At 52.9% G+C, this 139,991-nt stretch overlaps 3 protein-coding genes across 5 annotated transcripts; 2 read left to right on the top strand and 1 right to left on the bottom strand.

Moving 5' to 3' along the window:
* Nucleotides 1-49,003: 49,003 nt before the first annotated feature.
* On the top strand, nt 49,004-74,540 carry MTCL2 (microtubule crosslinking factor 2). 2 transcript variants are annotated; one of them, XM_086760521.1, is made up of 16 exons: nt 49,004-49,729; nt 57,879-58,103; nt 59,470-59,628; nt 62,237-62,299; nt 64,979-66,205; nt 67,201-67,320; nt 67,495-67,620; nt 67,970-68,200; nt 68,359-68,466; nt 68,625-68,792; nt 69,839-70,090; nt 70,188-70,259; nt 70,640-70,710; nt 70,897-72,346; nt 72,442-72,583; nt 73,543-74,540. In XM_086760521.1, exons 1-16 carry the CDS (start codon nt 49,004-49,006, stop codon nt 73,569-73,571), a joined length of 5,169 nt encoding a protein of 1,722 aa, XP_086616647.1. In that variant the 3' UTR covers nt 73,572-74,540. The 2 variants fall into 2 exon arrangements, with proteins under 2 accessions (XP_086616647.1, XP_086616648.1); XM_086760522.1 differs by having other exon boundaries at nt 49,451-49,729; nt 67,204-67,320.
* A 12,886-nt stretch (nt 74,541-87,426) lies between these two features.
* ACSS2 (acyl-CoA synthetase short chain family member 2) lies at nt 87,427-120,123 on the top strand. Of its 2 annotated transcripts, XM_086760689.1 has the most exons (19): nt 87,427-87,573; nt 87,838-88,033; nt 105,243-105,334; nt 105,871-105,974; nt 106,272-106,344; nt 107,156-107,231; nt 108,636-108,750; nt 110,266-110,304; nt 112,164-112,301; nt 112,547-112,717; nt 113,594-113,727; nt 114,242-114,374; nt 114,831-114,887; nt 115,191-115,271; nt 115,673-115,781; nt 115,925-115,993; nt 117,202-117,378; nt 118,089-118,163; nt 118,355-120,123. In XM_086760689.1, exons 1-19 carry the CDS (start codon nt 87,450-87,452, stop codon nt 118,480-118,482), a joined length of 2,091 nt encoding a protein of 696 aa, XP_086616815.1. In that variant the 5' UTR covers nt 87,427-87,449; the 3' UTR covers nt 118,483-120,123. The 2 variants fall into 2 exon arrangements, with proteins under 2 accessions (XP_086616815.1, XP_086616816.1); XM_086760690.1 differs by lacking the exon at nt 110,266-110,304.
* A 1,092-nt stretch (nt 120,124-121,215) lies between these two features.
* Nucleotides 121,216-131,808, bottom strand: GSS (glutathione synthetase). Its single transcript, XM_086760781.1, has 13 exons — nt 131,783-131,808; nt 131,349-131,485; nt 129,934-130,079; nt 128,450-128,525; nt 127,753-127,892; nt 127,471-127,587; nt 126,935-127,015; nt 125,739-125,816; nt 124,346-124,412; nt 123,619-123,813; nt 123,355-123,436; nt 122,840-123,029; nt 121,216-122,101 (listed from the first exon to the last, which is right to left on the bottom strand). The coding sequence occupies exons 2-13, from the start codon at nt 131,475-131,477 to the stop codon at nt 121,978-121,980; spliced, it is 1,425 nt and encodes a 474-aa protein (XP_086616907.1). The 5' UTR covers nt 131,478-131,485; nt 131,783-131,808; the 3' UTR covers nt 121,216-121,977.
* Between the last annotated feature and the right edge of the window lie 8,183 nt (nt 131,809-139,991).

Genomic DNA, 139,991 nt, shown 5'->3' with positions numbered 1-139,991 from the left:
GCGATACTAAAAAAAAAGTAAATTCAAATATTGTAATGACAGCATCACTCTTGTAAATGACAGCTTAGCCAACATTGAAGTGAGGACCAGAAGGCTATGCAGAAATGTGGGGAAAATACTGATAATATTCGCATTGAGAACAAGCTCAGCAATCACTGCAGCAGTCTGAAACTGAAAAACAGCTTTGGAAGGTAGGGAGGGCAATCAACAAACTTCTTGGTGTGTGTTGGCAGCAACACTCTCCTGTGCCATGCAGATTTCAGAAATTAAATAATACTGTGGATTCAAAGAAGGCCGTTGCCTGTACCACTATAAAAATATTTGGTTATTGAAACTGTGTAGTTTAGTAGCAAAAAAAGCATTTTTGCTTTTTTCATTTCCATCTTAACATATAGATGTGAAAACTGAAAATCCATAGCAGATACAGGCAGATGTGAAACGCCTTGGAAAGTAAATGCCATAGGACACTCTTGATAGCAAATAAAATTAATTTCTAAAAAATCAGGAAATTATCGGATCCCAGCAATCTTTGAAGTTATCCAAAAGAGACAGTCTGATGTGTCTGCTAAGGAGAAAGTCAGTACACCTGCCCACATCTGGACAGCAGAAAGAACATGTGAGGGATCTGTCTAAAAGGTCACCTCCTAACTCTACTCACCCTCAATGCAGAGGAGAAAACTTAATACATTTAATAATATAAGCATCAGAGTTCAGCCCTGCTCAGGACCAAGCTATGCAGTCTCTCACTCACTCCCCCCACCCTCCAGTGGGACGGGAAGAACTGGGAAAGAAAAGAAGGTAAAACATATGGGTTGAAATTAAAAAAAAAAAAAAGTTTAAGAGGACAACAGAAGATAAGAAAACAGAGATGGAAAAGAAGCAGAAAACCTAATAACAGAAAAAACATAAGCACATAATTTCCAGTACCATAGCTCACTGTGGATCCTGATGCCCAGCTCCCTCCTGAGCAGCAAAACCTGCCCCCCCAGCACCGTCCCCTCTTTATACACTGCTGTCCCGGGGGATGGAACAGCCCTTGGGGCAATCTGGGTAACCTGTCCCAGCTGCTGGCTGATCAGTAACCTGTCCCAGCTGTGGCCACCAGTGCCACCAGCTCCAGCTCCTCTCCCAGCCCAGGTGAAAATTAACTCCATGCTAGCCAGAATCAGGACAATAAGCTACGTGCAAAGGCAGGCTGGATGTAGGATGTCTTTTAAAAATTGCTGGGGAGGCCTGGAATCAATGCAGCGGTGTAAGAAAAAAGAACAGTTGTGGTGAGCTTCCTGACGTGGCTCAGTTTGTGCAGCAGGGTCATCTCACACACTTTTCCCCAAGGTCAGGAAGAAGCGGAGTGTTAGATCGTATTCCCATTAGTAACGCCCATAAAGCCTTTTGGCTGGCTTCCTGGATCCAAGATGGATGATCCACGAGGAGATTTGAGCAACAGGTTGTTCTGGCTTGCCCATGGATGTTACATGTCTTTCCTGTGAAACCCTCCTGGGTGTCAAGCAATGCAGAAGGGACGCCAGGCTCTCACAGCCCGTCCTCGCAGGGATATGCGTTCCCCTCCGGCCATGCTGCTCCGCAGCTGCACTGCCTTGGAGCAGCTCCAGCTGCGAGTTAATATAAATTTTCTATTAACTCAGCCTATTTCTAACAACAAAAAAAAAAATAACAGCAGCATTACGGGGTCAGACCAATTGTCCATCTGGCCTAGTTTCCTATAAAAAAGAGGTTTAAAAAAGCTGGTTGGTGGTACAAGGTGGGTGAACACATTGAGTTAAATTTCATAGGCTTCCAGCAATTTACTTGAGGGTGAAATATATTTCTGCTGTCTGTTACGTTCTGCAGCAGGTTGAGGACTATTCTGCAGCTAAACTGTCAGATCAATACTGGTGAAGGTTATTAAAAATGAGGTTTTAAAAATAATTTTTTTTTTTTGTTTGCTAGTCAACCAGCCACTGGGCAAACACTTGCAACCACATGGAACTGTAACAAATGCACCTCAGAAAGGATGAGAAAAATGGCTAATTTCAGAGGAATGAGGTAGCCCCGTAAGACTGGGGTTGTTTTAGGCAGGGCAATGGTAAAGTCCAACAGAGAGCTGAGGCCACCTACCCACCCCCCCGCCCCGCTTCTCTACGTGCTGTTAATTACCCGTCGTAGTGTTGTGGAACTCATGAGAGGTTTTTGGTGACCCTGGGCTGCACTTATAATGAGGAACGGACGTTAGCAAGACTAACATGAGCCCAGCAACTAGTGTTGTCTACTTGCCACCCCTGCTCGAATCAAAGCTCCCACAATGAATTTGGCACCCCCAGCCTGGTCCGGTGCTGCGGCACTGGGTGAGCAAACCCCAGCAAAATCTGTCCATCAGCTGCCCGCAGCCAGGATGGTCCACGCTGAGGAACAGCACAGCCATCCCCTGCGCCGGCAACCGAGGGGTTGGTGACAGGCTAATGGGAAAATATCACAGGACACTAATATAAGGGCATCCTTCCCACTGCTAGCAGCTCGTTACAGCCCTGACCTACGGGGATCTGGGCTTATTTCTGTAGCTGGTGGAACCAGTGGTTTACATATAAATTATCTGATGAATGTCGCCTTGTTTTCTGTTCATGAATCATTCATGACCTGAGCCCAGTTTTGGCAAAAGCGCGAGTTTTCTGTAAATATCCTCCGAAAGCTTGAGGAGTGCTGAGCTGACGGTGGCACAGGCTGCCCTCAGAGCTGTTTGCTGCAGGCAGCCTGCCATGGGGCAGGTACACCGCATTCCCCCCCCCACCCCCCCACCCCGTGATTTTTGCCTTCTTCACCGCATGGCTTAACTGTTTAGAACCAGGTGTAAAATGATAACGTCGAATAGCAGTTTTCTTCAGACATTAATTCCCTTGCTTGCCTTACAAGATGTATATTTTACAAGCTGCACCTGTTCTTCAAACTCCCCTATAGATACAAATCTTCTTTACACACACCTGGACTGCCATTACACAGCATGTTCCAGCCCACCACACTCAGGGTGCCTGGTCCTTCCCAAAACCATCACATAGTGATGCTCCCTGGTCCTGACACCCAGGTCCATGAAATAAGGTTTGCAATCCACCACTCCCCCTTCACCTTACATGGCTGTTAAAGGGGTTTATCCCACTTCTTGCTATATAGACTTCCCTCTAATTTTAAGCCTAAATGAACTCCTAGCTTATTTAAAACCGTTTGTCCTCACGCCCATCACTGTTATTTCTTTTCAGAGTAATTTTCTCCTTTGGGTGTTTGCCTCCCCATACGTTCCACTCTCAGTCTTTACCTAACTAAATGCTTTTTCCCTCTCGGATGAAGTCCTTGCATTCCTCTGGTTGTCCTAAATCCCCTTATTGGACCATTTACTGATGGAATTCTTCACTCTCACACTTGGGGGAAGAGAACTGTGCACACTATTCTGATGAGGTCAGACCAACCTTTGTAAAATTGAATTAGTGCTTTGCTAGACTTCCAGCCTTAACTGGAAATCCTACATGGGCATATCTGATAATTTTTTTTTTCTTCTTGAGAGCATATAATTGACCCTTAATAGTTAACCTGTGATGTCCAAGTACACTTACGTCTTTCTCATCCTCAGTCATTTCTAACAAGTGTCTGAAATTCTCACTACTGCTCCATGAGTACTTATCTGTACATTATATATTATTGTATTTTATCCCTTTTCTATTACTTCAGTTTTCAAGGTCAGCCCTCGGTTAATAGCCCCATCCTGGTTTGCATTGACGACACTCCAACCATCACATGAGCTGTAAGTGTCATTGATCATACGTTCCCTTCCAAGGTCAAGACAGAAATGAAATATGTTCAGTCCCACACCTGATCCTCGAGGATGTTTACTGGTAACCTCACTTCAGAGTGATAATTCCCCTTCCAGCTTTCCCTGTCATTGGCTTCCCTTTAGCCAGCGTTGTACCCACTTTACAGTTCCTGTGTAAATTCTCAGTGCTTTCAGTTGAGCTGATAATTTCCCCTGTGGCACTATATCAAATGATGTCTTTGGTCCAGATAGATGAGATACCTTGCATTTCCTTTGTCTAGAAAAATCATTTATCTTATCAGTTTTATCACAAACAGACACAGTTTGCCCAGAAGAGTTTAATCATCAACAGGACAATCGTGATCGCAACAGAAAATTGGAGAGGGGGCTGTGCTCCCCAGCAGCTCTGCTGGATGCGCTCCCTTGTCGAGGGGACCCTAATTTCGGAGACAATATTTCCTGTGCTTCTACCCCTTGAAATGACCCACTCGTGAATAGATGGCGACTCTCCTTTCCGGTACGGAGGCTGAAGTCAGCGTGAGTGATGTATTTTCACACAGCAGACACTCAGCCCGGCACTCCGAGGACAGGAGGAGAAGCATTTACCTGTTTTATTTTGATTGCTGTTATATATCTATTTGTTTATTACAAAGGTACACTTTTTTTTTTTTGCACAAAACTGATATGTTTAGTGCTTTCATTTTATGTTTGGAGCAGTTAAGCTATTCAGTGTTTTAAGGGTAGTATTGGTTCTTTATAACTCCATGCCGACAATAAGAGTGTAAGATAATGGAGCCTAAAGAGAGAGATTTTCCCATTCCCACATTGTTTCTGAAATATGGAGCGATCAAATGCACTCAGTGGAAGGTTTCTATCAGTAAATCTTCTGTAAAAGTGCCTTTAAAAGTTAGGTAGAAAGATTGTGGAAGGGAAAAAGCTCACAAAAGTTTTGTGAAAATTCCTTAAAGGCACTTGAACAGATTTTCTGTAATGTGATATCAAAACGCCTTGTCATCATGGGGCTTTGGATACATTTTAGCAAAAATCTTAAGTAATGAGCATTTGAATTAACTGGAACAGAAAACAAACGTGCTTAAAGTTAAGCATGGGCTTGATTCTCCGCAGGCTGTAGTCTCTTCCGTGAACAGAGAAGCAGACTTCTGTGAGAGCTGAGGAATGGGATGCACTTGTCCAAACGTCATCCTCCCTGCAAAGCGATTAAGAGGTGTTGATTAATACAGGGCTCTGCACAGGGTAGTCTGAAATTCAGATCCATCCCACAAAAGGCAGGGTGCCACAGTGTCCTGCAGGCCTGAACACACTGAGTTCTCAGAAATCCATGCTGCATGAAGGAAACTGCGTCAGCCCCTCCCCGTCTCAGTATTCACACGAAGAATGAGAATCCAAGAAGGAGTTCTTGACTTTTCCTCATCTCCTGCACATCACTTGGCTTGCACTGGGCAGAAGAGGGAAGGGTTAATATGAGCCATGCTGTGCATTATCTGAGGCTGGTCTCCGCTATGGGATATCCTGAACGTGCATCACAAATATTTTCTCTGCTTCTCAGGTTCATATCTTCACAAAATCCTGCCTGCTGATTTCAGCCCGGATGTTCATTGTTTCCAGACAGCTAAGAAGTCCTCATCCCTCTTGGGTGTCTGGTTTTAAATTCCTCCTTGTGCACATTTCCTGAAGTGAATAGAAATGTGGGACTTATCTGCACATGCAGTTGATATGATCTTCTGCAAAACCTGCCCACGGGCAATTATGCATTGAAAGGGCAATTACACACACAGCGACCCAATTTGCATACAAAATCTAGATTATTGCCAAGAGTTGCATGTACGTTTTTCTGCAATATTCAGAAAATTGGGCCCCAAAGACATAAACCCTTTCTTCTGATATCAAACCACTTTCTACTTCTGCAACAAGAATTGGAATATGTATGAGTCATGTTAGAAAAATAATATTATTATCAGAATATGAGTACGGCCACATCAGATCGCAGGTCAGTTCCTGCTTTCACCACATCTCTCCCAGTCAGAGGGACGAAGACCAGCACGTCCCAGGGTTTGCCCAGTGCCGTCTCCCAGCTGCTTGTACTCCATGACTTTCAGAGTCAAAGAAGGGATTTTATTATTTAATAGCCTGGATTATTCACTAATAAATGGATTATTCTTGCAGATAAAAATTCAAATATAGAATAAACCAATTCCGTTTGCTCACATTTGTCCATATCAATATAGCATCTGATGAGTAAATATGCCACAGTGAGCAGATTCACTTTTCTGCCTTTGCAGCTCGGTATTGAGAGAGGAAGGAGGAGTGCAGACGTGGCTGTCACTGTTGTGTCCTATAGTTCGTGACCATAAAGCCCTCTGCCAGCACAGCCGGCCACCAGAGCCAGGTAACAGCCAGCTCTTCTGCAAGCCTTCTCGTGGGGCAGCTTTGGCCTTGGCTGCAGAAAGGACCAAGGTGGAAACATCTGGGTTCAAGGTACTTCTGTGCAGGAAGGGTGGGAGCAGCGATACCCACGCTCCAGCCCTACATGTGTTGTGGTGTCAAATCACTATTTCACCCACTTCAGGGTTCAAAACATGGGATTTAAGACAAGGTTATTTCACGACGTGTGGAGACATCCTCTTGATAAATACTGAAATTTTTAGCATCCCTTCCTAGGAGACAGGGAGAGGCAAGGAAGCCAGACAGCAAGAAAATGTTTGTTTGCTTCATAAACTCTCTGTTAGCGAGGCCGAGAACGCCTTCCTGCGTGACAGCCCACAAAACACCCGGCGTACTCTGCATTGTCACTGAAATGGGGCCAATAAACTTTACGCCAGTAAATGTTCTCATTTAGCCAGTATATTTCAATAACCCCACTTCCCCCTGTCGCAGGTATTCAGTTTCAAAAAATAAAGCCACCTTTTATAAAAGTGCATTTAATGAGAGTTTAATGTTCACGCAGTAAATTTGCGAGCAGCTGTATGTGTTTTTTAAGTTTCCTTGACGTCTTTTATTTGTTTAATACATGGGTCTATAAAAGCCGTTTTTCTGAGCCTGCTAATGAGCAATAGGGGACTCACAGCTATTTAAAACCTGGAACAAGGCATCAAAATGAAGAATGCAGTAAAGGCTGCTGGAGCAGGAAGCTCCAGATGTGACAAGAGGTGCTTTACGGTGCAGGGAGATGGAGCACCAGACACGTGGCTTTGGTACCACACCAGGTACGGGACTCGCTCGCAGGAACCCAGAGCCCTGCTTTCCATTGAGCTGAACGTGAGCTAACGAACTCATTTCACCTGGGTGCTAATGAGCTCAGCTTTTGTCCAAGGTGCAACAGGAGCCTGAACATGGAAGATGCTTAAGAGGATGGGGGTGAAGAGATAGGACCTCTGTGGTGGTCTCTATGAATTCGAAGTAGACTTCCACAGCTGGGCTCTGAAACATCTCCACTGTAGAGGGCTTCTCTGTGATTGAGTCTCCAAACTCTAAATGCACCATGCAGCTTGCCCGAAGTGAGGTATGACCCCCAAAAGCCACGAGGAGGGAGAGTCAGTGACAGTACCAGCCAGCTGCAGTAGTGCAGGATTCGCTCGAACCCTCACTTCTCAGGGAGATGCTGCCCTGGAGAGCACTAGGGGTCACCACCACCCACCTCTGCCGTCCTGCCCCCTCCTCAATGCTGGAGGTTCTACAGAAGAAATAGCTGTGAGGAAGCAGTGCCGATCCATGTACATCATGTTGTACAAAGTCAAGAAAGCACCTGGGAGCCTCCAGAACCAGCTGGAGTTGGAGAAGACCTTCCTCTGAACATTTCCTATCAGAAAGATGAAGATACTAGTCAAAGAACAGATTTTCCTAATATATTTCGGTTTGAGAAATTGTTTTGGAAAAAGAAATCCTTAGGAAAAAAATTCTAATCTAGGGCATTTATTCTTGATGTCTTTGAACAAAACATTTGTAAGTTATATAACATCAAGAGATCTATTTTATTTTAAAAGAATTTTAAAAAGATAATGAAAGTCTTTCATTTCATAAGAAAGATTTTCTACTTTAATTTCACTAAATTAATTTTATAAATCGCTTCAGGTTGACGTGAAATTATTTCCTCTTACATTTCCTTGTGCAACAGACAGAAAAATCAGTCCTTCGCACATCTTTACTCTTGAATTTACTGAATTTCTCTGTGAAGATGCAAAGAATGGGAATCCTTGCAAACTGAGTAATTCAGATAAATAGTGTCTTCAAAGTCAATTACCACTGTGCAGAGATGAAACCTACTTCTGTCTCGTCTGGACTCTCCAGTTCAATTTTTGCTCTCCTCAGAACTTTCTGAAGTTTCTTTTTTTTTTTCCTCTCCCAGGCAAACTAGCAAGGGACCCCTCTGTTGTGCGTATGGATTAATTAGAGCAAGGAGTTTTAGAACAAGTCCCAAATCCCAGAATCGCAGTACTGCATTGTGAAATGACTCACCAATACCTTTTCACACCTCGGTCCCTACGTCTTCTTTATGAAGCAGGTTACTGACAGCTCTGGTCCCATCTGGCTTGAACTCACCAGAGAGTGAGGATGGGGACAATAGTTTACCTTTCTGCAAAAAGCAGATGGCTGAAAGGCAGCCTAGCCCCAGGCTGGCCAGGGCACCAGTCCCTTGGGATCTCCTGACCAGTCACTGCACGTTCCTTCTTGCAGGCTTTATCAAATTAAGGGAAAATACCAGTAACTACGTTAATTCCATGACTATCACGTACAGTACATCTCGTGGAAGACAAATATTTCACTTTCCTGCATGCCTGTTGGTTTAAACTGGGAGAGCTGACCGCGATGCTGGTCCCTGTCTGCTCAAGGCACCTCATGAATTCAAAGCATCTTATCTGCTCTCTGTGACTGTCCACCACACCACAGGCAGACAAACACTATATTACTTCTTTCCCGATGTCCATGTCCATTATATGCCTTCCTGTTTAGTCTGGCAAAGTGCCGTTACACTTCCTGTTCTCTATTGCTAGGGCCATAATAAATAAGGCCAATTATTCTTGTCGGAGTTGCAATAAGAAAGACTACTTCCTCCAGTGCAACGTAAATGCCACTTTTCATTCTCACTTTTATGATTCTTTAGCCAGTTATGGATCCATGTAGCTGTGCTTATATCAAAGCCAGTTTTAATTTATTTCGAGATTAAAATTTTATGAGAGATTGCATCAGATGCTTTTCTAAAATTCAAATAGACTTCATCCACTATATTCCCTTCAGCTAGTAAATGTAATTCTATTTTAATAAGATATTGAATTTATCTGCAAGTTTATTATTTTTTCCATACAAACCCACCCTCAAAGAAATATTTATCTCCTAATATTTATTTCAGATTTAGGAATTCAGCATATGGTAACTGACTGTGTCATTCTTTCTCTGATTTTCTGATGAATATGACAATATTTGAATTTCTCCCTTCTTCTGGTGCTCCTCAGATACCTATAGTTTCCCAGAAGTAAGTCAAAGCAAGCAAGTGATTGCATTTGGTAGTTCCTTTATAATCCTGAGATGCCTATCACTTCTTTTAGTCAATCTCTGTGAGTTTGTTTTAAATTTTCCAAGGATTTCCTTAATTTGCTTTATCTCTTTCTTTTTTATTTTTTCCCCTGTTATTGCTCTCTTTTCATTTGTGTTTAAAAACAGCTCTGAACGGAATCTGGATCCACTACGCAGACATACACGCCATATATTCTACCGTATATCCCTGCGCAAACGCGTGCGCTTGCACAGAGGCGTTCACCAAAAGGCAAGCGCAGTTTTGTTCAGCAAAAGGGACGTCCCTTGAGCTGTGCCACCTGTGAGATTGAATTCCCTGAGCTAGCTGGGACATCTCCATCTCAAACCAGCGCTCTTAGAAAGACGCGTATCAGGAACGTCAGCCCATGACAGCCTCTTACTGCCTGCCAAGAGGCTGTTTTAGCCATAACATACAGTCTGATGCTAGGACGTACATATCCTGTACCACCTCTTTCCAGAGAGATTGAACATTCGCCACTGCGGAAGGATGTCCGTAACCCAGCCCGTGGCCACCTCGTGTCCAATTCCCTGTTGCCTTGATTACAGCAACATCTGCCTCATCTTAGCACATTCTCATCTCAGGCGGCCAAGTTGCTCCTGTCAATAATAAAAATAAGTAGCAGAGCATCCAATGTATTATTGATCGGATAATAAATATTTTACTGGTTTTCAATAATTCAGCATTATCTTAAAAAAACCTCCAACCCAAAGCCTCATGAACAATGGAGAAAATTCCCCAAGTCCTAAGAGGGCTTTGGGAAGAATGTAAAAAGGATAAAATCTGTGTTGAAAGCAGACATGCCTCTCTCATATTAAAAAATGTTTTCAGGTCTGATAAAATGGTACAGGGTTTGATGCACTTAATGATCTGCCTGAGCTGGCTGGAAGGGTAAAATATCATTCCGATCTCAATAATTTATCAGAAATAATGTTGCAGTGGGAAGTATACAAAGGGTTGCACCATGATGGAGCAAAGCAGCAAGCATCTGCTTCAACACCACATTTGTGTGGCTGTTTATTTTTTTTATGTGCTACCTCTTTCTTTCCTCAAAGAAACCACGAGCTCCTTCCCTTACACTGTAGCTTGTGTCAGATTTCCTTATTTTTACCCCTAGGTGAAAAAAAAATCCCCACTCTTCTGCTTTTGATCGCAATGGACTGTAAAAGCATACACCTGGCGATAGTTTGCCGAACATTAAATACTCGTATTGCTTTTCCCGGTGCGTTTACCGGCTGAGCTATCATGCAAGCAGCATAGCTGTTCAAAACCGTAAAGATCACAGGAAATACAGTTCTACTCTGAGACACGACTTTGTAAAAAACGGCACCAAGGAATTCCACGGTTGCTGTGTTTTATCATATTTGCCCCATTTACAGCTGCAGAGGGATGGTTTCCCTAGCTGCATCGTCATCCGTGCCTGGTAATGAAGCTCCTTGGCTCTGAACCAGTAATCAGCCAAAACTTCAGCGGTCACTTTATTTAAATGATGCCCGCACTAGGGCAGGGTTTTGTTTACTCCTTCAATTTCCACCAACAGTTGAGAAATTATGGAAATACTCTTTTTCTCCTTGTTTTTCTGCAAGAACTGTTTGCCTCAGCAGTACACACACTGCAATGGAAAAATAGGAAGAGGAAGATCAAGATATTTAGCCAGAGGTTTCTTTCCCAAGGTTCTTTCTCCACTCTGCCCTGCTGTTCATGCTGCAATAAATTTTGCTGTCGCAAACCCAATCGGTGCCCCTTTCCAGGGAGAGCAGGGCTGCGTGCGTGGATTTAGAGCCTGCCAAACTCAGGGGCGGGTGATCTCTCCAGCCGCGCCGCGGGTGGTGGGCCAGGCTCCGACATCCGTGGCGCACTTGAGAAGGCTGAAACCACCATCGGGGGATTGGGCTGAGGCTGCTCGGCTTCACCTAAAAAAGATCTTGCGCCTGTGCTAAAGGGGCACTTGTGGCTGCTGGTGGTAGTTTTCTGTATAGAGATGATGCGGTGCTAATCTCCCAAAGGAGGGAGGCTCCATCACAGGGCTGATGAATTCGGATCACTGCAAGAAGAGGGGAGACAATTCTCTGTCCTCTTCCAGAGCTCTAGCCATCAGCCCTCTTTCCATGTTCATAGTAAACACTTGCGCAGCTCCAAGACGACGCCTTGACCCTGGAGGATGCTACGAAACACAGATCCAGCCCAGTTCAACGCAGCGCAGCTCAGCTCCAACGAGGGTGCAAGTGGAGAAGCCGTGACAGTGCTGACACCTCCCGTGCCCCCGGCACCTCCTACTCTGCTCGTAGGAGCCCACGTTAAACACTCACACTGCTGGGGCTCGGCTGCTCTTATCCCTTAGCTAGAAAGAAGTCAGTTTTGCTCTGTCCAGCCATTCTTAGAAAAGAAGATGTGATTTGATTTTATTTTAGATTAAGATATTCAGGTTATTTATTAACAATTATGTGAGCTACAGCAGCATGGACCAGACCTAATTCCCATGAATGGCAAGTTCATTGAAAAAAATGGCCCAGTTGGGGGATGAATCACCATTTTTGTATCAGAGTGGGGAGATTCAGATGAAATGCATTACTGATGCTGATTCTCTCCTTGCTGAGCTCCAGTTCCTAATGGAGATCAAAGATCCCATTAGACAGATTTGATGAAGAGACAGTCCCTCATTATAGACTTTCAACAAGCTGAACAAAAACACTAAAAAAAGCCAGGGGCTGCTCTTTATCTCGGCACAGAACCTTCCTCTGACAGGTATGTGCTCGTCTGAAACAGCCCAAGTACTGATTTTGTAAGCTCATTTCCAGAATTCACCGGAGTTCTAACGAGTCTGTCCTGCTCTCTGACATAGGGGAAGGAATGCAGGAATAGCTCATTAGTTTAAATTAAAAATAAACAAGCGGGAAGAAAACACTCTGAAGAGAAGTCATCAAGGCATTAAGGCTGTGACTGTAGTTTAAATAACCAACTTCTATGGGACTGAAGTGAGAAATCAGGTATTGGAAGAACTCGGGCTTTGGGATTTGGGTTTTTTTTTCGGCTTGCACACAGGGACATCAGCTGTGCTGTTCCTGCTCATGCCCAGGAGAAAGGCACACTCAGAAAGGACCAGGAGCAAAGCATCGGACAGGGGTAGACGTTCATTAAAGGCTCCTGTTCAAGGCAATCCTGTTGTAACTGACTTCCAGAGGAGCTGCCCCATCACCACCGAAGCCCGCAGTTGCCAGCCAAGCAGCTAAGTCACCTTTCCAGCAGCCTACAGCAGCTGGGAAGGCTCTCTACTAGTCACAGACATAACCTTCAGGTACTTTTCCTGTCCTTTCCTGGCTGCTGTATAAATATGTACATATTCTGCCATGCCTTGAGGCCCCATAATACTGGGTTCCCCTAATATTAGATTAACATACAGCATATACCAGACCAGCTAAAAATCAAGATTTGCATTTCCATGGCAAACGTATTTCAAAAGTTAGTGTCATTCTGCATTGCAACTCCCTTCGCCTTCTCCCCATTTGATCAATATTCCTGGAAAAAAAAAAAAAAAAAACAAAACATTTTAAAAGTCCACTTCAACTTACTGGCCAAAATCTCTGGTCTTCATCAACAGAAGTTTAGCCTGATGCACGTTTGAGTTTTAACCTGTGGGGTGTTTTAGCTGTCTGCTACCTTCATGTCATCTTGATGACTGGAGATGTCTTTCCCCGGTGAGGAAAGTCCTTACCATTTCACAGCTCCTGCTGTTCTGCTCCTATCTGGAAAGAATGAAACGGAGAGAAATTCAGTGCAAGAAGCCTCCAATTTGTTCCCCTAGTGCAGCCCTGTGGCTGCAGCCTCAATCAGCTGCACACTTCAGTTAATTGGCAACAAATTGGGAGATATGAGCTGATTGCAATAAATATTTTATTAATTTAAAAAAAAAAAACAAAAGGTTGCATCCCTTCTAGCCCAGTCTGACTGTGCACAGTCACACGTACTAATATGTAATTGCCACATCAATTGGCAATCGTGGGCTCAGAAGGAGCTCATTATGAAAAATGCTTATGCGTGTATCCTCAGTAGGTGTCAATCCGCATCGTGCCATTGAGATCAATGGAGCCAGGCTTATTTATAGAGTTAAAGCTCCAACAATTCACCTGGAAAACAAGCTCTACAGTATGTTCTCATATTTAGCTGGGCAGAGGAAGAACAGATTTTTCTCTGCGTTTTTTATTTACGCAAAAATGCAATTTTATCTATATCTCGCCTATGCTTAGAAACAAATTATTATTTTTTCACAGTAAACCCCTCAAATAAAATAGAAATATTGAAACCCAACGATGTTCTAGTTCTCCACAATCCATGTTTGCCTTCTTCCTTTTGGGGGATATATTGCAGACATAAACCCTGAGTTGCTGTAGTGCTGTTGGTGGGTCCAGGCTCATTTCCATCCCCAGCAGAGCTGCACCCCACGCCGACACAGCGTGGGGAAGACTTCTGGCCAGGAGGATGGGAACCCATGTTACACTCTTTCCATCTCCAATTTCGAGATTTTGTTGCCAAAATCAAATGTGGTGTATGATAGAAACGTGTGGCAAAGCAATGACAAGAAATGGTAGAATTATTCATGGAGAATAAATTAGGGATGAGCACAGCCCCTTCCCGGCTCAGGGAGACTCTGTGAGGTATCTCTGAGCTGATGGAGCCTTGCGTAGACCCAAGGTAGCTCCAGTTAACTCAACAGACTTCTGCTGAGGGGAAACTGGTATCAGGATCAGGCCTGTAACTTGCAGGCAGTCACCAGAGCCAGCATCGGAGTGGTGTTGCATTAGCAACGTGGTTTTCATTTTCATCAAAATGTGGCACAGGAAACTGCTGATTTCCACAACATTTTTTGATAGGAAAAGTCAAAATAAAGTGCTTCTCTCTCATTTTGATAAGGAAAAAAACATCACCTCATCTCCTTAGCTGACTCAATTCAATTCTTTACTTTTCTGCGTGATTCTGATGTTCTTGTACTTCAGCAACAAAGAACCATAATAATATCAAATAATTTATTCTACTTTATGTAACATTCTCATTCTATGGAAAAGATAAACAATCTTGCCTGTCTTTGTTTTTTAATTCGAGGGTTTTCTGTAGAACAAAAATTCCTTTTTCTGACCATTTTGTTGTGTGGATGGGATGAATAATTTTTCAGGCTGTATTTTCATCATAAGTTGTTTACTTTGACTACTTACTAGTCATTCTGTGGGATATTTGAGCTGTCACTGAAGTCATTTTGGCTTTCCTTCTGCTCCTAGAACAGAGGACAAACTGTTTAAACAGGAAAAAAAAAAACAAGTGATGAACAGCAACTAAAGAAATGTAAATAATTCATAAATACTTGTTTTTGCTCGTCCTGGCGTTCGCACACGGCACAGCCGTTCTCAAACAGCTAGGCAAACAGAAAGCTGTTTGTGCAACGATGCTCGCGTCCCCTTTTCCGTCACTATTTGCAAACAGCAACCTGAAAGCAGAGCAAATAGTTGCAACCCGTTGTACTAAAAGGAGCAAGGCGAGGCACAGTCACAAATATTTTCCCATCACATACAAGTGTGATTGGTCCCAACTCGTTGGTATTTTGTGTGATACAGAGTTCAGCTTTGTGTGAGGGCTCAGCACTTGCAACGTGCCTGTTAAAGTCACACATCTTAAGGTCACGAGGCTAAATTCATCAGCTTTCTTAAAAGTTTGAGGTTTTTTTTCTTTTTTTCAGACCTGCAGATGGGATGTGTGTTTATTAGCACAATCTGGGATCCCAGAATACCTGAGCGAAAGGTGCGGTGAAGATGACGTTATTTATAAGGAGCTTGACTGGAGGCAAAAGATTAACTTGAGATGATGAAAGAAAAGAATGAAAAATCTTCAGTTAAGCCATAAAGGTAAAAAAAAAAATCCATTGAAGCATTTTGTTATTTAAGGAGAGAGTGCATAAAACAGGCCCTCAGGGCAGCAGGCTTTGCAGGAGCGGAGTGGGTTGGGGCCATGGACAGTTGCACCTCTGCAGTGCATGGGGCAGGGGAGGAGCAAGCTGGGCTCATGGCAAGGATCCCTGTGAGACTGGGAGAAGTGGCCTTGTGCTAAGGAAGAGCAAGTCAACCCATCCACCACAGTCTCCAACACAACATCTCTGGGATGCCAGCAATTACAGTAAACGTTTCCCAGGGATGCATGTCTCCATCTGAATTTCCAGAAGCATTGAATTTATCCAAGAAATAGAGCCAGACATTTCTCTTGTCAACTCCTCCACTTTTCCCACGGTGCTTCAGTGCCTCTGAAGCAGAGATAAGTCATTGCACAGCCAACTAGAACAACACTGGCTGCTCCATGTTCCCAGGACCTCACACTCGGCTGCTCAGATCCAGCCTCCAGGAACAAAGCAAGGTCTTCTAATGGTGGTGCCTGCAGTTCACCAAGAAGGTGCTCCACACCAGCCTGTGTCAGCAGACAGCTCCCAGGAGGTGTGTGCAGAGCACTCAGCCTTTCATTTAAAGACGTGCTTGAGCAAACAAAAAAACCCAATAAAGTTTGCAGTTTGACATGGGGGCTAAGGGTTTCTCCTACCATATTGCAATCTCCATGTTGTCAACTGAAAAAAATTGACAATAGTAGATAGATGCAAGTGAATAAATTTGGGCAGCCAAGCTGCCCTGGAGCCAGCTCCCCAAGTGACCGTAGATTCAGAATTTGCCTCCAAGAAAGTACAAGCTTACTGTTGGCTCCTTTCTGACTCTTCTCCCTTATTTTTTCTCTTTTTCACCAACACATTCAGTTGCTGTACTTTTCTTCTGCTAAGAAAAAATGCCATTATTTATATAAGGTGAAACAAGAAGGGGAAGAGAAATGGGTGGCAGAAGTGCCAGGACTTTCTCATACTATGAGTCTAGCTCTCTGCAGTGTTTTATGGGAGGACAGAAAAAAAACCAAAACAAAACAAACAAACCATGAGCAAACATCGTACTCCACCACTCTTCCAGTGGAGGAAATTTCCAGGGTCAGAGCCAGGTGGATGAGATTTTCCAGCGGCCCTGACGTCACCTTGCAGAGAGCCGCCAAGTCTCCTGGCTCTTAAATCCCTCTTTGTGTTTTACCCAGCCTAATTAAGTTGCTTAATTCCATTTCGTGGATACATTGTGGGAGCAAAGCTCTGTTCCAACAATGCTAACGAGCCTGGGTTAGGAGTTAAAGCACCCACTGATGTGTTTAAATGAGTTCTTACAAGGAGCTTTACAATCAGCTGGAAGATGCCGGGCTTGTACTTTCGGTGGTGGTGGGACGGGGCAGTGTCAGCGTCCAGTTAAGGTCCCTCTTCCCACACCTCAGGTCTTGCTCCAAGCTCCTCAGGTTAATCACGGTCTTCAGCACCTGAAGGAGCTGAAAAGTCCCCACGCACCACTTGAGCTTTGCCCTTCGGAATATTTTTGAGCATCAACGATTTAGGTTTTTCCTAAAACAGTTCTTCTGGGGATGCGTCTCCATCCCTGGGGGAGAAGGGAGTTTATTGCAGCTGACCTCTCTCCTCCTGCCAAGAAATCCTCCCCATGCCCAGCGGCTCCTTCATCCCCCCAGGACCAGTTCTGCAGAGATAATTGATGGCTCCTTCATCAAGTCTTTCTTCTCTCCGTAAATACACTTCCTCACGGCCGGCATTAGCACGGTCAAGTGAACTCTTTGCAATCAATGGCCGAGGGTGAGGAAGTTTCTCTGAGAAAAAGATTGTGTAGGCAAACTTGGAGGCTTGCTGCTGGGGCAGACTGGGAGGGCTGAAAGGAGCAGCATTCGGCTTCTCTCAGGCTGTTTTATTCCTATAGTTTTTGTGTACTTTGCATAATAATGCAATAGAGTTGACAAAAGATTTATTCCTGGCGCCTATAAAATGACACAATACAATGAGTTTTAAATGGAGAGGAGAAAAAAAAATCCAAGAGAAAAGGTAATTATGCGGGCTCTTCTTAAAGTCTGTAAACGTTATGGACAGAAATTCAATTAGTGCAGAGGAAGCTGCAGAACCATTCATTTTTTCTTTCTTTTTTTTTTTTCCCAAGTCTTTAAATGTCCAGGCAACAGGGCACATTCAAAAGATGCCAGTTGTGCCCGTGCACAAGCGCGCAGGCACATATACATCTGCCTGTGTATAACTGTTGCTGTTCTCCTTTATATCCACGCACAGCTGGTCTGTTTTATGATGCGGCACCGCTTGCTTAAGTAGAAATATTTTTATAGATTATGTATGGTCTTAAACTAGCGGTGCTCAAGCATGGGCTATAGCGTGTGCATATAGTTTATATAAATCAATAACTCTCACGGAGCACGTTTGGCTTTGAAGTGCATGTTTGGACTGGAAAGGAGTTGTTTATATGAGCGCTGGGCATCCAAGCCTTTTACCGCAAGCCTTGCTTTTTAAAGCCTTATCGAATTCCTGCCCTGAACTGTAACAGTCCCCAGAGAGGACTTCACACAGGCGTTTATCCTTTCTGAAAGTATTTTTGAGGTTCACCTTGTCTACCTGCTGATGTATCCTCTCAGGTACGAAGTGTCACCAGCTCCCACGCAGCTCCTTACGGTAGTGAAAGTCAGATGGGGAAACTGTAATTGCTCTGATTTAAAACGTATAGCTGGGCAAAGAAAAGTGGTGGAGCCACCCACAACAGCAGGGACATAGACACGAGCACCGGCACCATCCCCGCTCCAGCTGCCTGTGCCAGGGATGCGCTGCCACAGCAGCAGGTGCACATCCACCACCACATCCACCTTCCTCAGCCCCACCTCGACCAGTTTGCCGTTTCTTACAAAGAGAACTCTGCAAACCAGAAATATTGCTTCCCTCCTCCTGTGAAGGCTGTGAACTGGCTCGATCTGAGCAGGGATTTGCAGAACTGTAGACATTCCATTGGCTGACCAGAGGAGCTGGTGCTCCTGCAGAGCATCTTTTCGCCCACTATGGGCTGCAACGCCAGCCCCCAGCCACAGCTGAGCACTAGATGTGTTTTCTTGAGGCTCAGCTTTCTCTTGCAGAGGCATCCCTCCAGCGCTTTCTAGGGTTGCAAGGAGCTGTGGAAAAGCTGGCTTGTTGCCTACACGCATGCTTAGCCTCAGCACCTTCTTGTAGACATGCCAGTGGACTGTGTACATGGAGACTGGGGGGCTGTGGCCTTCCTGAGGCTTAGCGAGGGTAATAAAATGCTCGAGCATCTCCAGCTTTGCTTTCCAAAGGGCTAAGCGACAGGCTAAGAGCAGATGATCTCCTCATGCTCTATCTGCAGGCTATCGCAAACCAAGAGCACCATCTACTGCCGCGCGCTGCAGGATTGTCCCTTACCGACACGGCTGGGCTGTTATTGCAGTCAGGTTTCTTGACTTTTGCACTGAACGTTGTTCAATAGCTTATTAGAGTTTACTAATAAGGAAACCTCATGGAGGAACGGATTTTTCTATTCAGCGTTTACACCACGTGCGAAACTCAGCATTTACAGGAATACAGCAAGCCCCTCCTAATTGCACCTGGCGAAATACTGCAATAAAGTTAATTTCCAGGGTACAATAATACGCACTATGGGCTGTGCAGTCGATTAAAAGGATCATAAACCAAAACACTGGCTTGCATTTTTTTGGTGGAAGTAACATTTTTGAACAGCAGCAGCAGGAATGGGTTATCAACCCCACAAAAGAGCTTTTATAAAAATAGCACACGAATGGTGTGGCCCAAGGGCTGGGTCCGTCATCACCAGCCCATGTGCAGAAGCACTTGCTTGCCATAGCTGCTCCTCCCCAGGTGTTTTTCCACAGATATCCCAATTTCTCAGAAAACCTGACCCTTCTCCACAGCACAGGAACCAGACGAAGGCAAGAGCAGTGCTTTTAATTACATTTGGGGGCTCATAGGGGCTTTTGAGGCCTGTAAGGAGGTGAATGCTGGTGGGACCCCATCACACCGGGGAGGCTGGACAGGGGATAGATAGCCCATCCTGCCCCCTTTAATGTCTTTATTATTGACCTGAGAAACCCCTGCAACAGCCCTGGCTGGGAGCCCCTGCAACAGGAGCAACTCAAAGAACTTTTCCCTTACTTGGTCACTACCAGACCACATTTGCACCCCATTTTGGGCCACCCAGCAGAGGATAAACTGCTCAGCACAGGCATGAGCATCAGGGCACCGATAACAAGCACCCTGCAGCGAGCGTTGCCGTTTTGGTTCCGTAACATTTTATACCCTCTTCAATTTTGCGTAATACCCAGCCAAGGCACAGATCAACTGGCCTCATTTCACAGGGACACTTTTAGACCCTTCCCTGCCAGATCAATAAATGAATCACATGCAAACACAGTTATCTAAAATAAATTTGTTTTGATGTGTGCTGTTGCAATGAAGGTGGAGGTTGAATCCCACATCTGAAGAAACTCATTTGCTTCATTTTCTGTCCTTTCCTTTCCCACTTTTTAAGTGTCCCAAATTTCAGAAGTTCAGAAAGCAGCTGTAAGCGCCCAGGCCTGGCTGCGGCCACAGGCGTTTTCCTGCCAGCCCTATAAATCTCTCTTGAGGGGCTCTCATTTTTGCCATTGTTCCCACGCCCCCCATGGACACAGAGTGGTGGGGTCTGCCCTGGAGATGACCACTGACAGGGACCAGGCTGGGCTCACCATGTGATTTGTGCCTGGTGCCTGCAGCACCATGGGGCACTGCAGAAAGCAATCACTGCTTTTTTTTTAATGCATTCTTAGAAAACAATTACCAGCAGGAGTGATGAATGCACTTCTAATTATACACTTACTGTCTCACCCCCTCCTAGTCATGAACTACTTCAATAGCAAAGGGCATTCAGGAAAAAAAGGGGTTTCATTCAGTAATGATTAACCCAAGGGGAGGGTTTCCACAGCTGGGGGTCTACAGGAAAGATGAGGAGAAACTCTTCAGCAGGGCCTGGTGTGGTAGGATGAGGGACCATGGATTTAAAATAGAGGGAGGTAGATTCAGATTAGACATTAGGAAAAAAAATGTTTACCCTGAGGGTGGTGGAACATTGGCCCAGGTTGCCCAGAGAAGTGGTGGATGCCCCATCCCTGGAAACATTCCAGGCCAGGTTGGCCGGGGCTCTGAGCAACCTGATCTGGTTGGAGATGTCCCTGCTCCTTGCAGGGGGGTTGGACTGGGTGGGCTTTGAAGGTCCCTTCCCACCCAAACCCTTCTGTGATGTTTGCAGTGTCCAGGTCAGGTGTTGTGCAGGGTTAAGGATGGAGACACAGCAGCACCCAAATGTCTGGACTGAGCCCCCAAAACATCTTCATGGTTTTTGCACATCAGCTGCATCACCACTGTGCAGCGCTGTCATTCACAGGTGATATTTTGGATGGTGTACGCTTAGATGCACATTTTATTGTTTCCAGTTCCAAAAGTAGTTCCTAGCTCGAGGAGAGAGGATCATGTAGTATGACACAGATGAGAGACCTTTTAAAGCAAGTCACTCGCCCATGCTGCATTTTGACTGTAGTTTTTCAGAGAAGGGTGAAAAGCACCTTTCAGACGTTTCCTTCCTGGCTAAAAACAGTAACTGAGGGCTGACAGTGTTTGTAGAAGCCTGATGGAGCACCTGATGTGGAAGACACGTCTCTGCCTCATCCAGCCTTGTAGGTCTGTTGAACACTCCCAGAGAAACCACAAAAACACGCGTTTTTCAGGAGAGATCAACGCTCCAGCTTTCTGTCCCAGCTGTCAATCTCAAAGCAAACAACTCCGCACACAGCAGCAGGGATGGAACACGTCAGCCCCAGTTTCCTTCCCAACTCCTGCAAAAATTTGCATCCATCTCATTTTAATTGGCCTTTGCTGGGCCTGTCCTTAGATCCTCTTAGTTCTTCTCATTTCATCCACACCGTTTGCTCTTCACAGAAAGCTGCGATGCTTCTATTGCCAAGGCTGCACCACAAGCCTGCCTTTCCCACTTGCAGCTATTGAATCAGTTTGTCATTGTCTTTTTTTCCTCTTCCCTCCCGAAAGTCTTTGAGAGGCGTATAATACCCTCTTTAAACCGGCTCATCATGGACTTAGCACCTGAGGATCTATTTCTAACGGAGACTTGCACTGAATAAGCATTCTCCTTGATAGAATTTTTCATGCATTAGATTGGAAGCAAGCATTGATCAATGTGAGTTAAAAAGACAACACACTAAGCTACATAAATATAGAGCTGCTTTGTAATTATTTGCAATACTTGACTATAAGCTCAAAAAATAACATTTTTATCTCATTAAGTGTGACCTTCTTCACGTGCCAAACACCGAACAGCTTTTCTGTGGGGGTTTTAGACTTCACTGCAAAAATAAGTAGCCTGGTCTCCAGCGAGGGCATGTTTTTGGGTGGCAGAGGAAAATCACCATTTCTAACCTCGGAGTGCAGAAGAAAGGGCAGCTGCGGTAATTTGACATGATACTCCAACCTTTAAGAAATGTAGGTGCACAAAATAAATTTAAAAATGGGTTAACATCTAGATCACCAAATGCCAGCAGATAGATTGAGCTTTTTCCCAGCTTCGGTAAAGGGCACAGAGCGAGGCAAGGTGGGATGCAAAGAGACTACTGCAAACCGTGGCTCCTTGCAACAGTGCCCAGTGATCCCCAGCAGCAAACATAATGGGGATGCTGCAGTGCTCCCCCACATCGAAAACCACCTTCACATCCCATCCTTAAACCCCTCTGGTTACAGCTCTGTGGTGGCTGAGGCTACGGCCCCAGCTGTTCTGCTGTCACTGAGGCTGACTCAGTATAATTTTAAATCTACTGCCTAAAATACACAGCGCACTGTCTTTTATACTAAAATTGAGACTTCTCTTTTCCTCTGTGGATTTACTTTTCTCTTTAGTTGGCTCATGGCAATCTGTTAGATCACTTCATCTTCCCAGGAAAACTTCCAGTTCATTAAAACCCTCTTTTTTTTTTTTCTGTTCTTTTTCTTTTTGTAATTAATGTGAGTCACAGAATATTTCATATTTGGAACCACGTTATTTGTAGACAGTAGTCAGCCGTGTTTGGTTAGCAGCCAGATGCTAAGCATATGCAGCAGAGGAGGGAGATGAAGGGATGTAGGTAAACAGGGAAGACGCATGCCCATCACGAGACCGACCCCCCCCCACCCCTCGCTGTGCTGCTGCACTTGCTAAAATAGATGCTGAAAGGTAAATGGAAGCCAAATTCGGATGGAAAGCAGCAGTAATTTGGAGGATAAATTTTTAATTAAAAAATAAGTATAGGAGAGCAAGTTTAGAAGGATTGCTCCTAAAAGCTTAAGGCTCTGTTTTTCCACTCTCTATCTTTAGCTGTTTTTATAGACAGGGAATGAGGAAGGAGCTTTTTCTGGGTGCGTTGCAGAAAAGCACAATTCATGCTATAAGCATCTTTCTCATTTCCATCCAATATTACTGCTATGCCCCTTCAAAGGCTGAAAAAAAAATACAAATAGAGCAGAAAGGGGCTATCTGCTTGCCAAATTATGTATGTCAAGCAGGGAACACGTGAACCGGGAGCTGTAATAGTTCCTAATTATCTTGCAAGGGTAATTTAAATTAGTTCAACTCTTATTTATGACTGTGACATTTATTTCTTTGTATTGGTGCCGTTCTGAGATGCCTTAATGCAGGATCAATAGTGCTTTGTACCAAGCCAGACCCGCACAACGTGCTGCTCCCCAGAAAGCATTTGTTTTGCCAGCCAAGGCTTTTTGCACAACCCACCTGCCAGCGAAGAAGTGAAGGACAGGGCCCAGCAAGACTGTGTTTGCTTCCTGGCGACGGCTGCGTGCAGTTCCCAGCGTCCAGCTTGGTATTTGCGCAGTGATGCCACCAAATCGCCACGGCACGTGTGGCCTGGATGGAGATAAATAGGAGAGAGGGGACATGAGTGTTGCTGGGTGTATCAGTACCAAGTGTGTGGAGAAAATGCGGAGCTGGAAATCCTGCTGTATATAAACAAAAATAAACCCACTACTACCCACTCATTGCAAATTCACACTGTATGTCTGTAGGACAGTGAATATATTTTGAACCCTTTCTTCCCCTTTGTCTTGCTGTTCCCATAATCCAGCCTGGTAGATAAAATCAGCCAAAACCCATCTACGTGGTGCTCTCCAGCTTTTCTCCCTGAAGCGCCGACAGCAAGCGTACACGCTGCTCTGCAAACCGTGTCTGCCTGCAGCTCGAGAAGTTTATGCTTTTGATTTGCTTTGTGGAGCCACAAATGGATGAGTTTAGTAAAATAAATTGCTTCCATCCCATCACGTGATACAGAGAGTGCATCTCAGCAGAGGAAAGTATAAGTAACGGTTATGGTAGGAGAATCACCTGAAATCCAGTCTTCCCTAAGGTATGCGGTGTTGGGGACTGGGAGCTGTTACGTGTGAGAGAGATCAACACTGAAAAATCTTTTGAGAGGAATTTCTTAGATGACAGATCTCTCTGCAAAATGTCACAGTCAGAAATCTATGAGATCTGGTGCAGCACTAATGCTGTCAGCTGATATTTTTAATCATCAGCATCTGTACAGGCAGAGGTAAATAACTATGGTCTACCCGCTTTGAAATAAAGACAGGCTGGACCTCCATCCCCTCTCCACTCATTTCTACAGGATGCAAAACTAGGTGGATACAGACATCACTGTTCACCTTATTTTCCTGGGTCACTTGGCCATGATTCATTTTATGGTGAGATATCCATGTGCACATGAAATGCTTTGGTCCAGATTCAAGCTGAGGGAACTCCATGAGCTTCAGGATGGCCAGGTCAGGAGTGAACACAGAACGTTTGGTAGCAGAAACCCAACTCAAGGCCTTTGCTACTGGTGAGATATTGTAAGTGTACTCAATCCTTACCAGAACATGCTCAGTCAGGACATGTGTAACCTCAGGACAGGGGTTACACAGTCAAGCTCTGGGGAGGGAAGCGCTGGGGCACCTGGCAGCTCCAGCACAGGGGTCACTTAGTGCCACTGACACCGGCTTTGTTTTTACAAACCGGCAGAGAAGTTCCTGAATGCCAGGCTGGACCCAACTCCAAACAGTGCTAGACATGAAGGCAAGTGTACAGGTAGGAATAAGGTAGTTGTGACCTCATTAAAAAAGGATGAAATAAGAAAAAAAAAGTTATCACATTGCTCTTGTGTACCTACAGGTTACAAGTAACTTTAAAAATCCAGAATCTTTACAAACCCAGAAACTAGTATTATCCACCCTGGAGTCCTCTCCTTGTGCAAATTCCAGTTACAGTGATGGGAATTTCTCTGCAAATGCACATCTATGCCAGTCTGCAAGAATGGAGCTGGTTCTTCTGAAGCTCTGGGGTAGATAAATCAAACGAGGGAGGCAAAAGCGGTGCTCAAATTCAATCCGACTTTAACAGATAAAAATCACAGCAGCTCCAGCCAAGCTGGGAGCAATGTACTGAAATCAGATTAGCAAGTCCAGAAAGTGAGCCTAGAGGACATTTCACAACATGCATTTCTGCAACAGGCAGAGATATTGGAGAGATCCACATGAATCTGGTTAGCTAACCCTGACTGGTCTTGATATTCACCCTCACTCAGCAGCCTCAGCTGATACAGCACACAGTTAGGCATGACAGGCCCATGCAAGCCTCAGGAAGTTCAACCAGACCAACCACGTGAGTCAGGGCAATCCCAGGCAAAAATCCAGGATAGGCAGAGAATGGATCGAGAGCAGCCCTGAGAAGAAGGACTTGGGGGTGCTGGTGGATGAGAAGCTCAACATGAGCCAACAATGCATGCCTGCAGCCCAGAAGGCCAAGCACACCCAGCAGGTCAAGAGAGGGGATTCTACCCCTCTGCTCCGGTGAGACCTGCAGCACTGCATCCAGCTCTGGAGCCCCCAACATCAGAAGAACATGGACCTGTTGGAGAGGGTCCAGAGGAGGCCACAGATGATCAGAGGGCTGGAGCCCCTTTCCCGTGAGGCCAGGCTGAGAGAGCTGGGGCTGTTCAGCCTGGAGCAGAGGAGGCTCTGGGGAGACCTTAGAGCGGCCTCCCAGTGTCTAAAGGGGCCTACAGGAAAGATGGGGAGAGACTCTTCAGCAGGGCCTGTTGTGATAGGAGAAGAGGTAATGGTTTTAAAATAGAGGGAGGTAGATTGAGATTAGGTATTAGGAAAATTTTTTTTCGATGAGGGTGGTGGAGCACTGTCCAGGTTGCCCAGAGAGGTGGTGGATGCCCCATCCCTGGGAACATTCCAGGCCAGGTTGGACGGTGCTCTGAGCAACCTGATCTGGTTGGAGATGTCCCTGCTTCTCGCAGGAGCATTGGACTGGGTGGGCTTTAAAGGCCCCTTCCAACTCAAACCATTCTACCAAAGTCCTACATCAGAAAACTTGACTTCAATCCATAAGTAGGTGCAGTGGAAGAACAGTTAACAGGCAGTGTAGCAGTGCTTGACGTCTGAGGATGCAAACTTCACACAAGGTCTCTCCTTTCTCTTTTAATTGCAAGGTATCAACAGAGGCCACCCGCTGCCAAGGTGGAAAAAATCTATTAGCAATTCCTCCTCAGCACTACAGCTAGAACACCTCAGGCGTGTTTCACTGTGGCTATTGCAGGAGAGGAGCAATATCTGCTGTTTGAATCCTGTGGCATAAAGCAACGGTTGCTGGAAATGAACCAAACCTGCCAGCAAACATTTTTGTAACCATCATCTTCATTTTCAAATTGCATGTGGCATTAATTATTTGCCCATAAAAATGACACATGCAGAAGCAAAGGCGCTCTGATGAGGATTTGCTCTTTGTCTTACGAACCCAGAGGGCTTCGCAGCTCAAGGTAAGTTGTAAAGGACAGCCTGAAAGAGAAAAATTCTTGCTTTTGTGACTTCTGCCTTCAAGGGAGGGGATGAGTGGGTGGAGGAAAGTTATTGGTCCCATTAATCTGCAAAGCCTTCCTGTTGTATGTATCTTTTACGCTCTCACCTACTCAACACGCAAAACTACAAGATGTGACTGACACAAGCTCATGTCTCACCAGCTTATCTTGACAATAGGCAACCTTGACATCCTACAACTCATTTTAAAAACTGTTTAGAGTCAAGATTAGTGGGTTTTAAATTTATTTTAGGTTACCTGTTTAAAAGAAAACAACTGAATTCATTGTGTTCTCCAGGAAAGCAAGCTATCTGTTTCCAAGGTTGGGTTTCTGAGAACTTCTCTCTAGTTGTAGCCAAATGATTTTTTTTTTTTTCTTCTACTAAGAAAAGGACACTTCAGAGCTTGAGATAGAGTCATTGTTTGAGCTAAAGCTTGGCAGCTGTCACTACCGAGAAGGAATTAATTCCCTCCACTTTCAGAGGGAATAGGCATGCCCATCCCAATGGCATATTATCAAGTTTTCATTGTATGCCCAGTTGCTCCCTGCATAAAGGTAGCTTGTGATATTTTATTCCTGTTTATTTAGAGGAATGTCTGAAGACAGGCATTAAGAAAGGGAAACCACACACAAAGTCTGAATGTCTATTTGCGTTATGGTGACACAATGGCACCAATTGCTGTCTAAAGAAAGAGAGGCAAGTTTTACAGAGAGATGCAATACATCATCTTTCAGACAAACATTGATATAAGCAAACCAGAAAACCAGAGACAAAAATTACAAACAAAAACTGCTATGTGCAAACCATGTATGTCCCTTTCTAGCAAATTTACAAAGGCAAATGGATGCACAAACATTTTGTTGTTTTATTCCAACATGGCCCTTTTCTTACTTTTTGCAAAGAATCTGCCAAGCTCATTTACCCCTGGATGCTTTGACCTGCTGCTTGCTCCTAGCAGAGCTGGGGTGTCTGAGACTCGCGCTTTAAAGCAGTAATATTGCTCTCTGATATGCTGATGAGGTTAAAAAAAAAACCAAACAAAACATTCTGGTGAAGGCTAACTGCTGTCTGCTCAGAATTTAAACGTGGGAATCAAATGCACAGTGGGATGCACCACCCCTAAGAACTGTAGACAGATCTTCAAGGTTTTCCTTTAGACATGCTGGGAACATTTTTTCACTCAGCCTTGACAGAGTCAGGACTGTTCCAAGCCATCCAAGTAAAGCTAAATTGTTGATCAGCATCCAGAGCAGACCTACCTGCTCGAGGTTGCGAAAGAAAAATGGCTTTATTCGGGCCTGTCAAAGCAGAAACCTCATCGCATGCTGAAGACACTGCTTCACTGTCTGTGATGGAGAACCTCTGCGGAATGACAGGTTCAACCCCGCAGAAAGATAAATAGGTGGCAGAGCCTGTCTGGGTGCACACCACTGTCGGTGCTGGTTTGCACTGGATGTGTCCCCATCAGGGAGCCACCGCAGGGGATGCGGTAGTTTCAGCTCTCAAAGCAGCACTTCAGCTGGAGTTTTAAGCTTCTGTGGACCCCTACAGCATGAATTTTCCCTGGATACACCAACACCACTTCTCTCCTGACTTGCTTGGGTGAAGCATCTCCCACTGAGCTGCCCTCATGCGGGTGATGCAGGCATCACCTTCAGGGAGATCAGAGCGAGCATCTGCAGGACTCGACCACAGCATACTCAGGAGCACAGCCAGCACCAAGGCAGAATCCTGAGAATAAATGAGTCTGTGTAAGCCAGGAACCTCAACTTCAGAGAAGAAATGTACACAAAACCCCCTGGAAATACCACTGCCCTGCAGAGAGCAGGTTGTACTTCCCAGAATGCTGCTTCTTCTTTCCATAAATTCCTCTCCTGAGTAGCTTTCCTACAACCAAATGAAGCATTTCAAGGACATGGCCAAGCGCTGTCCTAGAAATGCATTAACTTCTGCTATTCTTCTGACTCATCAGGAAGGAAAAATTAAAAGAGCACAAACTTAGAGCTGAGAGAAATGCAAATACAACTATCAAAGCTTTGTCTTGCTTCTCCTGGCCACCAAGACTGGGTAAGGCAAACCTCGTGCTTGTTTCTGTCTTTTGGGGTGTTCAGATAGTGCCCAGACAGAGGACATCAGACTTGTAGCCTTCTTATCAGAGTAGAAGCAGAGTTCAGACCAATTCTGCAAGACTGAGAGGCAGGAATGTTCTGCTCAGTGTCAGGTGTCTCCAAACAAACTGCATGATGTGCATCTATCAAACCAAAAGTAGAGTTTCAAAGTCTGGTCATAACCGTGTGTTATATCCTGCACTATCTGTGCTTCAGCAGGGAGTACTCTAGTTTTGGCAGGGAGGACTCACTCAGCCTGGATACAAAGTGGTGTCAAGGATGCTGTTAGGCTCAGAGTTGATCAGCGTGGACACAGACAGCTGCCTATTATCACCATCTCTTCTGCAAAGCAGACAGATACGAGACAACTCTACACCAGATAATCCCAATAGTCATGTTAGCATGGCGTGGAGCCCAAGATAATGTGCCAAGCCTCTCAGTTTATTCCTGCATTGTTTGTCTGTGTTTATAATCTTTAAATCATAGCTCTCTCCCATACTAAAAGATCCCAAACAGATGTAACAATAAATTGAAATTCAAGACAAACAGATTGCGAGGCAGAGAAAGCAAAAAATAGAACCAGTGAATCACAAATACTAAAACAAAATAAATGAATCAGTCCTAAATAGTCTAATTATTAAAGGTTAATTTATTTATCATCCTGGCTAACCTGATATTTCTGAACTCATCTAAATTATTGCAAAACGAACAAAGAGCAAAAAAAGGGCAGCAGTAATTGGAAAGCCTCTGTAGATACATTTTCCAGAAGCTTTTTCTGCTACATGAAAAGCATCCCAGGTTCATTAGTACATCACTGTGGTCAAGGTGCACAGACGTGCTCACTCACATCTTGATTGTCAGCAGCATAAATTAAAAGGATTAATGGATTAACTCTTTCTGAGGTGGACACAGATCTTTCTTCTCTTCCCTTTATCATAAAAGGCATCAGAGATCATCACAAAGACCAGCCCTACCCACATGTGAAATGATGTCTCCATCTCACCCAGTGCAGTCTGCAGGGAAGAAGACTTCATCACATCCTGCAAATCAAGCCTGGGACATGTACAGGTTGGGAAATAATTGTTTACTGAGCTCAACTACAAAGCCATTCCACTGTAGCATGCTACCATTTTTCTACATCTGTATCTATCCCCAAATAGTAAAATTCAGCACCCAGATTAGTGAAAACATCATTGCCCTTGCTAGCTCACAGTAACTGTAAATGCAGCTCCCTACAGAAGCGCCATACACATCAGTCCTCCAAGGTATACAACCCCCCAAACCTGATGTCTTCTAAAACAGTCACAAAATTCTTCCTCAAGACTCAAAACTTCAATAGATGGAGTTTCATGGTTCATAAGGACCAAGAGTGCAGGTACCCCGTTCCTCCCACCCCTCCCAAGCTGTCTTACATGTGGTTCATGCAACAAAATTCATTGGCTAACACTTCAACAAGACAAAGAAAATACAAGTTTTGTGCTTGCTGTTGCATCGTTAAAACACTTCAACATGTGCTAGATGAATTCAAGGTGCCCACAAAGCCATTACAAGGCTTCACAAGGTTCTCCACTTCCATTTTGGTTCCTTAGTATACAAGTTAAGACTGATTCCTAGTATTCTTAAACAAGGAAAGAATTGCCTAGAAGGTCTACAAAGACTGTTTCTTGTTGCCACTTTCTGAATTTGTTGGGTTTATCCTGATATCAACCTTTTGACACCCCTTCAAACTCCGCACACTCAGGGGCTTCCCCAGGAGGTACTTTTGCCTTCCATCAGGAAGGGAAGACATGGCCCTCACTGAAAAGCTTCAATAACAGCATGGCTTGAAACATGGAGGTGAAGATACCTAATGGGGGTAAAAAAGTGGAATCTAAGATTATGCAGTAGAGCTATGGTCATAAAGTTACTGATTTTCCTTTTTTTTTTTTTAAGAGGCCTTCTGGATTACTGTACTGTGTACACCGTAGGTGGCTGTGTGTCACTTCTAAAGACATAAGTGGATGCCAGTTAAGCATAACTACCTGTGAGAAATGGTAGGAGAGCATGTCAAAATGTTCCATTTCAGATGGGCATGTGTATTTTTTCATTGCTTTTCCTTGACAATTCTGCAGATATTAAGAATTCTTTCCTCTTCCACAAGGGGAAAAAATAAAATACAGACACTTAGAACTGTATTTTTCTGATTTTAAAGGGAAGTGCAGTTTCTGGAAGTGACAATAGCTTCCCGCTCTGAGCAGACCTGGAAGCTCCAATGTGCCATTGGAGAAAATAGCAGAGCAATTCTGGGAGGTTTTAAAGGTCACAGCTTAACTGAACTGTAATTGACTTTCAGACATTGATCCATTATTACTAGTGTTTGCTTAAAAAAGGTTATTTGATTTGAAGTTATTTTGCTGCTTTCAGAGGCCAGAAATCCTCAGCTGGCTCTGCTAAATTTGGTCATTCCAGAAAACAAAAAAAAACTTTTGAGAAGATTTTCTTCCAGTAATGTTTTCTTCTTCTCCTCACTCCAGACTTCAACTTTTCCACACCAGACTTTGCTTCTGCTGGGCATTGGCTTCTTCATTGTTGCATCTACTAGCCATTAATGTCTTCCAGCCTCCAAATGTAGAAGACAACCCTGGTTGAGACTTCTGGATGTAGTCAGATTCTTCAGAGGCAGCTGCACAGTGAAAACATCAATCTTTTTCCATCATAGTTACTAGAGGTAAAGATGCTCCTTTGGTGCTTTCTGCGTTCAGTTATATTGGCCCACGAAAGGCAATAATGGGCTTTGGCAGTCACCACCAGAAGGTCCCAGGCTTCCATCAAAAGGCTAGAAACTCCTTCACATTTAATTTCCACTGGACCAGCCACTTTATTGCTGGCATCTTGAAAGAACAGACACACCACAGCCTGAGTGTCCGAGTGATGAGAAATCATTTCCAATTGCTTATTCATTGACTCTTGCAGGGAAGAAAGCTCCAGATATTTCACTGATGAACATCACTTAATACTTTTTTCAATTACCAAGAAAATAAGAAAACAGACAGTTTAAATATTGTATATAACTCCATTATGAATTGCCAGACCTTCTTGGAACAGAATTGTGATTATTAGTCCCAATTCTCATCTCAGCCCCAGGCTGACAAAATCAATGTCTTCTTAACCTTATAAAAAATTCATTCAGTTTGCTAGACACACTGAGGTTTGAGTTTTTAAGAGGTTAAGTTTTTATAATAAAAATTGTAGTGATATAAACCTCAATTTTCTTTTTTAAAAGCAGTGATTTTCATATAAGCACGTGACTCCACCTGGGACTTGAAAATTGTTGAATGTTGCAGAAAAGCTATGAGCCACAGTGATTGACCAGAGAAAGTGTACGAAGCTCCTGGGACATTACTTAAATACAGCCAGGGATGGAGCAGAATTGCTACTAACATGTATTAGTCCCCAGTGCAGGGACTGGTTTTGTTTGATTCTGCACAGTAGCTAGCACAAAAGTGACCTGGACCTGAGGCACAACAGTAGCATAAATAATATAAATAATTTGGGCACTGACCATATGGGACCAAACCCAAAGCTGGAGCAAGACAAGTTGATCTGCTGTGGAGGATGGAACCATGCCAGCTGATGCTGAGGAAGTGGCCCAAGATCTGATCATGTTTGTGAGAACCAGATGGTGGTTTATTATTTTTTCATTTAAAGTTCCTCAGAGTGGCAAGGGGAAAAGGGAAAGAGGAATGGTGCGTTGCAGCAGGTTGGTGGGTGGTGATGTGGAGAGGGGAGGAAACAGTAGCATTTTCCTAGTTTTGTGGAGTAGGACATAGGATGAAACAGCATTACAGACTAACCAAAGAGCTTCATACCCTTGGATATGAACATATATTCCTGTTCTTGGATAACAGCTTTTCCACCTTCTGTTCCTCTGAAGCCAACACTGGTTTACTCCATCTATGGGTCAAGTCTAGTCTGCTACACATCCATCCTGTGCCCCTCCTCTCTGGAGGCTACAAGGAGTCTGTTAAAGAACATGTGAGCCCATCAGTTCTCCTGCACACTGCTCCACTCAAACCTCTATCTGCCCTTCCCACATGGAGAGTGAGTAAACTACCACACTACTTACTCCTATCCTTTTTCTTTAAAAAGAGTTTTACTTAAGTTGAAATGTTGAAGAGTAACAACTCCACAAAGCACAGCGAGGCTGCCATGAAGCTCTTTAAGACCTTCCCAGTACCTTCACTTTTTGCAGAAAATTAATAAGCTACTAAGCAGGCAGCAGCACACAGAAGAGAAGAGCTCAGCAGCAGCCCTGCCTCACTCTGCCAAGCAGAAGCTCCCCTGGAGAGCTTGCCTGCTAGATGGACAGCAGGAGCCTTGGGTCACCAACAGTCCCAGTGTGAGGGCTCATTTGGGCTTGTGCCTTCCTCCTTCCATACGTGTGTGTGAAGCTTTGTGTGTGCATATACAGACACGCTCATAAAATCTCAGTCAATACTGTGGAACATGGGTCTTCGAACCTTGTATTCAACAATTTTGCAGTAAAATGAAGAGCCATTTGCAGCCGACCCAGCTAAGGTTTGCCGTGTGATTGTCACCTAAGTGAGTGCTGTGGGGGCACAGAGGTCCCTCGCAGGACAGCCTGCCCAGGTATTGTCATTTCTGGCCATCAGAGCAGTCAGAAGTTACACCGAGACATCCCACATAGTCAACCAACCAAAACACAATTATCATGATCACCCCCTTCCTGATGAGAACCAGCTGATCCTCCAAATAATTTGTTTTCATTGCTGGACTATGGGTAGCTCCTGCCACCTCCCCTCAGCTGAGGACTGTAGGGAGCAGATCTGATTTCCACATTAGCACACCCAGTGCCTATTCCCAACCGTAGAAAGATTTGCCAGCTGGTGGAAGCAGTGGGCACCACTTGTTCAAAGGCAAGGAATGGCATCAATAAACTCAGACAGAGCCTATCTGCTTGCAGGGGAACACTGCAGAGACAGTGATGAAACCTCTGATATGGCTTCCAACTGCAGCCTTCACCCCTGGGAGCCGCAGTCTTTATTAATGCAATTATGATGTAGCCAAAGGCAGCAAATGCTTCTGCTGACCTTGGTAGGGGAACAGAGGCCTTTAGTCACTACAGGAAATTGCTTCCTCCCCTGGCAAATGGCACATAACCCAGTATGTTCCTGTTCCTGCAGACGCACCATCTTGTCATCTGACCAGAGTATGTATATTGCTGTTTGATGCCACCTCCTTCACCCCCACAGATCAGAAATATAATCCAATTATTTAAGTTAGTCTTTCAGTAAAGGAAAATAAAAAAAACCCAACACTTAAAATTATACTAGAAGTAGAATCATAGAATTGTTTGGGTTGGAAGGGACCTTTAAAGGTCATCTAGTCCAACCTTCCTGCAAGGAGCAGGGACTTCGACTAGAGTACATTCTTGTATCTTGACTTACAAAAAGTAGCAATAATAAGCCTTAAAGAGTCTTATTTCAACCATTTTTTAACTGATTTAATTGTAATTTAATACTTCAATTAGCCTAAAGGCATTCAACATGGAGACCTGCTCTCAAAAAAATGTTCCCATAAATTGAAATTCTATATCATGGCAAGAAGCTGCCATTGACTATAACAATAAGGTGTTTTGGAGAATTTGTCTCAATCATTCAAGAATGATATTTCTGACCACACACTACAGACTTATAACCAAAGGAGGTTCTAAACTCATAGCATCATCTACTCTTAGTCAGAAGAGCATTTTCTAAGGTTACCATATATGCTTTGTAAACACAAATCTGAAAGAGGGTTACCAGTTGTGCTTGGATTTGAAAGGACCACAAAACCTCTTCTCCTGACATCAGTCCCAGCACTTTATCCCCAGTAGCTCTAGAATTGCACTGACTACCACCAAGGTTTGAGTTCCCCCATATAATAGATCAACCACAGAAAGACGTAAAGAACATCCCAGGACTGGACATCTCAATTTGGCTATTCAAGGCAGACAGTGAGGGGAAAAAAATGAGAACTGTTACTTTACACAAAAAGAATCATTCTGTAATTCTAAGATACTGAGACCTGGAGGAGCTGGATGGCTTTGCCAAGGTCATTCAAGAAATGGTCAACGCAATTATGGAATATCCTGGTGGCATTGGATCTACCTTGTCTGGTGCTGACTATGGTGTGCTGGTCTATGTGCCAGCCATGAGGTCTTTATCTGGGCTTCACTGCAGAAGAAAGTAAAGCGTCTACCTTCAGCACTTTTCATCCCTGAAGACCTTTGAGAGTTTTGGAGGACTTTGAAAAAATATATTGCAGGTTTCTGACTTAAAGTCCCTTCAAAAGCAACAAAAGTACCTACAAGGTCATTTAGCGAAGGAGAGGACTGAGAGTGAAGAAAAATAAATGAATGCATGCAGAGGCATGGAAAGCAAGTTGGGCAGGTTGCTTGCACCTACACTTTTCCTTGGTGCAACCGGTAGGTAGTGTGACAAGGCCCTGGGGAACCGTATGCTACCAGCTATGGCCCCAGAGAACTAGAGACCCTCCCATAGTGAGGGAATAAGGCAGGAACAGATGCTTTTAGTCAGATGACTCATCTTCAAGAAGCCTGAGGGACAGAGTTGTAAAAGACACTGTCATGCCTTAGTCAACCTTAACATAAAGGCTCCTGTGGGCCTTAATATCTTAAAATAATTATGCCTTAGAGACTTGCCTAAGTTGCACAGAAACTCTGACAGTGAGGGAAACAACTGTGTTCCCTACAGCCCCAGACCACCAAGCTGCTCTTCCTCGGTACAATCACAAACACCCAATTACGAGCAAAGGGGGATTTGCATGAATTTCACTGTGCTGCTCACAGCTTGTGATAGCTTTCCATTTTGCATGATGCTATAGTTTGGTCTCCTACTGTTAAGCATGAAAAACTGCCATAAAACAGCTGGTGCTAGCAAGATCTGCTCAGTCCCTAACACCGCCCAGCATGTACCAGTACTGAATATTGATGAAACTCAAATCTTATTACAACATCACCCAATATGTTCCTTGACTATAGATTCCCTTTACGCAGAGTTTTCTCCTTACAAAAAGCTTGAGATGCAAAATGAAGATCCAGGTCAGGTGAAGGTTCATAAAATCCACTTAAAAGCTTTTGGGAAAGCCCCATGACCTTGCTTGGCTCTAGGAAGGAGTGCTTCCTGCTGCAGGAGTCCAACCCAGCTGCTGAGTGAACTCTAAGTTGGAGGACACCAGGTCTTCATCCTTCTCTACTTAAGAACACACTTTGATGCAATCTGATGTCATGTGTCCTGAATATAAAGGTAAATTAACCACTTTAGACCAGCAAGAGTTCCCATCCACAGCAAATTTTGTTCTCTCTACAGAATCCAAAATGAAAATCCCTGTTTACTAAATTCTTTTTCATTTTGGTGCCTTTTTACAAGTTCAAAACTGGAAATGAAAAATGTTACAAGCTGTATCAGTTCAGAAACAGAAGTTATAAAACAATGCTATTCCAGACACATATACATTTTGGAGGAGTTTTACTGCTGGGAATTTAGCGAACTTAGAAGATCTATGCATCATTGATTCATTCTTTGGTAGTGGTCCAAGTTACACAAGATCCACATTATCAACTCATGTATCTGATAAGACACATTATGAATTCCCACATTCACCCCCTCAACTAAAGAAATTTTGGAGAAACAGCAAAAGCAGCACTTTGAATACCCTGGTGGTCTGCAGGTCAGTAGAAGACGCTCTATAAAACAAGAAAAAGATATGAAAGTCAGCGGCAGGGGAACACACACATTATTGCCTTCCAGCACCCAAACACAGGGCTGATTCCTGACAGCTTGTAGTGATCGCAGACAGCAACCAAACCGCCCTCTCCTGCCTTGCAGACCAGAAACAAGGAGAGACCGCAACAGGCCAGCCCTCTACACCAGCGAGGGACCACCTTTACACAAACCATATCTTAGTTTCCTTTTCTTACATCATGGTTGTGCTGATGCTTCCACACTACTCCAAGGCAAGCAATGCCAGTAGTTGATTGCCCTTCCTGTTGGAAAGTTGTACTCAACCGTCTAAATAGATGAAACCTAAAACCATGATTTTTCCCAGGGATAATGGCACAAAGAGCATTTTATTCCCCATCTCTTTGTTCAAAATAGTTTTAAATCCTAATCCTTCTCTGACATATTTGCAGCTGAGACCTTCTGTTTGACCTCACTTGCAAATTGAATAAGAACGATCTCTATCTCTTCCCTGAGATCATTAACGAAAATACTGATTGACAGTAAACTCAGGATGAACCTTTGCAGAGCTCCACTTAGCAAAGTCTTCTGTTTTGATAAGAAATATCTTTCTAACATGGCTTTCCAACCAGTTTTGCAACCACCAAATGAAAATTTTCTTCTAATGAGGTTTTTCTACCTTGATTATGAAAATGTAAATAGAGAAAAAAAGCTTTATTAATGTCAAGTTATACAATATCCACTGCTTTTCTTTTGACTATAAAACTGGATTACACTCTCACAAGAGAAAAATCAAAATGTTTTGAAAGCCATTTGTTCTAGCCGAAGCCCATGGGATGCTGCTAACCTCCTCATTATGTGCCAACAGTTTCATTATTTGCTCCAGTATTTTCCTGGCAGAAAGAATTGAACTGCTAGTCTGTACATGGAGCTTCCTTAACCCCATTTGAGAAATATTTTTTTTTTATCTTTGCCAGGAGGCATCACCTGTTCTTCATAAGGTTTCAAAAATAGTGGTGAACAGCTTTGAGTTTGCTCCAGGCTTTTCCCTCCATACCTTGCAGTGATTTTTCACTGCACCTAGCTGATTTGAGAATAACCCACATTATTTTTCTTGCTTTCTTCTGTGTTGGCTGCCCAGTGGCAGCCACACATTTTAGTTGAAGTTGAAGCAATTAACATAAAACACTCCAATGTGCTGGGCACTGCTCATCTGCAGCCTTCCCTCTCCACTGAGGACCAGACCAACTCTTCCTCTTGCATCTGAAACACTTGCGCAGTAGCTTATCTTTATTTCCTTCCTAGCTCCCTCACCATTTTGTGCCTTGGCCTTCTGGTTCTGCCCTCCCAGGCTCACACACTGCTCTTTTGTGTCCCTCCTTCGTAATTTGACCCAGTTTCCATAGTCCGAACTGTTCCTGCTTTGAATTTGTGGTGACTGAAGGCATCGTGACTTAGCGCTAACAAACAAAGCCTGTTAGATGTGCAGACAAAGCACACCAGAGAGATCTGGGCCACCATCATCCCTGGCCAGAACACTTCATTTCCCTCTGCGCACTGATCTGAGAGACTTTTGCCTGTGGAAAAAACAAACAGGAGACAGTCACATTTCTCTGGGATGCAATCAGCAATTATTTGCACTGATGTCTGTAAAAAAAAATCCACAGCCTATGACTCAGTTGGTCTAGACACTCAGTGTACAGAAGTCTCTTCCCTGGGTGATGAAGGTATCACCTGCAAACTGATGGCAGAGGGAAGTGGGAGCAGATCTCCAGGCCCTAGGCTGGAGCAGCAGGAGGCAAAGGGCAGGGAGACAGGTTGATCTCCTGCACATCACTCATTCCCCTGTGATCTACTGTGGCCTTCAGCAAGACAAGGGAGGCAACAAGGAATCAGGGAGTATAAATACTGAGCAGACCCATGAGTAAAATCCCATGTCAGTGGTGTACCTGGTGTCAGGATCTGAAGGTGCAAGACAGATCTCGAAGGAAGAAAGTCAAGGACCAACATGAGGAATCCAGCAAGTCTTTACAGCCAGTTTGTCCAGCCATGGGAGACTGCTTAGGGAGAAGCCACCACAGCATTTTCAGCTCTGTTCCTACAGAGGTTAGTTTTTCCTATGAAGGGGACTCTCCCAGCTGCAGCCAGTGGTGCTCACTCCCCACCTGTGCTCCCTGAAGAGACCTTTGCAAAGACACTGAGAAATTTTCAGTTCCTCTGGTGAAGCAACAAATTCATTTTCTGTTATACGATAAAGCCACAGCGAGGGCCCTGTAGTCATGGCTCAGTGGCAGCATCCCTTATCCCACAGCACCATCTCGTGGGAGGCCAGCAAAACCATCAACTTGGATTAAATCCACTTCCACGAGTCCCATTGCACTTCCCATGGATATTAAGCAAGAAGCTGCCATTGCACAGCAGGACCAGTGCTGCCTGATCAGCTCTCAGGACACAATCAAGAGGAGGAAGAACCCAAACAAGCCCCCATCTCGTGTGGTCATGTTCAACAGATGGCAAAGCCTCCAACTCCTCAGCTGCAGCTACCTTCCTCAAGCCCCAACCAAGTATCTCTGAAAAGTCTCTCCGAAGCCATTTCAAACCTCTTTGGGCAGCCTGGGAGATCTTACAGCAGACCCAAAAGCATACATCTCAAGGGGTAATGGGTTTAAAATAGAGGGAGGTAGGTTCAGATTAGATATTAGGAAAAAAATTTTTACACTGAGGGTGGTGGAGCACTGTCCCAGGTTGCCCAGAGCGGTGGTGGATGCCCCATCCCTGGAAACATTCCAGGCCAGGTTGGACGGGGCTCTGAGCAACCTGATCTGGTTGGAGATGTCCCTGCTCCTTGCAGGGAGGTTGGACTGGGTGGACTTTGAAGGCCCCTTCCAGCCCTAACCGTTCTATGATACAAAAGTCTGGACCAGAGAAATTTTTCATCATCTCCAAAAAGTGTCTCTATTTGTGGTTCTGTTGCTTGGAGGCCATGACTGGAGTGGACCAGCTGTTGCCTGAGGAACCCCCTCATATTTACAAGATTTCTCACAACAGGCCTGCTGTGTGCCAAGGAAGAGAGGAACCAGACTCAGGGGATGCAGGTGAGGTTCCTGCCCAGATGATGCACTGGGCTCAGACTCTGAATCCTTCCTTCCTCCCAAGGTTTCCTGGAGGGCAAGTTGGAGGGTGGAATTACCGTATCTCAGAAATAAAAAATTCAAAACCAGTTTTTAATTAAGTTTGACTTATTTTCTGCCTAGGTTTATGGAAAAAGCATGACTTCTTCTGTCTTAGGCACCTGCCAACAGCTGCAAACAGTTCACTGGGACACAGGAAAACCAGATGAAGCAGCACTCCTGGGCCTGGGTGCTGCAGGTCACCACCTGGGTCTCACCACAGGACATTGAGACACCCAGTGCTTTCTGCCTTCCAGAAAAGCATCACTTGAGGGCTTTTCAATGGCACTGCTTTTCTTGATGGGCATCCACACCAACTCTCCTCCCAGACAAACATCTTCTGTGCCTTTTTAATAAACATATCACTCTTAGCCAGCACTGCAGTGAGAAAATAGTAGGAGTAGCAAACAGCTGCTATCTGCTACAAACGTTTGACATAAAGCATATCAAATGAGCTCTACAACTCCGCAGCAAATGCCTCATACCTCCACAACTCAGCAGCACGTCGCCCTGGGCCGTGCGCTGGGAATCCCATTTGGTAAGCAGCAGTCTGCGCACACAGGCAGGAGAAGCAGCTGTTTGGCTGCATCTCCCACACACATACCTAAAACTAGAATTTAGCCTCTGGCTCACAACTGTGGGAGCTCAGTGCTTCCAATTCCTTTGGATACCAGCCTCAAAGGGTTATCGGTGTGCTCTATTTATACCAGCACATTGGAAATGTGGTGTGCCAGGCATCCATTGAGCTTTCAGGTGTCCTGCTGAGCCAACACCCATGCTGTTTCACTTTTCCAAACAGAGCGAGTGAGATCTCGGTGATGGTGAAAGCACCGTGCTCCCTGCTCCCACAGCCGGTGTGGGACACAGGTTGCAGAGCAAACACTTCTATGTGCCCATTTAAACCTCTCTGAGGAGGGAGCCAGCATACAGAGGACTTTGCAGTGATTTTATCCATCCTCACCTTCCTCAGATGCTCTTTGCACTGGAGTGACTCAGGACCACTGCAAGTCCAGCCCTGTGGAGCTCAGCAGGGCAGAAACCAAGTTGTACCCTCCTGCTTCATCCATCCCCTGAATAAGCCAGCCCTTGCAGTAAAGTTCCATTATTTCATGTCTTGGAACCTGTTTTGCACAGATTTTCTTTTCAGCCACGAGCATTTTGTGCTGTCTCCCACAGAGGAAAGGCTGACCTGCAAGCTTAAACCCCCCCCCCCAGGCATCCCAAGAGTCACTCTCAGGAGCTTTCTCCAACATTTATTAACCTGCTTATCATACTATTAGCCCATCAGCTCCCCCTCCTCAAACCCATAGTATAATCAGGCCTGGCTTGTGCTTTGTTTTTTGGGAAAAGTGACTAAGAAGCAAAGACAGAAAGGATTTGCTATCAGCATCCAGACCTTTGGGAATTCAAGCCCAACATGGAAAAGCTTCAATCACAGTTCAAAATCCACTGTGATCAACTGGGAGACTAAAATTTCTACCTAGGCTGCAGGAGCTTTATGGCAGAGGCAAGATGAGAGATCAGACCCTCTATTTCCAAAGCGCAAACTCTCAGCAATTAAACCAAAATAGGTTTTCCATTAATGAGCAGTAATTAGGGCTGCTGCTCAGAGCCAAGCAACTCCGACGCCATGTGAAGGTGGTAGCTGCACTCTTGTGCACTGGCCAGCTCATTACAGGAGCTTTATTTGCCATTTTCAGTGCAAAGAGCTTTGAAGGCGCCTTACCTCATACCCTCCTGTGCCACCAGCATCACCATAACATTTCCCACACTGCACAGAAAGGGTGCAGGCTGAACAGGATGGGTACCACAGCTGAGACATGCAATCCAGGGTTTAGGCTATAAGTGAACTGGGAATCTACCTTTTATTAAGTATCTGTTTCTTATTCAATGTTTGTTGTTTTTTTTTTCACAGCATCCACTACTTAAAAGTTGGCTTGATATTGCATGCTCTGAAGGCTTTACAGTGCCTAAATCTTTAAAAAATTCCAATTTTGTTCAAGTTCTCAAGAAAAAGTGATGCCTGAGTAAGTTTCATTTCTGAAGAGGCACTCCTAAAGAAACCCTAACTCCGCTCTTTAACACCAGTCTGACACAAAGCTGCTGAGCTTGGGAGAGAGAAGCCGAGAGCCTGGGCCAGAGGTGCAGCTGCAGGGACCACAGCACTTCCAGCACTGTTCCTCAAAGGCCGCAGTACCCACCAACCACAGAGGAGAGGGAGAAGAGGCACAACTCGAATTGCTAAAGATGGAGCCTTCCTCATGCTCTGAATGTCCACTTTCAGACACTGAGGCTGTTCAAAGCTTGGATTCAGGAGGATTTTGTAAGTGGGCCATTCTTTTTCAACTGAACTAAATCCCTTTGAACTTCAAGGGCTTGGTCTCTGCACTGGCTCTTCTCTGGATTTTGCAGCCTGAGCTCCACTCTGCTAATTAGAAGTAGTCTTTAAAGAGCACATGAAGCAGATTTGAAAGATGAGGAGGAAATGGTAAACCCAGGGCATAGGGGACGGAGTGGTAAAAGGCTCCCCCACTTGATCAAAGAGGCCTTCTTACCATATTCAAAATTTAAAACTCATTTAAAGCTGCTGGCTTGCTTTTCACATACAGCCAGGCTTTTTCCTCACATGTGGACACCTCCCTCCTCTTCTTCCTTGGAGGAACTTGCTGCCCCAGGCTTCATCCCCAGCCCTTTTCCCTTCCCACCAGAGGACAGAAAGTTTCTCCATGGAGGTCATCAGCAGCAGCTGCCTGAGCAAACAGCTTTACCCAGAAGGTGTGAGCAGCCAGCCAACACTAACACAACAAGCCCTAAGCACAGAAAAACAGGCAGAGACATTTGCTGCTTCTCCCAAACCCTTAGAACTTGTATCCAGATTTCTCCTAAAGAAAGTCAAAAGCTTCCAGCCACCCAAGCCAATGCTAAGACAAAGCAGCCAGGATGAGCTGCCCAAGGGTGTGCATCACAGCAGAGCAGCCACTGGAAGCTCCCCATTAAGTTTTCCTGCTAGGAAAAATTCAGCAGCTCTTCTCCAGGGCTTTCTACCCCTAACAGAAATAAGACAGGCATGCACCTCCTCAGGGCTGCAGCCACACATAGCAGCTGCAAACATCTCTATGTGCAAAGGTGGCTGCTCACAAACCCGCTACCAGAGCTGTTGCAATAAACCTCCCACTTACCAGCTTCTAAGAGAAGGTGAAAATTAAATCAGGAGCACAGCAGAAGCTCCTAACAGCATCATCTTTGAGAAACTAGAGGAGATATGTTACCCTAGCAAGTGCCACAGCCAAAAGCTGAGATGGGGCCTGGGTCTGAGCTTAAATGGAGCCCAGGGGCCACAGGTGGAGGGTGTGAGTGGGGTCCCAGCTGGAGCTTGTCTGGGGCTGGGACTCAGTGGGCACTCAGGGCACAGGGTGGGGGCTGGTTGAGCAGAGATGCTGCTTGGGGGAGCTGAGCCCATAGGGTGAGCTCCTTCTGACTCAGCTGATAGACAGTATTGGGTAAGGCATGCAAGGAGGTGTAAAAGAGAAGATTAAACATGGATGTTTTTTCTTCTTTGTCTTTGCTTGGTGTCTCTTTATCCTGCTACTAAACATTGGCCTGATACTACTTGTTTTCAAAGCTACAAAATTTCAGTCTTTCTTAGGAGACCTTCCCTAGGGAAAGTGCTGATGGTTTCTGTAACTCTCTTCATTCTTGCTGCTTGAGGCCTGTCCTGGGCTTCTGGATACAAAGCCTTCTCCAAAGGGTGAGCACAGGTAGAGCTGGGTTTACACTGGGCTTGCTATGGCTTCAGGCTTGGGAAGAGGGAAGAATTTCTTTAGGCTTTGCCTTAGGTATTCTTGAGCCTGTGGCTGAACCATGGAGCTGCTGTTCTTCCTCCCTCCCCAGCCTGGATTCATGGTTAAACACCCTCAGTTGTTTTGGTGGCTGTAGGGGGGATGGACCAGTGCCCACCCCTGTGCTCCCAGCTCAGGCTTTGCATTGTCCTGACTGAGTTTTATACTTGTAATGTTGCTAAAATGTCCTGATGGGTATCCATGAAAAAAAAATAATAACAATTAGCATCCTTTAAATATCAGATTAGTCCTTGCAGTGCCAGTTTCCCTACCAGTGAGATGGAAGCAAAAGGAAGATAATTTATATTTTTTTCCTTTTGCCTTGCTAACATATTGCTGGTAGAGCCCAAAATGGGATGCTGGTGCTCCGGACAGTGCTTTAACAAAGCTGCGGTCTCTGCCTCTCACTGTGCCCAGGGGAGAGGCACAAAAGTACCCAAGGTATCAGGCATGGGGATGTGAAATGCAAATTTAAAAAAAACGGATGAAGGATGAAGCAACTTTGTATCACACTTATATATAAATGCAAACATAGTAACAGCTATGTGTATGATGAAGCCCCATCCCTGGAGACGTTCAAGGCCAGGTTGGATGAGGCTCTGAGCAACCTGATCCAGCCGGGGATGTCCCTGCTCCTGGCAGGGGGGTTGGACTGGATGGGCTTTGAAGGTCCCTTCCCACCCAAACCATGCTATGATTCTATGTATGAGCACTCCTATCTCTGTAGGGTGCTGAAAAGGGTTCCTCCAGTGACCGGTTTTTCCGGAGCCCGTTCCGCAGCTGCTCCAAGGCAACCGGTCGCCAGATGGCAACGCAGCTCCGCGGCCGGCGGAACGGGGCGGAGAGCGCGCGTGGGAGTGATGCTGCCGAGCTCCCAGTCTGCTGAGCACCCTGGTTTGCTTGGGGTGCGGGGTCAGGAGGAGGCTCACGGGTGCGAGGACCCACCCGGCTCCTGGTGATGTCCTTGTTCCCGTCCAACCAGAGCAGCTCCTGCGATGCGGAGCTGGGAGAGCAGGCGGCCTGGGAGGTGCCCTCAGTATCTCAGAGGGCCACTGACACCCTCACTCCCCGTCCCTGGAGCCAGGTAGCCATCTCCCAGCCTGGGAGAGCCAGGCTGCTGGGCTCCTGGCTCAATGTGGTGGGACATCCCCTGGTGAACATGGGTGAGATGTGTCGAGTGCTGTGTTGGGTTTCTGGAGCGAAATTTCTCCCTCTTGCACCTCACGAACACCCCCACCCTGCCACACCGCAGTGTCACTGATGCTGGGCGCAGCCAGGCTGCGGGGTGCTCAGTGTGCTGCCTGTGTCCAGCCCAGGACCTGATATCACAACGTAGATCCCAATTCCTCAGCGTGTGGGAGATGGAAGCTGTGCAAGGGGAGTGCGGCCTGGACCTGAGTGCAGTGGCTTGGTACCCCAAAATCAAGACCTCCCCCAAAAAGCAGCTCCCAGAGCCCCTCTGGACCATGCTGTAAGGGGAGGGTGGGCTGGGGGGCTCTGCACAGCTCTGGGACCTGCCCTGAGGGCAGGGTGAGGAACCACAGGCATCACCGGTGAGGAGAGCATGAGCTGCGAAGTCCACAATGCAGGAAGGTGGGATTGGCTTGGGGAGAGGCTGTGGGGCTTGTAGCCAGGCTCAGCTGCGCTGGACCAGTGGATGCTGCAGCTGCAGCAACCCTGACTCCGGTTGGCACAAGAGTGGATGCAGCTTGGGGTCCAGAATGTGTCTTTTGTTCATCTTTGCACTTTTTTTTTAATACCTTACTGCAGGTCTGTGAGATGCTGGTGGTGTGCCGTGGAAAATAGGTGCTTCTCTGATTCTCAGCATCTGGGAAGGCTGCTCTGACACCCTAAATCCCTGTGACCATTCCTGGACCCAGGACTCCATCTCCAAACCCCAGGAGCCATCTCGGTGGGCAATGCTGTTGTGCTCTGTAGCGCAATGCTGCGCAGGTTGCTGCGGACCACAGAGATGTTCGGGTGCTTGGCTCTTACTCGCTCTTCCTCTTCCTCTCATCGTATCCAAGCTGTTGGTGCAGGCAGGCAGCGCTTCCCACCCTGGATGGGATGCAGCTCAGGGCTCTGCGGAGGCTCGGGCTGGCAGAGGCAGGAGAGCCTGGAGCCTGTGGAGCTGCTCTCTGGGCCTGACACCCCAGTCCTCACCTGACAGGGGACAGCAGAGCCCCAGTCAATCAGCCCCTCTCTCCTGCCTGGCCAGAGTATTTTGCTGGCATCTCTCAGACAGCAGCAATTTTGGGAGAAATCACTATTGTTTCTGCTGGGAAAGGTGGAAAACCAAGGCAGCCCCGTTGCTATGGTTGCCGCAGACTGTCCTTGATGCAACATCATGTCAAGCAGCTCTGCAAGCAGATGTGCCGCAGCTGGAAAGCAAAGCGATTCCCCCAGATGTGAGCATGGCGTAGCTGGCCACACTCACTGTCCCCTCTGCCCCCACGGCCTCCCCTGGGGTGCTGGCTGTGCCCTTAGCTGCGCGTCCCTATCCAGGACCCTCCCTGGCAGCAAAAACCCCATCAGTGAAAGCAGCGCTGGGGAGGGGGAGGCATGGCACTCACGCTAAGCAATGTATGAAGGTGTTTAAAAATAATGCAATCAGAATATTCATCATTCAAATAGTGTGTATATACCTCTAAAGTGCTTGATATCAAACAATGTTTGAACAAAGGGAATGCTGAATATTGGCTAAGCATTAAAACCATTTCTACACGTTTTTTTTCCCTAAGAAATTACAAGATCATCACTGCTCTTTGCTTTGTAGCTTTTTGTTACAAGTTTTTTTAGCATCTTAACCCAAAATCCACCAGACAGCCTCATCAGAGGTCTGGAGCAAAGCCACTGAGGGCCTGAGGAGAAGGAGCAGAGAGCATGCAGACCCCAGGACCTGATCCAGAGAGGTGTTCAGGTGTGAAGACCTGCTGCTGCTTCCCGGTGCTCACCTGGGCTCTGCCTTTCACGCTCAGGACACACATTTTTGGGATATGTCCCCCTCAACCCCCCTGGGGTGCTCCTGCCCTTGTCCACACCAAGCATGGTGGGATCAGCTCCAGTGCAGCCCCTTTGAGGCTGTGGCCCAGGAGGTGACAGCTGGGATCTGCAGGGCTGGTGCCCCTGTGCTCAAACCAGCACCCTCCAGGGACCCTGCGCACAGCAGTGGGGCAACGTTCCCTCCAGCCACCTCGCCTGTGTCCCCTCTCCCAGGCTCTGGTGGCCCCCAGGCTGGGCTGAGTGGCCGGGGGGCCTCCTGCCCTGCCTGAGGCCCGTCTCCCACTGCGCAGGCGCCCATGAGCAGACCTTCCCTCTGCGCTGCTCAGGGATGTGCCGAATCCCGGCTCCGGCTGGCTGCCGGCCAGACCTCTCGAGGGCCCAGGGGGCTGGTTAAGCTCATTGCTTTTCTTTCAGAGGCTTCGGAAAGCCGCCCGCCCGCATTTAATTCAAATTTATTGAATAATTCTCCTGAGAGCAGCTAGTTCAAGACCAGCCACCACAACAGACCATCAATGAGATCCGTTGGCGTGGCCCTGGCCATGGAGGGTTCCGTGTCCTCCAGCGCATCTCTGCGGCCGTGCCAAGGGGACGATGAGTGCGGGACTAGGCGCCTGGCCCAGGGCAATGTCAGCTTGGGTCTACAGCTGCCTGCCTGCATTGCTTCCAGCCCCAGGGGATGTTTTGAGGTCTGTTAATATCCCTCCCACTTCCACCCCAAACCTGTTTCTGCCTTTGAGCAGCGGTGCAACAAGCTGAGGCCACCCAGACAAGAGTGGGGACAAGGCAGAGCCAGGCTGGGAGTGCAGGGATGCGCCCCCAGGTCCAGCAAGTGGGCAGTAGGTGACGAAACCAACCAGATCCCAGGAGATGGGCTTCCCCAAAGAAGGCCTCTCCAGGAAAGCCATTTTACTCTGTGCTGAGCCCTGAGGAGTTTTGGGGCCACACCACATGCCCCGTCCTTATGGCATCCTGGCGGCTGTCCCCAAGGATAAGGCTGAGGACAGACTGCCTCCATCCCTCGCTCCCCTGCTGCTGCGTGGCTGCACGAGGGCAGCCTGTGGCAGCCTGTGGCATGACTCGCGTTACGCAATTAACCGCTGCTCAGAGGAAAATTAATGATCTTCATTAATGAGCGCAGCAGCCACCGGTCAGGGCCTGACATCCCACGCAGGGGCATGTGCAGTCATGCAGCAGGGCTGCATCATAACTCCGCTAACGATGCTGCGAGGGAGAGCGGCCTTCCCGTTAGCTCTGGGCACGTGTTGCTCCGCGGCACGTACAGCTCCACACTGCCCTGCGTCCATCCACACGCCCCGGGGTGTGGGACAGGACCTGTGACACCTCAACCTGGATTCCTGCAAGGTGTCGATCGGGTGACGTGCTGGAGCCTGGGAAACAGCGATTCAGCCTCGGGGTGGGGGGAGCGCCCGGGGGCCTTGCCGCAGCGTGGTGGTTGTACCGCAGTGCGGGGCCAGGGCACCGAGCCCCCCTCACCTTTCTGGGGTCCCTCATTCTGCCCACATCCCCCTCGTCACGGTCACCAGCTGCCAACTGGCTGGGGTTCTGTGGAGCTGCAGGAGGGGCTCAACAAGCCGTGGCCGGGGGCACCCATCCGATTTACAGCGCTTGCTCAGGCCACGAGCAGCAGGGAGCTCTTTCTGCAATAAAATCCTAGTTTTCCTATGCTGGATGCATGGCTGGTTTAGGGCAGAGCAGGGGTGCAATCCCACCCCATGGCCCAGAGGGTGCCCAGCGCTTGGGGAGGCTCCGGAGGGAGGGTGGGTGGCTGGGTGCTGAGCAGGGAGGGGTGTTGAGCAACACCCTAATAAACCCCACATCTGCTTATCTCGGGCGGAAGCCGACCGAGGCGTGTGGTGGGCTCCATGCCTTGGCTGGCCTCAGGTTTGACCCCCAAGAAAAGACACTGTTGCCTTGGGGTTGTGCTGCCCGGTGTTAAAAGCTGAACCGGAGCAGCGAGGGGGTAACGGGGGGCTCGGCACGAGGCGGCAGAGCATCGCTTCCCACCGTGAGGCCACGGCCGGCCGTGCTGCCGCAGGGGCAGGCACGGAGGAGCATTTTTCAAATCCAGTTTTCGGATGCTCGCAGTGGTTTGGAGCCGGGTTGTTAACGTATGAGAGACGCGGGCTGGTGGGTGGGAGCAGATTCGCACAGGCGCTCGCTGCTGCTGGCTTCTCCCCCCGGAGAGGCACTGTGCGGGGCCGTGCAGCCCCCGACAGCTGGAGCCGCGTGGCGGGGGGGCCCCAGGGGAACCCCCCACCCGTGGGGACGCCTTGGGGGATCCTCACCAAGAGGGGCCGCGGGGATCTCCCACCCATGGGGTTACGTGGGGGACCTCTGCCCTGCACTTACAGAGGCGTCCTGGGGACCCCCACCCACAGGACCCGGGGGACCCTCACCTCCGAGGCTACCCCGGGGGGACCCGCCCTGACAGGGACTCCCAGGGGACTTGCACTGCTGAGGACACCCTGGGGACACCCCGTCCCCTCGATCTGGGGCCCAGGGACCCGCACCCAGCATGGCGGGGGGGGGTGGACGACCTCCCCCCACAAGGGTGCCCTAGCGACCTGCGCTGCAGGGGACACAGGAGGGGACCCTCACCCCCAGGGACGCGCTGACAGGGCCGCCCCCAAGAACCTCCGCCGCTGGAGATGGTAGGGGGGTGGGGGTGCCCCGCACCCATCGGCGATGCCCGCGATCCCGCAGTGGCAGGAGGGAGGGGGCGCTGAGCGGGCGGAGGGGTCGCTGTTGCCGCCAGCACCGCCGCCCCCCGCGCCCCCCTCCCCTCCGCCGCCGCCTTTTGTTCGCCGCCCGTGCGCGTCCCCGCCCGGCGGAGAAGGAGGGGGGGACACGGGGACGGGGGCGGAGCCGGGGCCGCAGCCGCAGCCGCAGCCGGGGCCGAGCCCAGCGCAGCGCAGCGGGACATGGAGGCCGCGCCGGCGGAGCCGGGCCCCCCCGCGCCGCCACCGCCGCCGCTCCCGGAGAAGAAGAAGAAGCCGCAGCGGGCGCCGTCGCCCGCCCGCCCCAAGGAGGTGCCGGGCTGGTCGCTGGCCAAGAGCCGGCGCGGTGGCGGCGGGGGGGGGCACCCGGGCGCGGCCCCGCGGCTGGCGGTGGGCGGCGGGCACCCGCGGCGGGCGGGCGGCGGCAAGGAGGGCCGGCCCGAGAAACGAGCGGCGGCGGCGGCGGCGGCCCGGGCCGGCGGGAAGGGGCCGGCGGGGCGCGGAGCGGTGCGGGTGAAGGGGCGGTGCCGCGGGGCGGAGACGGCGGCGAGCGGGGCGCGGCGGCCGGGACCGGGACCGGGACCGGGACCGGGACCCGGAGCGGGACCGGTGCCGGGGGCCGGCCTGACCGACAGCAGCTCGGAGGTGTCGGACTGCAGCGCCTCCGAGGAGGCCAAGCTGCTCTCGCTGGAGCTGGGGCTCAGCGGCAGCGACGGGGAGTCCCCGGGCAGCGCCCCGCCGCCCCCGCCCTCGGCCGGCGAGGCCTCACCGCTGCCCGAGGAGCCCTCGGCCGCCTCCATGGCCAGCAGCCGCCTGCAGCTCAGCACCTCGCTGGCCTTCTCCGACCTCACCGAGGAGCTGCTGGATGCCGGCACCGACGGGCTGCTCCGCGAGCTGGAGGACCTGCGCTCCGAGAACGACTATCTCAAGGTGGGCACTGCGGTGTGGTCCCAGGGCATGGCACGGCATCCCCGGGCAAGGGTCAGCAAGGCTCAGCATCCCCTGGCCGTAGTGTGGTTTGGCATCCCAGGGCATGGCTCAGCGTGGCACGGCATCCCGGGCCATAGCATGGCGTGGTGTGCCATCTCAGGGCAAGGGTCAGCATGACCTAGCCTCCCTGGTCATAGCGTGGTTCAGCATCTCTCAGCGTGGCACGGCATTCCTGGCCATAGCATGGCATGATGTGGCATCCCAGGGCAAGAGTTGGCATGGTTTAGCATCCCTGGACACAAGACAGCATCCCAGGGCAAGGGTCAGCATGGTGCGGCATCTCTGGGGATGGCACAGCATGGCATGGCATCTCTGAGCAATGGCATGACACAGCGTGGTATCCCAGGGTGGCTCAGCATGCCTGGGCACAACACAGTGTCCCAGGGCATGGCGTGGCACGGAGCAGCATCCCTGGGCATAGCATAGCTCAGCATCTCTGGGCACAGGGGGCATCCCAGGACATAGCTTACCATGGCACAGCATCCCTGGGCAATAGCATGGCATGGCATGGCATGGCATCCCTGGGAACGGCATGGCATCCCAAAGCGTGACTTGGCGTGGCACAGCATCCTCAGGTACAGCACAGCACAGTACCCTGGGCATGGCTAGGCACAGGGTACAGCTCAGCTCAGCCTGGCATGACATCGCTGAGCATAGCTTGGCCTGGCTCAGTTGGGTTCAGTATGGCTGGGTGTAGGTCTCAGCATGGCTCAGCCCAGCATGGGATCACTGGACGTGCCTGGCACAGTATAGCTGGGCTCAGCTTAGGACGGCACAATACAGCTGGGGATGGCTTGGCATGCTATAGCTGGGCTTGGCTCAGCTCGGCACAATGTAGCATGGCTGGACGTAGGACATGGCTTCCCTAAGCCTGGCATGGCCCAGCTGGACATCGGGCAAAGCTCAGCTTGGCACAGCATGGCCCAGCTGCGCCCAAAACCTGGCCAGTCTCAGCACGGCAAAGCCCGGCTGGGCATGGCCAAGCATGGTGTGGCACGGCTAGGTGCTGCTTGGCTCAGTCTAACATGGCATGCTTTGGCACGGGGCACGCCTTGGCACAACATGGACCAGCTTAGCCTGGCATGACTCAGCTGGGCATGGCCTGCCTGGGCTGGCACAGCTCAGCCAGGCCCAGCTCAGCATGGCACGTCTGCGCTCAGCCCAGCTTGGCACGGCAGAGCACGGCACAGTTTGGCTCAGCCCGGTTTGGCATCCCAGAGCGCAGCGTGGCACAGCGTGACCCTGCGCGGTTGGGCACGGGGTGGGATGCTGCCCACTGCCCTCCCTGTCTGCTGACGCTGCCAGACCCTGGGGAGATTTTCCAGCTCGCTTCTTTCCGCTGGTTCCCGTGGTCCCCGGGGCCTTTTTCCGGGCGTGTGACATGGCCGCCTGTTTCGCGGGCGCGTGGTGAAGCCAGGGAGAGACGTGCCCCAGGGCAGGGGGGCACAGAGCTGTTCTCCCTCTGCTCACGCGTGGACCTGCTGCGCCGTGGCAGGTGCTGCCTGCTGCAGGCGGGCGCAAACCCCCGCTGGGTGCCACGTCCCCGTGGGCTGCAGGCTCTTCGCACCCGCTGCTCTTCTTCAGGGTGGAGCTGCGGGTGAGATGCTCGCGCGCCCGCCTGCCGGGGGGGTTCAGGGGCGGGCACCGCATCTCGCTGGCCGCTCTTCAGATTTCAGGGGGTGGAAATCAGGCCAGTTCTCTGCCACAGGTGGCAAAGTTTGTAAATGCGTCGGGGTTGTAGCTACGAGGTGGGAGCTGGGCGTTGGGTGACGGCTGGAAGATGCTCAGTCAGGCCCTTTGTCCATTAGCGAAGCCTCGGTTCACAGCTGGTGTCCCAACTCCTGCCAGAATTAGCAGCAAGAGCTTAAGGGCTTTGATTTACTGAGAGCTGGAAAAATACAGATGAGGCCCCTCCGGTTTCCAGGACCGTGCCACGGCTTCCTCAGTTTCCATGTGATCTTCTTCCCAGCAAGCTGCAGGCGTGCGGGGTGGTGGGTATTCTACCCGCCACGAGGGGTGACAACTCAAATCCCCCGGCCACCCGAGGCGTACGCCGAGAGGGGATGCTGCTGGCGTCCTCCCTTCTCCACCACAGCATCTCCTGTCCGCGTCCGTGCCAGCGCGTGGGCCGCTCTGCTCACCCCTCCCTGAGGTGTGCATGCTGCTTACAACCGTGTTTTGGTGGTGTAGCTCGCTTCTCCTGACGCCTGAGCAGGAGACCGTGGGGCTGGTACCCTGGCTCCAGCTGGGCAGGAGCCTCAGCCGGACACACTGCACCTTGAGCTCAAAAAAAAAAACCAGAAAAGATGGAAGTTTTGCCCGGTTTTTCAGCAAGCAGCGGAAAACTGGGCTGGGCTGCGGCAGGGTGCTGGCTTGTGCAGTCTCTGCTAAAAATTCTGGGATTTGGAGCCTTATGGCAAAAATAAACCCATCAGCACCACCCACGCTGCCGTGCAGGCCGGGTTGGAGGGCAGCGTGCAGGGACCCCGCGGAGGTGGCCCCTGACCTCGGCAGCTCCCCTGCCCTCGCGTCCGGATGGATCAGACTTGTCAGAGGTGACTTATTTCCTAGGACTCACCCAAATAGCTGCAAATGAATATTTCGGTATTTATTCATCGGATCTGGGTACAACCTGCTCTGGTTTTAAAGAGGAACGAGGCTTTTGGGGGATGGGAGGGTTTTGGTGACATTTTGGCACGGGCCAGACACGCGTTGTGCTACTATGCCTGTGTGCTGCACGCTGGGTTTGGGAGCTTCCCAGGGGAGCACGTCGCAGCTTTCTGTAGCGGTGCCAGCTCACGTTGCGTCTTTTCCTCAGCTGCCATCATAAAATCCACGTCTTTAAGCACACTTCACCCATTTCTCTTCGCCACCCAGATTTTTTGCAAGGCTCTGCCTTCCTCCTCCCTCTCTGGGTGTACGGGGTGGGCCGTGTCTCCTCTTACCCCCGCTCTCCGGTGCGTGCACCCGCTGTGACCCCCCATAAATGGGTTGTTTCAAGCTTTTCCCCCCAAAAGAGCCGTTTCTCACGTGCAGGCAAAGGGAGGAGGCGTCTCGGGTGTCCTCGCCCCATCTCGCTGTTGCTGAGCCGTGCGATGGAGAGCAGCTCCCGGCCCTGCTCGGCGGGCTGGAAAATGTGAGATGCGATACGGCAGCAGCTGCGGAGGGACGGGCAGACAAAGAGTGGGCACGGGAGAGGGTTTGGAGCGAGGGGAGGGGATGCCTGCAAACCCTTTCGTCTCCGCGGGAAGGGGCTTAGGCGAGAGCCACGTCACGCCGGGAGCGCGGTCCTGCCTGCCCCCCTGCCCCGCGTCACCCCGCGTCCCTCGGGGTTTGCCTGCGTTTCCCAGCGCTGCGGAGTGGGTTGGGTTCCCAGCGTTGGGTGGGTGGGTGGGTGCCTCGTTTCCCCGAGCCAGGGGGAACTGATGCGTGCCACCTCCCTGAGAGCGTCCCGTGGGTGCACCCGGGGCTGCATTTGGGTGGCCCCGTTGGTTCTGGGTCCCAGCTCTGCCACTGCTCAGATCCTGCCCAGCCCCAGGGGCAGGGGTGCCCAGGGGTCCCGGTGACCGCAGGCAGGGCGGGGGTGCAGGGCTCTGCCATGTAGCCCCCCACCACCAGCCGCCCTGGAAGGGGCTCTGCAGCCTCTTGCTTTTTTGGATGCTGCACGATGTGATTTGCGCCGCAGAGAGCCCCCAGCTGTTTGCCTGTTAATTTATGGGGGCAGGTGTAAAGCTGAGAAACGTTGATTTTTCCCCTCGCCGACGTGCCGTGCTCTCCGCTGAGCGGGAGCTGGCGTGCCGGCCAGGGGCAGGGCGCAGCGGGGTGCAGCGTGCAGGCTGCTGCGCTCAGCTCCAGCCTGACGTGCAGGGAAGGACGGCCGATGTTTACTGCCAGAGCTGCACCGAAGACATCCCAGTGTGTGATACATGGGTGTCCCTTACCCACCCTTTGCCCCATCGCACCCCAGTGCAGGCTTGGGGTGACCCTGCTGGGACCCTCTTGCTGGCAGGGGACGTGCCTGGGGACCCCACTCAATTCCCCTTAGCAATCCCCTCTGATTTTACTTTTTTTTTCCTAGCAATTTCTAGCACAATTCCCTCTTCTGTCTGGCGAGGGCTCAGAGTTAATTGAAAGCTGCTGCTTTTGTCCTGTAATCTCGGAGGAAGCGGTGCGTGTTGCTCCTGGACGGTAATCCCCATCTTCGCACGAGGGATCGCAGGGTCCCCTGCGGGCGCACCCCGCCGCCGATGCGGCCCAGAGCTCCGCACAAAGGCGTCGATGCCAAACACACAGGCAACTTCCAGCCTTTCTCCTCCTTTGCATCTCGGGCTGAGGTTTGGGGGTGCAGGCGGAGGGTACGAACGCAGGCGGGGCTGCGCTTCCCAAAAGGCTGCTTGTCCCCTGCGGGCGGGCGGCTGGTGCTTGGCTGCGCCCCAGAGCCTGGGGCTGCCAAAGCTGAGGGTGTATGTGCCACCAGCCGCCCGGCAGCCAGCCGTGTCGTTCTTTGCGTGATGCTGTTTTGTATCCATTGCTGCTTTCCGCTTCTGAAAGATAGTGGATCCCGCGGAGGAGCTGTGAGCGTTGCACAGCACGAGTCTCCTGGTCTGGTCCACACTTGCGCCTAAGCCAGCGCATAACTCCCCTTGGGCAGGAGATCCAAGGGTTTAACTCTTCTGTCACAGCTCACCATGGGTCTGATCTGTGTTTTGAGAGGGTTGTAGAGCACTGTCCCAGGTTGCCCAGAGAGGTGGTGGATGCCCCATCCCTGGAAACATTCCAGGCCAGGTTGGCTGGGGCTGTGAGCAACCTGATCTGGTTAGAGATGAGCTCCTTGCAGAGGGGTTGGACTGGGTGGGCTTTGAAGGTCCCTTCCAACCCAAACCATTCCATGATTCTATGATCTCCACTGGCCCCCCTCCTGCCGTGCCGCCATTCAGGACCATCACCCTAAAGCTCAGCCCCTTCCAGGTCCTGCCCATCCTGGAGGAGCTGATGTCCTGCCAGCGGACACGGCTGTAGCTGTTACCTTCTCCTGCTCTGAAAACGCGTGGGGTTTTTTTTTTTCTGAACTGGAACCAGGCAGTTTGCATCCAGTTTGCATCCCACCTTGCCGTTTCTTACTTTCCTTAATAATCTCCCCAGGGAGAGACAGCGTCTCCGAGGTTTGCTCAGGGAAGGCTGAAGGTGCGTGTTGTCTCTTGGGTTCCTCCATGGGTGTAATCTGGCTCCTGCAAACACGAGTGGGGTGTTTGCTTCTGCTGTCCTCCCTTGGGTGTTGAAACAAGCCTTCCTGGAGGGCAGATCCCCAGCATCTTTTCCAAGACGGGTGATTTCAAGTGTAAAACCACCAGGAAATCTTTGCTGCTGCAGGGATGGGGTGAGCATGGATGCAGTGGTGGATAATCCCAGAGGATGGGGGGAGCAAGCAGCCCACGGTGCTTGGAGGCTGTGACTCCACGTACAGGTGGTGCCTTTTTATTTTTGGGATGAGTGATCAAGCCTGGCAGCCCCCATGGGCAGTTGTGTTGGAAAGAAGTCATTTATTTCATCCTCAGAGTTGACCACCTTGTCTCTGTTTCACACTTTATTTAGCATCGCTGAGGGTGCTTGCAAGGCCACCCCTGAATTTGGGATGTTTCTATGGGGTTCCTCCCCACTCCTGGCTCTGCTCTCCCCTTTATCCAAATGGATTGTTTGTTTTCATTTTGCCAAGTTGGGCATCAACTCCAGAAAACGTGCGGATGCAGAGGGTGAGGCTGGGCGGCTGTTGCGGACCCCTAAAGCTGGCAGGGGATCTCTGCGCACCCCGCGCGCTGCCTCCAGAGGCTGCGGGGCTGTTCCGCCTGCGGACGGGGTCAGCTTTGCCATCCTAAGCTCTCTTCCAGTTTGCTGGCATGTTGCCGCTCTCCGGTCCTAATCCAGTTACTGCGGCTTAGCGGCACGGCTCGTCTCCGAGGGGCAAGCTCGGGGCGGGCTGTGCGACTGCAGGGCTGCGGCCACTGGAATGGTTTACTGGTGTTATGGGGTGTGGGTGAATTCCTGCAGCTGGAGCAAAGGGAGGCATCGCTTTCCCAGCCCTCCCAGTGCCAACCCTGCTTCAAACCCCCCCAGCCCCACTCCCCGGAGAAGCACGCTTGCGCCGGACACGGTCTCCCCCTAAAACAACGGTTGCTACAACCTGAGGTATAAACAAGCAGGAGCTCTTCGCACGGCAAGGCCAGGCTTCCTTCCAGCAGATGTAATGTTTGGTTGGGTTTTTTCCAAGGGCCCTGCTCCCTGCCCTGCTCGGCTGCTGCCGGGGGAAGCTGCGTGGCGAACGGGAGCTGGTACGGTCAGCGCCAGAGCAGGATACAGGCAGCCCCGTGTGCCTCTGCGATCGTATTCAAGCCACAATTCCATGAGTTCGGTGGTGAAAGGTTGTTTTCCACCACCCCGTTGCAGAGCACCTCCTCACTTGCGATGTATAATGCATTTTTTCCCATGAAAGGTTAAAAAACAGGTTGGTGGATGCCTCATCCCTGGAAACATTCCAGGCCAGGTTGGCCGGGGCTCTGAGCAACCTGATCTGGTTGGAGATGTCCCTGCTCCTTGCAGGGGGGTTGGACTGGGTGGCCTTTAATGGTCCCTTCCGACCCAAACCATCCTGTGATTCTAAAGCTCCCAAGGAACAGATCCCATAAACCAGAAGCAGAGCGGCAGAGGGTGGCAGGACACCGTGGCCATGGTGCTGCTGGGCTCCAGCCGCCCCGGCCGGGAGATAATCCATGATTGTCTACTTGACGTTCCCTATTTATCACGTAGTGTTTAAAGCCAACAGTGAGCGACTGTGACTTGTCCCCGCAGCTGCCACCCCCCCTCCCCAGCCTCTGCTTCGCCTTTTGGGTGAATTCTTGCAGCTGGGGCTTTGTCCGGGCCAGGCGAGCGCGGCGGTGAGCGTGCCAGCGCCTGGCAGAGCTGGCGCGGTGCTGCTGCCTCAGGCTGTGGGTCGCTGTCACAGGCGGTGCCGGGAGCATTGGGGTCCTGTCCCCCTCTGCCAGGGGTGGAACGGGGCTGTGTGGCCCCGCTGCCTCTGCTGAACCCTCATCTTGTCCGTTCCCGGGCCGTGCCGCAGTGTATTCGCAAGTGGCAATTGTGTTTGGCAGCGATGGGAGGTGTTTAGTGGCGGGTGCTTTTTTGGCAGGAAAGCAGATGCTCAGTGCCTTCCCAGGACCATACCGAGTCCACGGGGTCTTGTCGAAGAGGAGAACAGTCAGCGCAACGGCTGGAGCGTTTTCTTGGAAGATTTGGGCTGAGACCGTGCTCGTGGGGATGTGAAAAGAGCTTTGGGACCGCAGGGGACAGTCCTTGAGCATCCCCAGTGGCTCTGCGCTGGACAGGACGGTGGCACTGGGGCTGCGGCTGTTGCAGGGGGTCCCACAGCATCCACGTGCCGCAGACCCGGAGGAGGATTTGGGTTGGTGCTGGTGCCAGCGGGACATCACCCCTGGTCCTGCTGTGACAGCAACGTGGTGGCCCTGTGCCAGAGGCTCTGCAGGGCTGGGGGAGGTTTGTCACTGTGAGAGCTGAGGAGACCAGGAAGGGGTGGAAGGGGAACCCAGCCCGGCGATTGCTGCTTGATGGCAAAATGAGGGGCCACCTCTGGTCCCCAGGGCTGGTGGCATCTTGCTCGTGTCCCCGCATTGCCTCGCTGTCCTCGCCTGCTGCCTCCTCCTTCCCTCGCCTGCCTCCCTGACACATCTTTTCCAAAGGCGACCTACATTTTTCTCGCCGCGGCTGCCGCCTGGGCTGCTCTTGCAGCGAATCCTCTCCCTCCCCCACCTTCCTCTTTCTTTTACCACAAATATTTATAGGCGCCCGTGTTGGCTGTCCCCCCTTGGGTGGCTGGCTCAGTGGTGGGTGATGGTGCCCAGCTGGCCCTGAGCCCTTTTCCTGCAAGGATGGAGCTTGACCCGAGGGGTTGAAGGTTGTGAAAACAGCTTGTGGGATGGAGGAGGGCAGGGGAACCATGGTGGGGAGGTGCCCTGGGGGGAAAAGAGGGGAGAGCAGGATGTGGGGTCCATCCCCTCTAACAACACCCATCTCCCCACAGGATGAGATCGAGGAGCTGCGCGCCGAGATGCTGGAGATGCGGGATGTCTACATGGAGGAGGACGTCTACCAGCTGCAGGAGCTCCGGCAGCAGCTGGACCAGGCCAGCAAGACCTGCCGCATCCTGCAGTACCGGCTGCGCAAGGCCGAGCGCCGCAGCCTGCGCGTGGCGCAGACGGGCCAGGTGGACGGCGAGCTCATCCACAGCCTCGAGCAGGACGTCAAGGTGAGGCCAGGAGGGTGACGTCCCCATCCGGGCTGTCCCCAGGTCCCCCGGAGTGGTTTTTGGTGAGATGTGGAGGTGAGGGGATGGCGGGGGATGGTGAGATGCAGGGAGCTCTGTGGGGTTGTGCTGTTTATGGAGTGCAGCCCTTTAATGGGGGGCATCACGATTTTCTGCTCGCAGTGGCGAGACGAAAAGTGGGGAGCAGCACTTTTGGATCACGGGTGATCTGGCCGTGGGGATGTTTTGTGACGTCTGTGGGTGGAGAGGGGCCAGCGTTGCCCGAGGATGGCGGTCTTGCAGTGCCATATGCGAGGTTCATCCTGTGCAGCCCGGCCACGAGACCCAGGGCCCAGCTCCCTTATCCTGCACCCCTGAGGACGGGACGAGGCCAGCGCCGTGGGCTGGAGCAGCACGAGCGCACAGGGAGGGAGCGGGGGAACCGGGCCCCTGGGGACCTGGGAGCTGCTCCTCGGCTGTCGGGAGAACCTCGCAGAGCCCCGGGCAGCGCTGCATGCCAGGCTGGGGCAGGGACGCGGGGATTTCTGCGGGGTGACATTGCCTCGCCCGCGCCAGCCGCCGGCCCTCGAGGAGCCGCGGAGCCGGTGAGTGTTTGCTGAGGGCTCTTGGCAACGGGGCCGCTGCCAGGAGGGAGGTGCGGTGGCAGCCGGAGATGGCTCCGGGGGTAACTTGCATTTCTGAGCAGAAAACTGCCTCCGCAGCACTGGTACCCCGGGCTGGGCTGGGGACCAGGGGGATCTGGGGCAATTTTCCCCTTCTTGCAGGTGCAGGAGCAAACACTTCATGCTGTTAAGCTCCCTTTACGCTGAGGGCTGCTCCCTTGCAGTGATCTGGAGAGGGGGGCTCCAGGGGATGGACAGGGACCTTTCACCCTGGGGACAGCTGCTGTTTTTTTCCATAACGTGATGCAGCAGCTCGCCTTTCTCCCGGCCGGCACAGCTGCTGCCCGCGGCGAGAGGCTGCTTTGGTGCTGCCCGCCAGCTTTTCCAGCCTTGTGGGGGCTTTTCCAGCCTTGTGGGGGCTTTTCCAGCTCCACAGCATGGGACAAAAGTATGAAAAGGCAATGAGCATCCCACAGCACCACGTTAGGGCTGGGGAAGGCAGGGTTTGGCCAGGGGATGGGGATGCAGGGCAGCCTGGCAGCTGGTGACGAGGGAACAGCGGTCACAGCATGCAGTCAAGGGGACACATGCAGGGGCCAGGGTGCCACCCAGCACGGTGTCTGCTCCGAAGGGTCTCGGTAACAGCCTGCTGATCTCTGCATGAGGACTGGAGGTGCCCAGGCACTGGGGTCTCAGCCCCACGCACGCTGCGCCCAGCCTGATGACAGCCCTGTTGTGTCCCCAAGGTGGCCAAGGACGTCTCCATGCGGCTCCACAATGAGCTGGAGGCGGTGGAGAAGAAGAGGATCAAGCTGGAGGAGGAGAACGAGGACCTGCGCCAGCGGCTCATCGAGACGGAGCTGGCCAAGCAGGTGGTGCAGAACGAGATGGACAAACTCCGAGAGGTGAGGGGGACGTGGGTGCGGGGACCGGGAGGTGTCCCCAAGGCTCTGCCCGTAGCAGGTGTCCTGGCCCTGCGCTGTGGGATCCCCCATCACATGGCTGAAACCCAAACCGTATTGCAGATGGTCGAGAAACCTGAGCAGCGCCTGCTCTCGGCAAGGCTTGCTTTGTCCCACCCTGCGGGCACGGGGTGGCTCTGTCCCATCCCAGAGTGGGATATGGGATATCCCCCTTGCCACTTTGCACGTCCTTGGCCACTTGCTCAGCCTGGCCACCTCAGCCGTGCCCAGCTCCCACTGGCCAAAGCTCTGCACGATGCGTGGAGTCCGCTGCGTCCCTAGTGCGGTGCCCAGTGCTGGCCGTATCCTGACCGCATGCTGCTGGTTCAAACTGGGCCGAGCTGCGGGGCTACATGGCAGTGATGTCCCGGCAGTGTCCCAGCAGTGTCCCGGCAGTGTCCCAGCAGTGCTGAGGAGCCAGGCGGGGTGCGTGGTCCCGTCTGTGTCCTGGGAAGCCGTGTGCTGCACCTGTACCTGTACACAAGGGTCCAGGGCACTCCGTGCCATGCCAGGTTTGGGACCAGCTCCAGGCCAGGAGCAGTGCCATCCTTGGTGACAGAAAAGGCATCCCAGTGGCAGCATGGGCTTGTGATCCATTGCAGCACTCCTAACCCACTTCCCTACTGCCCGGGATGCCTCTGGTCCCCGGGGAGCCTCGGGAAGCGTCGCTGGCTGAGCCGTCGGGGCAGCGCGTGGGAGAAGACGTGCCGTGGCACTGCTCTGCTCCCACCCAGGACGGGGACACAATGCCGTGCATCCCTATGCAGAAGGGCACGGAGCCAGCACACGGCTTGGGATCTCTGGGGCCAGCTCCTGGCAAGCCACAGGGCCCAGCCACGGTCGCCCCTGTCCCCTCTGCAGCCACCTCTCAGGGTGGCACGGCGCAGCGTCACCCCAGACGGGATGTCTTGTCCCTCCGCTGCGCAGCCTGCGCTGACAGGCATGAAATGGGTTTCCCTGCTGATTAACAGCAAATGGCAGCAGCGGGAGCCGGACTGGAGGACGCTCTCGCTTGAAAAACAGGCGGAGAAAATGGTTGTGTGGTCAGCGCGCAGGGAGAGCTGGGTGCCAGCTGCTGCCCTGCCCTGGCAAAAGAGCGTGGGACGAGACACGGCCCCTCTGCAGCTGCGTGGGTTCGAAGGGGACACTGCCGGCTGGCACGAGACCCAGCATAGCTCGGAACACAGCTCCCTGAGCTCCGGATGGCGTGTCCCCAGGCTAGCAAGGGCATTGGGGTTATTCAGTGATTGCAGAGCACTAATTAGACAAACGAGTGAGTTACCAGCCCTCCTCCACCTCCTCCCTGCTGCTGCAGGGCACAGAGCGTGGCAGAGCTTGTTAGCAGCCAAGCAAACGCGGAGCAGAGGCTTGCGCAGGGCTGGGCTCAGCCCTCAGGGCTGATTATTTCTCCCTTCCAAGAGGTTTCTCCCATAACTGGATAATTGTCGGGCTGGGCAGATCGTCCCCAACGGCAACTGCGTTTGCCCCTCCAGCTCTGCCCCTCCGCAGCATCTCCTGGGGGGCAGGAGAAAAGTGGGACCGGTCCAGGTACCCTGTGCCAAGTCCGCCACGTTGAGCTGGGCCGTGATGAGACCACTGCCACCCCGAGGATGCACCCAAACCGCCGTCCGACCCGGGGCGCTGAGCCTGGGGCTGCTCGGGGCCTGGCGGTGCCCTTTGCCAGCCTGGTCCCCAGCACGGTGGGGACGAGGGATGCCGACGTGGCACCGCCAGTCCCCGGGAGAGGCTCTGCAGCAGCAGCAGCTCCAGCGATGGTCGTAGCCTTAATAGGAAAGCCTGGAGCCCAGCACCTTGGCACGGGCAGCAGCTTACATTTCACAGCTGCTTTCTTTGGCTGCTGGGCCTCAGCACCAGCTTGGAAATAGGTCCAGGCCGGCTGCATGGATCGGCCAGTGCTCATGGGGGGCTGCGTGGATGTTCTTCAGGGTTTTCCCCCAGGTTCCTTCCCCAGATAAGAGGCCTTGCTCTGGACACTCACTTTTCCCCCACCTTCCAGTCTCCCTTATTCCTCTGTCTGGCCTCCCCATCTCTGTCCCCGCTAACCTGGACATCGTCCCTTGTGTCCCCAGAAACCCCGGGGGCAGAGTCAGCATCGTCCTGCTGAGAAGCCATCCCTATAGCTGAGAGACCAGGACATGTCCCTTGCTTGGGGAGGAGGCGATGGGGAACATCACCATCTGCTGCTCCCACACTGGGATGCCTCTAGAGCCGTCCCTTGGCCTGAGGGTTGGATTCCCCACTCCATCCAGCGCTGATGGGATCATGACTCAGCCTCTCCACGGCTCATTTCCTGCTCTCTCGCTGCTCCCTTGCCTGCAGGGGGAATTTCTGGCCAGATCTCATGATATGATGCTTGCCAGCCCAGCTCCCCCACAGCAAAGGGCCTCAGCCCACTGGGGCTCTGGTGCTTTCCTGGCGTTCACAAGCACCTGGAGATGTCGGTGTTGATGTCCATCCGTGCTGCGTCTGCTTGTCCGTGCCGGGATGCTGTACTGTCGCTGCGGGTAACAACTCTCTCTTCTCTCTGCAGAATTCCCTGAAGAAGCGGGGGTCTCGCTCCATCGGGAAGACCGAGAAGAAACCGTCAGTGCAGGTATTGACACCGGGGCACGCGATGGTGGCCCACCAGCACCTCAGGTCGTGGTACCAGCCAGAGACTAGGCCTGACCTAGAAGGAAACCTGGGCATGGCAGCGCCATCACCTCGCAGAGACCCTGCATAAGGGAGGGATTAATGTGCTGGGCCATCCTCATTGTCCTCCACCTCCCTTGTCTCATTTGTCAGCAGCACCAGTGGCCGGCTGGTAGCTTTAACCCTTTCCGTGCGTCAGGGCTGCAGTGAGGAGCTGAAGGACTTTGGCTTTCACGTCGCAAAGCTGCTCCTGCTCTGGGGCTGCGGTTCTTGCAGGAGCCTTGCCTGGGAGGGGTCTAGGAGAGCTAGGGTCCCCGTGGGGAACGACTGGAGGCAGCGCTGTCCCTGCCCTGCGCCAGGCTGCTGGGGCAGAGTGGCGGAGCGGGGATTTGGCGGCGGCAGCGGGATTTCAGCTGTCACTTGCTGTTGGACTGAGCTGCTGTGACTCGCTAATGCTGTTACGGGGGCTCGGAGGGGCAGAGCTGCTGTGGCAGGAATAGAAATGCAAGTGTTTTAATACTGGAAAAATCCTCTTTCGGAGGCAAAAGACCTGAGAGGTTTATTTTGGGGAGTAGATCTGCTCCCCGAAAGCCGGGGCAGGGAAGGAGGCTCTGTAAAGCCGCTCCTGCCACGCGCTGCTGAGAGCATCTCATGGCGGGGACCCCGAGGGTTTCAGGGTGACCTGTGCCATTGCTGGCCCTCAAAGACCTTCCCCTTCCATCATCTCCATCCTTGAGAGCCCTTTCAGGCCAGCTGATGGTCCCGGAGTCCTGCCCCCCATTTCCCCAAAGGGCAGACCGTGGCTTTGCGCCTGCACCCGTCTGTACCCCAAACCGAGCGGGCTGTCCCCTCCAATGCCCCCCTTCCGAGGCTGAATTACAGCCCCTCCTCTGCCTCCTCCCGGGGCAGGAAGCAAACCCCAGCCCTGGGCTGCAATAAACCCGCCCCTCTGCTTCCCACACCCCCGCAGAGCTGAGACCCCTCAGTCTGGGGCCGTGGGGCTGGGTGCGGCCCCGGCTCTGTGGTGGGACCGATGTTCCAGTGCTGGGAAGCAAACCCTGGGCTTCCTCGGGTGCAGACACCCCTGGACGTGGCTCCCCCAGGCTCTCCCTCTCCCGCGCAGCCGTGGCCCCGTGGGCGCAGATGCTCATGACTCACGGGTGGCTTCCTGGGCCCCTTTCCTGCCCGGCTGGGCGATGATGGGCACTCACCCGAAACGGAGCTGGGTGGGACAGACTCAACCCTGAGGTCTGCTCCAGACCCCAGGAGCACTCGAGGTGGTTTTGGGGAGCGTGTGTGTTCCTCCAGTCATGCTAAGGGGCAGAGGGACACACCAGGCTGCTGGGTTGTTTTTTTGGTTTTTTTTCCCCTGGAAAAACAGGAACTGAGGTCATGTCTGAGAGCTGCCCGCGCTGGCCCTCCCCTGATCTCCGCAGCTAATTGGGGGGGCACAGCTTTAATGCGCCTTAGCAAGGCTGCGTCTCCGCACGCAAGCGTGCTGGGCTGGTCCCTGTGGTCACAGCAAGGCGTTTGGGGAATGAAACAGCACCCCAAATTCACAGGACCTCCCCCCATCCCCCCTGCTCCTGATATAGGCAGCCTGGGAAGTCTGCAGAGTAAATGGGTGCTGTGGGGTTTGGAGGGGTGTGAGCCAGAGGGGTTTGGGGGGTCAGGAGCACCCAAAGAGGGGGGCTGCTTGTTTCTGCCAGCCAAGGAAGGAGGATGGGTTCAGCCAGGCAGAGGGCTACCGGGGCCAGCAGCCACCCGGCCAAAGGGCTCGGCCACCTGCAGCACCCATCCAGGGCTCCAGCGGGTGCCGCGGGGCGAGGGTCCCAGCCCGGCAGGTCCCCTCCTGGCAGTCACCGCGCCGGAGCTCGGAGCACTCGAGTGACCCCGCGGCATGGGAAGTGGCGAGCTGGATGTCAGGAAATCCTGGTCCTCCTTCCAAAAAGCTTTCCAAAGCAGAGAAACGGTCCGTCTGGGCAAACAGCCGAGAGCCTAACTAAATTTAAAAAAAAAAACACGTGGGGAAACAGTCCCGAGAAGCAAAGGGGCTTGGGAAGGGACGAGTGAGCTCATGCGAGGGGTTTGCTGGGTTTTCTGTTTCCTGGCAAGGTGGTGGCAGCGAGGACGAGTGCTGGGGCGAGGGCTGGGACGTGAGGAGGTTTCCAGGCGAAACCACTGCTTCTCCACCCTGCGACAGAGCGTTTGGGGCTGAGCGGGGGGAGCAGAGCCCCGGCGAGGGGCTTGCAGCGGCAGCAGCGCCAGCTGTTTCAGCACTTGCCAGCTTTTGGGAGGAAACCTCACTGGGGGCTTTCATTTCGCCCTGCAGAGCCTGACAGCTTTCCCTCCCCCTCCTCCCCATGGCGGACTGGGCTGCAGTGGGGCTGGCCCCACAACCCCCCGTGACTCCATGTCCTTCCTCAGAGCCGAGCTGTGGGTTCCTTGCCCAGGCACCCTGCCCTGGTTCCAGGCTCTCCCTGAAGCCTCCAGGATGGATCTGGAAATTTTTTTTCCCCCTCCATGAACAGGGGCTGTGGCTCCCCCAGGATCACCAGGATGGGAGGGTGGCATGTCCCCAGGGCTCGCTCAGAGCCACATGGGACCATATTTCTAATGCCTGTGCCCTCTCGGTCCCCAGGAGGACAGCGCGGACCTGAAGTGCCAGCTGCATTTCGCCAAGGAGGAGTCGGCCCTGATGTGCAAGAAGCTGACCAAGCTGGCCAAGGAGAATGACGGCATGAAGGAGGAGCTGCTGAAGTACCGGTCCCTCTACGGGGACCTCGACAGCTCCCTCTCTGTGGAGGAGCTGGCTGACTCTCCCCATTCCCGGGAAGCCGAGCTGAAAGTCCACCTCAAGCTGGTGGAGGAGGAAGCCAACATCCTCAGCCGGAGGATAGTGGAGCTGGAGGTGGAAAACCGTGGGCTGCGGGCCGAGATGGATGACATGAAGGGCCAGGGGGACAGAGAGCTGCCAGGGCAGGACGTACGGTTCCTGGCGGGCATCTCGGGCTGCGGAGACGCAGGGGACACGGTGGCGGAGCTGCGCCGGCACCTGCAGTTCGTGGAGGAGGAGGCCGAGCTGCTGAGGCGCTCGCTGCTGGAGCTGGAGGACCAGAACAAGCTCCTCCTGAACGAGCTGAGCAAATACAAGTCGGACCACGAGCTGGACGTGACGCTGTCGGAGGACAGCTGCTCGGTGGTCAGCGAGCCCTCGCAGGAGGAGCTGGCCACAGCCAAGGTGCAGATCAGCGAGCTGAGCGGCAAGGTGAAGAAGCTGCAGTACGAGAACCGCGTGCTGCTCTCCAACCTCCAGCGCTGCGACCTGGCCTCCTGCCAGACCACCCGGCCCATGCTGGAGACCGACGCCGAGGCCGGCGACTCGGCGCAGTGCATCCCCACCACCGGCTGGAGGGACGGGATGGGCAGCAGCGAAGCCGACGGGCAGGACAGGGTGCCGGCCGGTGGGAAGGTACCCGATGGTCTCGCCAAGCTGCTCAAGCCCAAGGACTTGGAGACCTTGCTGGGCATCCGGGACCAGGCAGCGCTTGTCAGCAAAGCGATCGACGTCTTGATTTCGGATGCCAACGGCTTCACCTCCGGCCTGAAGGCGTGCTTGGACAACGAGTGCGCGGGTGGGCTGCTGGGCGAGGCGGTGGGTAGCGGTGGAGAGAGCCCCAGCGACGCCAAGCTGATGAACGTGCTGCTCATGCGGCTGGGCGTGCTCCAGCAGGACCTGGGCTGCTTTGCGAGGAAGGTGGACCACCTCACCGGGGGCCTCAGGGAGCACACGGACTCTTTCCTCTTCTCCAGCAGCCACGATGCCACCAAAGAGGGGCTGCAGAAGGAGCATGCCTCTGACTTCCAGGTACGGGCTTCTTCCCACGTCCCCCGCAGCAGCTGCCGCTTTATTTGCCGCCCCGTTTCCTCCCGCTTTAACGGAGCAAACCCTGACTGACCCCCAGCGTAACCTCCCTCCTGCCTCTCCAGAGCAAAACCCAAACTAACACCTCGCTGCATGCCAGTGGCACCGGGGACAAGGTAGGACTCTGCTTCAACAGAGTGTGCCCAGGGCAGGAGGCGATGGGCATCCCGGCACATCCCAGTGCATCCCAGCATGGGCTGGTCGTACTGGGGCTGCAGCTGGGGGCTCTCTGGTGCCATCCCACCTTAGCAGGGGCCAGCGTTTTGGCTGCCTGCCCCCAGCTCAGCCCCGCGTCCCCAGCTGGGAAGTTCCGTGTTTACTGGGGATGAGCTGGGGGGGGAGGAGGGCAGCCTGCAGCCTCCCAAAAGCACCCCAAACTATGGGGACCCCGGCTGCAAGAAGCCTCAGCCCCCAGTGGTACCCCAGCAGGGTAACTGGGAGAACAAAGGCTCCAGGGCAAATCTGCATCCAATGGGGAGCACCTTCGGAGCAGCCCTGCCATCCCCCTCCTCTCCGGGGGACCCAGCTCATGCCGGGGGCCAGGCGTGTTCAGCAGCGGTTGGGGCCGCAGCACCAGCCCCTTCCTGGAGCACACTCGCTTGTTCAGAGTCCTATTTTTCTGCATGTGGTCCCACCAGCCCCAGGTCCCAGTCTCCCCCAGTCACTGCATGGCACCGTAACTGGTGTTTGCACATTTTTTCCCTCTTTCTCTCTTTTTTCCCCTTCCCCCAAACAATCCAGGCCACGTGTCTCCTCATCCTGTGTTTCCTTTTGGTTTCCGCATTGTCTCCCGCCATGGTGATGAAGCTCCTTCTCCTCCTCATCCTTTTTGTTGTCTTGTAGTTCTTTACTGTTTCGGAGACCCATTGTTTTGTTTTCTGGCTTTTTTTTCTTCCCGCTCTTTTGGTTTGTTCTCATTAACTTGCCCACGCATGCAGCAGCCTGATTTTAGGGACGCCGACCCTTACCGCATCCCCCACGTCAAGGACACGGACCCCGCGCATCCCCGGAGCTACAAAACCTGTCGGCCTGAGGAGAACGACTCCTACGCCACCGAGGTACGATGTGGGTGGGGAGCTGCGTCCCCTCGGCCAGGGGGGTTGGGGAGGGGGTTGCGGGAGTGGGGGTGAGCCCAAGGAGAAGGGAAGCCGCAGAGCCCCGTCGGGGAGGGACGCGGGGGGCCACGGCCAGGCGCGGCGCACCATCCCCATCGCCTGCCTGGGCTGTTGCAGATGAAGGAGCTGCAGCTGGTGCTGTCGGAGGCCAACGAGAGCCTGCGGGGACTGCAGGAGCAGCTCTCGCAGGAGAGGCAGCTGAGGAAGGACGAGGTGGAGAACTTCTCACAGAAGATCTGCCAAGTGAGTCAGCAGCAGCCCTGATCCCTGGGAGACAGGTGTCCCCACACCCACGGCCGTGCCACCTGCAGCCCCAGGCTGATGACCCGCTTGGGGACCTGGGTGTCACCTGGGATCGCACTCAGCGTGTCCCGTCTTCAAGGGGCGCAGGGGTTGAGCACACTCCTTGCATGTGGGCATGCAGCCCTGCAGGGCTTCCACCCATGGCGATGCCTTGATGGCCCCGCTGTCCCCAGCCCGCTGCCAGGGTGTTGCAGCAGCGTTAAACCTGGGTGTGGCACCAGGCGCAGCCCAGACCCCACTGCAGCGCTGCTGCCAGCCCCTGTCTCCGAGCCCACCCATCTCTCCGCAGCTGAAGGAGGACCACCAGAAAGCATTGCTGAGGCGGGAGTTCGAACTGCAGAGCCTGAACCTGCAGAGGCGGCTGGAGCAGAAGTTCTGGAGCCAGGAGAAGAACCTGCTGGTGCAGGAGTCGCAGCAGTTCAGGCAGAGCTTCCTCCTGCTCTTCATGAAGCTCAAGTGGTTCCTCAAGCGCTGGCGCCAGGGCAAGATGGTGCACAGCGAGGGCGAGGACTTTTTGGAGGTACTGTGGGCTGAGAAGCTCGCACCTTGGCTGCTGTAGAGTGGGGAGCACACTGTTGGCTGTCCCTTGTGCCTACGTGTCCCACCCGGCGCTGCTCGGGTGTCCCCCATCCCTGGCCATGGGTCCTCTCATCACCCTGGCCGTGGTGTCTCCCACAGGTGAACAGCATGAAGGAGCTGTACCTGCTGCTGGAGGAGGAGGAGCTGAGCCCGCAGCAGCAGGCAGACAACAAGACATGCACTGGGGATGCCTGGACCCCCAACACGGTGAGTGGGGTCCTGCCTTGGTGGCACCTCCTGTCCCTCACCCCAGGGGTGGGCAACCTGCGGGGCTGGGATGCAGCCCCCATGGGATCCCACCCTGTTGGGTCCTCTCTAACATGGGACCCCAACCCCCTCGCTCACCCCCGATTCCCCATCCGCAGCCCAACGAGTGCATCAAGACGCTGGCAGACATGAAGGTGACCCTGAAGGAGCTGTGCACGGAGCTGCGGGAGGAGCGGCGCGGTGCCAGCGAGCTGCAGCAGCAGTTCACCAAAGCCAAGGCTGCCTGGGAAATGGAGCGCGCCGAGCTCAAGTGCCACATCGCCCAGGTGGGAGCCCCGGGCACCCTGCGGGCTGGTGGGGCTCCCCCTTGCCTGGTGGGGCTTACGTGGGGCTGGGGGGCTGCCTCCGCTGTGTGCCAAGCGCTGGCTGTCGGGCAGGGCTGGGAGGCAGGGTGGCACTGTGGGAATCTCAATTAGCAGCCGCTCCGGCAGGCGTGTTTCCATAGCAACTGGGCTGGCAGGAAAATCTGAGTGCGGAGCAGTGGAGGATGCTCTGTGTTGCTCTGCTGGGTTTGTCTGGGGTGGGCAGGATGGTGCTGGGGCTGAGCATCCCTCCCTGGGCTGGGTAGCTGGGAAGGGGCATCAGAGCCCTCCTCTCCTCCCTGTCACAGCAGGGATGGGTGCTCTGCACCCCTGTGGATGCTGCAGGAGAGATGTAACGGCTGCGGCAAGGGCAGGAGGCGGAGGGAGGGCAGCCTTGGCGCTGGGGGAAGCTCCTGCCCACAGCAGCAGTCCTGTCGGTCCCTCAGCCTTGCGGTGGCCGGGGTTTTCAGCTCCCTGACACCTTGCTGGCAGCAGCCCGTGGCCATACATCAGCTCCGCTCCCCGGGGCAGTGCCAGCGCTGCCCAGGCAGGATTGCTCTAGGCAGAGCTCAGCAGGAGTCCCCAGTTTCCCTCTCTCCTCAGTAAAAGAGACCGGAGCTGCCATGGTAGCAGCACCCCAGTTTCAGGTGCCTTGCTGCCAGGAGCAGCAGCATCCTGGGGCTCTGCTCTGCCAGCCTGGCAGGCGATGCTGCCTGTCCCTCGGAGCCGGGTCCAGCAGGCAGGACGTTCAGCCCGCGTCCCACTGGGTGACCGTCTGCCGGGCCGTCTGGCGCGATGTGGCCGCAAGCCAGGGCCGGCTGTGGCTCGGCTGTGCCCGCAGGTGAGCCGTGCTGTGCGACACGGCCTTGGGGACACGCACATCGCCCAACCTGGGCAGCACGGGACCTGCACTGGGAACCGGGATGCCCAGAGCCTTGTCCCTTTGCTGGGGATGTTCAGCACCACACTGGAGCCACGGGTCACCTACAGCCACCAACGTGTCCCCGCAGCTGGAGTCGAAGGCAGGCAAAGGGATCGCAGAGCGTGCGCTGCCCGACTGGAAGGTGGCGTTGAAGAGGGAGCGTGAGGAGCACCAGCATCTCCTAGCTGAGTCCTACAGCGCCGTCATGGACCTCACCAAGCAGCTGCAGATCAGTGAGAAGAACTGGAACCAGGAGAAGGTGGAGCTGCTGGCCCGCTTCAAGGAGGAGCAGCAGCAAGCAGAGCAGCAAGCAAAGGACCTGCAGAACAAAATCAACCAGGTATGGTGTCCCCCAATCATGAACATGTCTTCCAGCCTCTGTCGCTTGCCCAGTGGGGCACATGTTGCGCACTTTGAGTGACCAACACATTCTCCAGTTGCAGAAAGGAGCCAACCCATGGGCATTGAAGCACTCTGAAATGGAGAAGCACAGCAGCAACTGGAAAGAGGTGGGCAAGAGAAGGTGAAGGGCTCTTGGGGTGCTCGTTGGGCTCAGGTCTATGCGAAGTGTGAGATGGGAGGTTGTGTGAACCCCAAATTGCAACCCCTTGAACAGCAAATGAAGTTGCAAGGGGCAGCACCAGGGGCTGGGGAGGAGAGGGTGAAGAGCATGGCTGAACCCCAAGGGCTTCAGTGGGGTTATAAAAAGTTCATTTAAAATAGATGTGGGCACAAGCAGCCTTGTGTAGCCCTGGGAATGGGATGCCAAGTGTGGGTGCATGGGGGTAAGGTGCTGGAGAGGAGCAGGGTCCAGCCCCTGCTCCAGCCCATCTGTGTCCTGTGGTCCTGTGCTTGCTGACACCAGAGCTTTTCTTCTGTGTCCTCCTAGGCTCTCAATGAAAAAATCACAGACAAAGAGACAATCTCTGAAGCAGAAGCCAAGGGAACCAACCTCAAAAGGTGAGTGCACTGGTGCATCCATTGTCCCTGGGGCATGGAGGAGCTTGCACGGGGCTGTCCTGGGCTGTCCATGGCCCAGGGTTGTCCTGGAGCCAAGGGCTTCCATGAGGAGCAGAAGGGTGCTTCCAGCTGCCCTCAGCCCACTGCCCTGTCCCCTTGTGAGCCCCATCCTCTCTTTTCCCACAGGACCAAGTCCGTTTCCTCCATGTCAGAGTTTGAAAGCTTGCTCGACTGTTCTCCCTACCTCCCTGGAAAGACCACGCCGGGGCTGGACGACCATTCCCGTGGCAAAAAGGCATCTGCAGCCACTCAGCTGCTGCCCAACGGGATCCGGGACAGCGCCGGCGTTCCTCCCTCAAACTGTACATATGTGAATATTGAGCAACCTGCCCCCGACAGCCTGGCCAAGGAGAAGCTGGGCATCTCCTCCTGGGACTACTCACGGGCAAGCAGCCTCTCCGGGCATGATCCAGCCCAGAAGCAAATGCAGAGGAGCTACACGGCACCCGACAAGACGGGGATCCGCATCTACTACAGCCCGCCGGTGGTGCGGCGGCTGGAGGCACCTCTGGTGCACAACAAGGAGGGGAAGATCATGATTGAACCCGGTTTCTTGTTCACTATGGCCAAGCCGAAGGAGCCGGAGGAATCAGCCAGCGCTGAGAGCACCTACAGCCAGTGGCTGTGCAACTTCTCCAAGCAGCAGCGGGAGCTGCTGGATGGCAGCACAGTGGAGAGCGCAGTCTCGCCGGTGCCCCGCTTTCCCCCATCGCTGCATGACCTGGAGATCTCCGGCAACATGAGCGACGACATGAAGGAGATCACCAACTGCGTGCGGCAGGCCATCCGCTCCAGCTCGCTGGAGAGGAAGGTGAAAAGCACCTCCAGCCAGACCGTGGGGCTGGCCCACGTGGGGACGCAGACCATCCAGACGGTGAGCGTCGGCCTGCAGACCGACCTGCCGCGCGGCAGCGGCGTGCATGGCAAGAGCTGGTCCCCCCGCAGCTCCGCCCTTGTGTCCGTGCGCAGCAAGCAGATCTCCTCCTCCCTGGATAAGGTCCACTCCAGGATAGAGCGGCCGTGCTGCTCCCCAAAATATGGCTCTCCAAAGCTTCAGAGGAGGTCTTCCTCCAAGCTGGACGCCTCCAAGGACAGAAGCCTCTGGAACCTGCACCAGAGCAAGCAGAACGGCTCTGCCTGGGCCCGCTCCACCACCACCCGTGACAGCCCCGTCCTCAGCAACATCAACGACGGCTTGTCCAGCTTGTTCAGCGTGGTGGAGCACACGGGCAGCACCGAGTCCATCTGGAAGCCAGGCTGCCCTGAGAGCAGCCGGGCCAAGCCTGAAGCACCCAAGTACGGCCTCGTGCAGGAGTTCTTCAGGAATGTCTGCGGGCGGGCGCAGAGCCCCACCGCCCCCCCGGAAAAGAAGGAGACCACGGGGGAGGAGGGCAGCAAGAGAGCCGAGCACCCTAGCCCAGCCACCCACCACCCATCTGAGAACATCTCCCGCATCTTGAACAAGAAAGTCCTCAAGCAGAGCAGCTGCGAGGACCCCAAGCCCTCGTCCCCCGGCCAGGGGAGTAAGGACGCAGCCCTGCGGGACCCTGACCTCATCTCGGCCATAGCCAGCGAGGTAACAAGGCAGGGTGTCCCCCGGGGTGTCCCGCTGTGGCGGGGCACGGGGTGCCCGACCCCTCTAACCCCCCTGTGCCCTGTCTATCTTTGCAGGACACGGCGTGTGACTGCAGCTCCCAGTCCCTCACCTCCTGCTTTGCCCGGCCGTCCCGCTCCACCGTCCGCCATTCCCCCTCCAAGTGCAAACTGCACCCCGCAGACCCCCCCAGGGCAGAGGAGAAGCCGGGGGCCTCGAGTGAGTGAGGACGGGGGGCCGGGGGACGCAGCGTGCCTGCTATCCACTCTCCTGCCGGAACGGCGTCCGCGCTGACGCCCCATGGGGGTCCCATGGGCGCATCTGTCTCCTAATCGTCCCCTCACCCCCGGGGACGCTTACGAAGCAGATGTGGAGCCGGCGACGGACATCCTGCCGGGGTGACTGCATCACCTCCCGCCTGCACGGAGATCTGCTCCCTCGGAGCCGGCACTGGGGGGGGGTCCTCACGAGTGCCCACCGCCCCGGGAATGTCAGCTGAGACCCCGCCGTGCCGAGGGCTCGCCGGGGCCCCGAGAAGGGGAGAGCAGCAGGGGGAGGCTGCTCATGTACATAGGGCAGGGCTGGGGCAGAGCGCGGCAGGGACGCCGTACAGATGCGATGGACGGAGGCGCGATGCCGTGTTGGCCCCCGCGGGTGGAGGGTGCTGGCTCCGGCCCCCGCGGCCGCTGCCAGCGCTGCCCAAGCTCCAGCGCCTCCCCGCCAGCGCCGATTGTGGCACGGTTGCATCAGCCGTGGGGCCACACGTGCTTCCCCAAGCAGGAAGGGGACGGGGAGGGTCCCTGCGGTCACCCAGGCTGGGCTGGCTGTGGGGGCCTTCCCTGGCCACCCCTCTGCTCTGGGGGGGCTGCTGAGGTCCGTCACTGCTGGGAAGGGTTTGGGGGTCCCCCCGGCTCCTCCAGCTGCCGAGACGGGGTTGCTGGGCGCGCAGCGCGAGGAGAGACGGCGTGTGCCTGCGTGTGCGTGCGCACGCTCGTGTGTGCCGCCGTCCCGAGGGGCCACGGCTGCGGTGACCCCCGCATCACACCGACCTCCCTGCCTGCGGCCACTTGTAGTTATTTGCTCCTCCAAGTGCTGAATATACATAGTTCTTTTTTTTTTTTTTTTCTTTTCCTTTTTTTTTTTTTCCTCCACTTTTGGCTCTGCCCAACTCCGGACAGCCTGCAATGTAAAACCAAGTGCATTTTAAAAATACCGAAATGAGCTACATTGGAGATGCACCAATTGGATTAAGAGATTGTGGGTTGGGAGGCTGCAGCCTGGCCCGCCGCGCTCAGCGTCCTTCGGTCACCACCAGAAAAAGCCTTACCCGGGCAGGGAGCGGGGCAGCAGCCGCAGCCCCCGCGGCCGTGCAGAGCTCCTGGGGCTGGGGGGCCTGTGCCCCAGCCTCGTGCGGAGCAGCGTCGGTGCCTCTGAGCAGCCCCAGGAGATAACAGCAATTTCGGAGGCCTGGCCAATTTTCCAGGGGCCAGGCAGGGATTCACCCAGATGGAGCTGCCTGCCGCTGCCCGCGGCTCCAGGGGCTCTGTGTGTTGCTCAGGGGCTGCGTACATTGCTCTGGGGGTTCTATAGATTGCTCCAGGGGCTCCGTGCGTTGCTCAAGGGCTGCGTACATTGCTCTGGGGGTTCTATAGATTGCTCCAGGGGCTCCGTGCGTTGCTCCGGGGCTCCATACGCTGCTCCAGGGGCTCCGTGCGTTGCTCTGAGTCCACGTACACTGCTCCAGGGGCTCCGGACGCTGCCCGAGGGGCTCTGCGCATCACTCTGGGGCCGCGTATGCAGCTCCAGGGCCTCTGCGCATTGCTGTCATCTTGCAGCTTCGCTTAGAAAATGCTCCTGCTGCCGAAGCTGCTGCCCCCTCCCGTCCAGCCCCGCGCTGCCCGCAGCAGCCGAGCTGCATCACTGCCACGTCGCAGCCTCCATCAGCATCTCGGCGACGGCCGCTCACTGCCTGTGTCTGCGGACACACCAGCATCAGTCAGGGCCCAGCAGGCCCAGCACCGATGGCCTTTCGCTCCTGCGGCGCCCATCTGGCCCCACGGGACCCTCGTCACCCGGGTGCGGGATGCATGGGGCGGGCATTGCCGCCCTCACCAGCAGCCGGGGCCAGGCAGCATCCCCGCCTGCCACGGGGGGGATGTGGGGTCCCCGCGCCCCGGCAGGCGCAGCACTGCGGCAGGCAACCTGCTGCTGTACATAGATCCTTTCGGGGTGGTTTTTAGCATTTTCATTGATAACAGGGGTTTTGGTTTTGGTTGTTTCTTTTTTTTTAAAAGACTCTCTACTTTTGGAATGTGGTTTCTCATTTTTACAACTGCCTTTTAATTATTTGTACTACCGGTCAGTTCTGTCTTACTCTGTAAATAGCGGTGCTGGGCGTTTCCCGGGGGGCCAGGGGTTGAGCCGAGGCCGGCACGGAATTTGCAAAGGCGATGGGGAAAATTCCCGTGAAGCGTGGAGGTGGTTGATTCAGCCCCGGCCCCCGCGCAGCCTCTGCCCCTGTCCTCCCCATGTGCCAGAGCCCGGCCTGCGGCGAAGCCCGAGGTGCTCTGGGCAAAGCCCCTGCCCTGTCCTCCTGCTTCTTCTGGCCAGCCCATGCCAAGGTCGCATGAAGGGCACCTCCTGCCCCGATGACGGGCCCCCTGCCCGCCCCATCCTGCACCCCTGGACCATGCCTACTTGTCGTGTGATGACTGCAACCCCTCACCCCCGCCTTCAGTGCTGCCTTCCCATGCTGTGGTGGGGGGACCGTGATGCCTCTCCTGTCTGGGGAACCGGCAGTTGGGGCACCCATGGGTGGGGAGATGCATCTAGATCCTGTCCCCCTGTCCCTGCCATCATGCCAGCTGCCCAGCCCACACACAACGTCCCATCCTCTCCTCACCCACCTGTCTCTCTCCAACACCATCCCTGTGTGCTGACTCTGACTGTGCCATGCGGCCAGGGCTCCTTGCCATCGCCGTTGGGTCCTCCATGGCCTCACTGCCAGGGCTGTCACCTCACACCCGGTTCCTCTCGGCTCTGCACTGTTCTTGTGATGCTGGTGTGTCTCATGCCTCCCGTGTCCCGTCCCATCCTGTCCAGCAGCTCGGCCCAGCCTGCACACCAACCCCGCTTCCCCTTTCCCATCACTGCCCACAACTTCTTGGCATTGTGTCCCTTATCACCAGCAGGTCCCAGCCTCCTCCAGGCTCACCACATTAAATTGTCCCTCCCTGAGGTCCTCCATCGCCTGCCATGATGCTCCCCTCCCTCTTTTGCTCCAACATCCCTTTCATCCCTGCTTTTTGATCCCCGGTGTCCCGTCCTTCCTTCTTATCCACCATCCTCAATCACATTCCTTTATTTCTTAATGTGCTCTTCTGTTGCCCACCATGTCCCATCTCTCTTTATTCTACTCTTTCATCACCTACCTAACCCAACCCCAGCTCCTCCACCACCCATTCATCGCATTCCTCCTTCCCATGCTCCATCACTCACCATATCCCATCCCTTTTCCTGTGTGGCTCCATCTTTCATGTCCCATTCCTCATTCCGCTGCTCCCCCGTTGGTTACCCATCCCTCCAGTGTTCCTGTCACCCACTGTCCCATCCCTCCCTGCCATCCTCCTCCATCACCCACCAGGTCCCGTCTTCCTTTCTGTGGTCCACCGACCACCATGTCCTGTCCTTCCTTCCTGTGCTCCCGCATCCTCCATCATGTCTATCCCTTCTTGTGCTCCACCATCACCCACCACCTCCCATCCCTCCCTGTTCTCCTCCACCCTTTTCACATCCCATCCCTCCTTCCATATTTCCAGAGTGTGCTGTTACCCGCTGTGTCCCATCCCTCCCTGCCATCCCATGTTCCTCCATCATCCACCATGTCCCCTCCTGCCCTCTTGTGCTCCTGCATCCTACATTATGTCCTATCCCTCATTATTGTTCTCCTCCATCACCCACCACCTCCCATCCCTCTTTCCTATGCTTCTTCATTGCCCTTCATATCCCACCTTCCTGTCTTACTGTCACACTTGCATCCCATCCCTCTCACCTGCTCCTTCATCCACCACACCCCATTCATCATTATCTTCATCAATCTCTTACTGTCTCCTCATGTTTTCTCTTCCTTCTCCTCCCCCACCCTGTTTCATCCATCCTCATCTTGCTTTGCCTCCAGTTTCTCTTTTCCTTTCATATTCCTTATGTCAGCATTTCACCGTCCCTTCTCATCCTGCATCAGCTCCCACCTTCACTCTGTCCTCCTCTACATCTTACCATCTTCTTATCCCTGCTTATCCTCCATTAGCTCCCACCATCACCCCAACGCATGTCAACCTCCTCCCCTTCTCATCTTCTCCCCATCTTTCTTCATCCTCTTCTACCGCCTTCTATCTCTTCATCCCCCTCATCCTCCCCCATCCCAAAATCCACCCTCACCTCCTACCATTGCTCCATCCCTCCAGCTGCCAAGATCACCCAATCCTGCCTCCTCCTCCAACCCCACATTTCCAATCCCCCTTGGGCTTCTTCATTTCCCACCATCTCCTCATTCATCTTCCTCCGTTGCCCTCCAGTCTTTGTCTTCATCTACCCCCAAATGTCTCTCCATCCCTCCTGTCATCCTCATCCATCTCCCACTGTCTCCTCATCCCTCCTTCCTTCATCTCCATCTCCCCCTCCTTCCTTGTCCTCTACCACCTGCCATCTCATCTCTCCTTGTTTTCCTCCTCCATTTTGCCCACCTTCATCATCCTCTACCTCCCACTGTCCTCCATCCTTCTCCATGCCCCAACACCACCCACTATTTGCCCATTTTTCCTCATTCTCCACTTCCTACTATATGCCCAGTCCTCCTCATCCTCCTCCAACTTCTCTTTTCCTCTTCATTGTCCTTCACTTTCCACCACTGCCCATACCTCATTGTCCTCCACTTTCCACCATCTCCCATACCTTCTCACTCATCCTCCTCTCGTACCTCCATCTTAGTCTCTCTATCCTTTCTTTCAACCTCCACCTCCCATTGTTCCACATCATTTTTCATGCTCTTTCACCTCTTGCCCTGTCCTTCCTCATACTTGACCTCTGGCTATCTGCCTTGCCATTTGCCTCCCACAGTCTCCCCTTTTCTCCTCATACTCCTCCGCCTCTTCCCATCTCCCTATCCCTCCTTATCCTCCAAGTGTCCCACCTACCTCACAGACTTCCGCTCCACCCCTTCCTGACCTCCAGCCATCCTCCCTTACCTCACACCTCCCTTTCTCACTGTCCTTTCATTCTTCTTTACCTCCCAACTTCATCCTGACCTCCCATGTTCTCCCAGCCAGACCTCTCCCATTTGTCATCTCCTCCATCCTTCCTCCACTCTTTTACTCCCAGCGCATCTAACTCCTGCTTTTACTTTCTCCTTCTCTTCTTCCTTCTCCTGCCTTGTATCCCATCTCTTACCAACCTAGGAAAGCCACCACCAGCAGAGCCATCCCTGATGCAAGCAGAAAGGGCCTGTACTATTGGGGGTGGGATCTGGGGCAAGGTGAGATGGAGAACCAGCCTCCTACCCCATCCCCACTACTCCAGGCACTTTCATAGTAGAGGTAATGGCCACAGCTTGCAGGCAGGGAGATTCATGCTGAACATCAGGAGACACTCTCCTTAGGGCTGGTGCAGCTGGAATTGGTCACTGGGGAAGTGGGATGATCTCTGCCCTTGGACAGTTTCACAACTCACCTAGATAAAGTCATCAATGTCCTGATTTAGCATTAGCAATAACTATTTTGGAACACAGACCTCGACCAAAGTTCCCTGGGATCCCTTCAAGCACGCACATCTTTGGGAGACTTCTCTGAGCAGTGGAGGATCGCCAGGAAGGGCAAGAAAGGCCAGAAAATGGCTTTGCATGCAGTGCTTGGGGTGCTGCAGGACATGAGGAACTATCCCTGCCACTTGCAGTTGCCCCATGGTGCTCAAGCAAGACCACCCCATGCTGCTTAGCAGGACCATCCCACGCTGCTTGAGCAGGACCACTCCATGCTGCTCAAGCAGGACCACCCTATGCTACTCCAGCAGGACCATTCCATGCTGTTTGAGCAGGACCATTCCAGGCTGTTTGAGCAGGACCATTCCAGGCTGCTTGAGCAGGATCATCCAATGCAGCTTGAGCAGAACCCTCCCATGTTGCTCAAGCAGGACCACCCCATGTAGCTTGAGCAGGACCACTCCAGGCTGTTCAAGCAGCATCATCCCAGCCTGCCTGAGTACCATGGGCCAGGCCAAAGTGGCTTTCTGAAAGACTGCCAGATTCCAGGCCATTGAGCTATCCCTGAGATGACCCTTGCATCATCTTTGTTTTCCTTCCTTCGAGCTGGGCCATGCAGGGACATGGCCATCCCCTTCCAACGACCTTACGGCTGTGCTAGGGCACAAGGCTGCTGGCACTGGAGAGGGACAGGTCTCCTCTCCATCCCGAGGGAGCCCCATACTCTGAGGGACCTGCATGCAGGGCCTATTCAGAGCGTCCCACGTCGCTCACGCACAAGGACCAGCCAGCCTCGCTTGACTCCAGACGTTGCCTTGCAGTGCTGGAGGCTCCAACCCATCCCACGGAGGGGCCCCTGCCCTTTCCAAGGTGATGTGTCTGAGGGACCATCCCACTGCAATATGAGTGGGGATAGGGCAGCCAGTGTCTTGATGGGGTGGGGGTGGCATTTGTAAAGCATTTCTGTCCACATGCCTTCCTGGCTGGGAAATCTGGGGGAGGGTGGAGGGAATTTGCTACCTGTGTTAGAAACTAGCTGAACTTACGTGTCTCCCCGAGCTGGATTTCTTATTCAAAATGTTCAAACTGTTGTATATTGTACTGGGATTTTTACATCGACTTATTGTAGAAAACAAAAATTTAAACCAAGTCTGTTAAAAAATAAACATTAAAAATCTCTATGAAAAAAAAAAAATAAGTACAAGCTGTCTGCAAGTCCTCTTCTTACAGATGTGGCAGAGCAGTGCCGTGTCTCCAGCGGTGGCTTTCCTGTTCCCAGCACTGCCTGTCCCCTGCCTGCCACAGCCCCTAGGGACACCAGTTATGGTGAAGATGCAGCTCCTGTGGTTTTGCAGCGTCCTGGGCGATGAAGGGAACAGCCCCCATCTCGAGGCAGCATGGGGTGTTTGTCAGTGGCTGCCTCGGGCCCCCAAAAGTTGTGTCCCCACCACAGAGCAGAGCCCAGTTGAGGCCCTGGGTTAGCAATGCCTGGAGCCCAATTTTGAGCTCCTGGGTACTGAAGACACGGCTGGGGTGGGACACACTGCTGCCTGTCCCCTCTGAATCTGGAGGCACCTCCCAGATGAGTCACCCACTGCCTTTTGCCCTGGCCCGTGATGCTGCAATGTCCAATGGGTTTTCACAGCAAATGACCAGTCCCTGGGCCAAATCACAGCCCCAAGGCCTGAGCAGCTCAGAGGGTTTGGTGCCGGGGATGCATAAGACCATACCACCTCTGGCATCAGCACTGACCTCAGCTCCGTGCCCGCCCTGCTCCAGCCATGTCCCTTTGCTGCCAGATCTGCCTGACTGCCCAGCGCATCCCTGCATCACCCCAAATCCTGCTCACTCAGAGCAGGCCCCATCCTGCTCCCCGAATACGGATATCCCCTCATGGTGCAGGGCAGGACATGGTTGAGGCAGAAGGAAGCAAAGCAAGAGCAAAGCAGAGCCACTTTGTTGGGTGCTGTCATCAGCCCTCATGGTCCCACCTCATGGTCCCACCCTCATGGTCCCACCACAGGACGTGCTCCTGTGCCCACATACAAGCCCTTGTCCTTGCCTGGGCTTCATGTCCGAGCATGGTAGAGGGGTGCAGGGCTGGGCAACAGCTTCAGCCCCTCCCCGTGCAGGCAAGTAATGGTTTTCTTGCTGCTGGGTACCAGAGAAGCATCCCAGTGCAGCTCAGCTCCTGGGTGCTCCAGGTTCTGGGCAGGCCAGAAGCAGATGGTGCCAGGGGACAGTGTGGGGACAAGGCATGCCAGACCCCACGGCTGGGATGAGACCCAGAATGGCCAGCCCATGTGCTGCACCATGAGACCTGCAATGAGCTCACGCCTGGCTCCTGCATCCCTGGCACATTGCAGCTTGCATTGGTGGCACCTCAGATACTGCACCACTGCCACCACAGACCCTGCATTGCTGCCACCTTGGACCCCACATCACTGGCACCGTGTGCCCTGCGTTGCTGGCATCATGGGCACTGCATTGCCAGCATTGCAGACCCCGCATCAGTGCCACCACAGACCCCGCATCACTGCCACCGCAGACCCCACATCACTGCCACCGCAGACCCTGCATCACTGCCACCGCAGACCCCACATCACTGCCACCGCAGACCCCACATCACTGCCACCGCAGACCCCGCATCACTGCCACCGCAGACGCCGCATCACTGCCACCGCAGACCCCGCATCACTGCCACCGCAGACGCCGCATCACTGCCACCGCAGACCCCGCATCACTGCCACCGCAGACCCCGCATCACTGCTACCGCAGACCCCGCATCACTGCCACCACAGACCCTGCATCACTGCCACCGCAGACCCCGCATCACTGCTACCGCAGACCCTGCATCACTGCCACCGCAGACCCCGCATCACTGCCACCACAGACCCTGCATCACTGCCACCGCAGACCCTGGATCGCTGCCACCGCAGACCCTGCATTGCTGGCACTGCGGGCCCTGGCACAGCAGAGCTGCATGGCTGGCAGCCCATCAGCAGAGGGCACGCCGCTGCCGCCCGCCCGCCCAGGCTGCCTGGGCCTGTGTATTTTACTGGGATTTTTACACTGACTTGTTGTAGGAAACAAAAAGGTGCAGGCAGGAGCCTGCAGGACATGGTTGCTCCATGGCCGCCGTCACCAAGTGCCCCAGAGCTCCAGCTATCTCTTCCTGCTGGATAAAACAGGGACAGAAGAAGGCGGCTAGGTCTATGGGTGTGCAAGGCCCCTCTCTGAAGCCTGGGGACAGCTACGAAGCCAGGCGGGGGAGCCTGTTACTAAACCCCAACCTCCTCCATCGTGCCACTGATGAAGGCATCGTCTGTCCTGAGCCCGGCTTCCCTTCCTCTGCAGCCCGGGCCTCCGGCAAATCTCGTACCGGCCTGGCCCCCTCTTCCAGAACGAAAATAGCAGCGGCCGGCGGAGCCCAAGTAAACAAACGAGCCGCTGTGAGAGGAGAGTGCATCTTTATAAGGTTAATTGGCCCCATCTCAGAGACAGACATTTTCTAGATGGCTCAAAAAGCTCAGGCAAACAGCACTGACATGTCCCCTGGGTTTGATTTACACCCCTGATTGCCCGACTAGCTCATCTACATGTAAAATGGTTATGAATATATTGTTTGTACTCTGCAGAGGGCTAAATTACCAGGCTCTGATATCCATCAGCTACTCTTTGAAGCTTACAACAGCTTGAAATTCAGAGGTGTCTCTCCCAGTGACAACAGAGGCAGGAAGCAAACAGCTCGGGCTTGATCCTTGTGCTCGGAGTAACCTGGCGTGTTTTAACACCCCGATACCCCGATAGCTGGGAGCAGGCGGCCCCCAGGGAGGGCAGGGAGGCTGCTGGACCCAAAGGGCTGTGGAGCCGGCATGCGCTGGAACCCTGAGCCGTTTTGGTATCGAGCAGCTACATTTACAAACAAAGGAGCTGATAACTCCCAGCAGGACTGAAAGGCTGTTATCGCGGCACTGATTACAATGTCCTCCGCAGCCAATGACAAGGAGTGTCATCAGCAAGGGAGACATGAGCGATCCAGTGTTCAACCCCGCTGCTGCTACATGCTGATTCATTTGGCACAACCGAAGGGCTGCTCAGCCTGGCTACGAGATGAAAATTAGCATAGAAAACCCCGGCAGGAAGGTCCACAGCCCATCACATCCTCCCACCCCATCTCCTCTGTCCCACTGCAGCCTCACTGTTCTCAGGATGCTGCCCTGGGGATCCACACTGCTTAAGTCCACGCGGTACCATCACGTGTGGGAGAAGGGGGATGCCAGCAGCACAGCCCAAGAGCAGTCGTGGTGCTGCACTTTGCCTTTCCTTCCATCCCTGCAAGGCAGGTTGGAGCCTGCAGCACCAGCCACGCCAGCCTCGAGCTCTCTGCTATCAGTGCCGCCGCTCGCTTGTGGTGTCGTCTCCCACCCAAGGGCCAGCCTGGGTTCCTGCTGGGGGCACCAGCACCACAGGCCCATTTTAATGTAGCTAACCTGGAGCACATCCCTTTGCCATCACTGGCTGGGCCATAAACTGACCCTTGCTGTCAGATCTCCACCCTGCTCCCTCTCTCATGCCTGCTCTGCCGGTCCCAGGAGCATTTGCTGGTCTTCCTTGGGATTCCTTCCAGATCCTTTGCTCTTTTACTCTGCTCGTCGATTCCCTGCCCTTGCAGTCACCTTTAGTTTAAGAAAACCATCCCTTCCCACTGCAGGGCATTCTGATAAAGCCTCACACTGCCTCTGGCATGTCTATCCAAGGCATAAGCTTGTTTTTGCTGTGACATGTTCACCAGGCGTTGGGTCCATGCTAAAAGATGTCTTATCTAATTACCATCCCAGACAGCTGTACCACCAAGCTGCTGAACCTGCCTGGCCAGATGTGTTACGGCCTCACCAGGCCCTGGTCCAGGCTGCCCTGTCCAGGAGATGCTCTGGGATGAGTGGACAGGCAGTGGGAGCGGAGGTGGCTTGCTGTCCTCCTCCTCCAGGCAAGCACATGGGCCTCAGCCATCACACCGACCTCAGTGTTGCTCAGACACCCCTGTGCCTTCTCAGGCTGCATCCTCCACGGCTGTGGGTTGCATCCTTCCTGCCATGCTGCAGCCCGCACACCCAGATTTTGGCAACGAAGAAAAGACTTCAGCTGCAGAAGAGCCCCTTCCACAAGTTTCATTCAGACCTGGTCCCAAAAGCAGCTGACATTGATGGCACCCCAGAGCTGACCCAAATCACCACGTACAGACACAGAGCCCACCTCAACAGAGCCTCATCCCGGACAAACTGGATACCCTCACCCAGTGCACAGCCCAGTGACCCAGACGTGTGCTCCCATGGCAGGACTGTGCCACAGCGCATCTGGGACGTGTCTCAGCGGGATCCCTGTGGTGGCAGAGATGGTGAGAAGCATGGAGAGACCCTTCAAGGCATCATGCGCTCAGCGGGGCATGGAGATTTTATCCACTCCTAATTCACATGGATTTATCTGCAAGCGGATTTTAGAGTGGAAGGGAGTTTGGACCAAGTGAGCAGGGTGAGGGGTCAGGTAGAAGGAGAAGAGGTCTGCTTGTTTCAAGCTACCATATATCTGATATGCTCAATTATTTGGATGAACAGGGACCACCCACCACCCACCAGCTCCCAGGGCAGGACCCCAGCTGGATGCAAGCTGCCCTGGGGTGGAGGGAGCTGGAGTAGCAAAGCATGGTCACGCAGTAGGAGCCCTTTCCCTAGAGCCTGTAAAATCTCTGAAGGGAGGCCTGGACATGCCCATATTTCAGCTGTGGATGACTGAAATTAAAGTTTGAGAAGAGCTGTGCCATGGTGGGTCCGACTGGTGGTACCAACTATGTGGTTCACAGCCCTGTACACGGGCACTTGGAGAGTTATCAGACTCCTGCAAGAAGAAAGAGCATGGGAAACATGTCCAGGAGGCTATTCTGGGTTTTTCTCTTTGCAGGTGCATTGTGAGAGATGATGCAACTGCTCCCCATCAGGCAGCTTCCTGGGCCACAGCTGTGGACAGCTGAGGCACAACGATAAAATCCCCTGGCTGTGGCAGCCCATTCTGGGCAATGCTGGATGGAGGACAGCTGACAGGCTGGTGGGACATGGTGGTGCCCTGGCCTCGTGGCTCGGTACGTCCTGCCCACAGCAGGCAACAGTTGCTGGAGAGAAATCATGCTGTCACTGAGCCTGGTGGAGAATTTCAGCTGGGCAAATCACTGAAAGCAAAAGGCCAATGAGAAGGAAACCAGACGGTGCCTCCCACATCTGCAAACCACCTCTTTGTTGGCTCTGGGGCACCTGTCCCATGACAGGGAGAGCGATGAAGCCTTTTTCCAGCAGTGGGGTGAACTACAGGCCCCTTCCTGGCATGTTGGGGGAGAGAAGGTTTGTTAGCAGGCTGCTAAACCTTGACTGTAAATGCAAAATCCTCGAGATGGAGGCTGCTAAAACTAGGAGCTGGCAACCCATAATAAGAAATTTTTAGAGTGAGGTGGCTTAAGAAGGACTTAAGAAGTTCTGAGTTCGTCCTGCTTATCAGGAGGGGATCAATGTGATGGCCAGTTGGGATTGTTAAATCATAGAACCATAGAATGGTTTGGGTTGGAAGGGACCTTCAAAGCTCATCCAGTGCAATGCCCCTGCAAGGAGCAGGGACATCTCCAACCAGATCAGGTTGCTCAGAGCCCCGGCCAACCTGGCCTGGAACATTTCCAGGGATGGGGCATCCACCACCTCTCCGGGCAACCTGTGCCAGTGTTCTACCACCCTCAGTGTAAAAATTTTTTTTCCTAATGTCTAATCTGAATCTACCTCCGTCTATTTTGAAACCATTAGCCCTCATTCTGTCACAACAGGCCTTGTTGAACTGTTTATCCCCGTCTTTCCTGTAGGCCCCCTTGAGGTACTGAAAGACTGCTATAAGGTCTCCCCAGAGCCTCCTCTTCTCCAGGCTGAACAGCCCCAGTTCTCTCAGCCTGTGCTCACAGGAGAGGTGCTCCAGCCCTCTGATCATCTTTGTGGCCACATGATGTGCCACGTGTACTGCAAAACTCATGGGGCTGTGCCTGGCCCATGACTCCAAGGGGAATAGCTGGAGGAGTGCAACTCCCATAGCTCCAAAAATATCCATGCCAGAGAGCCCAAGCTGCATGGCCAAATTGATTTTTTCTTCAAAAAACTTTTTGTTATAGGGAACTTGGAGGTAACTACAGTGCTGGCTCCTGGAGGGAAACACCTTGCAGGGTTTGACTGTATCTGTACTACATCTGCCCATGATGTGAGCCTGGGCTCAGAGACTGGTGGTCCCAGGCTGAAACTCCAACACGGAATGTGCTAAAATTTGGCATCTGGATGGATATGGACTTGTGCTGGAAACTTTGCCTTCATCCATGTGGTTTGCTAGTAGAGACTGAGTCCCTGCACCCTAAGATCTGACTATTCCTTCCCCTTATTTTTTTTTTTTTGTTAATAACAATGAAATGAATTATATGAGGCCACACTGCAGCTTTCCAGGACAGTGATTTCAGAGCATATGGCTAAGCTTTGTTACTTGTGCTACAGTGTGGTGTGAGGGCGGCTGACCGATTTGGGGTGTAAAATCTGCTGAGGAGAGGCATAGAGAGCATCTCTAGAGTGATGCTGCCTGCAGGATACAGCCCATGGAAGGAGGTATCATCTGAACTACTCCTGGGTTTCATCTTGGAGGAAACCAGCTATGTTCTCCCAAATAGAGTCACAGTAGAAACCTTGCTGTCAAGCAGTGTTGGGCAGCCAGCAGACTAACACCAGAGCAGGGAGCTGCAGCGTAGATGTGCCTTTCAAACTAGAGAACATCCTGAACAGAAAATACACACCAGTACCATCTGTAGAAGAACTGTTTCTGGAAGAACATTGGACGGAGTGGCAGATGATGCTCACTGCATCATCTGCAGCGTATAGCACAGCAATGCTCCCAGGGAGTGCATTAAACCATGGAAAACACCAAGGATCGTGGAGTAGGCTGTACCTGCTCAGTGACACCAGACCACTCCTCTCCAGCCTGAGGAACACTGTACCAAGTTCAAGGTTACAGACTTTTATCTTTTGAGTGCTCCTTGGCCCCAGCCCAAACCACCACAAGAATTGCCTGTGGCTCCAGAGCTTGTGGCTCCCTGGGCACAGCAGAATTTTGCTCGAAGGGGTGATGTTCCCCAGTGCAAAGAGACCTTCGAGGTTTCAGCAGCCTACCTAGGCAATGCCATGTTAAGGATTGAGCTGACAATGTGTCTGCTGTGCGAGATACTGCCATAGGCAGCTGCTGCCTCTAAGGCTGGAGACTCATGGAATCATGTCGGTCCCTTGGGAGACCCCAGGTCCAACCTCCTGCTCCCACAGGGCTGGTTCCTCAGGGGCTTGTCTGGTTGAATTTTGACTACTTCCAAGGGCTGAAACCCTGCCACCGCTCTGGGCCCCTGTTCTAGCATTTCACTGCCTTTGTGGTGAAAAAAAATATTTAATTTCTCCCTAACGATATGAGATCTGTAACATTGTTCACATGGGGAAAGGTGCTCGGTGAACTGACATGGCTCACTGTCCTCGCCCAGGCAGTCAGTGGCGGGGAAGTGGGGTCCTGTGAATCAAAATGAAGGTTGTTTTCTGCAGGGGGCCAGGCACCGAGCGTGGTCATGGCCTCTGGGCCCGTTTTGGGGCTGGTGAGGGAGGATCTCAGCGATCGTGCCCTGGGCTGTTCCCCTGCGCCTGGCAGAGCAGTGGGGACTGGCCCTGAGGGGACGTGGCTCGTGGGGGACACCGCTGATGAGGGAGATGTGGCTGATGGGGCCGCATTGTTAATGGGGGAACACTGCTGGCATGGGGGAGCATGGCTGGTGACGGGGCAACACGGGCTGACAAGGGAACGTGGCTGCTGGGGACACCACGGACAGGGGAGGAGGACACCGCTAATGGAGGCAGCATGGCTGACAGGAGGAGACACTAGTGGCACAGCGGACATGGTTGACAGGAGGACATTGCTGACAGGGGCACACCACTGTCAGGGAGGACATGGCGGGCGGGGGAAACATGGCTGACAGGGTGACATGGCTGACAGGGACACGCAGCCCCGCACCCGGGTGCTGCCGAGCCCCGGCCTACTCCGGCCTCGATGCCACCCGCCCACCTCCGCGGGCTCCGCCGCGGCGGGCAGGTCAGCTCCGGGGCGGTGCTGCCCTCCCCGTCCCCGCCGGCGTGAGGGCGGGCCGCCGCCTCCGCCGTCCCCGCCCCCGGCTCCGCGCCGCTTTGAAGCGGGCTCGGCGGCCGCCCGCCCGCCCAGAGCCGCCGGCGCCCCGCCATGGTGCTGCCGGAGGAGCAGGCCCGGCTCTACCGGCCGCGGCCCGAGCTGCTGCCGGCGGCTCACGTCCCCTCGCTGGCTCACTACGAGCGGCTCTACCAGCGCTCCGTGGAGGAGCCGCACGGTGAGCGCCGCCGGCGGGAGCCCGCTCCGTGCCTGCTCCCCGGGGGCAGGGCCGCGGCGGGGCGGGGGAGGCGGTGCCCGCAGGGCGCTGCCGGTTCCTCCGGGGGCGGTGGCGGGGGGGGGGGGGGGGTACCGGGTGGGCTGCGGGGGTGGGAGCCCCCCACGCGTGGGGGTGCGGGAGCGTGGGGGCTGGCCCTCTCGTTCCTTAAAGCGTTGTCTTGCTGATCCGTGCCCGTTTCTGGGTCACGGGCTGTTGCCTTTGCAGAATTTTGGGGTGACATTGCCAAAGAGTTTTACTGGAAGAGTCAGCACGCGGGGCCCTTTCTGAAGTACAACTTCGACGTGACGAAGGGAAAGATCTTCATCGAGTGGATGAAAGGGGCGACCACCAACATCTGCTACAACCTCCTGGACAGGAACATCAACGAGAAGAAACTTGGGGACAAAATTGCATTCTACTGGTAAATTTCTGTTTATATTGCGGTGTAGAAGGTGGGTAGGTGTCACGCTGAAGTGTACAGACAGTGTTGGTTTCTACAGAGGTGAATGAAAAACATGGTAAAACCTGAGAGGCTTTAACCTCTAGGTAGGTACAGCAGGTGTTTGTTTCCATGTGTTTGAGAAGAGCTGTGCAGTGGAGCTTCTGGGATGCGCTGAAGTGGCCCAGCGTAGCAGTGGGGAGCTCCTGTCTTCCAGCTCTGCCTTTGTTGTACCTGCTGGAAGCTAAGAGCAGTCAGAGGTGTTGAGGCAGGTGCTGCAGTTCCCTACTGAAGTAAGTAGGGAGGTAGATGTGGGCAGAAACATGGGGTGAGGAACAGCAAAAAGCTGTCTTCAAGTGTGGTGGGTCTGGCAAGTTTCCGCTCCTGAGCTTATTTAGTGATTCCTTAGACGTGTAGAACCCTGCGGTGCTTGCAGAAAGGCTGTCTTCTCTGTTACCTTTGGGAGGAAAAGTTAACTTCTAGCACCATCTGAAGTATGTTTGTATTTTTTTTTTTTATCAGAGTAGTTACTAGTGTTAAAAGCCAGATGAAACTTGAAATTTTCATATTGATGCAAAACAGGTTTCCCTGGTGATGTGTGAGGTCTGGAACTAATGCTCCCCTGCTGAACTGGCTCAGCTGGCACCGCAGTGCTGTCCCCAAACTGAGAGCAGTGCCTTGCCCACCCGTGCGTTTTCCTGTTTCCCTTGAACTAGCGTGCGTTTGTGTTGTGTCGGGATGACTGTATGTGGCAGTACAGAAGCACAATTAAATGTACCGCTTGTTAGGGGTGCAATAACTCGTTGGGTTAGGGCGAGTCCCTTCAGTAGAGCAGCTGGAGCCTTACTGTCATGGCAATAAAAGCACCAGATGCTCTAATGGTGAACAGCTGTGCTGCTCTCAGTGATTTTGTGCAGCTAAAGGGTCCCCTCCGGTCCCCTGGTGTAAAGGTGACAAGGGGCTACACTGTTATGGAAAGGAACTGGTATATACTGGTGTAGTTATGGCCACGACTCTCAAATTGGGTTAAATCTACAGTTTCTATTCATAGGGCTACTGCTTCAGTAAAAGAATTACTCATACTGCCTAGCAAATAATTATACTGATAAGATACCGGTCAAATAGTGGAAAGTATTTCTTCCCTGCTGGTTGAATACATCCTCTGACTCACTCGGCTGTAAAATAACTGCAGCTTCTGAATGAAAACCCCTTTGTAAACTCATTCAGGTAAAGGTGTGCCAGCAAACAAAGCCATTTGGCAGGCCAGTGCTGGCAGCTGGGCTGGAGTTTATATACAGAGTGAGCGCATCGTTCTTCTTGCACATAAATCTTTGGGTGGCAGCGTCCAGCTTTAATTTGGGCTTAGTGGAGATTTTCTTGTCAGCTATTCCGGCAGCCTTTGTAGAGGTATTTGTGATGCTGAGCAAAACTTGGAGTGGATATTAAAATGGTGGGTGTCTGTCAGTCGTGGTGTTCAGTGCTGAAAAATAAAGTCTCTCTTCCTCCCTAGCAGGCAGCTTTCCCTGACTATTTTGGGATAAACTCCCCTAGTGTGGTTCTGTCACAAGTGACCTGGCACGGAGGTGTTTGTGGCTGTCAGCTGGGAATGCCAGTGGGAGGGATGGAAGAGGCACGCTGAACCTGGTGTGTGCGGTACCTCGTGACACTCGGGTCTTGAGGAAAAGGCGCTGGGGTTGTGACTTGTACAATTACTCTTCTAGGAGCGTGCGGACGCCTCTCTGAACATGTGCTTTTCTATAGCAAGGCGTAATTGCTGTCATCTTCTCCTTTCACATTTTGCATTTAGCACTCTATTGAAGGAGCATGCTTTCTCAAAACACTTGAGACTTGTCACACTGGCTTTTGGAGGCGCTCATTTCTTTTACTGACCTTTCATACAAAGAGAATTCCTGGGAAAAAGTTTGGATATTTGTTTTTAATACCTTGGCTGCTTCCTTGCTTCTAAGAAAGTCTGTAGCCTGCTAGATGGGAAAGGGTGCTGAGCTTACACCAAGGTAGGGACTGCCCAGCTCTGTGAGGGCTTTGAAAAGATACAAGACCCTGGTCTTTGCTTTCAGAGAGGAGAAATGGGGGGGGGGGGGAAGTGAATAAAGTTTTGAGGCGTTGCTGAGTGTCTCTGCGAAGAGTTGTGTCCTAACGGAACTCAGAGCTGTCGTGCGCTGCTGACTGTGGCTGTCTCAAGTTTTGCATCTCTGTCTAATCCCAAGCCGCGTGGAGAGGCTCTTTCAGCACAAAGGGCGATACGTGGGATTGCTTTACGCTGCAGAACTTGTACGTAGGTGATGTTTGCTGTGGTGGTATCATCCTCTTGGTGCTGTTAGGACTACATAGTTCAAAGTGACCATCCTGAGTCGATAGGAAACACTTGCATTTTCCCTGCTGCCTCTTTCATGATGCTATCTCTCGCCGCTTGTGAACGTAGAAGTGTTTCTGCTTATGCTGCTTTTGATTCCTCTTTCTTGGTTTTGCTGATGTGGCCTAAAAAGGAACAGAAGCTCCAGGAAATGTTTCTGATAAAGTGCTGCTCTCAAAAATGAAATCTATTTCAGAATTGCTTGGAAAGGCTGAAGTCAGTAACACTGTGGTTGCTGTGCAGGTAAGGTATCTACGGTATCTACCTGGCTTTTGTGGGCCTTGCAGGTGAAATGCACTGAACAAACTTAGCTGGGACACTGAGGGCACTTGCAGGGGACTTCGCCCGCCGTGGGCCGTGTTAACTGGAGCAGGAGCACAGTGTGCCTTCACCGTGCCGTACATGTATCTGCGTCGCATGGACAAACCCTTAGTTCTGTGCTGAAGTGTCTGTTAATAATCTCGTATAAACATCAGCCTGGGCAGGTTGTGGAGGTAAAAATATAACCAGGTGGGAATTCCAAAAGAACACCACCTATTACAGAGCTCTGTCTGATTAGACCCTGGGGTGTGAAGGTACCTGGATGAAGCTTGTTCTCTGTGTAACCTGTGCATGGCTGAAACACTTAACTTCATGCCTTTTCCTCAAACCAGTCACCCCAGTTGCAGTACTGGTGGTGCCTGGTGGGACCAGGGGGCAGACGGTAGAGCTCTTCACACGACCTTTAGCCTCCTTGTAGCCTAGGTGAGTGGGCTTAGGGTGCTGCTGGCTTCTGCAATCTTTGGGAGAGTGTATCAATCTTCTATTTTCTTATCCTTGCATACAGAATAACACATCTAGAAAGGAGAAACAGAGATATAAAGGCTCCCAGACCTTACTGGAACTTTGCTTAAACAAAAGAATAACTGCCTATGGTTCCTCTTCTGGTCCTAGAACAAACATGACATGCAAAGATAAAAATGGAGAAGGTGTTTGTGGTTTTTGTTTGTGTTCTTTTATTTTGAATCTAATAAAGGATTTAGGGGCTTGTAGCTGTGATACTTGTTGCAATAAATTTTTCTGAAAGGAAAAAACTTTAGAGCATGTTTAAAAAAAACACCACCACTACCCTCCCCCCTCAAAAAAAAAAACGCAGCCCAAAAAAACCCCAAAAAATAAAACAAACAAAAAAATAAACAAAAAAAAAAAACCAAACCAAACCAAAACCCCCAACCCAAAACAAAAGGTCTGGAGCACTTCTGGAGGTTTCCTGTTAGGAAACTGGAAATAATTTTTGGACAGCAGCCTTCCAGAGAGGATACAGATTGTCAAACACTGGTTTGGTGTAAATGTGCTGCTGGGGCCAAATGTGACAAGACCACACCTGCTGCTGCACCTCAATCTGGTGGCTGTTCCTCGCCGTGGAGGGCTTCATTCCGGCATGTGCCACCCCAGAGTCAAAAATGAAGCCAGATGAAGCTGTGTTTCAGTTGCATTTCTGCAGTAAATGTCTGTGCCTCTTCTGTTTACAGACAAAATCTTGCCTTAAACTGCTAAGAACAAAGTGCTCTGTCTCCAGAATCCAGACCAGCGCTGTGCTTTGTTTTTGTGTCTAGATACCTTTGCAGGTATCAGTCTTCCATTTCTGCCACATGCACTGATGCTGTGATGAGGATGCTGGCAGTTAACGTACAGACTTTCAGAAGCGCTTAATCACAGCCAGCCTTACCCGGTGCTCCTGTTCCCCAGTTAGTGCTGCGGAGGGATTACTTCCGCAGGGAAATTGGAGTAAGCTCCGCAGCAGCGACAAGAGTTTGGTTTATGCTCACAGCATTACCCAGGCTCAGCACAGCTCCTCTCCCAGATGGGGATTCTCCATGGTGAAAGGGGTCACCCCACACAGCCCCAAAAATCCGAGAGGCTTTCTGGAGTGCATTCTCGGTAATCTGTGTCGTCTCCCCATTGCGTGTGCTGAGAGTGGAGCGACAGATTGGTGGTCTTGGCGGATATTAAGTATTTTGGAAGCATGGCTGGACAGTACAATGCTCTGCTTCTGGAAATCAGGCAGATTAGGTGCACCCAACCTAGGTAATAAAATACATCAAATGTATCACAGAAAGTGTTGCTGCTTCTGGTGGGTTTTGTGAAATCTTCCCGCCTGGGAGAAGGTTTACAGAACTGGCTGCATGTGCCTGAGCGCTTTAGAGCAGCGTTTCTCATACCACCAAACGCGAACATCTCTGCTTTGTGGGGACTCTGAGCTGCGTGGGGAGTGCAAGAGTGGGAGTGGTGGGAGCATCAATAGAAACCTGGTATTAAAACAAGGAGTAAAGGGAGTAGCTGCTGTAGCTCAGAAGCATCCAGGTTAGGTGCTTTCCTGATTTCTTTGGTGGAATTCTTTCTCTCCCCAGTTCTGGCGCAGTCACCAACCAGTATGTTCAGTGCTGTGTCCATAGTGCAAACAGCTGCTGTGTTCGGATGCTCGTGTGTAAGTGCAACCTGGGACAGGAGGGACTCGTAGATTGTCCTCAGGCGTAGCTCCCTGGCTTTTCTCCGTTGGTGGATGGAGTCTCCGTCTTCAGCTGTGGGCTGTTTAGAGCAAGGCCATGCTGGACTCAGAATTAACTGATATTCTGTAATTACTCTGATTGTCCTGCTGTAGGTTTAGTTGCACATAGATATGAAGATGGTGCTACCCCAGGGCAGCATGGTGATGCCTGCTTAAGGGTTTGGAGATTCTTGGTTTGGCCTGAGGGGCTGGAAAACACAGGGATTGTGGTCTGAAGCTTGTTTCCAAAGGCTATATGTGTGTGTGTGTGCTGAGACCTGGCATCCACCAGTTTTCTCCTGTCATATCTCAAGGTTCTTCTGCCCCAAGTGTTTCTGTAAATGGCTTGTACTTGTGTGCTGCATCCTACGTCCTCTTTTCTACCAGAGAAATCTCTGAGATAGTTACCAGGTGAGTGGTTGTGCCAAAGGGATGAACTAATCGTGTGAGAGCAGCAAAATACCTTCTTCAGGCAGATATTGTCCAGAGGGCTTCCAATGTGCGGGGGGTGTTTTGCTGGATGCCGTGAGTCAGGGCTTTGAGTGCCTCGTCACTCAGGCAGCTGGCAGGCACAGTTGCTTGAAATTGTTTTTCCTTTCGGAGGGCTGACTCGGAAGCAGAGCTTGACTCATCCCTGCCAGGTACGCACGCTGGTTTGCAGGGAGATTCCAGGAAGGATGGTTGGTTTGATGTTTTGGAGGTCTCGAGTCCCGTTCCTGCTCTGCAGAGCCTTTTCTGTTGTAGGATGCAAGGCAGGAGCAGAGAGTCAGCAAGTGCTTGCAGCCCAGTTGCTTTTCACAGGGCAGCGAAGGAAGGGGACAGATATTAAAGGCTGGTGGCCACTCGGTTACACAACGCCTGTGGTTTTGCCCGTTCAGAAGCACCCCTGGACTTGTGCCTCCGTGGGAGGGCGTTCAGCATTATTGAAGATTTTCACTGGAAGTAGCTTTTATTGAGCTCAAATAACCTGTAATCCTGCTCCTGTAGCCAGAATGGGACTTCTCTCCACTGTTAAGCCACGTCTGTAAAGAAAGAAGGCTCTTGGGCAGCGCTTGTGGGGTTGCTCTGTGGCTGAGCAGTAAGGAGAGGGGTTGTGCAAGCTCTCCTGCTTGGGAACGCACACCAGCAGCAGCCTTGAATCGGGGGAGCAGCTCTCACTTGGGTCGTGTCAGAGCTGTTTGGTCCCAGCCTTTCGCTCTGAAACCCTTGGTAGCTGCCGCTGGCAGGGATACAGCATTGATCTATAAAAATACGAGGGAATATCCAGGAAGTATTTGACCAGATAAACAAGCTGGATGTCGGTAAGTGCCCAGGATTAGATGGCATGCGCCCCAGAGGGCTGCAGGAACTTGAATGTGAAATCACAGAGCTGCTGGCCGGGGCGTGCTGCGTGTTGTTACAAAGAGCTGCCGTGCCAAGGACTGGGAGGTTGCCAGCCCCGCTCCGTTTAGAGAGGGCAATAGAGGGGGTCCTGGGAACTGATAAATCCAGCGTGCATCCCTGGAGATACGGTGGAATCCAGTCACTGTGGGCATGGGCCAGTCTGCTGGGAAAGGTGATGGAGCTGCTGTGAGGTGAAGGCTGGCAGACCTGCCCCAGTGCAAGGCAGGCGGCACTGAGCACACGGATGTGGCTGTTGACAGACCGCCTTGGTGAGGTTTCCCACAAAGGCTGGTTCAAGAAAATAATTTAACCATGAATGGAAAGAAAGATCTTTCTATGGAGCTGGTTTAGCTGTACCCTTTGCTTCCTCGCTTTTAATGATCACTTTTCAGGACTAGCAACAGGTTCCCCAAGGATCGATGTTGAAGCTGAACTGCTGATGCTCACGTGCCCTCCACAAACAGCATCTCCTGCTGCTCCTGGAGACAAGACACTGCACCCTGGTTCTGACCCAGCCTGGTATTGTGTTTTAGTCTGAGAGGCTCTTGGCTGAGCTGCTGTGATCATCCCAGTGCCATGTAAATGAGACCCGTGGCGACTTTTATGTCCTTATGTTGTATTTTTGCCTCATGCTGCTTGTTGCTCTGGCAGAGGGTCTGGCTCTGTTGATTCAGCACGAGGGATTGAATAATTTTTCACAACACTCCTCCATTAAAATGTTGGCTAATAGTGTGTCCAAAGCTGCCTTTCTGCGTGGTTCTGTGTTTGTGGTTGCCCAATATCTACCTGGGGAAGTCGCGAGGGGTGTGCGTGCACAGACAATAGCTCCTGGATTTTCTCACCTCTGTGAAACTTGTAATGCTGGCAGATATTGCAGGCGCCTTGATATGTTTTAAGAATAATTTGCTTACTGTTGGGAGGGGCACCGCGGTTATGCAATGATGTTGTATTGTGAATGTTGGCAAGGGAGTCGAAACTTGGGGTGGATAAGTGGAGTTCATGGCCAGAGAGGGCGGTGAACTCCTGTATGCATTCAGGGTATGGAACATCAGAGCCTTCAGTTTGCTCATCGAACTATAAAACCTGATTATTTTATTTTAGCTGTGTGAATGGCTTGTGTGTTCTGCCCTGGCATCATGGTGTGAATGGAGCTGAAGTGGACAAGGACTCGGGCTCAGTGTGGATGAGATTTGCTCCAAGAAGTGGTGTTTACAGGGGACAAAGTGATCAGGCTTTGCCAAAAGAGGTGCGAGTGGGTGCTTGTTCCAAGCATGGCGTTTTTCCTGTGGGTAGCTGCATCTGTTGTGCCCAGAGCTGTTAGACCGCGGTACTGATTGCCACTGCTTTGAGAAGACCTCTTGACCCCACTGGCGCGATGAGCTTGCCATTTCCTCCTGCGCGCAGCCCTGCGTCACAGCCGTTGTGCACAGCTGGAGCAGGGTTTCAGTTCTCTCTTTGCATTTCTGCACGTTGCTGGTTGTAAGTGTCGAAATGTGGTGTGATATGAAACCGCGAGTGCTGGCAGTTCTCTGTAAATTCAAAGCCTATCGTTTTTGCAGGCATCACCTTCAGCAGAATCCCTCAAGAAAGTCCATGGCCTTGCTGGTTACTTTTTCCCACCTGTGTACCTGATAGAGAAGCATGTTTTGCATTCTGGGGAGATCTTACAGCGGCCTTCCAGTACCTAAAGGGGGCTACAGAAAAGATGGGGAAAAACTCTTCAGCAGGGCCTGTTGTGACAGGACAAGGAGTCATGGTTTCAAAATAGACGGAGCTGGATTTAGATTAGATATTAGGAAAAAATTTGTTATGCTAAGGGTGGTGGAGCACTGGCCCAGGTTGCCCAGAGGTGGTGGAAGCCCCATCCCTGGAAACGTTCCAGGCCAGGCTGGATGAGGCTCTGAGCAACCTGATCTGGTTGGAGATGTCCCTGCCCCTTGCAGGGGGGTTGGACTGGATGTCCTTGAAAGGTGCTTCCCACCCAAACCATTCTGTGATTCCTGTTGTCACTCTTTATCTTCTAAGAGATGCTCCGTGTGTAGAATGAGATGACATCCAGCAGGTGACATCTGGCCATCACCTGTAGAGGTTACGGAGGCGTGAAGTTGAAACATCCACCAAAACTCTGATTAAAAGTTTAATTTCCTGTCACAGCCTTGATGGATATTGTTCGAGCCTCCAGTGAAATCAACTTGCCTGGCTTTCAGTGTTTCTAGAAGGTCTTGAAAATTTGGTAATGTGCTCCATCCAGAGATGCAGTATTTCCCAAAATGGGGAGTTTCCCGGCTGCAAGCGGCTCGTTGTCTGTTTTACTTATAGGAGCTTCAGCCAGGATACGTTTCATGGCCTGACTGCAAATTGTTTCAACAAGAAATCAGCTGTGTTGTGCTGGAAATAAGCTCTCCTCCGGTTGGGCGGGTAAAAATAGTGGGTGCTGCTCTGAAAGTATTACTTATGGTAAACATCTAAGATGTTTCCTCTTGTTTCAAGCTCTCACATTCTTCTACAGCGTTCTGTGCTTTGGCTCGCAGAGTTAGAAGTGCTGGTGGAGGTCAGCCAAACTTGGTGACCTACTGCAGAAGTCTTGCATGTGAGCGCTGTTGCAACATTATGTAATCATTTTGTTTAAAAAAAGACTTTAATTTTTTTTTGTTGTTTAAATATCTTAAACTTTCCTCTAAATGAAATGGGTGAAAAACTGTCATTTTTCTTCATTGGCTGTTCTCTTGTGTTGTAAAATACTTAAGAAAGTTATCACGTAATTAGAGTTGCTGCATATCATCTCGACTTGATGGTCACTAATATCAAGCGAGTAGGAAAAATGTGAAGCCACAGAGGAGCAGAATTGCAGAATCATGGAAAGGTTTTGCTTGGAAGGGACTGTTAAAGTCCACCCAGCCCAACCCCCCTGCAAGGAGCAGGGACATCTCCAACCAGATCAGGTTGCTCAGAGCCGCGGCCAACCTGGCCTGGAACATTTCCAGGGATGGGGCATCCACCACCTCTCTGGGAAACCTGAATTCTCCTTGCTGCTGAGCAGATACCTGGCAGTGCAGAACGGCTGCTGACAGCATCACCGGGGTGTTTCCATGTGGCCTGTGTTACTTGTAAAGTGCCTTATTTTGTCAGATGTGGCAAAATAATGGTAGATTTCCCTTGAAGAGGAGCTTGCCGACCGCTGTCAATCCTATCTTGTCTAAAATTGTTACCCTGAAATGTTCTGGCTCTCAGGTGTGACTTCAGGCTGTAGACGCTCCATCGCGTCGACTCTACTCGCAACGTAAGGTTGGCTGATGAACCAGCAGCAGCGTAAGCCGGGAGGTGTTGGTTCTTTTAGGGATGTCTGAGCATCCCACAGCCTAGAGAAGGGCGCCTGAAGTAGATTTTAGGGCATAGCTTGGCAGGTGAGTGGGAAAATTGGAGGGAATTCTGCAGGGTCAATAAACAAGGGATTTTGGAGCAGTGTCCACCTCCAGCTGGGCTCCGTGCTGGAGGCTTCACTCAGGGTACGGTGAAGTGACCAGCCGTTGGACTGCACAAGATAAATATTTCTGCAGATGCCTCTGGTGCCTGCTTAGGTTCTGAAAGGCTGCAAATAGGAGTAGCTGAGAATGTATTTAGTGAGAAGGAAGGACAGAGATTGATGTGGTTTTTCCTCTGGGTGACTAGCAACAACGCAGGGTGTTTGGTGCTTTCTTTGTAGGCTGCATTTCCATCCGGCTGTTTTTAAAGGTGATCAGAAGACTGATTCCCCGATCATCGGGCAGATGGTGGCCCAGTGTCCCGTTAGAAATACGCACCGTTTTGGCTGTTTTGTAAAAGACAGGCACGGTAATGCCTGGTTTTGAGCCAGTTGGCCTGGAGAGGGCGGGTGTTGGGGGCTGGACGCAGTGCATCATGCTCTGCAGAGCACGGGGCTCCTCCTTTGGCATGGCACAGCACTGTTTGCCGGCCTGGTTTGGGTTTCTTTACAGCCGTAGGAACCTGGTCACGATGAACTTCTAGTTGAGATGGTTTGACAGTGGAGCTTTGTCAGGCCCTACCTATGTGTATGGGGGGCACTGGAGAGGAACATCATAGGGTGGTTTTAGTGCAGGTCTAAGAGTTAACTGTATGGTTTTAGAAAGTTAAATTGATGAGATTTTTCTTTTCCTTGGAATTTCTGTTGCCAGGTTTACTCAACAGTGTTCTCTCAGTGCTGCCAAATATTTCTGAGCACACTGGGAGAGCCTTTTCACCAGCCCCTCCCAGGCTACGCTCCTTCGTTACACAACTTCTTCTTTCTTGATCCTTGTCGTGATGCAACAGGATTTGAGCATGACTGCAGGGATGGCAGGGGCTGAGCTTGCTGGTAAACTTTTTACTTGGAAAACCACTCAGCCTTTCCAGAATTCCTTTGGACGTTTGCTGCCGTGCGGCACTGTGGTGAGAGATAGGTGACGTTAAGCCTGGGAGGGCTGGGCAGTCTGTCCCGTTATTATGAAATGTTCTCATGAAGGTTTTTTGCAAACCTGTTTGAGGGCTCTCTCTACTTGAGTGACGTTCCTGTGTCAGATGGGATAAGCAAGGCTGGGGGTGGAGGGAGAAATCATATTCTATTCAGTTTTGGCGGCTGTTGTTCCCAAACTACCAAGCTGTCTCCAGCCAGACCCTCCTTCAGGCTGCAGGTTTCCTGGGTCTTCTGAGAAGAGCCAAGGCCAAATGGCAGCAGCAGGTTTGTGAGCAGCTGATGGCCGTGGTAGCTGAGCACGCAGTCCGTGCGTGCTAGTGCAGGTGTCGGACAGGCCCGGGGCTCTCGCTGCCCATGCGGCACACGCGTGAGCCCATTCCCCAGATGGCAGGGGCTCATCCCTGCCAAGCTCTGCCTGGCATTTGGGCTGCTCTAATTCTGGACACCGGCTGGGTCGGGAAGCTATGAGCCAGTCTGGCCGCCCCCAGCGACCTTGCACGTGAGGAGGTGCTGCTCTGCAGGAGCCTGCGGTAGAGGAAGGCTCCTTCCTTTTCGCCCCGTACCGTGCTCTGGGGACAGGCTGCTGGTGGAGCCAGAGCTGGAGAACTTGCTGTCTCCATCCCGTGCTTCTCATGGACCAGCTTAGGTCCCATGCTCAGGAGAGATGTGGGGCTCTGAGCATGTCCCCATCGCTACTTTACGGGAGACTTTCTGTGGTTCCCCGCTGTGCAAATTCTTCCTGTGACGTTGCATCATCTGGGAGAGGGTTCTTTCCCTCTTCCAACACTTTCTTCAAACTGGGAATCCATGCTTTCTTAAGGGTGAAGCTAAAACACAAAGCCTTTTTCCTGCACTAAGCAAAAATGCTCTGTGGGCTGCTGTCACCTCTCTGCCAGCTGGGGAGTGAAACCTGGTGGCTTTGACTTGGTTTGCTTTGCTCTGAACACTTACCTTCCAGGTGTCCCACACCCCAGCTGCGATGGGGAACTTGCTTAAGGTTAACCCATTAACTTTGGGTTAATGCTTTTCTTTGAGGGTGATGTGGTCACAGGAGCTTAGAGGAGAGACTTAGGTGATCTTCAGCCCCTTTGGTCCTCAGTGGGGACATTTACAGGGGTCAGACAGGCTTTGGCTTTGTGTCCTGGTTTGCTTTGCTCGGTGATTTTTCTGTGTCTGACTGAGGATCTGCAGGTGGCCTGGCAGATCTTGAACACTTGTAACACTTCATTTGCTCGGCTTAATTTCATCATTTTCTCCTGTACACCAGCTTCTCTCAGTGGTGTTATAACCCTTGTAAACCACAATTATCATCGGCAATTACCTTGAAAACCATAATTCCCACTCATGCAGCCTGTGCTTCCTGCTGCTCCCTACAAATGTTGAGGCAGCATTGCACAGGGAAGCTGTGTTCATCCATCACTCAAAACAGGTTATGCAAATAATTTTTATTTAGGAATCTAGTGAAAGAGAGAAACCCAGCAGTGTTGCTGATTCATTTTCAGGTCAGCTTTGCTTGGTACGTTTGGGTGCTCTGGGAAGCGTGCATCCCCTTGGCCACCAAGCTGTAGCAGGTTGAGAAGTTGCTGTCCCTCCGTCCTTCCCGTTGTCCTACGGTGGAGGTGGGCTTGGCTCGCTAGGATGGGCAGCGTAAGGCTCGCTTGATTATGTGATGAGCAGTTGAAGCAGATCAGTGCTTTGAAAAGTCCTGGAGTCAGCCCTCATGCTTGGCAGAGCACAGCAACTTCTTAACCTGCTTTGGTACAAATATCCAGGGGTGCATCTGGCCACCGCTTCCCTCTCCCAGCCTGCTGCTCCGCATCCCTGACTGTTCCACAGGGTCAACGCTTGAGTTAATGTGGCTCTGAAGAAATCCCTGCCATTCCTACAAACCGCTACACGATGTACGTACAATACTAAATCTTTTGCTAGCCTACGTGGTCTGAGTGGGAAGCTTAACCTTGGGTTAGCTACGTGGACACCAGGTGAAATGGTTCTGTGGCTCCGCATCTCCAGGGTCAATCTCCCAGCTGAGTGGGCAGTCAGTCCGTGAGCCTCCTGTAAGCGTGGTTATCCCACGAAGGTGACGAGTGTTCAGGTTTCCCACCTGAAGTTTTCTTTCTCCGCTGCCCAGAGTGACTTCGTGTGATCATTTCTTGCTGAGACGCTGGTGGGGCCACCAAAGCCATGGGGCTTGTGTGCGCCACGGTGCCTTTTGAGAAGCGGAGAGCCTGTTATTTTAACTGCTGGCAGAAGGGAGCACTACGGTAAGTGCTCTGCAAAGCCTGTGCTGCTCTCAGTATGTTGACAGGGATCTATTTTGCACAGAGCTGGGCACTACCGTCCTGCACACCGCGGTGGTGGTGGTCCCTGGTGCCCTCGGGCTGGCTGGTCCTGGCAGTGATTGGCTGCAGGCAGTTAGAAAGCTGTCATCTTCGCATGAAACCTGATTTTTTCAACAAAACACTGATTTCTAGGAGAAAGCCTGCCTCGGAAGGTTCCCGGTTGCACATCTGTCGCTTCTCTGTGCACATCTGGGCTTCTCGAGTGCTAAAATACTCAAATACATTCCTGCTGTGACCCAGATGATACTGTGAAATTTGGGATTTCTAGCTGCTAGATGCAGGACTCTGTTTGAGGAAGATGAGGAAAACATCAGGCTCAAACTGCATTTCCCAATATATTTCATCTAATGGTGTGTCTGGGAGGTTTGGGGAGCTGAAAATTGGTTTTTCCTTTCGGAAGAAGGCTTGCTGTTAGATCAAAGATTGCACGCCAGCAATGGCAGCAGTGCCACTGCCAGCTATTTTCATCGCCAGCTCTCAAAAAAGGATCTATTTGGGGGATGTTGGGCTGCATGCTGTAGTAGGTATGGAGGTGAGCACCACGGTAATGTTTTCAGAAGTGTGAGGTTTTAAATTTTATTTTGATTTCTTTTTCAGTTTAATTTGGACAAGCGAGCCTGTAGGAGAGGCTCAGGCCTGACAGCTCTTGCTTGTATCCGACGGGCACCGAAGGGAAGATGCTGCTCGCAGAACTTTGCTGTCGGGAGTTTGCAGGCTTGCTTCTGACGCAGAGTACTCGGTAGCATGCAAGTGGGCATTCCTTTAAATGCCCCTTCTAAAATACATAACTCTCTGGGCTTTTGTGCCGGAGAAGAGGACGGAGCAATCGCTGAGTGCTGCTGTCATCCGCTGAGTGTAGCTGTGGGCACTCCGGACTATTTTCAGACACAGGGAGACTTAAAGCAATTGCCTGTTCTTGAGAGACTGCTCGGAGGCCTTTGCTGGAGACGTGGTGAAAGGAGACATTTTGTCTGTAGAAACGTGGACGTGACTCATTTCCCATTAAGCGCAAAATTGTCTTAAAATCTGAAGCCTGAGGTTTCCCCTACTGATGCTAGCGGAGCTCTTTCGCAGTCACGCGAATAAATGGAAGGGACCTCTGAAAATCCCTGCAAAAGTTGTAATTTCTCTTTGACTTTGCTCTGCGTTTCTCCTGCAGCGCCCTGTGTGCGCTGGCTTTGAAGACAGGCCTAGATGCATTCCTCGGCCTGAATTTGCCTCCCAAAGCCTGACGAGGAGGAGGACGTGGTGTATTTGAGATGCACTTCTTGTGTGCAGGGAGGGCAGGGATGTCTGAGCAGTGCCTCACACCAGTTGCTCCGGGCAGGTCCGTGTCCCTCACAGGTACCGTGTGCGGGAGGCAGCGTAGCTCTGCCCATAGAGGGTACGCAGGGCTGCTTACCCGAGAAGCTGCAGTTTGGTGTGGCCTGGCTGCCATCTCCCCCCTCCACTCAGGATGGCAGGGCTTCTGTTGAAGGCTTCCCAGGTTTTGCACGCAGAGCAAAGCTTTCCTCTCCCTGTGTAGGCAGGTATTGCACCTCCGAGTTCCTGGGCAAACCTGATTTCCCGCGCACGAGGAACCAGTGTGCTTTCTGCTGTGTCCTTGGCTACGTCTGCCGCCAGCCAAAACAGCGCTTCGCCTACGGCGCCCAGCGAGCCCCCAGACAGCACGCACACAGACCCCAGCGCAGAGATCTTCGGGTGAGGGATTAGTGGGCTGGGATACTCCGGCTTGCATTGGGAAGCATTGTAATTGTCTTTAAGAGATCTTTTCGTAGCAAGGCTCATCGCTGCGGGACAGAGCTGCACAGGCAGTGATATAGCACATCTGGACCCAAGCAGGTTTGTACGGTGCGAGCTGTGACGTTGCTGCGCTTGCGGTGGAGATGCACCAAGGAAAACCTCTGCATGGTGAGGGAGAGCAGCCAGATGCAACAGAAGGTGCTCTTCCTTTGAGCCAGATCAGTTACCGCTGCTCGGTCCAGCACTGAAATCAGCTCTTGGATCCTTGAGCCTCAAGTAATAACATCAAAAAGGAAACTCACTGGTTTCCTGGTTTCTCTTAAATAGCTGAGAGCCCTGCTGTAAGGGATCTCATCTGAGGGTTTCACATGTCATTTAGCTCAAAGTGATGCTTTTGGTTATGCCGGGGAAAGGAGAGGATGCCAGGGCTGAGCCACCTGCGCTTGGACGCTGGTTCTCATTCCCACACGGTGGGGCTCTCCCAACTCTTACACAGTTTCCGCCAGGATTGCGTCTGCCATTGGAGTGCGTGGTCGCTATTTCCTGATGCAGAATGGCGTAGAGTGATCTGAGAAATGAGGGTGTTTCTTTGTGCATGTATGTGTCACAGGAGCCTGCCTTCTGTTGGTGTTGCTGGGGGAAGGGGGAGCAGCGGTTAATTTTAGCTGGAAGTCAGTACATACTTTTTGCGTGCTCTGGACTGTTTGAGATGGTAAAGAAGTGAGGTTTCTGTTCCCGAGTTAGACGTAGCCTGGCTGCAGTCCTAAGGGGGGACGCGGCGTGGAAGTGCTTCCCGGCTTCTCCCCAGCACTGGTGGTGTTTTTTATTTGGCTGCACGCTTTTCCAGGGGGACTGTCAGCTGGGAGTGATACCCCTGTTCTTTCCTGGATCACTGATGTTTCTGTGCTGGCTGCCTTGGGGAGAGAGCTGGGAAAGCGTCTCCTTCCTTCCCAGTTGTGGGAAACCGCTGCTCTGCCGAGCATGAAGTCATTTCAGATTCTCCATTAATCTCCTCATCCATTGGGAGTGCCACCTTGTTTGCATGGCTGAAGCGTTGTGTCACATTAAAATCAGCTGGTTTTTACTTTGGCAGCAAACCGTTTCCCCAGGGATGTGGTTTCCCCGTTCCGTCTCCGGGTGCAGCTCTTGGCTTTTCTTCCCATCGGTGTGGCTGATGGTAAGGTCCCGCTGAACTGGCCCCTGAGCTGCTGGAGCCCAGAGCTGCTTCACAGAGGAGCACAGAGAGCACAGCGCAGAGCAGGCGCGGCTCTGAACAAATATACACGGGTATATTTATATATGACCTTGGAGAATAAGACAGCCCTTGGCATCCCACCCCAGTCCATCAGGTGGTAGGTATTTCAGGGCTGGGTGTTGCTGCACGACAACGCTGGGCAATGTTTCATGCAGACACAGCTGCAGGCAAAACTGCATGTGAGGAGGGGTGCCATGCCATAAATCCCAGCTTGCTCTTGAGCCTGTGCGCCCTCAGCTTTGATTCTGTTGGACCTCAGAAAGCCAACCACATCCTGGGCTGCATCAAGAGAAGCATGGCCAGCAGGTCGAGGGAGGTGATTCTCCCCATCTACTCTGCTCTTGTGAGACCCCACCTGCAGCCTTGGATCCAGTTCTGGAGCCCCAACATAAGAAGGACATTGGACCAGTTGGAGAGGGTCCAGAGGAGGCCATGAAGATGATCAGAGGGCTGGAGCAGCTCTGCTGTGAGGCCCGGCTGAGAGAGTTGGGGCTGTTCAGCCTGGAGAAGAGGAGGCTCCAAGGAGACCTTAGAGCAGCCTTCCAGTGCCTGAAGGGGGCTGCAGGAAAGATGGGGAGAAACTCTTCAGCAGGGCCTGGTGTGACAGGACAAGGGGTGATGGTTTCAAAATAGAGGGAGGTAGATTTAGATTGGATATTAGGAAAAAATTTTTTACACTGAGGGTGGTGGAGCAGTGGCCCAGGTTGCCCAGAGAGGTGGTGGATGCCCCATCCCTGGAAACATTCCAGGCCAGGTTGGACAGGGCTCTGAGCAACCTGATGGGGTTGGACTGGATGGCCTTGAAAGATCCCTTCCCACCCAAACCATTCTGTGATTCTATGACTCTTCTTGCCTCTCAGAAAGTACCGTGTATTTCCACTACGTGCATTCAATTGCTTTCAGGTGTAGCGATCTACACAGGGATGGAGATTTTGGACTCAATTTTCCTACTATTGGAAAACTTTAGTCCAAGATTGGATTTCTGGGGTTTGGTTACTCTGTGCCCAGAAGGGCAGATGAGGGCGTGTTGTCCAGGGCGGTAAGTACCTCTGGATTTGCAGCGTCACCATTACCTTGTAATGCTTGTATTGTAACCAATATTACCTTGCTTTTCCAGGGAAGGCAATGAACCTGGGGATTCCGCAAAAATCACATACAGCGAGTTGCTACACAAAGTCTGTCAGTTCGCCAACGTCCTCCGCGGCCAAGGTGCGTGAGTGAAGCAACAGTAGCATTGGATACTGGGAAGGGTTTTGGTGATTGGGTTCATTTTTTTGCATGGTTGCCAGTCTGTTGAGTAATTCTGTGCAAAAGGCTTCGCTTCTCTGTCTGCTCCCACAGCTGTAAAGCAGGGTGGATGCAGATTTGCCCCAGCAAGCTTTCAGAGATTCATCTCTGTCTCCATCTGTGAAGCTAATCAATGCTGGTTGTGCCAGCTGTACAAGGAAGAAATCTGTGCTCAAAATTTCCTGCTCTGGGGTTCTCCAGTAGCAGCAGTCAATGATTGAATTTCTGCCTCCTTCAAGGGCCGTGTCTGATGAGAACACGGAGTGTTCATCACAGTCGTCTCACAAGAGCCATGGGGCTTGAGAGGCAAAACGCAAGGCGGGTTCAGCTCTAACTCCAGCTGAAGTTTCACTGTGTGCATAGAAATGTTGATTTTAAAAGCATTCTTTTTTCTGTCCTGTTCTTTTGACATGTGATGTGTTCATTTTGGCAAATGCCCTGTTCATTTTCCCTCACAGGTGTGAAAAAAGGAGACCGGGTTTCCATCTACATGCCGATGATCCTGGAGCTGATTGTAGCCATGCTGGCCTGCGCCAGGATCGGAGCTCTGCACTCCATTGTGGTAGGAACAAGTTTTCAGTTCTGAGCTATTGGCAGGGAGCAGCTCTTGTTTTCAGGAGAGTGAGGGAGAGGAGAGAAAAAGATGGGTGCTAACCGTGAGATGGATAGAAACTAAATTTCCTAGCCGTCTTCTGTATTAACTGCAGAATGAGCTCCTGTAGCTCTCTCCATCAGTGCCTGGTGGTATCATTCACCATGGGTGAACTGCACAATTGCTGCTGTTGGTTTTTTTGGGTTGTTTTTTTTTTTTTTTTTGTGTGCGTGTGTCCTTGCTGACTTGGCTATGTGATCTTTTCAGTTTGCAGGTTTCTCTGCAGACTCTCTCTGTGAGCGGATTCTCAACTGCGGTTGTTCCCTCCTCGTCACGGCAGGTGAAACATGCTTCTGTGCCCCTGAGCCATTACTGTTGCGGGTGTGGAAGCTCTTTATTTGAAAAGCCAAACGCACTTGGAATTGGAAGAGGAAAGGGTAGTGCTCCAGCTGAGCTGCTGCAAGGCGGATGCCCTGCTTGTAGCTGTGCTTGAGTCCTGGTTTCCACTTTGAGCGTACAGTGAAGCATCAAAACAGCCTGCCCACTTTGTCCTGTAAAGTATGATGTCACCAGCTGCTAATTAGATGTTTCCAAACGCTTCTCATCCATGTTCCCCTTTGAAATCAGCCAGATGTTTGCAAGATGTATCATTTATGAGGCAATCCTAAAATGAGAACTCCCTCCCTTCCCAATTTCAAGGAAATTTCTGTTGCGACTGTTGCCTTGTAAAGCAAGGGATCGAGAGAGGGGCAGTGTTTGCATGTAAGCCCACTGCATTTCCCCAACTGTTTTTTCCAATAGTGCAAAAGCCAATGTTTTTATTAATAGGTCCAGGGTGTGGAAAGGACCCACTAAACTTTTCAATCTGTGTTCTGGCCGCGTCGGATTATTCCCCACAGAATATTCCCAAGAGACTTGTCAGGTCAAATTGGAACCCTTCCCAGGGAAGGAATTTCGTCATTTCTCTTGGCATCTGTTTCTCTAGGCTAAAAGGGCATATTAGGAAACCTTTCCCATCAGCTGCATGTCTGCTTTCCCTTCCTCTAATGCATGAGCTCTGCTCTGCCCTCCTGAAATTGCTTGTTGCTTCCAGCTGTTCCAGGCTGCCTTGGCTGCGAAGCCCTTCTAATGTTTTCCATACCGTTTTGCAGATGCCTTTTATCGAGGAGACAAGCTGATCAACTTGAAGCAGATTGCAGATGAAGCCCTCCAGAAATGTAAAGACAAGTAAGTTTGGATTCCCTTTGCTGTTGGAATCTGCTCCTGCACAAATGGAAGTTTTCATAGGTGGGCAGACTCCGCTGCAGGTCAGACATGAGCTGCACTGCATTCATGAGCCTTTCAGAAGTCATGCTTCAACTCCCTCATCTTAAAAATAGTTTCTTTTAACTTTCCTCTTGCCTATTCTGACCTGAAGAGCCACATATTAGATGGGAAGATTTGCTGGAAGCAGAATGATCCACCATCGTTATGGCCCGTGGCAGATCTCCCAGTTCCATAGCAGCAGCTCTTGGAGTGGGAGGGGATAATGCACCACCATACCAGTTATGCACAGTTGGACACAGTGCCGTGGGGCACGTCAAGATGAGGCTTAAGTCTTGCTCCAAAGCCGCTAATTCAACAATAATTAAATAAACCAGAAACGATTCAGGTTTGGGAAATGGCTGTGTGAACAGGAACAGGCACTCCAGTTGACGTGCACCAACATGTGCATGGGATCAGGACCTGACTGTGCACCTGTGTATGGTGAAGCCACTTTATTTCTTTTAAGCATCTTAACAGAGATACTGTAAACCATAAAAAGATAGGCAGATGTATCATCAGATTTTACAGAAAGGGAAATAATCATGGTGAAATGACTTTGCCAAACTTACAGACACGGTGTCTGTGTAGCTTGTATGAGACTGAATGTGTGTCAGTAAGTCAGATTAAACATGAAAATTTAGGGCAGATAGTCTGCATGTTAGAAATTCAAACTCTTTAAAAGTATTTGAAACTCTGAAACTTGAAAACATAAGTTTATATGTCTGTAAAAGCAAGCGTCTTGGGAGTTCCCAACCCCGAAGTTGGGAATTACCTGATGGAGACGGTGCGTTGGTACCCCGACAGGGCTGAAGGGAGATAAGGTCGTTTTATTGGCATTGGAGGTGGGCTGTGTTGGCCCTCGTGAGCGGACAAACACCCACGCTTTTCTTGATGTATAATCTGGCTTTGGAAGCCTTTCCTCCTTCTGAATCAGACAGCTGGTTACGCCTAGGGATGGGGGCAGCCTCTGCTGGTGCTGTGGGAGGTCTTGTTTGTGGTCACAGGTGGATAAACTGGGGATTTGTAAGGAATCTCCCCAGTAGCGACCTGTGAGAGGTGCTTGTGGGATGCTTGCTTCCTCCGTAGGAACCGAACCTGGTAAATCCCCAGTAAGCTGTGCGCAGACCTTTCCCGTTCTCTGGGCTCTGTTCCTGTGGCTGGTGTCCCTTGGCAGTTCACAGTGTGCCTGGAGTTTGTGTGCAGCTCTGGCTCAACAAAAGCAGCTCAGGGCCGCTGCTCTGCCTCCGGTGCTGCCTGTAAAGCCCCCGAAGGGCAGGCTCAGCCCTCCCCTGAGCAGCCTGATGTGACAGCTCCTGCCTTTTACAGGGGCTCCCCTCTGAAAAAGTGCATCGTGGTGAAGCATCTGGGGAGGGAAGACATAGTGGTGGACGGGGCATGCAGCAAGTCTCCCCCTCTCAAAAGGCTGTGCCAGGACGTACAGGTATGCTCCTGGGGGATTTTATTGCTATGGACCTAAGCCCAGCAAATCAATTGATGTAAAACCACTGCAGTGCTTCCCTGGATGCTCCTGTTCCCTGACTCCTGTTCCTGTGTTCTCCCCTCCTTGCTGTTGTTGCATTGTGAGTGGTCTGAAAAATGCTTCCTTTGCCTTACCAAGACCCTCTCCCTGCTGCTTCCTTTAACACCGTCGCTAGCTGCTAACCCCTGAGAGCACAGCGGGGTACGTCCTCCAAAGGCACTGGCACAAGGACAAGATGCCTGTTTTCCTCTGCCCAGTGAAGGACTTTTCCTTCCTAACCCTGTATCTATCTCCCCTTTTGTGCAAAGACCAACGCCGTCCTGTACTGCGGCTGTGACAGTGGAAGCAGGAGAGGAAAAACAGATCTGTGCTCGTGGCGTGGGTTTACCACAGCCCCCCAGCATGACAACAATCATGTGCTGAGAACAGTGCGCTCTCTGTGTAGCTGGCATGATGACTGTGTCAGCTGTCAGGGCTGGGGCTTTCCCTTGCAACTGAAACCAGATGAAAGGATGTGGGCCAGAGGCATGTGGCGAGACGGGCGTGAAGGAGGAGAAGGTGTCGTGGAGCTGCGGCTGCCTGCTGAGCTCCTGAGGCTGGCGTGCAGTCCTGCTGTGCCTGGTGGCTGCCTGCTGCCTTCATCCGCTTAAAAGGCAGGTTGCCTTCAGCTGCAGCAGCTCCTGGTCTTGCAATTGTCTTCTCTCCCTGTGTCTTTGGTGATTATTTGCACTGGGTTATCCCCAGGGTGCTGCTTGCTCAGAAATGGGTTGTATTTGGGGAGCGCATTTGAGCTTTGGGCTCTTCTTTCAGAAGTGATGGTCTGTGCGCATCCCTGGAGCAAGAAGTCCAGCAGATTCTGTATCTTTGACTTTATTTTCCTCGTTCAGCTGCGTTAATTTTATTGGGGTGTTGCTTGGTGTTTGCCAGCCTGGCCATGTTGTCTTGTGAGGGCAGGGTAACTGCAAAGGGATGGGAAAACTGGAGCACACCAGCATTCCTCGGTGAGGTTTACCGATCAGGCAGTTGCAGAGGAGCCTGTCCCCGCGCTGGCTGCTGTCAGTGAGGTCAGGTTATTGTGCAGAATGTCCTGGGAGGAGGCTGGAGAGAGTCTTTTACCCCTTGGCTCTTGCTGCTCTACTTGTTCAGGCACTTTATTAAAGATTGCTTTCTCTTGTGAGCACATTTTTACTGTGCTGTTGGCTTGTACAATGCTATCGGATGGTCTGTGGGCTGTGTGCCGGCTCCGGGCAGGGGTTGCCCTCTCCGACCTGCTGCGGAGGCGGTGGGTACCCAGGGAAGGTGATGGAAACGGGCAGGCTTTTGTTTCCTGGCCTGGCCACAGATCTGAGTGCTCTCCAGCCTGTTGGGATGGTTTCCCAGCATCCGAGCCTGTGGGCTTCCAGCTCCCTGCCTGCAAACCCCGGTGTGGATCCTCCGCTTCTCGACTTTCACACCCTCTTTGTGGATTTTTAACAGGAAAAAAAGACTGAGAGCTCACAGAGACTCCATCCCAAGGTATTTACACACAGCACTGCCTTCCTCCTCGTGGCACCTCCCTTCCGCCTCTCCCTTCAGTGTTCCACCTTCTAACCGCTCCGACTCCGCACGGCCACACGTGCCTTCCTAACTGGTTACCAGCAGCTGCATGTTAGCGATAGACACCACTTGCCGCTTGGCCAGAGCTTCTCACGGTGTCGGGGTGAATGCAGTGCCGCCAGCTTTGCTGCTGGAAACAAATCTGCGTCCGTAAAAACCCCTGAGCGCATGTCAGCGTGCTGACAGGGGGCAACACAGAACCGCTGGGATGTACTGCCAGCGTTGGGATGACTGTTCACCTCTCCGCCTTGCAACCTACTTCCTTTCTGGTGAGGCTGGCAGGGATCGCCCGCAGCTTCCTGGCTGCAGCGGCGTGCCGTGGGCAGCAGACCTGGAGCTCCAGACCCAACGCGTGGACTCTGCCTGCCCCGTCCAAGGAGCCGCAGCCTCAGGACCCTGTGAGCACGCAGGCAGAGGCAGGCCTGGCCACAGGGGCCACGTGCTGTGCCATGGGTCTGATCTCCTCTGTGGGCTCTGGAAGTTGGGTGCTGAAATTGAGGAATCCTTGAAGGAGGGATGCACCAAAGCAACTGTTGGATGGGCTGTTTTGAGCCTGTCTTGGGCTTGTTTGACCTGGTACCTTGCTGGTGGGACAGGCTTGGAAATTGCTTCACCAGGTAAAGCCAGGAGCTCTGGGGATCCGTGAGAGCTTTCCAGGTGGAAAAGCTACTTACACCAGGCTGTCAAGCAGCTAGTGTCACCTGTGCCATATCTGCAGGACCCGTGTGCTGAGCCATGGGGTCCCAGTGCCTCTAAATGACCCATGAACATCTTCAGGGCTGCAGAAGATGACCGTGTGGCCCTGAGGCTGCTCTCCGTGCACCCCGGCTGAGGGAGCCGTGGGGACTCTGCGGGCTGTGCCTGCGCAACGGGCTCCAGCTCTGGAAGGAGGAGATGTCCCCAGCTGGGAGCTGCAGGGCTGGGTCAGCGTGCCTGCCCTTGCAGGGGTGTGGAGAGCGGGGGTCTGTGCTGAGGCTGGGGGGTGCTGTCCCCTCAGCTGCCACCCAGCTCCTCTGAGGAAGGGCAGAAAGATCAGGTGGAGTTAGGTCTTGCGCTGCGCCGTGCCGCCCCGGAGAGGCAGCCAGCCAGCACGACTCTCGGGGTGACCTCTGCTCATCAGCCGCAAGCGTGGGTGGCTCTGTTATGGCTCTGCCATCCTCAGGCAGCTCCTTCAGGTGGTCAGTGCTGGGTGGTTCTGTGCTGGAGCAGTCACCTCTTACCAGGGTAATTACCTTAAAATCCAGATAACACATTTTTTTCGGGTCTGCAGGGCCAAGCAGCGTGAGGCCAACGTGTTCCCGTTTGTCTGGGGCCGTGCTGCTGCGGGGATCCCCGCAAGCTCTGCGGGGCCGGTGGGTGCATGGCTGTGCTGTGAGGCTGCTTCGCTGGTGGGCTGCAGCTCAGGAAGCCCAGGAGGGCAGGAGGAGCCTGTTCGCTGTGAGAGCACCGAGCAGCTGCTGCTGCAGGCCCTCTCCTGGCTGCTGCTGCTAAGAGAGGTTTATCAGCGTTACCCGTGGTTTGGACAGTCTGCTTCAGGTCTTGCAGCCAGGCTGTGTTTAAAGTTTTTCCTCGTGGCTGTGGGCTGAGAAAAGGAGCTTCTGGAGTGGGAGCTGCAGCTCTGGTGCATGGTTTGCAGCAAACAGCTCTGGGGCAGAAGAGCTCTGTGCTGTGAACATCTGCCTCGATGGTCCATGAGGGGAGCAAGATTGGGGTTGCACCCCTGGTTCCCCCTCTCTTGCTTTTGGGCAGGCCTGTTTCTAATCTTCTGCTTTTCTCAGACCCCTTGGAACCCAGCCATGGACATGTGGTGGCACGAGCTGATGAGCAGTGCCAGCACGGAGTGCGAGCCCGAGTGGTGTGACTCGGAGGACGAACTCTTCATCCTCTACACAAGCGGCTCAACTGGGAAACCCAAGGTATGCTTCCCAGCTTGCTGCCCGTGGCGCCGGGCTGAACCACAGCAACACCTCAGCTGTGGGAACTGGTAAGGGCCACGCTGGGAGGCCCCTGTAAGAAAAGGAGCCACTGAAGTCTTGGGAAAGGGGCTGTGCTGGTCATTCCCGCTCAGCTGCTGTTTGAGCTCCGTGGACTGGTGGTGGGCTGGGAGGGTGAGGGCCCTGGTGGGAGCTTCCCCTGACGGTTGCGTGCCTTCTCCTTGTAGGGTGTGCTGCATACGGTGGGTGGATACATGCTCTTTGCTGCCACCTCATTTAAATACGTGTTTGATTACCAACCTGAGGATGTCTACTGGTGCACAGCCGACATCGGGTGGATAACGGGCCATTCCTACCTCACTTACGGACCCCTGGCGAACGGGGCAACTAGTGTTTTGGTAAGTGCTGGGTGCCAGCTGGGTGCTTTTCCTCCAAGAAAGCGGAGATGATGCTGCTGGGCTGCATCTCTGCTTTGCTCTGTGATGAGCCTGCTTCTCACCTGCGTGTAGTGCCCTGGGCTCTGCGAGGAAGGGTGGCGGTCCCTGAGGAGGGCACGGGTGATTGCTTGGTGGCAGATGGGGGGGCTGGCTTGTATGTGGCTTTTGGGTGGTTAATTTTTCAAGTGCTCCCCTGTTTCTTTCCCTTAGAAGTCCAAGCCTTGTGCACCAGGGGAGCCAGGGCTGCTGCAGGGCAATGCGAAAGCTGGATCAGGAGCAGGGAGCGATGTTTTCACTGCTGATGCTGAATTGACAGCCTGCATTTAACTCCTGTGCCTGTAACTCCCTTGGCAGCGTACGGCTGTAGCTTGTATCCAGATCAGGGAGCCAGGGGCCTGTGCCCAAGACTCCCAGGGGAAATGCAAGCAGGAAAATCGCTGTCACATTGAGGGAGTCCTTTTTGGGGTTCTTGGTACTTTTGGCTGTGGTTTTATCACTGTGTTTGAACCTTTCACCCTTACCATGTGGCCAGCCTCATTTGGGCTGGTGGGACTGTGTCACTGTGGTAGCCACCCAAGTGCCTGTGCTGCTGGGGTGTTTCGGGGGACATTTGCTAGGACACCTAGGGTGGGGTGATGCCGAATCCATCCCAAGGAAGCAGGAAGAGAGGTCCCTGGGCTGGGCTGGATTCGCTGCATGGTGCCTCCAGCATTCCTGTAAGGACATGCTAGGGTCCAGCTGCTCTTCCCCGGTGCTCTCGACGACTCCTGCCTGGGAAGGTGCTGCAGGTCAGTGGCACTAAGGAATGGCTGTGTCACCGCCCTGTCTCCTGCTCAGTTTGAAGGTGTCCCCACCTACCCGGATGTGGGGCGAATGTGGAGCATCATTGACAAGTACAAGGTGACCAAGTTCTACACAGCACCCACAGCCATCCGGCTGCTGATGAAGCACGGGGAGGAGCCCGTCAAAAAGTGAGTGCCAGTCCCAGTGGTGTGGGGAACCCTGGCTCTGGCACAGCCAGGGTTCCAGTGGGGAACCAAGGGCCTCAGCTTCCTCTCTGAGCAGTAGCTTCCCCAGTGTATTTTCTGAACAGACCAGGATCTTCTGCCTTGTTTCTGCAGTCCCAGCACTAATTTCATAATGGCCTTCTGGGCAGGTCCTCCTCTTTGACCGTAAGCTGCCGCTAAGCTCAGAGATGGCAGGTTCTCCCTGCTCCTCACACACAGAGGTGTACTGGGCAGAGGGCCCCTCCGCATGCTGCTCCTTGGCCCAAGGAAGGGAAGGAGCAGAGCCAAGTGGCAGGCAGCAGAATCACAGAGGTCTCCTTTCTTCCCTCAAGGAAGAAGGTCAAGAAGGGTCTGAAGCATGCCCCAAGTACATGTTGGGTGGCTCAGGGCTTCCTGCAGACTCTGCTGTGCAGCGGGCTCTCACAGTTGCTGCTCTCTGTGGCCTGCTGAGCCCCTGCCAGCCCCCTCCTCTCTGCAGGCACAGCAGGAAGTCTCTGAAGGTGCTGGGGAGCGTCGGCGAGCCCATCAACCCTGAAGCCTGGCTGTGGTACTACCGCGTGGTGGGAGAAGAGAGGTGTCCCATTGTGGACACGTTCTGGCAGACAGAGACAGTGAGTCCTGGCCTGGGTGCCCCTGGGACCTCTCTTTCTCTCGTGCTCCCCACAGGTGTCTTTGGAAGTTTGCTGTAGTGTTTCCTTGGTTCTACGTGGATTAGATGTTTTGCTGGCCCAGGAGACTCTGGTGTGGCCTGCAAGTGTTTGTTCCCCTTCTGTTTCATTCCTGGACCTCAAACTGACTCCAGGGGGAGACCTTCCTCTCCAAAGGGTCCCTGCCAAGGTCTTCTGTGGACCCTGCTGTCCCCCACCTCTTTCTCTCCTCCAGAAGCTCCAAAGCTTTGTGCCCAAAAGCTCCCTGTCCCCTGCCATGTCCTTCCCAAGGCCCCGTCTCCACAACAGCCCCGAGCAGCCTGTGTCTGACTGGGACATGATGTGACCAGAACCGACGTGAACAGCTGTGGGACGGGCTGGCACGGCCCAAACTCTCTTGTTTTTTGCCTCTCTTCACAGGGTGGCCACATGCTGACACCCCTCCCTGCCGCCACCCCCATGAAGCCAGGCTCTGCTGTGAGTACTGCTGTTCTCCTCCCTGGGGACCCTGGCGAGGCTCTGCGGCAGCAGCCGGCACTCTCTGTACCGTGGCCTGGTGGTTACCAGCCTGCCTGGGTGGTCGTGGGACGGCGGTGCATGCGGGGAGGTGGCCACCACCCAAAATCCCAGGCCTGGCCCCACGTAGCTGCTCTCAGAGCCCCCATTTGCCACAGCCTCTCCAAAGCTGCCCTTCCTCTGCCTCCCACTCCCTCTGCTTCACGGGGTTTTGAATGTGTGGGCTCACTTTCATGTCTCCTTGCTCTCTGGTCCCCATGGCAGACGTTTCCCTTCTTCGGTGTGGTCCCTGCCATCTTGAATGAGTCGGGGGAAGAGCTGGAAGGAGAAGCAGAAGGCTACCTGGTAAAGAAGGGTTGATCTTCCCCACCCTCCCCTGTGGGGTTGGTTCCCTGTGAGCTCTGGGACCTTCCTGGTACCATAAACACATCTCCACCTACTCTGGGTCCACACAAGAAGACCCCCTTGGGTGGCAGGAGTTCCCTTCACTGCCATAACTCCCTGGGAGCTTTCTGTGGTAAACAAACTGCTCAACTGATCGTTAAGCACACACGGCCAAGGCAGGAGGACGGGTACAACTTCTCAGCCAAGCCTGGCGAGACTTTCCCAGTAGATCAGCACTGGGCAGCAAGTGTCTGGGTGTCATCACTCAAGGCTGTCCCTCTAGCATCTCTGTCACAGCGTGCGAAGCCTGGGTCGTTGGTTTCGCTCTTGCTGACTCACATCTGTGTTTTTTTCACCATCAGGTATTTAAGCAGCCCTGGCCAGGAATAATGCGCACACTGTATGGAAACCACCAGCAATTTGAAACCACGTACTTCAAGAAGTTCCCTGGGTACTATGTGACAGGCGACGGTAAGGTTGTCTGGGGAGTGTGTGGCTGTGGAGGCATGGGGGCAACAATTCAAATCTTGCCGTGTCATGGCCCCGGAATGCCTTTTCAGTTACTCTGAGCACTGGCGCTGCTTCCTCACGCTGTCATTTCTGGCTATTTTTAGGTTGCAGAAGAGATAAAGATGGTTATTACTGGATCACAGGGCGAATTGATGACATGTTGAATGTTTCTGGTAAGTTTTGTCTTCAGTGGGGACCAATGTGCTTTCTGACGCTAGTTAAAAAAGCCACCTTGCTTTATGGGGGATGATTCTGCATCCATGGCTCTGGTCAGCAGCCTGTCCTCATAGTGGATCTGATTGCTGGGTCAGGGTTTTTCTGAGGCAGATGAGTCTGCAACTTGGTGACTTTCTGCGTAATTTGCTCTGGAGACAATGCACTGGAGGGAAGGAACCTTCTGTAACCTCTTAGAGGAGGTCCTTACCCAGCCAAGGAGCCTCTGTGCGGAAGGATTTATGGCCACAGGGAATCACAGAGGCTGGGCAGGACCATGTGGTCCGTAATCCAACCTGCTGCTCTGTGTAGGGATTAACCTCGAAGCTGGATCAGGCTGTGTCTACAGACTCAGACCTCTCCACAGAGGTGGAGATTGTCCCACCTCTCTTGACTGAGCCTTTGAGATTCAACTGCTTTTCAGCCCATCACGTTCCATATGCTGCATTTCTTAGCTCTCTCCCTCCTTCCCTGGAGGCTGCAGCCTGCATGTCCTTACTGCTGGCTGTGAGATGCTGCTCTGCTTGTCCCTGGATCAAACTAGGTCCTTTCATCTGACCAGCAGTGCTTGATCCTCCACCAGCTGATCATTCTGGGAGCTGACCACCTTCCTGTGGTTTCCTGTGACAGCAGTCCCAGGGTGGGTACAGGAGCAGAGGAGTACAGGAGTGAGCTGTGCCCCTGTCCCGAGATGTGGAGCATGGTTTCGTCTGCCCACGGCGATGAGCTGGAGCAGTGTGTGGCAGGGCTGGTTCCTGGGCTCTGCAGATGCAGCCTCTTCCTCCTCTGCACCTTCCAGCTGACCACGTGGCAGGTCTCGTCTTACCGAATCCAGCTCCTCCTCAGCCCCTGCTTTGTTTAATCCCATGGCTGTGAACAGTTTGTGATCAGTTAAAGACGGAAGCCTAAAGGTGGGAGGGAGAACAGCCAGGGGAGGTTGGCTTTGCTGTGCAGGTGAGTGATACCTGGCAGCCTTCAGGACCACCCAGCCCCTGAAACGAGTCTCTCTCTCCAACTGTTGTCTTTTTTCAAGCAAACGAAATGGATGCTCTCAAACCTGTAGTTTAGGGCCTTTCACACCTGCAGAGCTGTTCCTCCCAGCTGCTGGGAGGCTGCAGGACCCCAGCCCCGTGCAGGTCTGTAAAGCACTGCCTCTCCTTGCTTCCAGGCCACTTGCTGAGCACTGCAGAGGTGGAGTCAGCCCTGCTCGGGCACGCCGCCGTCTCGGAGGCCGCGGTGGTCAGCCACCCCCACCCCCTGAAAGGCGAGTGCCTCTACTGCTTTGTGACCCTGCGAGACGGCCACGAGTTCACCAAGAACCTGACGGATGAGCTGAAAAAACAAGGTAAGCACCAGCCAAATAGTTGGGAGGTTATGTGGCAGGGAGAGGGAGGACGGTGCTGGGCAGGTGATGGAGAGGGGTGAAGGGCTTGGGTGCTTGAACGAGGGGGTGTGCAGTCTGGGGAATGCCGCGTGGACAACTGCGACAAGGTGCCCCCTCTGATTAGAGAGCACGGCTGGCGAAGACTAAATTTAGTTCTCCCGGCCTTTTGGCTGCTCATGTGATGCTATCTCTACCTCTTGGGAGCTGGCAGCCGTGTGAAGGGCCGAGGTACCCGGCAGGCTTGCGTTTGTAGCAGTGCTCTGTGGGCACAGCTCTCCCTGGCAGATTTGGACTTGCTGTGAGGATCGTTGACGTGTTTTGGGACAGTGCTCTGGTCTCAAGGGAGCGCTTTCATTGCCACAGCAGACTGCAGCATTTAATACGTGAAGTGGAGCCATTGCAGAGGTTTCTTGGAGATGGAGAGAATGAAAAAATGCGTGCTCTTGCCTTTGGGCAGATGTGCTCGTAGCCCCATTGGCATTGCAGGTCGTGCTGTCCCCTTCCCCAGCCCCGAGGCTCAGGTGCGGCACCCGAATCGCTGCCTTGTCAGGTTCCCCAGGAGCTGGGCTCTGTGTGTCATGGCTTGGTCTTAACCCTGCCTGGAAAGGATGTGTGTGTGGTATCTGCTAGTATGTACAATGAAACTTTTTTTTTTTTTTTTTTTTTTTCAGTCAGAGAAAAAATTGGACCGATAGCAACGCCTGATTACATCCAGTATGCCCCTAGCCTGCCCAAAACCCGCTCAGGTAAGTGCCCAGTGAGGGTACTGGGGAGGACAGAGTAGTTCCTGCCAGTGGCATGAAATTGCTTGTCCTGTCCAGGGCCACTCACATTCAGAGGGGAACAAGCTCAGGGCAGGCAGGATCCCGCAGGTCTGGGCACTCCCCGCTCCTGCTAAGGATGCTGAAGAGATCCTGACTCCTGCTTGTCATTACAGGAAAGATAACCAGACGGATATTAAGGAAGATTGCCAGAAATGACCAAGATATCGGGGACGTCTCCACCTTGGCAAACCCGGGCATCATAAACCAGCTTTTCAACAGCAGATGTGACACTAAACAGTAGCGGCGTGGCCTGTCCCTGCTGAGCGGAACTGTAGCAGCAGCAGTGTCCCGATGAGCAGGTCTGCCCTGGGAAGGAAACCTTCACCTGTTGAGTTGAATGTACAGAGGGAAAGGCTGGCTCCGGAGAGGCTGCGTCTCGCTGGCGTGTCCATGCCCTGGAGGAGTGTGCGTCGTGCTCCAGATGGGTATGGTACATCTGAGGTTCGTGCACAGAGGGACTCCTCCTCCCTCTTCAGCACCTCGTTCTTGATTTTTAATTTTATTTGGGGGGGTTGGGTGTTAATTAACTTTACGTAATTTATGTGGCACCTTGCGCACAGTGGGAAGGAACTTCAGGAGTTAAGGGGAAGTAGCGCTGAGTTACGCAATGCAGGCAGGCAGGGGAGGTTCATCTGCCGCTGCCCGTGTGCCAGCTACGCTTCCTTTTCTACTCGGAGCGCTGCAGGAGAGCTTAAAAACGCTCTCACCTCATAACCATGTAGCTGTTTTAGTCTTGCGTCCACTCTCCAAGCCTGTTGCTAGCAGAGGTCCCCTAGCCTGAAAGGGAGCGGGACAAAGCTCAAGGGAGCTCTGTGCTTTACCCAGGTTTTTTTGAGCAATTTGGTACCAAGATCTGCTGCTTCCTAACTGCACGGTGCCAGCTGGTGCGTTTCCCAGTCCAGGGTCACGACAGGGAGCCACATGTGGTCTAGGAGGAAAAGTCTCGGTCTGACTGCTCTGCTGCCACCAGCTCACGGCTCAGCTCAGAGGCTGCACTGCTGGATGCTTCTTTTGCGTCCTGGGGTAGGAGTGGGTGCCCCTGATACCAAAGGATGGAGAGGAAACAAAGCCATGCAGAGGCACCTTTCCCATCGCAGGCAAACCAGGCGCTGGGTTACAGCGCAGCACTACCATTCCTACAGCAGAGAAACCAAGGCAGGCAGGGGCTCTTAGTCCTACATCGCAGTGGGTGATGTTTTTCACATCAGGAAAAAATGGTGAAGATGTTTTAAGTTAGCTTTTGCTTCAATCTGACGTGGCTTTATGATGAGAGGGGGAAAAAAATCTCATCATTTATGATGAGAGGTTAAAAAAACCAAACCAAAGCCCAAGAGCCTGAACATCACGAGCGTACTGCCAAAGCCATTCTTCTTCAGCTGAATTACATTTCACTCCAGCCCTGGGTTGAGCTGGGAGAGGTACCTCCTTTCCAATATCTGTATGAAAATTGCATGTGAACCGTTTGATTTTGCACTTAAACCAAAGGAGAAACGGGCTTTAAAACTTGCTGTTAGAGCTGTTTTGGCGAGTGCCAACACGCAGGCTTTACCTGCAAACTGGGCTGGGAAGGGTGAAGCAGCTGCCTCTGGGGCTGGGTGCTCAGGGCCAGCGTGGCAGGCACTCTGCGGAGCTGTTGGCCAAGTCTCAGGTCTCAGCTGCTGCTCTCACTGGCACAGCACTGGTCTGTCATCTGCCACCTCAGTGCATGCCCCCGTCCCACGCTCCTCCCGTGACTCTGTACCACTGGATCGTGCCACCTCCTTGACAAGGATTCCCACATCATCTCTCCTCCTCTGTTACTCTTTGTCTGCTATGTCGTTTTGGCTGGAAACAGCTACGGTTTTATGCAAAATGAAATAAAATTCAAGGAAACAAAATGGAAGTGGACTTAGAGCATGTGTGTAGATTGTAGGTGCTTGCTGGGGGAGATGGAGGTGCTCAGCTGTTGCAGTTGGACCTGCTGTGCCATCACCAAGGTAGGCTTTTGAGGATGGGGAGGGACTGGTTACTACCACTGTGATGCTTTTTCTTGGACTGGGATTCACAGCCTGTGACAGTCTGTGCTGCTGCTCTGCATGGGGGCAGAAAGCTCTGCAGCCTGTGCCTCGGTTTCTCTCTGGTCTCCAGCCACCATTGTCCCACTGTTCACGGAAAGCACAAGACAGTGTGACACCCATCTGTCATCACCCCACCCCATGGAGGACCAATGCCAGGGAGATGAGCACCCACTGCGAGCAGAGCAACCAAGGAAGTTCAGGGCTGGTGAGAGCTGTGTTGCCTCCAGACCAGGTGTGGTCCTCAGCCAAGGACAGCAACGGATTCCAGCCTCTGCCTCCATGCTGTGGTCCTCAGGGTCACCGTCAGCCTCACCAGCAGCTCAGGTGCGCTCTTCCTACTCCTCACAGCCCTTGCTGCTCCAGCTAACTGCAGTCACAGCTCCAGGCTGAGAGCGTTTCCTCCTGGAGACTCTTACCTGGCACCACCCACACCAGCACCTCTCCCTCCACTGGTTGTGCTGGGCAGTGCCGAGTGCCAGAACACATCTACAGCGTGCTGTGCAGCCATGCAGCAACCAGAGCAGAAACTGGAGGGCTGGCTTTAGCTCTTCCAGATGTGAGGGTACATGAACTACTTTGCATGTAGTCTTAGAAAAAGACTCTCCCATGAGAAGTGTTCAGATTGCACATAATTTTTAATCTCTGGCTGGGGGTAATCACGCCCCTCAGTGAACCAACTACCCTGGAAGCATAGAATCAGTCGCACCTACAGAATGGAACTCTTTTCAAGGTGAAAGAGTGATGATTGATTGAAGCTTGCAGTGACAGCAGTGACGCACCTGGCAGGGTGCCGGTCTGTCAGTTGGCACGTTCATTATTCAGGAATTCTGGGGTTTTATGGCGCTTCTCTCTGGTCTCCGAAAGGGCAGAGCTGAGCTGCCTGAGTGCTTTACCAGGGCACTGCAGAAAGTGGCATCTTTCACATTTCCCCTTCACCTGCTCACCTGAGGAGGAAGAGGGACTGGAGGAAGAGGCAAAAGGTCATGGGAAGGAGAGCTTGCACTCCTCCACCACTGCACTGTTCCCACTGATTCATGAAACCTGCAGGGAGACATGTCTCGCCCCTGGCTGGTCCTGGTCCCAGAGTGATGGCTTGGCAGCCTGGGCTGTGCCCGCTCAGCACTTGGGCAAATTACACCAGAGGCACAGGAGCCTCGAGAATCCTCAGGCACAGGGAAATATAGAAATCAGGGCTGCAGCACCTCAGCAAGGGCTGGAGGGGCCATGGGCACGAGGAGCAGGGCTCCCCTCTTTAACCTGGAAAGCACTAAGGCACTGGGCCACAAATCCCACAGCTGATGGCTGTTACTTGCAAATCCACCTTTCTCCTCCCCTTCCCCAGGCTTTGGGTTCTGTGTCTCTGGAAATAAGGCAGCATCAAGGGGCACGACGCCCCTTGCCTGCAGGCTAGACCCCAAAGGAACTCCCAGACCAGTGCAGCCCTGGGAGGCTGCAGCTGGGATGTGCACAGGGTCCCCTGAACAAGCAGAGCAAGAAAGCCCCTTCTTCCTGCAGGAGGAATTGCAGAGGAGAAGCTGAGGCAGGACCTTTGAGCAGTTGTGTCCACACAGTCCCTCCTCACAGTCCCCAGAAGGTCAGACCTTGGTAAGCACACCCCAAGGAGCACATCCCTGTGGCACATCAGCAGAGCAGGGCGGGTGGGATGGGCCAGCGCCTCCTCACACCAGGTAAGGAGTGTCCAGCACCGCCACCCCGGCTGCCACCCCGCCATCCGCGTGCTCGATCGCCTTTGTCCGCAGGAGGTGGCCAGCTGCCTTGTTCATCACCATCTCCTTGCCCTGTCTGCAAAGAAAAGAGCAGCTGAGCACTTACAGACCAGAAAGGTTAGGGCATTTCATCTTGGACAATTTGGTTTCACGTTCCTAGCCACAGCGCAGGAAAGTCAACAGGATGTGAAAGCCCGAGGGCTAAAGCAGAGGTCTCTGCTCACAACAGAGCTGCGCGTGTTTTGTGCCTGCCAGCGACAGTGCCTTCTCAGCTGGACCACTTCAGTCCAATTGCTCTGCAGAGAGGCAGTGTCAGGTTCTGAATGCTGCCAGAGTACATTTGTTTCTAAAATTGCACGAGAAGGACTTAAATTTATAACCTATGGAAACATTTCTGTAGGCCTAAGAGGGCTTTAAACAAAAGGAACAGCTATTCAGGCCTGAACACAAGCACAGCAAGCCTTCAGGTACTTCTGAATCACCAAGGCTTCAGAAAAGCACGCGGCCGTGTCCAGATCCCAAGAAGTGCCTCCAGAAATCAGGGCTGAGACACACCAGTTCCACATGCCTGTTACTCCAGTAACTGCCAGCACCAGCTCTGTGGTTTTACAACTCCTTTGGCAGCAGGTACAGAGCAGCAGTGCAGCATCTGAACAGTGCTCAGAGCTGCTGAGAGGGGCAGAGACTTCACAGTCACCTCCACCTCCCCAGAGACATCTGCCCCGCTGCTGTGCTCAGCGCGGAGGGAAAAACGCTCCCAACACCAGTGCTGGCTGGAGCAGGAAACCACACGTAACGCAGGCGCACTTCTCACCTGACATAGACACCAAAAATACCGAGCTCTGAGATGCACTCGGACACTTGCAGGGGACTGTGAGCCCTCAGCAAGTAATTCATTGCTGGCTGGGGTTTGATCTTATCCATCAAGATGTAGGAGGTTCTCTCAGGGCTGTCTCTGATCTTCTCCAGAACCTCCCTGAGCTCTTCACCATAGAGGTTGTTCCCTGGCAAAAAAACCCAGCAGGTTGAGCACTTCCCGGCACAGCAGAATTCGTTAGACCCAGTTATGCCATTGGCCCCAGCAGCCCAAACAGACCCAGCCTTTGCTTCCCCCCGCACTGCCTGGGCTCCCAACACCGCAGCTCTGGGGCCTATGGAGCTCCTCTAGGAGCAGCACTACCTTACTGCTGTGTCTGGCCCCTATGGCTACAAGTGGCTACCAGCCAACCCACCCCAGCACAGGCCCAGGAGCCAGGACAGAGCTACTGCCTCTCCTGGATATGGCACAACCTGCAACAAAAACCCACACAGACCCACTCCAGCTCATACCTCCACCTTCTCGCTGCGGCTTCAGCACAAACCGATCGGGGTCAGCAATAGCCGTGGCAGCTATCTTGTCCCCCTCTTCACCCTGGCAGGAAAGGATGGCAACAGCAAAGCATCAGAGAGGAGCAGGGGCTCCCTGACAGACCCCTCTGATCAGGATCAGCAGGGTTCCCCCAAGGCCTTTTCATTTCCTTAACCAAAGAGAAACATCATGCAGACCAAGCTCATCTGCACGTTTGCTCCTGCTCCAGCCCTGCTCACGCTCACCATGTCCAGGGAATAAAGTCCAGCAAACGTGGCTCTTATCCGAGCGACAGCCTCGGTGCGGCCAGGCAGCAACCTCTCCAGCGTCCCTGGCCGGCTCAGCTCCTGCTGCACCTTCTTGGTGCCCGCCAGTTGGGTAGCAATGTCAGGGCACTTCACTGCCCTCGACCTCTCCAGCAACAACCGGGCCTCCCAGTTCTGAGGCATAAAGAGAGCAACCATCCAGTCAGAGAGGGGAAAGAAAAAGCAGGCACTCTTTTCTCTTCAGTTACTGACACAGAATTTGCCTCCTCCCTCCCGGCCTGGCACTCCAGAGACACGCAGACGTGCATACATGGATTTCCCACCACCTCTGGAAACAGCACAGCCTCTCCAGTGCTGCCACCTGCAGACAACAGCAAGACCTGGTCTATATTACTCCCTGCAGCCTAATAGTCCCAGCAGAGGACAGAAATTTATCTGTAGATCAAGTCTAAACCCTTTAAGCAGGTGCTGATACCTGTCTTAGCCACATTGTACAGAAGCAATTCAGTGCTGCGCTAAGAGGTCACCATACGAGTGGTTTTTGGAGAAGAAAGCCGCTCATTTTCCTTCCTGCACGAGTGCCAGGGACACCCACATGCACTGCAGTCACAACTTCCCAACGCCACGCAGGACACAGGGCGTTTCAAACCCACTGGACATTGCCACAGCGTGGGCAGCGTCTCGGAGCAGAGCGGTCAGTACTGACCTGCTGGTCGTAGTTCTTTGGCACGTAGCCCTCTCTGTAGTACACCACTGCGACCTCCTGGCCGTCCCTGGAACAGAAACCAGAAGCTTTCACAGAACCAGGCCAGTCTCTGCCCGACCTCCCCCCAGCACCAAGGGGGCTGCGACAGGGTCAGGCAGGTAACGCGTTGCAGCATTTGCCCCTTCTCCTTGGCCTCCCGAGCTGTTCCGCTCCTGGCTGGCTCGACCAGAGAAAGGTGAGGACTGCAAGCCCTGCCTCCTCTCCACTGAGCCCCAGCTGGCTTGTCCTGTCCTGAGACACAGGGAGCTGACACCTGGCCTCTGCCCTGACTGACCAAAGGCTCAGTAATTCCAGCACCCAGCCCAGCAGGGAGCTGAGAACCTAATTTTTTAACTACTTCTGCCACCAGGAGCCAGGCCTGGGAGATTCTTGAAGCTGGGAGGAAACAAGGTCTTTCTCTGGTGGCAATTCAAGGCAGGATACCAAGTCAACAACCTACCGAGGCACCAAAACATCCCGCCAGGGCAGGGCCGTCAGCACACTCCTAGCAGCACACACCCAAGCTTTGGCCACACAAACTGTGCCGCGGTCAGGGAAAGCGGCACAGAAACTGCAGCCAGGCAGTGTAATTGTTCAGGCATTCACAGTGAGAGGAGAGGACGCTCTGGAGGAAGTACAGTGGATACACCTTCCTCCTAACTGTCCAGCGATGACAAATGTAGTTGGTAATTAACATGGCAGAGGCAACAAAGGTCAAAGCATGGAAAAATTAGCCTAACTACAGGAAAAAAAAATGGCATAAAACCATCTCTTCCTTTAGGCTTGTCCAGCTCCAAGCACACTGCCCTGGAAACAGGACAGACCTCACACTTGGGACCAACTGCCAGCACTTGGAGTGTGCGACCCACACGTCCTGACCCCGACAGGGAGCAGGCAAGATGCTGAGTGTGCCCAAAACCAACAGATACCATGCAGACGCGTGATGCTTCCTCCTCTAGGACTGATAACCCAGCCCAGCTCCCCCTGGCAGAGCATGACGTGAACAGTAAACAGGAAATGTCTTTGTGGAAGCCTCTGAAGTAGCCAGGACTTTTCAGATGTACGTCCACTAAGTAAAGATCCCACAGAGCTCTGAAGACTGCAGCTTGAAGGAGGGAAATTATGTTTCCAGCTGTAAGGGACTGATGTGTGTATGCAAAATCTCACCACTGTGAAAACAAAAATCATTTTAGCTCTAAGGGGAAGCAGCAGCCTGGAGCATGGATGAGAACTGCTTTCTCAGCAAGTCGCTATTTACACTGAAAACATACCAGCAGCTTTGGCTGAAAATTCCCACTTACAGCCCTGTGTGCCCAACGCACAGCCAGGAACGCGCACCTGGGCTCATACTCACACATACAGCCTCTTGGCATCATCCAGAGACCCCTTTTCAAACACATCTCTGAATCGCTTCCTGATGACTCGAATATTCCTGTTAAGAGAGAAGCGGGAGAGTCACCAGGCTGGGCACAGTTCGTCGAGCTTAGAAATCACCGGTGGCTCCAGCAAGGGGGATCCGTAGGCTCCTTCACAAATAACTTCAGCCTTTGTACTGTGAAGCATGAGGAATCCTACAGGCCAAAGCAGTTCCTGTTTTTAGCACTGGTCCTGTGTTTCCACTGTAGGAAGCAGAACATGTGCCTGAACATCCTGGATTTCTCCACACTCATCTTTCACCTCCTGAAGTGTTTCTAAGAGAAGTCAATATTTTGTTTTCTTTATCTCTACACAACAGATTCATTCACTGTTGGCTTCAAAGCCAAGAGCTGCAGACAGAGGAGTGATTTCCTGCATGTGTTACCTCCTTCAGGCTTTATAGCCTTTCCTCCACACAGCGGCAGTGTGGTCTTGCTGATCCGGAGCGACAGCGTGACCAACCTCCTGCCGCTCTAGCGCAGGCTGGGCACTAGACCTCACCAAAACACCTCCTTCTCCACTGCCGCGTTTGAAGCATTGTTAATCAAGCTTTTATGAAATATCCTGTGCCCAATCCCAAGTCAGAGAGCAAGAAGGACCCTCATTAACCCCGCTCTGCTCCTTATTGGTTTGTCGAAGAGGCTTGGCCCACAGAAAAGCTACCAGCAAAGCTCTGAGGACTACACAGGCACAGAATCTGCGAGGAGACCTTTGACGTCAGCTTTGATGGCTGCTGGTATTTCCAGCGAAGAGCTGGTAAGAGGCTGTGGGAAGACACAGGTGGGTGCTGAGGCTAGGCAGGAGGCCACCTGAGGAACACTGCAGAGAGCTGCGTAACAGACCACAGAGATAAATCCAAGACATGCCTTCTCCAGTCCCACAAACTATGAAGTGTTTTGACTTTATGCTTGAGTAGGTGACAAAGTAAAAAGCAAATGGATTCTGCACACCTCAGACTTTCCCCAGCCTGCTCCTACACTCCTCCCGCCACGCTGTGCCTGCTGGAGAGCACAGAGGCGCCTCAAAACCTGCTCTGAGAGAAGCACCGCGGGCTGGCAGCAGTTCACTCTGCTTTCCTTTTCCAAAACTGTCCCAGCTCCTTCCTTTCCCATTCCAGGAAAACTCAACCTTTACCTGTTCCAAAGTTCATTTTCGACACATCGCTGATCAAAAATGTTCCTTTGGACTTCCTCCACCAGAAACATCACCACAGCACTAGAAGAGATAGCAAGGACATGATTAAAGCCAGAAACACTCCACACGCACCCAGGATCACCAGCTCTGCGATTCAGGCTTCCTGCACTGCTCTTGCTCGTTTTCTCCAGTGTTTCTGAGGGTCAGCACGCAAACAGCCAGCAGTACTGATCCCGCACCATTACAAACCAGTGTGGGGCATAAACACGAAGGGAAAAGGCAGGAGGAAAAGCGAGCTCTGTGCAGGGTTGCTGAACCACACAACTCCTCCAGGGTCCCTCTGCACCTCTCTGCCTTTGCAATACAGCAGCCTTGTGCACCAAGACAACCACATCGCTCTTCCCAGGGGGCCACAGGCTTTTTGAGGGCAGCTTGTCCAGCAAACAGGCATCTTTCAGGAAGCACAATTTCAAAGCCAAACCCTGGCATCCCCAAGGGAGACAAGATAACCCAGCCTCCAGCACCTCTTCTCTTACCTTTGAGAACCGTAGAGCTCCCAGGCTTTCGCAATACCCAAGGCAAGGCCTTTCGACGGGTTGTTGGGCAGCAGGCGCGATGCCTCCTCGGACTTGCCCAGCACTTTCAACACCTGCCTAGAGAACAACAACGACGACAAAAAAAGCTGTAAATGCCATGACAGCCCCCAATCAGACCTAGGGAGCAGGAGTTTGGAGAGCACACAAAGACACGGAGCGCAGCAGGCCACGTGGTACAGCTGCTGCAGCGCCTGGCAGCAAGGGCCACAGATGCTCCCTTACCCATGGACAGCCGCAGTGCGGGAGGTGAGGCCTCCAAAGCTGGCAGCAATGGTGTTTATCTCTATCTGCTTCAGAGCCGGCGTCCCATCCACCCCACAGTCAAACATGTAATCAGAGCGGTTTATGCCTAAGAACACAGACTAAAACAGAGGGGAGGTGAAGTGGGTTCGGCTGTTGCCTTTCACTGCAAATCGCTTTGATTACATTGCTTCAAAATCCCCCCTGAGACAGATCCAGTCACCTTCATTTCGATAAAAACCTCTGCAAGACGTGCCCCTGGGTGCTTTGGCCCTTGCTCAGGGCCCACAGCCCTCCTCAGTTACTCCAGAGGAGTCAGCAACATTCCTGGGAGTAAAGGAGCTTCTGCAGGGACAGCCTGTCTGGCGCATGTCCCAACACAGCACACGTCCTTGCGCTCTCCCGAGGGTCCCAGGGGACAAAGACAAACCATATGGCATCCTCCCAGTCAAGGCCTCTGTGTTTCCAGCAGCGCTAACCAAAGGGCATGACTGTCACACAGGGCAAGGTCCCAAGCTCACGGGCTGTAACCGAGACATCGCAGCCTAGGGAGTGCCCAGCCCGACTACAAGACAGTTCAAAGCCCACAGCAGCGAGCAAGCTGGCAGACAGAGACCAGGCAATCCCCCCGCAACGCAAAGGGATACAGCTGCTGACCACCAGCCTCCTGACAAGGTACCTGAGCCAAGCCTTCCTCCAAAACTTGCATGTGGATTCTGAAGAGTCGAGCTGTGAAGTCATCGACCTTGATGGTGCTAGAAGGGAAGAAAGACCAGATCAGCGCCCTTACACTGTCACAGAGGAACAAAAAAATTAATGCCTCTCCAGAAAAAACACTTACCAGGGACATTCTCCAGCGCAAGCAGCAGGGCTGTGGCTGGACCAAGTCCTGCACATCTCACCATGAAGGGAGTCTTCATCAAGGGCCACAGTGCGTAACCATAACCCAGAGCCAGTTTGCTCAGCACAGCCACTCTACTAAAAGCACTGCTGTGCAGAGACGACTTTCATTTGCAGGGCAGAAAGACAGGACAAGCAAAAGCAAAGAAATGCAGCAGAAGTTTGCAGATACAGGAAAGAAATGAAAAGTCTCTCTGTGCCTGCACACACAGTTCATAGAAGAAACTTCACAAGCTTCATCAAATTCCCCCTGTCCTGTTGGGCTCCAAATCCCGCACACCGTGGTGCCAAGCGCTCCAGTGACCCTGCTAGAGCGGGTCTGGCTTTTCTTCAGGGCCCCAAATTCCTGAGCCAGTGGGGAGCAGCACCTCCCAGGAGTCCTGCCCTGAGACACTGTGCAGGAGGCGGCACAGGGCGGGCGCCTGAGCGTGCACAAGCCCCGGGCGCCGTGTTCCTTAACCACAGGTGTGAACACGACCCCACCAGCTCTGGCTGCAGTCAGCTCTGGAACAGGCACGAGCATTAAAACAGTGCTGAGGGGTCAGGCTTTAGAACGATGCTGGGAAACAGCCTCCTTTGGTGTGTCCTGGTGCTGGAGATCCATCAGCACCTGCGCAGACACACAGCACAGAACGGCCAGCAGGACGGGAAATGGGTTTTGTGGAAGCATCAGCTCTACAGATGCTTAAGGGATGGTCACTCCAGCACAGGGCAACAGGCACAGGTAAATCCAGAGCTAGAAATCAGGAGCCAGAGCTAACCAGTCCTCCAGCACCCAGAGTTAGCAGGTCACCAACGTGGCTGGGAACACAGGGGACACGTGGTGGCAAGAAGGAAAAAACACCTTCTCTTCATAACTGCAGGCAGGCAGCAGAGCTGGTGGTTATTGCAGAGCCGCAGGCAGATGCAAAACTAAACCACAACAGACCAGGACTCAAAGAGGCCTCTAACAATTTGAATGTAATGCTCCCAAGTAAGAATTCACAAGCTTGAACCACTGGCAAAATTGAAAATCGTTGCAGGGAGTCAACTCTTGGCCAGATGGCCCATCCTCTGAGGCCTAAGGAGACCCCAAAACACAGAGACTCAGTGGAAATTAGTGTCAGGACAAGCAGTGCAGCAAAGGAGACAGTTCCTGCAGAGCACAGGAGCGCCCGCCTCAGCTTGAAGCACATGAATGGCTGGAAGGCAGGAAAGCCTGAAGGGTGATAAATCATTCTCGTTTGAAATATTTCATTAAAATGCAACATGCAAGACCGTTACCTGGCCAGAGTATGCTCCAGGAATTCTTTGTTTTGGCTAATAGCATCCACCAGCAGGTTGAAATCTTGCTGAACAGCATACGCTTGTTCAAACAGGGCACTTGGTACTGCGGATGGGAGCAGCGTGAAGGGAGCGTAATTCACCACCTGCAACCAAGGATGCGGCAGCAGAGAAGTCAGGTCTCAACACAAGACAGGGCTGGAGACCCACCCTGGACTACGTGGGGCTAAAGAGGTGCTTCCTCTGCTTGGCTGAGGGCTCAAGCCATCCCCAGGCCCCCTCGGTGTGTTCTGGACAGACACACGGCCTCATCCCTGCTGACCCCTGACTTTTGAGGGCTTTGCTTTACGAGCTGTCCGCAGGGAGCAGCCACACCAGAACTCCAGCTGGGCTGAGTGCTTCCCTCTGAACGATGCTCTGTTTCTACTTTAACTGGAGAGCACTGTCTCCAAAATGCCTGAGTTTCAGAGAAAAGGTGCATTTGCCAGTTCTGGGTTTTGGCCATCAAGAGTCACTTCCTTTGATCCCTGTTTATCGAGCCTGAGGGGTGACTCTGGACCCCTGGCTCACCCCACAGCTCAGGCACAGAGCCAGCCTCAAAGCCAAAACATCACATCAAAGAAGTTCCCAATTCACTTTGAGTTTTAGACGAGCCAAGGGACACTGGCAGTGTGTTTGGCTTCTCCTCCCTCTTCCTCCCGCCCTTTGAAGTTCCCTCAATGGAGCTGACATCAAGGAGCAGTCCCTGTGGTGACCTTCCTCCTTGTACCTCTGCCAGCTGAGTGTAGCTGCCTGCTTGCCCTCAGGCTCCTCAAGGACCCCTCCCCAGTGGTATCCCACTCCTCTCGCACAGGGGTACTTCTTCCCCTCAGATCCCTCACGGCATTGTGCTCCCAACAGGCTGAGCCCCCGATCAGCACCCTAGCCAGCTGCTGAGGGTCACCAGAGGTAATCCTGGACATCAGCCACCCCATCACCTTGTCCCAGGTACGGAGTGAAGGCTGAGTTGTAGCTGGGAGCACACCAAAAACAGAGGTCCCTCACAGGGATGCTCCTCCGGTTCAAAGGATGGTACGAGTGGCGAGAGGCTGGGAGAGGGACGAGCTCCCACCACCACACACACGTAGGGCTCACGGCAATTTTCCAAACCTTTCCAGATCCACCCCTCCCCTTGAAACGGGGGAGCTGTATCGCCGGGCTGTCTCTCGGGGAAACGCGCTCATCGGCGGGCCGGGGTGCGAGTTACGGCCCCCCAGGCCGGCTGCGCCTCAGCCACGCTCGCTGCAAAGCTCCGCGGGTGGACGAGGGCTCGGCGAACCCCGGGGCGGCAGCCGGCCCCTCCCCGCGCTCCTCTGGCTTTGCTGACTCACGGCCCGGCCCGGCCCCGTCCCGCCACACGGCACCGCGACGCTCACATCCGAGGCGTTGGGCTCCCTCTCGGTCCGCATCAGCACGCCGTGCAGGAGCGCCGCGTCCACGGCCACCGCGGCTGCCTCCCGGATGGCCGCCTCATCGCGCAGGGCGTCTTCCCACGGCGCAGCCATGGCCAGCGCTGGGGGGGGGGACACAGAGCACAAGTCACCCCCACCTGGTCCCCCCGCACCCGCGGGCCTCACCGGCTCTCCCCCTCCCGACGCGCGGCCTAGCCCGGCCCGCTCAGCCCGGGGCGGCACGCAGCTCAGCCCAAGCTCGGGCACCGCGGTGGAGGCTGCAGACGGGGTCCCACGCCGGGCGACGGCACCTCCACACCCCGCTCCGGAGCCCGGCCCCGCCCCGGGACCCCCGCGGCGCCGCCCGGCCGCCATGCGACCACCGTACCCGAACCCAACTCGGCCCCCGCCGCCCCTACCTGCTCCCCGCCGCCGCGGCCTCGCCACCAGCCGATTGGACAGGCCTCCCACCCTCGCCCCGCCCCGGAGACTGATTGACAGCGCTGCCGGCCTATCAAGGCGGGGGGACGCACGGCAACGCGTCCCGATGCAGCTGACGAGCAGCGGCGGGAGGAGTTGGGAGCGCGCATGCGTGCCTGGAGGAAGGGCGGGAGCGGGGTGCGTCACGGGGAGGTGTGACGTCGTGCTGTGATGTCAGGAGGGCGCGAGCAGGGGTTTCCCCGTGGGGCTCGGGGAGGTGGGGATCCCCCCGCAGCGGGGTCCCAAGCTGCTTCCGGGGTGATGCTGCGCAGTGCTCACCCACGGAGAGAGAAGTCCAGAGCCTCTACGAGTTGTTACATAGTGACGTCATCTCCCACAGAAGGGAGGGGGTGCAGCCACCATTCCTGGAGATGCTCAAAGAACGTGTGGCCGTGGCTCTGCGGGACGTGGTTTAGTGGCCGTGGTGGTGCTGGGTTGGTCATGGAATGGTTTGGGTTGAAGGGACCTTCAAAGGCCACCCAGCCCAACCCCCTGCGAGGAGCAGGGACATCTCCAACCAGATCAGGTTGCTGGTTGTCCTTCATCCCCCACCTCCCCTTGCTGCACTGCACCAGCAGGACCTGGAAAAGCGGGTGGCCCGGGGAACCCGGGTGCAGCCCGGCCCGTTGGCAGCTCCTGTCGCAGATGTCCCCCCGCCGTTCCCAGCGAGGCTGTTGAGTGCTCCCGGGTGTCCCAGTGGGATGTCCCCCATTTGCCGTGCCACCGTAGGGATGCGCTCCCGAGTCCTCGACGGTCTCCGGGATGCCCTGCGGCGTAGTGCAAGCTGATATTTTTTCTCCCGCTGTGTATTTACGCTCGCTTTGCCTCGGTTCCTCAGGAGACAGGGTCGCTCTCTGCTCTCGTGTCGGACGGGTCCGAGGCTGGGGGCTGTTCTGTGCCCGCTCAGCCGAGTACATCTGGTAAATCTCAGATTTCAGAGCAGTTCCTGATGCTTGCAGGGCATTCATTTCCCAGCAATAGGGCTCCAAATGGCCGTGTGACAAATTAAGAGGGTTATTTTTGCAGGAACGTGCCTGTATTAGGAACAGATAAAATTGGTTTCTGTGTCAATAAAGCCCAACCAAACCAGATCCTTCCTACTTTTTTTTTGTTTAAAATACAAAGGAACTGTCAGTCCTGACTCACTCTGCCCTTACAATGAGTGCAATAAAATGAAACAACCCTGACATGTGTTTGCCAGTGAGGTACCATCAACACACGGGTGTAGCTCGAAAAAAGAGTTACTGTTGTCACAAGGAACTCATTTGTGCACCTGCTGGGCTGATACAACTCCTGAAGCATTTTCACAGCGCGTGTGTGGTGTCACTGCGAGGCGCCAACAAAAGCAGCGGGGTTGGACTTGGTTTGCGACCTGCGTTACGGATGTTTGCAATCCTCCATGGCTGGTGAGGAGAGGGTTGTGTGATGCTTGTGTGTAGCTGGCAGAACAGTGGCTGAACACCAGCCTCAGATCCTCATCTTTATTTGGGCTTAATTTTTCACCAGTGCAGCTTTGGGAGCGGAATGAGTAAATCCGTGCATGATGCTCAGATCCTGCAATCATAAAATGAGGAAATAGTGAATTATTTTGTTGGCTCCAGTGTGCTGCCCATGCATACTCATTTCTTCTGTCTGCTCTTCCACCAGAGATTAGCTTGGGCGTGTCCTCACCTCAGGGAATGAGACAGGGAAGGGGCTAGTGTCTAACCCAACCTGCTGCTCCCAGTGGGACTGTCCCTGGCAGGAGACCAACGTGGCTGTGGTTTTACTTAGCCAAGCCTTGAAGATCTCCCAGGGTGGAGATCTCCCCATCTCCTTGGAGACCTGTCCCAGGGCTGTTAGATGTATTGCTGGTCCGCTGGGGAGGAAGAGCAGATCCTTTCCTTGCTTTGCCACTGGCTTGCTGGTGGCTTTGGGCACGTGACTTTATCCTTTGCCTCGGTTTCCTGTCTGCCCTGGGAACTACTGTTACCCAGCAGCAAAAGGTCTGGAAGCACACCAAGCCCTGCAGCAAGCCCTTCATCCCAGAGTCCGTCCTTTTAGGAGGATCCTTGACCGGTCTAACCTGCAGAGAGGCTGTGGGTGGGTTAAGACCGTATATATAACATACGTACACATATATTAACTTAGAGCGTGGCAGCTGAGAAGGATGCCAGGCTCACACATCCATGCTGTGCTCACACGTGGGCTGCTCATGCTCTCACCCACACCTACACCCTGGGCCATCCCGCAGTGGGACCCATTAAGAGGAGGGTGCAAGGCAGCCTCCCACCCTGGGACGTGCCTGCCCGTGGTGGAGGGGTTTCTCCAGCAAGCACTGGGTCGCCCTTCACAGGTGGGTCATCACCAGGCCAAGCCAAGAGACAACGGGCTCTTTATCCTATTACCAGTGCCAGGAGTTGTCCAGGTCGTTGCAAGCCTCTGAGCTCTGCTTTTAGAGACCTGTCTCTGAAATAAAGCTCTGTGGTTGTAGCTCTCAACTGTAGCTCCCACCTTGTCTCTTTTCTGGACTTGAGAGTCCTGCTCTTTACCATGCCTTTGGTTGGTAACTGTGGATTTCCACCTTAATCAGCACAGATCCAGGGTGTCCATTTGGAAGTGGACTGGTAGATCCAGCCTTGTCTTGCTGGAAATCTGCCCTGTGCCAGGAGCCTGCTCAGACCCCACCACGGGGCAAGGGCAGTTCTCCCACGTGTTGGGAGAGGGATAGAAGTGTGGAACAAAGTCCTCAGAGTTTTAGTGACAATTCAGAAGGACAGAGTTTACTGAAACAGAAGCATTTCCTGTCTCGATCCTTGGTCCTGGCAGCCTCCTGAGTCCCCTCTCCTCTCCGTTTGTTCTGAGGGTCTGAGAAAGGGCATAAAAAGCTTGAATTGCTAAGCAAAAAAAAATGCAAGAAATTGTCCAATTTCATTGCAAGTAAGTTGGAAAAAGGTGCTGCCCTGTCCTTGGGAGCTCCCAGAATGAGCGCACCCTGCTCAGACTAGGAAAACTCTGTTTAGAGAGCTCTGGCTTGCCTTTTCTTTCTCTTTTCCAAATTCAGCCTGGAGAATGAGATCTTCTCAAAGCAATCCAGTCGCCTCGGAAGGATTTGTACACGCAGATAGCCCGTAATCTCTGCTGCGGCATGAGAGAGCCGCAATGCGGCTCAGAGAAGGTTAAATGATAAAAAAATATGGCAGACACGGTAAGTATTTGGCATGTTACACGCAACAAAAGATGAACAACAGCAACTGGGACATTATCTTTATTTGCTAAAAATAGAGTCCCACAAAGTTTAAGGAAAAGCACTTTATACTTGTAAACCTCTCCTCTGGCTGTTTGAGAGCGTTCAAAGATGGGCTTTGTGGCTTTGGGACGTCGCGTCCCCTTTCAAAGGCTGCGCAGGGCTCAGACAATTGAAACTCAATACAACATGAGCCGCAACGATTTGGGAATAAATAGTTCTGACGTGACCCTGCTTCTCTCACTCACGAGAGACTGAGGCGTGAGCGGGAGCTTTGCGGCAGGTACATCCCCACACGGCCACATCCAGCAACCGGGATGCTGACGGCGCAGCCCCGGCCCCCCGTCCACGCTGGGTAGAGGCACCCGAGCACCGAGGGCACGGGCAGAGGCAGCAGAAAGCGAGCGGATCTTTTGCCCACGACGCTGCCGAGTTATGCGCGGGCATTTGATACACCGCAGCTGACGGGCCGGTTGCAGGGCTGGGTGCCTGGCTGCCCGTCCGCACCTTCAAAGCATCACTCATCGGCCGCATGTGTATGCGCTTGCTTCCCCAGTACCCTGTAACGGGGGCGAAAAAATTCTCCCTTGCTCAAAAAACAAGTCTGAGGGTTTGGCTGAAGCTTGTGTCTCAGGATATTTGTGCATGACTGCAGAAACTCATTTTTGCAATAAAGTACCAAACCCACTAACTCGACCCCGCGAGCAGGGAGGATGATGTGATGTTCGGCACCGGCCAAATAAAGAGAGAACAATAGGGCTATTTTTGTGGAAAAGGGTTCGCAGGGCTCCCCGGGGAGCCAAACCTCTCCCTGGCCTGTCCCGCAAAAGGAAAATAAGACAGAGCTCTCGCAACCCTGGCTCCTCTGTCGTATAAATACCAGCTTCAGCCAGGGTATGAAAGAAATCCATTGTCTCTAAGGCCGCGTTTCGATGCGAAATGCTCTGGTAAGGCCAGCAATCTTAAACCCCCCACACGTGTGGCTATTGTTTGAAGTGCAGAACAATTGAAGGGTGCTCTCATGGGCTAAAGATAGAAAGGCAGCTGGTGCTGTCCTTTTCCCTGTAACTGAGAATAAAACAATGCCCGAGTATTGTCTGCATTGCTGGAGCGGTGACATTGGACTCTCTGCCAAGAGAGCATCTAAAAGATCAATGAAACCCGGGTTATTTATAAAGGGGTAGTGTCATTTCTTCCCCAAAGTAATTTCACTTCCTTAGCTTTTCCACCCGGCCTTTCTGCGCTGTGAAGCGGCCGTGGAGCGACGTATAAATAGCGCCGAGCCGGGCTGCGAGAGAGGCAGCGGGGCCGGCTGGTGGAAAACGCAGCCGCCGTGCCCAACCTGCACCTTCGGTTCCCCGAGCCGTGCCCTAGCTTCTGCGGCACCGCGGTGGGGAGCAGCCCTGGATGCTGATCCCCTTCTGCCCTGGCAGCCGCCGCGCTGGCCATTCACAGACCCAGCAACAGGTCTCCTAGGCTTAGGGTCCCACCAGCACCAGGACTTGCTTCCTGGGGAAGATTTTAGGGAAGTTTATTTCACCCACTCGCCAATAATTCCAACGTCTGGAATCAGACACTCACTGCAGTTTGAAGAAAGAACATCCCATCTTGTCTGATTGGCCGTAGTGAGGTGAGAAGGTCTCCCGTTGTGGTGTGAGGACATGCAGGAATATGGCTCCCTCCTCAGTGACAGCCAGTCTTGAGAAAGGTCCAAGCCTACCAGATCCCATGAAGAACTCTGGTGTTTCTAGCCACTCCACCTTGAACAATTGTCCCTTGTCGTGAGGTAGACTGAGCTCAATCTGGTGTGAGGCTTGATGACCAAGTGCAGCAGGAAGGCAAGCCAAGCAGTGTCTGAGCCCGCAGTGAGCAGAATTTTGGGTCAGCCAGAGCCATGGCCTTCATCAGGCCAAAGAAATAACTGCTAAAGCCAAGCAAGTCCCAACCCAGCGCAGCCGCTTCCGTCAGCTTATGTCCTCAATGCCACCCTAGTCTAGTTTCCCACAGAGCAGAGGAGAAGGTGCATGAGGAATGGAGAGAGCAGGGGGCTGTGGTGGGATCGTCACAGGGACCAATGCTCCGTGAGCAGCTGGTTGTGTGGGCTCAGTGTGTGTGCACCCAATCTCGTGCTCCCAGATCTCAAAGCGGATGAAAACTGATGCGAAACCAGAACAGCTAGGGCACTGCAGGGCCAGATCCTGCAGACGGACTGGCAGAACCGCGTCCCGGCCCTGGTTCCGATCAGGCTCTACGCCTCCCTTGCAGCCTCCAAGGCAGCTCTTGGCCATGGTTTCCAACAGCTACGGTGTGCCAGGGTCTGTCCCGGCAGGCCAGCTGCAATTAAGGTTCTATTAAGTATTCAAGTAAATGGGGCAAGATTCTCTTTGCTCTCATTGTTTTGTAGTGCATTGCCAAAACCTCAAGCATCTTCACTGAAGGCTCACACATTCCTATAAGTTTTGCAGTGTTCAGTATAACCTTAATTCCTAAACAGATGCTTTACGGTGGCAATCCCCAGAAGAAAACCCCTTGAACCTCAAAGCTGGTAAATTCAAAGCCGACAAACAAAGCCTCTCCAATTTTCCCAGTCTCCAGGTGATCTCACTGTCTCCATGCCGACGTGTGACCTTCCCAGCACCTTGCATGCTAACTCTGGATGCTAATTTCTCACACGATGGCTCTTCCAGGAACTTTCTCAATCCTCGTACTCATTTTGGAGACTTCCTGCATGCAGTGTAAGCATGGTGCCCAGAGGCTCAGCCACCAGCGTGTCCATGCCACCCAAGCCTCATGCCATGGCAAGGTGATGTTCCCCAGGGAAGCATCTGCCCCGCTCTGCTGCACCCGTCTCCTGCTGATGTGGAGGGGTGCATGGAAAGCTCTGCTGTGGTGGTGGCCGCTGTCTCTCTCGCCCTGGTGGGACAGAACCGCAAGGATTTAGGGGTTTGCTTTGGAGGCAGCCTCGCGTGGCCAGGCTGAGCCAGAAGGATGCTGTTGGGCTGGCAGCACTGGCCTGTCACCTCCGCCTGTCTCGCTGTGAGCAGGCATTCCTGCTCGGTGGAAATATGCCCGAAATAGCCCCTCTGCAGATTGTCTTTATCTAATCAGCCGCCTTCGTGCTCCCCTCCAGTGCATTTCAGGGAGCTGATAACGGTGATATGTTAAGTGTGGAAACCTCTAGCGAACTGCCCGACACGTAGAGTAATTCTCCTTCCTGCCATTTATCAGAGCCTGCTAATGGGAAACATTCCTCCTGGGGGTCAAGGAGCAGCCGGGGGATTTCTCTGGAGAGGATGGATGAGGCTCCGGCACCCTCCTGGCTCTCCTGGGCTGGGTAGGAGCTGATCTGACCACAAAATGCTCATTGAAAGGGCAGCTCCATGACTTGGTGCTGGTGGTGCCATGTCCCATGGGCTTGTGCAGCTCTTGGGGGCACGGCTGAGGAGTCCCATCCTCTTCCGTCATATCTTGGGAGGCCAACAAGGCTGTGGGGAGAAGAATGGTGGTGCCTCAATGGTCAGGGGAGATGCTGCCACTGCTGAGGATGGTTGTGCAGGGCTGGTGGGACATTCAGGCAGGCTAAAGCCACAGGCTCCTTGTTGTGCCCATCAGGTTTTGTTGGAGGTCAATAGGAGCCCTCTGCGGCCGCTGCCCTGCTGAGGATGCCCTGTCACACCTGTCTGAGCAGGGCACAGCTCAGCTCAGCAATGTGAGGATGAGCTTCCTACCACCCTGAAAACCACATCACAAACGCCAGCACCGAAAACACCCAAACCCAGCGGAAGTGCGCTTCAGCAGCTGCTGGAACGACCATTCCACATTTCTCCTTCTACAGATCTGCTTGGCCTTTGATGGGTCTTGCTGGAACCTCTTCAAAGAAGGAGAGAAACTAGGGCAAACAGAAGGAACTGTAGAAGGAATCTCCAAAAATAAAATCCCTTTAAAGATAAGGCAGAGGAGGGGGTGAGCAGAGCACTGGGTGAGTACATGCCCTGAGAAGAATGTGTTAGGCTGGGCCAGCTGGTAGGTCTGGGCCGAGAGCTCGTCCCACTGCCGGGGTGCTCATGGCAAAGGTACTTGGCACTGGACCTGCCAAAGGCCTCGGGTCCCTCCAGCGTGGGGGCGGAAATCTGACTCCGAGCCCAGGATGGAGAGGCAGAAGCCCACCAGGGTAACCTCAGAGGGACCTGTGGTCCACCAGCCCCCGTGGCTCTTCAGGACACTGAAACTGCCATCTCAGCACGGTTGAGCACCGCTGTTACACCACAGTCAAGAGGGATCTCAGGACTGGTGTTCTCTTGATGGTCTCCCCAGGGGAGCTGCAGTAGGCACATCCGCAGAGTCCAGCTCTGCACCAGGTGCTGTCAAATCCCGATGAGGACCTGAGTTTCTCAACACCAGCGTGGTGAGAGGGTGCCCACGTGGGGCATGGGGACGGAGGCTTGCACTCCATTTCATCCTGATGTGCTCAAAGTCACCTGGTTTGTGCTACAGGCTCCCCTCCACGGGGACATTTCCATTCCCGGGGAAGACTGGCACCATGCAAAGCCCTTACATTGCGCTGTGCAGCCAATGAAGGCAACATCACCCCATCCCTGAGCCCAAACATCCTCTCTGCTGGGGCTCAAGCCACAGGGGACAGGTCTGGAGAGTTCTCCTCTGTCCCATGAATCTCCCAGACCTCACTCCAAGCAGGGTGGGAGGGCAGAGGACCAGACTGTTGTGAGGTGTTGGGGACATGACACTGAGAACCGGCTCGCGGGGTGTAGCAGCAAACCATGCCTGTTCGCTGCATGGAAGGACTGGCCACTGCTGGGCCTTCAGCAGAAACCCCCTCCAGTGCCTGGCGTGGGTTCAGGGCAGGTCCTGGGGCTGCATAAATCTCTCTGCAGCCTGGGCTGTGTGCCCAGCCTGGAGCCACA

This window comes from Chlamydotis macqueenii, chromosome 16, assembly GCF_036417535.1.
Source record: "Chlamydotis macqueenii isolate bChlMac1 chromosome 16, bChlMac1.mat, whole genome shotgun sequence".
In the NCBI taxonomy this organism is placed as follows: Eukaryota; Metazoa; Chordata; class Aves; order Otidiformes; family Otididae; genus Chlamydotis; species Chlamydotis macqueenii.
This window is presented reverse-complemented; position numbering and strand designations above follow the sequence as displayed.

What these genes read in the sequence shown, in the direction of transcription:
- ACSS2 (XM_086760689.1), top strand. Translation starts at nt 87,450, where the DNA reads ATGGTGCTGCCGGAGGAGCAGGCCCGGCTCTACCGGCCGCGGCCCGAG. An exon ending in GCTCAACTGGGAAACCCAAG is followed by an intron (nt 112,302 to 112,546) that starts GTATGCTTCCCA and finishes TTCTCCTTGTAG; the next exon opens with GGTGTGCTGCATACGGTGGG. An exon ending in TGACATGTTGAATGTTTCTG is followed by an intron (nt 115,994 to 117,201) that starts GTAAGTTTTGTC and finishes CCTTGCTTCCAG; the next exon opens with GCCACTTGCTGAGCACTGCA.
- MTCL2 (XM_086760521.1), top strand. Translation starts at nt 49,004, where the DNA reads ATGGAGGCCGCGCCGGCGGAGCCGGGCCCCCCCGCGCCGCCACCGCCG. An exon ending in CCGAGAACGACTATCTCAAG is followed by an intron (nt 49,730 to 57,878) that starts GTGGGCACTGCG and finishes ATCTCCCCACAG; the next exon opens with GATGAGATCGAGGAGCTGCG. An exon ending in AGCATGCCTCTGACTTCCAG is followed by an intron (nt 66,206 to 67,200) that starts GTACGGGCTTCT and finishes CCACGCATGCAG; the next exon opens with CAGCCTGATTTTAGGGACGC.
- GSS (XM_086760781.1), bottom strand. Translation starts at nt 131,477, where the DNA reads ATGGCTGCGCCGTGGGAAGACGCCCTGCGCGATGAGGCGGCCATCCGG. An exon ending in GAAAATGAACTTTGGAACAG is followed by an intron (nt 125,817 to 126,934) that starts GTAAAGGTTGAG and finishes CTCTCTTAACAG; the next exon opens with GAATATTCGAGTCATCAGGA. An exon ending in GATGCCAAGAGGCTGTATGT is followed by an intron (nt 124,413 to 125,738) that starts GTGAGTATGAGC and finishes TTTCTGTTCCAG; the next exon opens with GGACGGCCAGGAGGTCGCAG.